At 43.5% G+C, this 142,693-nt stretch overlaps 5 protein-coding genes and 1 long non-coding RNA gene across 14 annotated transcripts; 4 read left to right on the plus strand and 2 right to left on the minus strand.

Annotated features, from left to right (window-relative positions):
• Positions 1–12,686: 12,686 nt before the first annotated feature.
• Positions 12,687–18,288, plus strand: LOC107317782. Its single transcript, XR_004308245.1, has 3 exons — positions 12,687–13,047; positions 14,552–16,815; positions 17,029–18,288. It is a non-coding gene; the product is annotated as an uncharacterized LOC107317782 (long non-coding RNA).
• A 6,091-nt stretch (positions 18,289–24,379) lies between these two features.
• Positions 24,380–29,011, plus strand: FPGT (fucose-1-phosphate guanylyltransferase). Of its 3 annotated transcripts, XM_015870888.2 has the most exons (5): positions 24,380–24,398; positions 24,495–24,785; positions 24,905–25,072; positions 25,963–26,055; positions 26,940–29,011. In XM_015870888.2, exons 1-5 carry the CDS (start codon positions 24,395–24,397, stop codon positions 28,382–28,384), a joined length of 2,001 nt encoding a protein of 666 aa, XP_015726374.1. In that variant the 5' UTR covers positions 24,380–24,394; the 3' UTR covers positions 28,385–29,011. The 3 variants fall into 3 exon arrangements, with proteins under 3 accessions (XP_015726374.1, XP_015726375.1, XP_015726377.1); XM_015870889.2 differs by lacking the exon at positions 24,380–24,398 and having other exon boundaries at positions 24,646–24,777; XM_015870891.2 differs by lacking the exons at positions 24,380–24,398; positions 24,905–25,072 and having other exon boundaries at positions 24,684–24,777.
• A 4,591-nt stretch (positions 29,012–33,602) lies between these two features.
• Positions 33,603–73,347, plus strand: LOC107317798 (serine/threonine-protein kinase TNNI3K). 2 transcript variants are annotated; one of them, XM_015870887.2, is made up of 25 exons: positions 33,607–33,807; positions 34,429–34,537; positions 35,778–35,863; positions 36,928–37,025; positions 37,520–37,630; positions 38,958–39,056; positions 39,744–39,882; positions 42,229–42,373; positions 42,455–42,559; positions 43,427–43,521; positions 44,182–44,331; positions 44,999–45,085; positions 46,281–46,337; positions 47,361–47,453; positions 47,539–47,596; positions 47,720–47,914; positions 48,278–48,382; positions 61,714–61,766; positions 62,500–62,552; positions 62,922–63,054; positions 64,616–64,725; positions 67,383–67,442; positions 68,109–68,278; positions 70,721–70,800; positions 72,779–73,347. In XM_015870887.2, exons 1-25 carry the CDS (start codon positions 33,768–33,770, stop codon positions 72,847–72,849), a joined length of 2,502 nt encoding a protein of 833 aa, XP_015726373.1. In that variant the 5' UTR covers positions 33,607–33,767; the 3' UTR covers positions 72,850–73,347. The 2 variants fall into 2 exon arrangements, with proteins under 2 accessions (XP_032302257.1, XP_015726373.1); XM_032446366.1 differs by lacking the exon at positions 72,779–73,347 and having other exon boundaries at positions 33,603–33,807; positions 70,721–71,099.
• ERICH3 (glutamate rich 3) lies at positions 73,098–92,445 on the minus strand. 5 transcript variants are annotated; one of them, XM_015870886.2, is made up of 17 exons: positions 92,128–92,228; positions 88,615–88,708; positions 87,636–87,761; positions 87,025–87,096; positions 85,155–85,283; positions 84,796–84,879; positions 84,212–84,370; positions 83,503–83,721; positions 82,915–83,095; positions 82,350–82,536; positions 81,366–81,661; positions 79,510–79,728; positions 78,550–79,053; positions 77,639–77,797; positions 75,759–76,490; positions 74,984–75,290; positions 73,098–74,581 (listed from the first exon to the last, which is right to left on the minus strand). In XM_015870886.2, exons 1-17 carry the CDS (start codon positions 92,211–92,213, stop codon positions 74,575–74,577), a joined length of 3,561 nt encoding a protein of 1,186 aa, XP_015726372.1. In that variant the 5' UTR covers positions 92,214–92,228; the 3' UTR covers positions 73,098–74,574. The 5 variants fall into 5 exon arrangements, with proteins under 5 accessions (XP_015726372.1, XP_015726369.1, XP_015726368.1 ...); XM_015870883.2 differs by lacking the exon at positions 92,128–92,228 and adding an exon at positions 92,296–92,445 and having other exon boundaries at positions 74,984–76,490; XM_015870882.2 differs by having other exon boundaries at positions 74,984–76,487.
• Positions 92,446–92,557: 112 nt separating this feature from the next.
• On the minus strand, positions 92,558–97,690 carry CRYZ (crystallin zeta). 2 transcript variants are annotated; one of them, XM_015870897.2, is made up of 10 exons: positions 97,364–97,690; positions 97,090–97,213; positions 96,643–96,795; positions 95,897–96,060; positions 95,188–95,239; positions 94,292–94,441; positions 93,879–93,980; positions 93,689–93,784; positions 93,289–93,451; positions 92,558–92,827 (listed from the first exon to the last, which is right to left on the minus strand). In XM_015870897.2, the coding sequence occupies exons 2-9, from the start codon at positions 97,204–97,206 to the stop codon at positions 93,290–93,292; spliced, it is 996 nt and encodes a 331-aa protein (XP_015726383.1). In that variant the 5' UTR covers positions 97,207–97,213; positions 97,364–97,690; the 3' UTR covers positions 92,558–92,827; position 93,289. The 2 variants fall into 2 exon arrangements, with proteins under 2 accessions (XP_015726383.1, XP_015726382.1); XM_015870896.2 differs by lacking the exon at positions 92,558–92,827 and having other exon boundaries at positions 92,883–93,451; positions 97,364–97,689.
• Positions 97,691–97,732: 42 nt separating this feature from the next.
• On the plus strand, positions 97,733–101,515 carry TYW3 (tRNA-yW synthesizing protein 3 homolog). Its single transcript, XM_015870898.2, has 5 exons — positions 97,733–98,148; positions 98,815–98,913; positions 99,719–99,790; positions 100,113–100,246; positions 101,003–101,515. The coding sequence occupies exons 1-5, from the start codon at positions 97,786–97,788 to the stop codon at positions 101,223–101,225; spliced, it is 891 nt and encodes a 296-aa protein (XP_015726384.1). The 5' UTR covers positions 97,733–97,785; the 3' UTR covers positions 101,226–101,515.
• The last annotated feature ends 41,178 nt before the right edge of the window (positions 101,516–142,693 follow it).

Consider the following 142,693-nt stretch of genomic DNA (forward strand, 5'->3'; position numbering starts at 1 on the left):
CTCAGCATCCAGGTCACAGCTACAGAGCTCAGCGTACCACACATGCACCATGGGCAGCCTCAGCTGTGCTGCACAGCAGTCATCCTTGTGAAAGGAACTGAAGGGAGGCAAGGTTTACAGGGAGAAGTCATAGATTTTAATGACTTGAAGAGCGGTTGACTTGCAGTGTAGATGGAGAGAAGGCCCACATCTTAAAACTGAAAATGAAGTCACAAACATTGCTCATTATGAGCATTTATGAGAGAAATGGAGGCTCTAAGGGAGACTTGCAAGTCAGTCTCAGCCTTCCTCCTGCTGTGTTACTGGTGCCTAAGTGCTTTAACAGCAATCAGCTCAAACATTAGAGTTAATGTCCAGACACGGGGTGTTTTGCTGTCTGAAGTTCCACCACTGATCTAAAGCTCAACCTACTGCAAAGTCTAAGGTGCATTGCAGGTCATGACAGACACAGATCCTGCTGTGTGAGCTTGCTACTGTGGCCACGCTACACCTATTGTTGAGCAGCCATGCCTCCACCATACCAAATTACATGGCCATGTTGCTTAGGCCTGAGGTTATCCACACCGCTTAACTCCATGCTGAGGATGTGTTCATGGCTCTTACCTACTGTGCTCGTCACAGTTATCACCTGGCCAGAGGGTGTGGGTGAGTAGCAGTGGGAAAAACACATCAGGCAATGTGGCCACACTGCTGATCTCCCTGGTCAAGATCTCCAGTCTGTAACTGGTGAAAATGACAACAAAATGCAATGCAATTCTCCTTGCATAAATAAGTCTGTCATCAGCGGGATCTTCCTTTTCAAGTTCAGTTTACACTTCTTTGAAAATGCCCAGAGAGTGAGATTCCTGGCAGCTGCTGTCACTGCCACAGCACAGAGGAAGCCATGCGCATTGCTGAGCACTCGTTAATGATGGGTGTGGGTCACTGCAGCTCTGTCGCACCCACCCTGGGTGCAGGACTCTGTTCCAGGTCCCCCTCTGCCATGCAGCATCTCAGGAAGGGATGTGGAGGGGGGTGACAGGGTGAGGTGATGGGGCCTGTGATGCACGACCCAAAGCAGCAATCTGCAAGCAGGGCGAGCTGTTGTGCTGCAGGCTGCAGAATCAGTTTCTCTTTGGTCCAATTAATAATGCATGTTTTATAGACAAACGGAAGTTTTGTAGCTCTATGAACATGTAATTACAGTCTTGGTGTGAAATAAAAAGCTGAGCCCAGGTTTCCTTCACCCCCAAAGCAGCTCAGCAGAAAGATGACCCTGGTTGTCCTCCTCACTCTGAGCTTCCCAAGGTCTCATTAAGGCAGCTGAAGTCAATCTCACACACCCAGGCAGCATGGAGGGGATTCTCGCTTCCCAGCAGCCTCACAGAAAACTGTGGCTGTGCTCCCAAGCTCTGTTAAGCTTCTGTTTAATTTGCAGCCTGGTGTGTCATGGGCGGTAGAGGGGAGTCATGAGCACAGGTATGTCTTAGTGTTGCAGCGATCCTGCCCAGGGAGCGTCAGGGCAATGGCTCCTAGCCTCACACTGCAGATACAGTGAAAACGTTGTGACAAGTGCTATGGGCTGCAGGGCAGGGTGGGCTCCTGCACCTGAGGATCCCAGCTCCATCTGGAGCAGCTTGTCACCTGCACAAAGCAGATTCCAATCCCATGTTTGATCTTAGCCCTCTGTAAGCATTCAGTGTGCACTTCAGTGTTCCGCTGGGCCCTTTTCAGCCCAGTCTTTCCAGCTCCAGGCTTTTGTCTTGTAACATGCAGGTAAAGCATGTTCTTCTGCCTGGGCTCATGAACAATGGCAGAAAACAATATTCAGCTCTTGAGCTGCACAGTGAAGATAGATGGCAGAAAGTAAATGTGAATCAGTTGTGCTAGATAAGATGCCAAGAGAAAAGTTCAGCACATATGCTGGACCTGCAGTGGAGCAGGGAACACCTTCAGGAGGGCTTGGATCCATGCCTTAGGAATGGCAGATTGTCACTGCAGGGAGGGCTCTGGTGGGAGAACAGCCAGGGATGCCATTAAAGGATTACAGCAAAAAGTGCTAATAGTGAGACCTAGTGGGGAACTACTCCCACTAGAAAGTAAAGAATAAAAAAATAAGAAACCTCTGTGACCACTGAAATGGGCCAAAATTCAGAATGAAGGCAATTTCCACACGTGAGTTGCTGCTGTACCCCTGTGCATAGGAGCACGGGTGGCCACCAGCAGCAGGTGGCCACAGCTACGGGGGCCTTAAACACAGCTTTCACCTGGACACTCAATAACCACCTCATCATACAAAGCACCAGCCTGACAACTGCCTCTGCAGAAAGCCAGGAACCACCCCTTCACCCAAGTGCTGCAGGGATGCCTCCAGCTGATGGAAGTGGGGTATCTTTACATGTGCCTTTGTCACATGGATTCATGGAGGACTCTGGATGCAGCAACAACACATCCTGACTGTACTGCTGCAGAGTCAGCACCCAGCAGCATGCTGGGGCACCTTCTGCATCAGATGGCTTTGGCTACTACAACTGCTTGTATTTCTCTTCCCCATTTCTCTATGTTTCTACCACAATAGACATTAGGCTTACAGCGTTCTAGTGAACCCAAGGAAATATTATGCCCAGTTATCTCAGGCTCGCAGAGTGCCTTTAATTAGGTAGAACAGGAACAGAGCAGCCCAGTGGGCAGCTGAAGTTATACACAAACCATGAATGTCTGACCCCCCCTGGCCTCCTGGCTGCTCTCCTTCCCCAACACTCAATTGTTCTTATGTGGTAGGGAGCACTCCAGTGCAACACCAAAACTCACACAAGAGAAATACACCTGCTTGCTTAGTCACCATCGCATTCCTCAGATAGCAGTATCGGATAATATCTTAGCATAATTCACCAATTTGTGACACAGATTGAATATCATATGTGTACAAATGAGACCAGTAAAATAAAATAAAAGTTAACAAGCCACCTGCTCCACGACACCAAGTTTCATAAATGTCATGAAATTTTATGCTGCCATAAAATAGTGCAATGGAAAAAAACTTCCATTATTTCACTGCAAGGGGCAAAAGCATTCATAGTGCTTGCCGAGACTTGTTCAGTGAAACACAAAAATAAGAACACAGGAACACTGAGAAGGACCAGGTAGTAAAATTCCCCAGGAAGTGGGCTGATAATTGAGACTTCCCAGCATGCCTTTGCATGATGGTGCTCCCATCTCACAGCTTTTGATTGAAAGACTTCTAGGACACAGATTGTTTCATCCTCCTTCCTAGAAATGAGGCACGTTTCCTACCAACAGATTTATCCCAGCCTGAGCAAGAGCCATGAATCACACCTGAACAGGAGACAAAAACAACGAGTTGCTTTCTCAGGTAGAAAAACTGAAGCTGAGTTGTGGATGGATGGAAAACCAGTCAATGGCCCACCTCAACCCAGTAATCATTTCATAGTGTCACTGTATTTAACTACACTTAGTTTAATCAGGGGAACATGATACACTGGCACCACCACAGCCTGAATTCTTTGCCTCCTGTTCTCTCCATCGGCTCACACCTTGCTGTGCATGTATGTGGGTAGCATCACACTCCTCAAAACCCTTCTGTGCACTCTGTGATCTGGGAGCACATGCCTCCAACATCTGGCAACATTCCACACACCCAAACAGGGAAGCAGATGAGTCCCTATTGCACTATATTCAGACAGTGGTGCTGAGTGTCAGATATTACATGTTATTTCAATCCCAGCTCCCAGGCTGGCATCCTGGATCATCAACGATGGCTAAAACTTTCAAAAGTCATTAAAGAATTTACTAGACAGTCTATCTGCTTCCCATTACACAGAGTTAAGTTAAGCAACTTAAAACAGTTACCAGAAAAGATCTACTGAAATGACTCAAAATTAACAAAAAACAAAATGGAGTCCCTATTGTGCTTGATTTTTCTTCCTCCTGTGCCACAAAGATGCCGTCATTACCTGTGAGTCCAAAATGGCTTTGAGGTACATTCCCATCCTCTCACAGCATCTTCTCAATAACCTTCTTACCAAAAGGGGATGCAAACTGAAATACTCTCCACCCAAGTTGTGCAGGTTCGCTCTCCCATTCACGGGGCACAGAGCTGCCCACACTGTGTGTCACAACCAACAGAGCTGCACCTGCATGCCTGCTCCTGCAGTGTGGGAGCATTTGTCAGTGCTGAGCACATCCTCCTGCATCACGGCCGGAGGGACATGGGGGTGTGAAGTATTAAAATGCAACAACAGGAGATGACTTTGGAGAAGTACTGCTGCTGTGCTCCTAGTTCCAGGTGATCCTTCTCACTACAGTGCAAATTACATGTGACACAGTGCAGATGGCCCAGCAGGCACTGAGGCTGCAGGCGTGCTGCTCGCCGCACAGGCAGGACCCAGCACACAGGTGCAGGGTTTTGCACTTGCCAGCAGTGGGCTGAGGCCAGGACATTTTTCTTTAACTAGGAAGTTGTAAAATCCCAATACGAGACACACAGAGAAGCGCTGATAACCATCCACCCCGCCTGCTCAGATGCTAATTGGTACATTGGAGATATGGATGTAGTACACCATCTGGGCAGATCTCCAGAGTTGTTCTCAAGAAAGGTATGTTCAGCACTGTATGTACCAGGCAGGGCTCTTGCTCTGGCACAGTGCTACCAGCACCATTCCATGCAGCACGCAGCATATCCTGTGCATTGGCTGGTGCCTGAGTGAATAACCATGGTCTTTATTTCCCCCAGAGGCAGCTATCTCCAGTAAATTAGAGAGTCTCCTTGACACTGATAGACAAGTTGTCATGGAGCTGCTTTTCCCTGTAACGGAGCTGCAGAGAGTTCTGCCTGTGTCTCCCATTCATGATAAACGGCTCCAGGTATTCATTTCCTCGCTTGCTTATTACATTGTCCACTAATGTCTTTGCTCCAAGTGCTCACATTACTCTTTCTGCACAGCCCTGATTTCCTGAACTCCCGGAAGACAGACATTGTTCTGACGGTAAAGGCCTTCTGCAGCAGCTCCTGGGTCTAGCAGGTAGCTGCACCAATGGTATTTCCCGTTCCAGGAGGAACCTCACACCAGGTTCACAGCAGCTTCCACTTTTTCCTGGAGCTCTCAGACTTCCACCACTGCATCCTGACCATGTGTCCCAGCTCTGAATGTAGTGTGCACAGCCAGACCTGTAGGCAGCTGAGGCTGAAAGGAATCAGTAAGATAAACTGTCCACTTGGGAACTTGCCATCATAATTTGCCATGGTGGTATTTAGAAGCCAGCCTTCTGATGGTCTTTTGGCATAAAGCATGCTCACAACCACTCCAGATTTCCAACTATCTAGAGATGCAGCTTTACAGAATGGCCGAGGTTAGTGGGGTCATGCTGGGTCCCTCTGTTCCAGCCTTTTTCCCAGCAGAACCATCCAGAGCAGGGTGCCCAGCACCACATCAAGTGGCTTTACAGGATCTCCACAGATGAGATCCCAGCACCCCACTGGGTACAGCACGCCATCTGTGGGCAGGGGCAGCTCTTGGGCTGCAGGTTGTACTCAGTGCCTATGGCCTGGCACTGGCACCACTGAGCAGAGCCTGGCTCCGTCCCCTTGCACCTCCCTGCAGGGATTTAGGCACTGGTAAGGTCCCTTAAGCCTCCTCTGTTCCAGGCTATAGTCCTCATAGGGGAGGGAAGAGAGAGCCTTAAAAGGAGGCTTAGATTTAAGTTCATGAAATACTGGTATTAATAAGAATTAAGCATATTTCCAAAATAATTCAGTTTTTAGAAAATCTTAGTAGGCATCTACCTGCATCTTTACAAGCACGAATCTCTTAAATAATGGCTTTCAGTGACCAGAAATCTCTGCCTTCACTTAGCACACCCATACACCAGCTCAGATAAAATCCCACAGGAAATGGTCCAGGGGAGCGTTGCACTCAGAATTCAGTTACTTTAGTGATCACAAGCAATTGAGCTTGGGTGGTAACTGTTGGGTCTTGGCTGCCAGCCCACAGCCCAGCCTGGGAGCAGTGGCTGCGAGTAGCCCCAGCTCTGCACACAGAGTGGCTCACAAATGTCAGCCAGAGCTCCCTGGTGCTGGTGGATGTATTTATTGTGTGCATAGACCCGTACGCTGGGAATCGTAGGGTTGACTGTAGCCAAAGCTGGGTCATCCAAATCCCTATCTATTATAGAATTTTTGCATTTCCATTTTAATAACAGCTTTTACCTCCCTTTCGTGTTTTACATGTGCAGATGGATTTGACACGTGCTACAAAATGCTTTTTGTGTATGCAGGTTTTTGGGTGTTTTTTTCTTCAAAAAAGAAATCTGTTCTATGAAATGTAATGCATGAGTTGTCTGTCCTCCAACTCCACCAGTGCCAAGATTCCAGGCAAGAGCCATCAGGAAGTGTTCAACCAATTCAAGACAGAGCTGTTACACATGGAATGAAGGGGAAAAAAAAGCACCAGTGCCCCAGAATCAAAAGAGAGAGAGGAGTCTGCAGGTACAGCTCTGGTTTCAGGGGTATCTGGCTGCTAAGTACAGTGGTGAGGAAATGCAGGAGCCTGAAGCACAAAACAGCAGCAGTGCAGCAGGACCATGGTGAAGCAGAGGAGGGCAGTTCTGGTGAGAGCAAACCCAGAGCATTAATTCCTTGTGGAAGAGATGTTATTAGGCTGGCTTGGTGCAGCCCCACCCCAGAGGTGCTGCATTTCATATCAGAGGTCTCCACATGGAAGCAACCTACTTCTAGCATCTTGGCTTCAGAACCTATAAATTGCCATCATCAGTTATTGCCTTACCTCAAAAAAAACGTCAATTCAGAGGCTCCTAGGCTAAACCCACTATACGGCTGGTGCTCAAATTACACCAAGCTGAGCTTTTGGTTCCTGAGAGAACATAGAGAAAATTCAATTATTATTTAAAAAAGAAGACAAAACAACACATCAGCACCCTGAAGAGCTTACTGAAGATCCATCATTAATGTCTAAATAATGATGAGTCAAAAGAAGACCAAGTCCTGGATGACTTCTAACTCCAAGCACACAGACTGTCAGACTCAAAATACATACAGCAAGATGTGTTGGAGCCTTTGCATGACCTCACTTAACAAACAGGATCCAAGAAAATGAAAACAAAGAAATTATTTTCTTTCCATCTACTGCTAGCACGCTGCCAGACTGATTCATGCTGCTGGATGCACTCTATCTCACTCCTTTTCCTACTTCTTTCACGTGCAAGGAGATGTACCACCTCACCCCCAGCACATCTCACACAGAGCCTAAAAACATTTGCAAAAATATTTGATTAAGCTATCCAGAAAAATACATGTTTGAAATAAGTTTTCTGCAATTTCATCCAACAGATACTTTTCTGGCCTTCTCAATGAAAATGCTGGAGATGCAAATGGACCAACTCTGCTCCAGAATGACACGGGAGCCCACCCACCCACCAGAGAATGGGAACCAGGGATGTGATCCCCGTGGCCATCCCGGAGGAATGAAATGGGCAGCCATGATGTACCCATGGCTGCTACTTCTGATGATTAAAAAAAGTTAATTAGAACTTCTGAAACAATGAGACATCTGATTTTTCACGTATGATTCATCCTGCGTCTGAACTCGTCTCCTGAGGGTCATTTTCATGGTAAATTAATCTTTCAAATGTCAAGCTTAAATTATCAGCAGTGACACCCACGACCACGGTGTCAGAGCAGCAATGGCCTTGCTGCAGATAGGCGTGGTAGTGACACTGATGATATTGAGTCTGACAATATAAAAAATTAGCTTAAAATTAAAATAGCTCTGATGACATCAAAAGCAGCAGAGGTTCATCCAGACCCCGGACATGCGTGCCTCTAGCTGAGTGCTCTGTTGCTGTGATCTCTCCACCTGGAAACGATGGGGTGATACTGCTGGCCTTCTTTGTACAGTGCTTTGAGAGGTACTGTTGGGAAGGGCCAGACAAATGGACAGAAAACAATAAGTGCTGCTTACAGTCATGGAGCAATAGGAGTTGCAGTGACTATTGCCAGCACCCTTCGGCGAGGGAGAAGACGTATGGGTAAGCAGATAGCCCACATGTCCCTGCTGCACACACACTGGTTTCATTGCCTTCTGATCACTCAGCCATGGAAGACATGAGCACCGATACCAACACTAAATGAGCTTCTGAGCCACGTTCAGCGGTGAAGTTCTAAGAAGTCAAACTGTGCATTGCAAGTCACGTAAACAGAATATAGAAAATAACTATTCAAAAGCCCTCGCCTGAGAGACCACGGTTTGCTTATAAGTGGTATTTATTTTTTAGTCATGCATTGATACATCCCAGAAATTATTGTCTACTGCCTGTTTGCAAGCAAGTCAGATTATGTTTCATATTTCTCTTGGCAAGATAAACCTTTGAAATGGATTCTAGCAAATATATGCTGGAAACTAAACCCTCATTTTGTATGCCATCAAAATTTTACAACATTTGACCAAAATTTTCTTTTTTTTTTTTTTTTGGCAAGTACTCCTGCCAAGAAATTCATTAGCCAGAAATTGCAAAAGGGGAAGGAAAAATCAGAATCAATAAAAGCACAGGCAGAGCAAATCCTTTTGCTAATTCATGCAGGTGTTGCTAGCATTTTTCTTTTACAGTCTCAGTTATCATTGGCCACATACAGGATGTGACAACCATTTAACCATGTAGCCTTTCACATCACTTATAAACTAGACTTAAATCATGGCCAGGTTCCAAATCTGGTTAAGCCTGGAAGGGCACATTGCTGAAGAATCCAATCATAACCCTCTTTAAAAAAAACACGACTGAAAAATAAGACAGGTGACTTTTTCCTGATGCATTCCACATTCTCTTAAAACAGCAGCTCTCAGCCTTCCTGTGACCCATGGAGGTGCAGAACTGGATGGAGCACTGCAGGACCTCTATAGGGCTGCCAACCTGCTGCTCTACTCCGGGCCCTCGTGTGCAAGCAAACCCCAAGGCTCCCTGAAACAGGGACAGAAGAAGTGGTGGAAAAGCCAAATTTGTTCTGCCTACGCAAGCTTATGCATTGAGAAATCTATGCCAGTGTTATTTTGGACTATGTTTTCTCAGAATCCCTCCAGGCAAACCACTGGTAACACAGCACTGGCTGGTTCTTCATAGCAAATGGATGGACCTACAGACAAGTATTTTGTGAACTTCAGAAAAGCTTCGCAATTTACATTTTGTTATTTAAAAGAAAAACTCCCAGACAAGCAATTTAATATTATGTTCATAAATCTCATGTACAATTAAGAGGCACATTTAAGCCCTGTAGATTAGAAGTCAATACACAAAGTGTAACACTGATAATTCATTCTGTCATAGCTGTACTGAGCACTATTTTGGTAGGAAAAAACATACACCATCTCTGCCACTGTAATTGTCACAGTTGTGCTAACAATTTAAATAATAATTTACATGCAGAATCATTAAGGTTGGCAAAGATCTCAGTGACACCCCTCAAGCCAGGGGCCATCAGCAGCTGTCATCCTAGCCAGGCCCTGCCCATGGCCAACCCTCACAGCAGGGTACCCACAGCCCACAGGCAGTGCCTTCAGCCAGGGGTGGTTCACCCAAACCATCCCACTGCTCTGCATTTCCCTGTGAAGTGCTGAACACCAAGTTCCAAGCTGACAGTGTCTACTGCTCCTGAAACAAAGTGAGACAGAGGAGCCAGCCTCGCAACCACCATCACCATCATGGGCAAAACCATGGCCACCAACAGTCTGCAGACCCTGAGGGGTGATGGTGACTGTAATGGCCAGGGAGCTGGAGTGTGACACCAGGGAGCTGTCGGCCAGAAACAGCAAGAATTGGTGCTCCAGGCTCCTCTCATTTAGTAGGGTTTGTTCCTCCAGAAGAGCTTACTTCAGGGAGATCTTTCATTACAAGGCAGGATTACCCTGGCTTCCTGAATTCTGCCAAGTACAAAGCAGAGTGTATGAATTATTGAACTCTTCGTTTTCTATGCACACCCTGGGTAATGGCAAGGCTGCGCATTAAGAGGACAACCTGCAGATTATTCAATTTTTATGTTCTTTATTAACGCGGCGTATCAAGTATACACACATCAGCAGCACACTGAAGAAAGTTTGCTTTAGACTCAAGTATTATGCAAAGCAAATAAATTATTACAAAAAGGGTTCTTCCCCAATTTGTTAGCAGGTTCAATTATTGTGCCACTTAACCTGACTATTTTAATGTTCATCTCCTTCTCACTCCATGTGAAACCTTTATTACCAACAGTATAATCATTCAAAAATACGCTAAAGCCTCAGACTGCTGAAGAATTTTGGTTTTAGAGCTTAATTCAAGGTGCATAGCAAGCATTACTGAATCAGAAGAAAGCTGGCACATACTGTGCCTGCTGTTGGATACATCACTGATATCATTGCCGGGAACAAAGAAAACAATCCCCTGTTTTAATTAAAGGCAAAATTATGGATACAGCTTGTCTGATGCCAGCATGAAACAGAGAGGTTCAGCAGTTACCTGTGTTCCCTACATCACGCAGACAAATTAGTATTACTTTTTTTTTTACTTTTTATTTTCCTCTTATCAACCTTGCATATCTGCAAGGGTAGTAAAAAATATGACTGAACCTAAGTTCTCTCCAGATATCAAAGAGAAATTTTCACACACTCTTTGAGTTACTTACTCAGCAAGAAGCTACACTGTGTTAAAGTCAACTACTCTGCAACAAAGCACAACCCATAGGCAATGCCACATGGCAGGCTTCACTGCATGCACTCCATGAGTGACTTCTGGGTGCCTGTACAGACTGATCAGTCTGTGCTTATGTTTATATCATCAGATATTTTCTGATTATTAAATAATAATAATCAGGCAGATCAACACCACCTCCCAATTTGATATCATCTGCAAGGTCTCCAGCCACCAGACCAGGCTGCCCAGAGCCACATCCAGCCTAGCTTTGAATGCCTTCAGGGATGAGACATATCCAGCCACTCTTCCCCAAGCCTGCACTGTTGCATAAGGTTCTTATGGCCCAGGTGCAAAACTCAGCACTTATGCTTGCTCAGCTTCATGCGGTTTGCCTCAGATCACTGATCCAGCCTAATCAGATCCTTATCTTCAAGCAGACTGACAGTTCACTACCTAAGCTGTTATCATCTACAGAGTTTCTGAGGGTGCAGTTGATCACTTCATCCAGCTCACTGATAGAAACATCCAATAAAACTGGCCCCAGTACTGAGCCCTGGGAGACACCTCTGGTGAGCAGCCAGCAACAGGACTTCACTGCACTCACTGTGACTCGGAGCCCAGGCAGATCTCCACTCAGCAAACTGTGCACCTGCCCAAGTCACAAACAGACAATTTCTCCATGAGAACAGTGTGGGAATTCAGTACAGAGGACACAACTAATTTTCAACTCACAGACACTGTTGACAGATATGGGATTACTCGTGTACACGTCGATCATGCCAGTAGGAATTAATACACTGTGAAACCCAGCTGTACAGATCAGGTATGTGCCAAGAATTCTTCTGAAAAAGACCTGCTTTAGCATTTGCTAAATTCTAACGAGGCACTGCAAGCTTTGTTGAAACAAGGCCTGTGTGAGATGGTTGAAAACTTCTTTTAAAATTTGAAAGGAAAATGTATTTAATCAAATATATAAAGATGACATCAGGAGTTAGTAAAACTATTCATATAAAATGAAATTATTCAGTATGCTTATTCAATCATATTCTGCCATTTATCTGTCTTTACATATGTAGAAGAGAAAGATCTGCTCCAATTTCCTAGATGCTTAGCTGTTTGAAAGAGTAACGTAATAAGTGAATTGATAAGTAATGAAAGCATTAACTGTCATATAAAGATTATGACTGTGGTGCTCGGTGGTGCAATTAAATTTAATGTTTGTTTCTCTGTCTGTGTGAATAACGATAAGATTTCCCCTGTGACTATCTAAGCAGCTGACTTATAACATCAGGACAACTGCTCTGAGTAGCCGGTGCAATTTGTTACTAACCATGTCATTAAAACCAGGTTCTGCAATTACCATAAGCGACTGTAAGCAGTAAGCAAAGTGATGGCATTGCAGTGTGATTACATACACAAAATACCAGCATAAAACTGCCCCCAAATCAGGTCACCCATTAAAAGAAAAAATAAATAAATAAATACTCATTTCAATAGCAGTGAGATGTAAAACACTATTCGTGTTTTGGTTTGTTTTCTGTTATGAGCTCTAACACGAGTATCATTAGATTCAGATATCAATAGTTTTGAGTAAAACAACGAAGAAGACATTAATAGCAAGTGAAGATCAATCAAAATCAGAAATTGTGGAGAAAAATAAAGGGGCAAACTAAGAAACAGAAAACTTGACATTTACAACAAACAGTTATTGAGAGAAATACATCAACTGCCATCTAATTAAATAAAGGAAAGCATTCTGCTGCTAGCCTTGAAGAACCCTGAAAATCACTTGTTCTTCAGGAGCACTTATAATAATAATAACAGCAGTGTCATTTCAATGTGCATGCTTTTACAGAGATCTCAACATCATTCAATAAAATTCACCCAGAGACAAAGAGCATCTCACAGAGGTGCAGTCTTAAGATTGCATAACTGGCCATTTAGTGCAGAACATTCATCTATCCCACACTGGGGCTGGATTTTTTCTGTGGCATGCATTACTGGCCATTTGCTTCTATTGTCTGACCAGCCTCAGTGGGATATCCAGAGCCTCAACAGAGAGATCCACCTTCAGTAACAATAGCAACGGTCACCCTATCCTCTGCTCATATAAACTAAGTTTCAGCATCCTGTGCAATAATGGTGTATAGGAACTGTTAAGTTCTGGCCTGAACCACTGATTGAGCACCTGGGGAAAGCAGTGGGTCAGCCCTGGGAGCACAGGTGAGGGCAACTCAGTTGTGGGACAGGAAGGGGTGGAGTCTGGCTGCATCTCTCTTAGACCTCATTTAAGGGCTGACTGCCCCTGGAGAAGGGTCTCTGGCTGGATGTCCCTTCCTTGGTGGAGCTTTCCCCTGGAATCTTCTGATATGGGTAAGCAAACTTCTTCCCTTATAACATCTCTCTATTCCACTGGTCCTTCCACCATTACACCTCTGGTGAAACAGCTTTACCCATTGTACTGATCTGCCTGTTGCTACAAATGGCATGATTACCTTGGCTTCAGCTGCTGCTAATGAGAAGTTAGTGATGCCCTAAGCAGAAGAGAAAGCTTAAGTTAAGTCACTTGTAATTGCACTGGGCTGATAATGAGGATCCTCCTCCTATCTCAGTTTCCATCCTGTATCCTCACATGCTTTTCTCTGCCACACAACCAAGGCTGCTGCTGCATTTTGCAGTCACTATGTCTGGGTATGCTGGGAAGCTTCTGGAAGTCAGGTGGCCATTCAGATGTACCTGTCTGAATTCAGGCTTTTCCTTTCTGTTCTTTCTCACCTTTATGAACATCCCAGTCACCCAGGCATTATATCCCTTCATTCCATCAAAGTTCAGCCCTGCAACACCTACCAAATTTATTGAAAATTTCCTCAGTCACTGGAGTTCTTGGTGATCTGAACTAATTTTAATGCCCCCAGGAGATTCAGTTAATCAAGGCTGTACAATACATGATATACAGGATGTGACTGATGTTAAATTGACTACAAGATAATTAGATGCTAATGTCACCATTGTGTCAGGATGACATGAATGTCACTAACACAGCTGTGTAATTTCTGAGTGACTGCAGTGTCACCTTGAAGCTTGTTGAAGGCACCCTAATTGTGGTAATGACATGTTTGCAGTGTTGCCCTGTCTATAGGGTGTGCTGCTTGGGTGTAGGCAGGCACTGTGGTTACAGCTGCTCCTGTGCACACAATGCTCCTTCACCTATAGTTGTAGGAAAGCCTGTAACCAGGGAGAAGATAACACAAGGATGATCTGAAATAACTTCCTTCACCCTCAGCTCAACTCCCACCTGAACTCATCCTTCACCTGCATTCACACACAGAAACACTTGTCTCCATTCTCTGCCTCTTAGATGTGCTAATTCTGAGCAAACTACTGCAGTCCTCAGAGCAATGAAATAACAAACTGTGTGAATCCTGATGTTTTTATTTTTAGCAATTTGATGAATCTTTTTTTTTTTTTAATCAAGAAATTGGAGGATTTGATACAGTAAGGGCTGCAAGAAGGAAGGTTCTCAAAGACCACCAGGAAATAAGTGTCAGCTCCCTTGCTGAATGTGTTAATGGATTAACATAAAGAGCTGCACATAGCAGTTATCTCCCCTACCCCAATTTTTTGGTTCAGTAATCAATATCTAATCAGATATTAATCATATTGGACATAGGATAATCCCTTTAAATGTATAGGATTCCTACTTCTTGTATTGAAGCAGTAAAACTTGCACTGATCCAGAGAAGAAAAGTACTTGTGAAGTGCCAAACATCACATGTACCTGGAGCATTCAGAGCTCCCCTGGAAATCTTTCCCAGATCTTCTGTTATTTGCAGCCCCAGACCTCTTCCTGTTCCTCACATCTTCCCTCTTTTTCCAGCCTCTTCTCTCCAGCCTTGCAGGATCAGAGATCTGCAGGAATGTGTCTCAGAAGGCCATGTTGTAATCCATGCATGCGTGAGGATACAAGCTTAGCCCAAGTGTGCCTTCACCTTTCAGCTACACATCAGTCTGGAATACTTCCCCACAAGGCCTACTTTAAAACTAAGGGTGCCTAGAAACAGAGTGTGGAGGTGGGGGAAAATAAAAACACAGAAGGAAAAGGAAAATCTTATGTTGCTTCATGCTGAAATACTGGGAGAGAAAGGAAAGACAGAATCCCTGCTTGGTGCAGTCAGGTCTCCATCTCTAAGGCTGTTTTGTGGTACAGGATTCTGGGCATTTTGCAGGATGTGTTGTTCCAGGCAGGAACTTCTGGCAGAGCCTCTTCTCCAGGTGTCAGGAAAGGATGTTTGTTTACACATACAGATCTCTCAGCACTGACCTGATGTGGGGCCAGAGCACAGCAGGGCAGGAAAGAAGGAAAGTCAGAGAGCAAAGTGTGACAGAGGAGAGGTTGTTTACCAGAAGTTCCACATCATCAGGAAGAAATTCACCTGGATAACTGCATCTCCAGGCTTCTCTACTTCAGGGAAGGGATTGTGACCAAATGCTCTCTGCAACCTGAGGGCTTGCTTCCATTCTAGGCAATGAGAGTTCATGAGACTTCAGCGCCCTCCACACAGACAACTCTTCTGCTTTCCTAAGATTGGATACATAAAACCTCTTCTCTTCTGCACCACAAAACAGAATTGATTTTAATCTCAGTTGGATTTTACATTTATCAGCTTTTTGGCACAAAAGTTGGACAATACTCATGAAATGAATAAGGAAGAGAATATCTATAAAGATATTAAGATATTTAAGTGCACAAACATCGCTCAGGAGTCCCCCCCTTTCTTTTTCTAAAGCTTTTACAGCCAGACATCCTTCTCAGAAACACAATCTAGAGGAGCCCCATAGTCTACAATAAAACTATTCCTACCTATTGTAGCCTCAAATTTAATTAAAATGAAAAGACTAATATTGCCTTAATTACATTCTGAAGGCTTTCTTCATTAGTGGGTACATAGAAGCACAAGCAATCAAGGTCTTAAATACATCTGTGATTTGTGAGATCCAGGCACGTACCTTTGAAGCTTAAATGCTTTGTACTGGGAACTGGATGGAGGACCCAATATTGAAAGTTATGCTTGTGAGGCACGGAACCATGGAATGCTAACCAGCAGGTGTTAAGAAGATGAGCTGTTCTTGCTGTTGTGTCAGCAGTACCCCGTCCTCACAGGCCCTGCAGGTTGGTGGGAAGTAGAGTGAGCTGGGTCAGCCTCATCCTGCATGAGGGAGGGGCAGAGGCAGAACTACACCAGCTTCAGTTTGAACACCAGCAAAACTGCAGGTTGTGTCCTGTACTGTTAAACAGTATTTATGCATGCAAGTGGCCAGCTAGGTGTATAATTGCCCTGTTATGTTCATTCTCAGTTGGAACTCGTGAGTGTTGGGCACATTCAGAGACTTGGCGTCGCAATATGCAGAGCAGTGCATTAAGGCATCAAAAAGGGTAACTTAAAAGTCATTGCCATGGCGACTTGACAACTTATTTTGCAGTATATGTTCTATGAAATATGTATGATTCTATTTTATATATATCATTTGTTTTTAGCATTTCATTTCTGATAATAGCCTTTTAATGATAATCACAGTCTTTTAATGATGGTAATAATTAGACTCATAAATTAAGATATTTTATGTTAACTATGCTGAAATCCTTTAAAAATATTTATTTTTCCCAGCACTTTAAAAGCTGCTTTGCTCTTTTGTGCTGTCTGGAATCTGTTCAGAGCAGAACTCAGAAGCATTCCTGGAGCTCCTTCCATCCCCAGCTGTGCAGGGCTCCCCATACCTGTTTCTTCTTTCCTTAAGGATGCGATAAGGAGGATGAAATCACCTTTTTCTTGCACCCTTTCATAGGAAGGGCCATCAGTAACATTCTCTGTCTTTTTATTAACCACAAACTGTTGCAGGATGAAATGCTGGTGATGAACCTGTAAACAAAGGGCTGAGGACAACACTACCAAACACTGAAGTACCCAGAGCTGGAGGCACTGCCTGCTCTCCCTGGAGCAATCAGTAACCTTTCTCTGTAGTCTTCACTTCTCTCTCCTAAAGCTAATATTCGATACTGAGGTGACTTACAACTTTCCCATTCTTTGAAGAAAACATCTTTACTGACTTTCCAGTTAAAAAGTATTGACAGCTTTCAGTAAGGTAATATATCCAGAGGGGAAATCTCGATTCATTTGATCTTGCAGTGCCCCATATTAAATAGGAAGTTTTAATTATACATCTAACAGTTACTTACCCTTTTTGACATAGTTTCATTAGATTTTTATTGAAGACAGGGCTAGGGAAATAGAGCACCATTAATACTTCTATTTGTAATTCTTTTTAATTTTTTTTCTTTTTTTTTTTTTTTTTAAGGGAAAGGCCTCAATCTCCTAAATACTAGGCACTTAATGGAGCACACTCCTATGCCAAGCAGGCTGCTGAGCTCAGCAGGACTCAGACCACACCCCAGCAAGTCCCGTGTCAGCTGGTTCATTGTCTGCCAAGATGTGTGTGCAGAGCACAGCATCTTCTAGTCGTGTGCTTCAGATGTGACAGAGCACTTTGGGGACCCTAAGGAGACCCATGGAAACCTGCACTAGTGACACCCTCCAACTGTATGATGGCATTGGAGGATAGGCTGTTCTATTGCTCCACAGCAATTTTGGAGATGATGAGTGGTGCTTCAGTTTCCAAGGAGAGGTCTCAACTTTGTCAGTACTCAGAGTAAAAGACTGTGGCCTCAACAAAGCTGCAGTTCCATTGACTTGCCAGCATGCGCTTCTCCTCTCTGCTGCAACTCATCTTCATCCACTTCCTGCTCCCTCTCGTAACTGCATTACAGGCTGGCATGGAGGCAGGAAAGTTGTAAGGATCATTGTATTGGAAACAGGACAATAAACCACATCTTGGAGCCGACAGCACTTTGTAGCACAGTGGAGTGCTCAAATCAGGTCTGAGGTGACCACACCTCACGTACATCAACTCAGCTGCAGCTGAGTAAAGCATCACAACAGAACTGTGGAATACTGGTTCAATGGTAAGCAGCCAGCAGAGCTGAAACCACATTGCACTGCATAGCACAACATCACACCTTTAGCCAGGCAGTGGTTCAACCACAAGCAGATGGTGCTGCTGTTTTCTCAGAGGTTTTAGAGCACAGTGCTTCTGGACAGATGTGGGAGAAGGGATCAGCCAGTGCTGCTGGCCAAGGTCTGGCCTGAGGAATAAGGCTGTCCTTCATAGGGACAGCAAGCACTGCAGCTCTGTGTGCACATGAGGACACAGCACTCTGCATGCTGCCATGGTGTATCAGCACTCTCTCGTGTACCTGTTCCCCCCCCAGCCCTGCACACACGTCCTGCAGTGGACCAAGGTAAAAGGAGCAGTTCTGCCCTGACTGAAAATGAATCCTCTGGGTGAAGTATGAATCCATTATTATTCACCCAGATATTTTAACGCTTTCATTGAAAAAAACCTCAATTGAAGAAATAATTATAGTAGATCCCCTCTCTATGGTAACAATGGAAAGAGAACATTATCACTATCGCTTGTGGCAACAACTTGAACTGAAATGGGCTAAAGAGGAAAAAATAATTAGAATGAGACACACACACCTGACTCTGAAAGAAAGATTGTTTGTGCCTAATACATTAGAGAAATTGCCCAAGAAGAGTTCAGCAAGATCCTGCCTTATCTGCTGCTCACAGGACGCTGAGCACCAGCTCCGCAGGCTGCAGCAGCTGAGCAGGCTGGGACCAGCACCAGCTGCCAGCAGGAGGTCAGCAGCCCTGCAGACAGGTGTGCAGGATACACTGCACAGCTTTATCTACAAGAGACTCTTGGGAAAAACAGAGATTGAGAAAAGCAAGAGCATCATCCTGCACACAGCCTGCCCCAGGAGAATGGCTCCATGCTGTTCACCATTGTAAGGGGTAATGAAAGGCAGCATTGCTTATCAGGAGCCAGGCCACATGTCTCTGCATCCACACTGGCTGTGGGCACACTGCATGATTCCTTTAACGCTATAATGGGCCACTCTTTTTCTCTTCATGCAGCTATATGGGGTCAGAGCGCAGCACTCTGGGCTCCTTCCGGGTGCAGAGCCACCAGGATCCAACCAGGAGGACCTCAGGCTGTAGGGGAAGGCAGCATGTGGTGGGGGAGGATGTGTACACACTCACACGGCTATACCTACCTATGTATCACAGATGAATACTACATGTTTGCCTTGGTGTGTGTACCTATCTGCTTCATTCGCATGAAGCATCTCAAAGCGCCTCCAGCCAGCAGAGATCCCTCTGGCGCAGAGCTGCACTCTGCCCCTTGGCAGCAAAGAATGGACAAGGAGTGAAAGTGTTAAAATCCATTGGTTGGTCTGCGGTAACATCCATTGGCACTCCACACCTATGCTGGAATCTGGAGTGGAAGGAACAGGCTACATGAAGAGCTTACAGCCTTTCTCGTGCTACATGACATTACCTGCCCACAGACACTGCTGCCTCTTGACATCAGTGAGGTAAGTGCTGACAATTGCCTGCACATAGCATACTTTCCTGATTCATACAGGAACATGGTGATCCTACAGAAATAAAACACTGGTGGGTTTTTTGTTTGTTTGTTTTGCATTGTTTTTTGTAACAGAATAGAGAAAAGTACTCATCTAGCTCTCTTGGTATCTGCCAACAGCTATAAAATAAAAGCAAACAATAAGGACACAAGCTGCCTCTAGCTCCCCAGGCCAGGTATGAGCCAACCTCAGTATATCAGCCCTAACCACTGCATCTTGCGGCACAGACAAGGTTCCTGCCTTTTTTCTCTGTCCTCAAAATCTGAACAAGCTCATTATGTCCTGCAAGCACATCCCCAAGGCTGAGATGCAGGAGGTATTTCAAAGCAGTCAGTGAAGAACTGAGGGTGCTTTGCTGGCAGCCTCCCTGTCTGCAGCCCGGCCAGTGTAGGGGTAGAGGTGGTTTTCCCAGCAGAAAATGACACATGACTGTGTGTAAAAGCCCCTTTTCCCACAAGGTGTTCTGCACCCACTGGCTCTGCTGTCCAGACACTGCCTGGAAAGAGAATAATAATATTGAAAATGCAGCCAAGAGTGGTACAAAATAATCATTTGTGTGCCCTCCATTAGCACTGCTTACCCAAGGGGAGCATACCCAAGGGATGTGAGGCACCAACCTTCATTCCCTGAGGGGACACATCCAATACTGCTTTTTCAGTCAGTGTTGCAGTCCTGAAAGCACCCTGCAGTCAGGAGCAGAGCTCCTTCCAGTTCCTCCCTGACATTTCTCCACTGAGATCTCACCGTGTGCCTCTCCACAGGAATTTCTTAAAGTATTTATTAGCATTAAGATCAGTAGTTATCAAATCTTTCCCAATTCTATCAAAAAATGATACTTGTAAACAACACTATAAGAGGGTGTTTGGAACCTCGTAAGCATTTCCTTCATACTTCAAAAAATCTGAACTCTTTAGAAAGCCTGAATTCATGCTGCCATCTGCTGGAAGGAGAACTTTAGCAGCCACAGAAGCAAGAACCCTCTACAAATTCATTTTAAATTCAATATCTGTTCAAGGACGGCACCGGGGAAGAAATAGAATTATATCTGCTAAATACATTCAGGACGGGAACAGTGGAGGATGAGGTACTATGATACAAACGTACAAAGTAAATGAAGTCCTTCGAGAAAGGGTTCATTGCTGGGTAAGCACAGCTAGATGATTACAGAGGGAAATACCCATGTTGTGAAGGCACCTAGGAGTATTAGGAATGGAGGTGGATGGGGTGGCAGAAAGGGCACCCAGTGACCAGCAAACAGCACCCAGCAAACAGCAACACCCTACAGCACCCAGCAAACAGGAGCTGCTGCTGTGCCGTGGTCAGCTCAGCACAGAGATGAGGAACAGAAGGAAGGGAATTTCAGGGCCAGCAAATCCACTTGTGCTGAGGAACAGCAACAGGTAGAACATGGATTAAAGCAAGCAGGATCTTTGCAGTCTGTTGTTCTAACATCCTTTTTGAGGGGAGTTACTTTTTGTAACACTGGACTGCTAGAACAAATTAGGCATGACTTAAAGAATTGTTACGAGGTAACCTGCTTGACCAAGAGGAAAACAAACTGTTGTCTGAGCAATGCATGGAAAAACATGACCAATAAAACTGCCACAATCAAGTAGCTGCCAACTGGCAAAGCACAGGGACCAGTCAGGGTCCTGCCTGGATGGACTTCAGGGAAACACCAGAAACATCAGAGCCAGCCCTTCTTTCAGCCCCAAACTACTTAGCAGAGTGTTTTAGCCACATATTTATATAGGTGTAGTGAGACACTTTCTTCTTTTTTAATTCTTATTGTTATTGAAAATAGGTGATAATGTATGTTTAATTTCAGCATTTTACCTATGGGAGTATTAACATTTCAACAGAGCACATGGCTCAAAATACTCTGTGGATGAAAAAGAAAGAACTGTAGAAACCAACAGTCTGTATGAAGGGTGGGTGGTGTCAGAGCTCAGCCAGACCACACCACGTAGAGATTGCTGCAGGAGATCAGGCATCTCAATATTAAATAAGCAGGCAGAATTTCTGTAAATGCTAAACAAGAGACATGGCGGAATGTGATTTTCCCTGATTTGTTCACACTGTAATTATGGACTCTCTACTCCAGCTAAAAAGATCATTTATCTTAAGCTGAGTATTTCAATTGCTTTTTCTCCAGTAGATTACAGACATTGGCTTCAAATGGTAACTAAAAAAAGGGCAAAGAAGTTTCAAGTACAGCTGATGTGCCTGTAAAATATTTGACATAAAATATTTAACATTTGCCTCACATACAGCTTTAATAAAATACTTTATGTCCATTTCTGCAGAAGCTTTTTCTAACTAAATTAGGTATGGCTAAAAAATTAATTGATTCTACACAGAAAAACTAATCGGGGGTGGGGGGGAGGAGGGAGGCCATTTGCAGTCAAATGTTCTCAACTGTGTTCCCTTTTGTCCAATGGCACAGTGCTATTAATACTAATACACAGTTTGTTATCCTATGATCTGGTCTGGGCCTAGAGGAGGCCCACGAGTGTATTTCCACAGCAGCACAGAGTGCACTCAAAGTAGCAGAATGAACCAGAATAGATAATGACTGAAGTCAAGGCAGAAGGTGTGACCATGAGAGCTGCAGGTGGGAGCTGCCCATGGCACAGCCGGGGCTCCTGCAGGAAGGCAGAATCCCACCCTCTGTGGCTCAGATCTGCACTGCTGATTTTCTCAGTGTTTTATAAATTCCAAGAACAAGAGCTTTTAAGGAATATTACATCTCTGCAATTAAGTCTATATGAGAGCTCAGTTCAAATTATGAAATGACACCGAATTTCAGCATTGCCATAAATACTCACAGCTTGAACATGTTATTTGAGGCAACAGTATGATAACACGTCTTCTGCTGGGAGCATGTAAGAGTGCTGTTCCTAGAAGAAAAACACACTTTGATAGGATTTAGCTTTAATATGACTAAGTGAAACAGCCATGCTCAGAGATGCATGTGCTTGTTCTATCATTACACCCCAGTGCAGGAGATGCTGAAGTAAGGCTTGTTGAGAGAGAAGGCCAGCAGTGGGAGAAAATGACCCAAGGGACTGCTCTGCAGGGCTGTAATTCAGTATGCTCACAATCATACCCGCTGGCATTTAGGACAACAGTAAGTATTTATTGATATACAGCTAGACAGAGACATTGTCATTATCTAGTCTGACCCTCCAGATAAGACAGCTCATCTTCATTCAGTATTCCTATCCGAAGCCCATAATTTCTGGCTGAATAGAGCAGAGACATACAATTTGATTTAGTGACTCCAAGTGATCGACCAGATCTCTAAGTGGGCTGTTCCTATGGCCAATTACACTGCCTGTTAAATAATTGTTCTTTATTTATTCTCCACATGTGTCTATCTCACCAGCCTGCAGTCACAGGGTGAATCCCTCATGGGGGTCACGTAGACACTGACTGCATCACCCCTCCTGTCTCTGGGACTAACAGATACACCCAGGCAGTTCACATGGCTCTGTGTCTCCCATTTATCTTCTGCAACACCACTACTGGATTTTATTTCACTTAGCCTGAAGAATAAAGAGCTGAAGGGGAGTGAGCTGAACTAAGCCTCATTTTGTGTACTACCAATTCACTATTCATCACAAGCATAAATCAAAAGAACACAGCTGATGAGCTTGGGAGTCACTGAGGTGACAAGAGGCAGCTCCACACCCAGCAGAGCCCACAGGCAGCATGGGGTGTGTTCTCCCTCACATCCAAAAAACATGAATCTTCACCAGCAGTTTTCTTCCCATGCCAAAAAATCTGAACAACAACAAAAATCCCTTCCAGATATGATGTGATAATGAATGGCTTCTTATCTTACACATTTGATTTTTAAAATAGCTGCAGCCATTTCTTTCAGTGATGAAATTGCCCTTTTCCTAGAGCTGTCTCGACCTCCCCCAGGCCTGGAGTTACAATTGTTTCTCACTCTGTTACTCTGTGTCAGACCAGCAGCTCGGTGAGATTCTCATGTAGGATTTTCAGCCTGAGAGCCAATGCCTCGATTTGCCAATGGGCAGAGAGGGAGAGAGAAGGAAGGACTCAGGGGAGAAGGAAGGCAGTGGGTGAGGGCTTTCTGTGCAGCCTTCCAGGAGACAAAGATGCATCTACAAAAGCTGAAGGATCTAACAGTGCACAGAGGGCATTAGCTGGGAATATACGAGAACCAACTCTCTTAGGTCTCATTCTCATTAATTGAGGGGTAAATTACACATGTGGAGGACACAGCTTTCCAAACAATTTAGTGACACAATTAGTACAACCATGCCACAGTTCAGGGTGCGAGTAACAGGGCAAAAGGGGAAAGCAGACACAGCAGTGTTCCTTCTGGTTCATCTGCCTCGTTCTCTCTTTTGCACACCTACAGCTCAGAAGTTCAGTTCTTGTTCCGTGAATAAAAGATTAAATAGTAGATTAATCACTGCTTAAATCTGAGAACTGGAAGACGTGTGCTTCAGGAAAGCCTGCAGGATAAGACCAGGGCAGGGCAGCGGGTTGCAGAGAGGCTGATTAAACCTTCAGAGGAGGAAAGGCAAGAAGCCACGGCCAGCTCACAGCATAGGTGCTGTCACAGTGACTTCCCAGTTGTTTATTGACAACTCCTAAAACATGTGCAAAATACTGGGAAGGAGTTTATTTTGAAGTACAGCTCTTAAGTCAAACCCCTTTCATTGCCCTTTGAACACCAGGTAACCTGTTCCCAGCTACAGCAATGCAGAGCCTGCACGATGCTCCCCAGGCACAAGCGCAGGGCTGCCCTGGGAAGCAAGTGGCACCAACAGCAACAGTTCCACAGGGCCGGGGTGCAGCTGGAAATGTCACATCAGGTCAGTGAACAGAATCACAGAATAGCCCGTGTTGGAAGGGACCTCAGGGATCATGAATCTCCAACCCACCTGCCACAGGCAGAGCCACCAACCTCCACGTTTAATGCCCAGAGCTCTCAGAGTAAAAGAGAAGAGCAGAGAGGTGTTTTCAAGAGGCTGCAGGGTGCTCATATAGAGAGAGCAGAGTGTGAGCTGGGCTCAGACTGCGGCCACACTGCGCTGGTGGGGGCTGTGCCTCGGTGACATCCCACACCCAGGACGCGGCAGGGAGGTGTCTGCCATCCTGCCTGTGATCTCCTGTTTACAGATATGACAAACGATGGGTTTGTGGATTTTTTTAAATTAATAATTAATAATTAATAATTCCCGAATTATTTTCGGTAGCTGCATTTCACTTTGTGCTTTTTTCTTTTCCCCAGTTCTTTTCCAGCGACTTTTGCAGGACAAATCCCTGCAGCCTCCACAACAGCCCGACGCTCACGGCCGCACGAAGCAGTTCCGGGCGAAGCGCCGCGACGGACCGAGCCCGGCAGCGCAACCCGGCGCCTCCGCGTCTGCCCCGCCCGGCGCTTCCGGGTCTCGGTGTAGGCGGCGCCCGTCGGTGCTCGGCGGGGCGCGGGGCGATGGCGGCGCTGGGCGGGCGGAGCGCGGCGCGACGGGCGGACACGGGGCGGCGGCTGGAGCGGTTCGCTGCGCTCCGAGGTGGGGCGGTGGGTGCGGGGACGGGCGGCGGGGAGCGGGGCGGGCGCGGGCGGCAGCCGCGGCTCCGTGTCCCCGCGGGGGGCGCGGCCCCGGCCCGGTGCTGAGCGCGTTCCGCCCCGCCGGACAGGCAGAGCCGTGCGGCCCGGAGAGTTCTGGGACCTGGTCGCCATCACCGCCGCCGACGCGGAGCAGGAGCGGGCGTTCCGGCTGCAGCTGGCCGCCAAGCTGCGGGGCGGGGAGCTGCCGCTGGGTGTGCGGTACCACGTCTTCGTGGATCCCCCGGGACCCAAAGTCGGTGCGTGCCCCGCTCGGCCGGTTCTGTGCGGGACGGAGGGCGGTGCGAGCCGTCAGGCTGCGGGGCGTAGGGCTGCTGTGCAGCCGGGGTGATATTAACCTCACCTGGTGCCTCGTCTGTTCCGTCAGGGTATCTGTGCTCACGTAATGCACCCATATAATTGTACTCAGTGAGTCACACCGATGTCGACTTTGTGCGTGACCACTATGACTCCTCTCTTCCAATGGAAAGGCTTCAAAATCCTGTTCAAAAGGTGTCCTTTGCAGTACAAATGTAGGCTCTAATGCTATTACTATTGCAATTATTATTATATTGCAATAATAATAATAATAATATTGCAATTTCTGGCATGTAGAAGGTAAGCAGCCTCAGTAGGCCATCTGCAATATAAGGCATTAGGCACAGATTAACTTACAGAAATCTTGCTGGTTTAGAAGCACATGAGAATATCAGAAGTGTTACATTTTTCCTTCTGGAAGTTTGAAGTCAGAAATGAACTTGTGAGATACTTCCTACAGGAGCTGTCGCTCAGGGCTGAGCTGGGCCAGCTGGGATGTGTTGGATGGTGAGGCTGCTCTGAGGAGGACCAGACCTGCCCAGCCGAGGTGTCCTTTGCTTTGACTGACTGTGCATCCTCCCTGCATGGTTCTGTCAGCTGCAGTGCACTCAAAGGGCTGTTCTGGAGGAGCTGGTTGAGGAAATTTCACATAGACATCAGTGCATGTTTCAAACAACAAGAACAAAACTTTACCTTTAAAAAATAAGTGACAGCTCAATTTCTACAGCAGAAAATAACAACATTTAATAAACACCACCAGATCTCAGCATGCTTCCCATTTCAGTGCGTGTATTATTGGAGCTCTTTATAAAAAATATTCTTTTTACTATAGGAAATGGTGGATCAACACTTCATGTTCTTCAGTGCCTGCAAAATCTCTACGGTGATAAATGGACTTCTTTTATCGTGCTACTCATTCATTCTGGTAAGTTCTGTTTTACATTTCACACTTTAAAATGTTACCTTTAAAAATCAAGCAAACAAAAAAAAACCGCTGTTGATATGTAAGGAATTAGAATTCTGAAATACAGTTCTCTTAGAAAAGTAATCTCAGATGGAGCTGAAGTGGTCATTCGAATTTCCACGGGAACTTCTGGAGATGTAACTGTCACTTAAGCATTTCAGCTCTTCAGTTCTTTGATCAGTGAGAATATCAGAATTAAACTTCTGCCTTGAAATGCCCATTTAAGCCGTCTCGTCCTCCCTGTAGGCTGCACAGGGGACCGAGGGAACTTATAAATAGGGAACAAATGTTTGCTGCCTTACCAAGATTGGCAAAACCCTTCCGAAAGCTGTAGCTGGGAAACTATCCACTTTGCAGAGAAGAAAGAAACCAGGTCATAGAATCCTGGAGTGTCTTGGGTTGGAAGGGACCTTAGAGATCATCTAGTTCCACCTCCCCCCTGCTGTGGGCAGGGCTGCCATTCACTAAATATGAGGTCACATTACCAAACTGCTGCTTGTTTGACTCATCTCTCACTGAGAATCGCTTTGCAATGTTTTCTCATTCTCCCTTAGCTTTCAAAAAAGAGTCAATTGTTGTCTATATTTATAGACAAGTTGTTTGTATTCCAGCCCTGAATCAAGCTAAAGATACTGAAATCAACCACAGGTTTAATAAAAGCTATCTGAGGTGTTCTGAAAAGCCGACATTAGGTCAGATCTGTCTCAAGAAATATTTGAAGGCATATGATAACATTTTTTTAAATCTGACTGTTTTGAGGAATGGAAGGCATAGGACCAACTGCGCAGCCTTGTGGGCTCTAAGGAAGTGTACTCTGTATAATTTAAGATGTCTTTTTCTTCAAGGTGGTTACAGTCAGCGTTTACCAAATGCAAGTGCACTGGGCAAGATTTTCACAGCCTTGCCTTTCGGCGATCCTGTTTACCAGATGCTGGAGCTGAAGCTTGCCATGTACATTGATTTCCCCAGTCACATGAAACCAGGAATTCTCATTACTTGTTCAGATGACATAGAGCTTTACAGCACTACAGAAACAATCATGTTTGATAAGCCTGGTTTTACTGCGTTAGCTCACCCCTCAGATTTGACAGTCGGGACCACACATGGAGTGTTTGTTTTAGATCCATCCAGTTTCTCAGGAAAAGGAGGACTTGAATACACGTCTTGCCGTCGTTTCTTGCACAAACCAGATGTCGAGACCATGCGCCGGTGTGGTGCAGTCTGTGTAAGAAGGAGTTCTTCCCAGCTGGATTCCTTTGCAGACTACAGTGACTTGGAAGAGGACTCAGAGTGTGTGTATACAGACAGTATATTTTACATTGACTGTAGCACTGCAAAACAGTTACTGACATTCTATAAGCAAATTGATACCCTATGCTGTGAAATAGATGCATATGGTGACTTCCTGCAGGCCCTGGGATGTGGAGCCACTCAAGATTACAGAAAAAATACAAGTGATGTCACAAAAGAGGAATCACAGTTAGCAGAAGTACGGCAGAAGCTCTGCTCTCTTCTGAAAGGAACTTCACTTAATGTCATAGTCTTAAACAACTCTAAGTTCTATCACATTGGAACTACTCAAGAGTATTTGTTTCATTTTACATCTGATAGCAAACTGAAATTTGAGCTTAACTTACTGCCTGAGACTTTTAGCGTCTCTTCTGACAAAGATGAGACCATGGGTGGATCAGCAAGTGTCATTCAAAGCATACTTGAGCCCGGGTGCTTTGTAGGACCTGGATCCGTTATTGAATACTCTAGAATTGGACCTGGAGTCTTGGTAGGTGAGAACTGCATTATTAGTGGATCCTGCATAAATTTGGATGCAGACATACCTTCAAACTGTTTTCTGAGTTCATTAAGTGTAAAAATTGATGATCAGGTAAAGTATGTAAGTATGGTGTTTAGTGTAGAAGATGACCTGAAAAAGAATGTAGAATTGCTGTCAGATACAAATTCACTGCGGTTTTTTGGAGTCAGCCTACGAGAATGCTTGGACCTCTGGGGTGTGCAGCTTTCAAACCAGCTCTTCTCTGGTGATAGCTCACGGTTTGGGTTGTGGACTGCAAGGATTTTTCCTGTTTGTTCCAGCTTAAGTGAGTCGGTTAGAATGTCACTGAGCATGTTAAATTCTGTGCAGCGTGTGTCAGCTTTTACACTGAATGGCTTTAAGCTCCTGTCTGTTGAGGAAATGCTTGCCTACAAAGATGTAGAAGACATGCTGAAATTTAGAAATCAAATTCATGATGAAATCTGTCTACAAAGACAAAAAGAGAAATGTGATTTGTAGGACTGGTGCTTGAACAAATGTCCTGTCTTTAATTTGTCTGCAATTTGTGGGTGATTTATCACTTGCCAGTTTGTAGTAATTGTAAGCAAAATGTACAACGGATCTTTTCAGTTCCTTCTAAGCAAAAGCATAAAGAAGTAGTACACTCCTGGTCATAGTTTTAGACTGCCATGTTTGGCACATGGGTCAGCAGGCCAGTGCTCCATCGAGATCACAAGAAAGTAAAAGATATTAGTGTATTTCTCCTCGGAATTCCTTCTGTGGAGTTCTGCTGTCCTGCTTGAGTGTGCTGGACCAGCTGCAGGCTGGACAGGTAGGAGGTGGCTGCTTTCACTCACAGTCCTGCACCAGGATCTGGTACAGATCTGAGATGTGCTCGCAGTTATTTTCATAGTGGAGCAGGTATAGATTTGATTCACTAAATAAGGAACATTAAACTGCTTTCAGTTTTTATGCTACTCTGTGTTTCCCTTTTACAATAAATATTGTCTAGAATTCTAGAGGTCAGATTTTGGTTGGTGTTGGCCATCAGCAATGACAGCAGTCTGAATGAATTTATTCCACAGATATCAAAATATCTGGGTTCATGTTGTTTTTCATTTTTTAAATAAAATCAAGTTTCTTGCATAATATGTGTGTATGGGAAATCACAGCTTGAATCACTGATTAATCAGCTGAGGCAAGTGTTGGGTCAGCTGTGGGAGCACAGGTGAGAGTAATTTAGCTGTGCTCCTGGAAGGGGTGCACTTTGACTCCACCTCCTCTGAGTCCTTATTTAAGGGCTGACCACCACTGAGGCAGCATCTCTTGGAGATTGCTTCCCAGTGGAGGCTGCGGCAGCTGTCTGGTCAAGGCATCAACATTGGTGAGTTTTCTTTACTAGAAACCTTTGACTGTTTATCACCATTTTGGTCAATGTCTTTATATTAGCTACCTTTACACCATCTTTACAATGTGAAAACCTTAAAATCAAATTTTGATACAGAGTCCCGTTAATAATTTTTCTGTATGTTTTTGTATGTGTCCATGTTCTGTAATTTCATTACTTGTAAGCACTTCTGTGTATGAGCTTCCACTTGTTTCCAGTGAGCCACAGGAACTGCTTATGTTCTCATTTAACATCTGATGTACCCATAACCTTTTCTTACTATCAATAAAATAGTGGTAATTTGCAGAAAGTAGTGGAAATGTTTTACCAAATAGAGAAAGTGGACTGTGCGTTGAGAGTGGTGGTGCATGGCAGTGCTCTCGTTAAGTACCCTGACAGGGGGAGGTAAAGCTGTGCGTTCACCAACCAGACCTTTGCTGTGTTACTGCAGCATGCACAGCTTGGTGACTTTGGGCACTGGGTGAGCAGTTCAGCAGGCAGAGAAAGCACAGGAGCTGCAGAATGCAGAAGGATATAGGATATTCACATCCTATAAAGGATGCAATGTCATTTTTGAGTTAATCACTGTTTGTGTTGAGAGAGAGAGAGGAAATAACAGACAAGCCAGTGTTTCTGTCAATTCTTCATGACACATTTGAAACATTATCTGCTGCATTTCTTTAGGCAAGAAATAATTGTTTGCTTTATGTATTACAGATACTTAACTAGTGTGTGTGTTTTAGCTATAACAAATTTGTGTCCTTAAAGCAAGGACTCCTATAATGTGATGACACCTTATTAAAGGACTTCAAACCAGGCAGTTCCCGTCTGTAATAATCGAAGTTTGATGACAGAGCATTTTACTTATATTGAACTTTATAAAGTTTCACTTCTTTCTCACAGTTCAACTGCTAAAGCAAGTGACAAGTTCTCATTCAACCAGCTGGAATCATCCCATGGCAGTCGAAAGACTTGTCCAAGGCCACACAGTAACATTTAACAGACAGGTAATTGCTGTTCTGGTCTTTCTGGTTTCTAATATCAGATTCTGAGAACAAGATTGCTGTGGCATCTTGCTTGTGATCTTCCTGTGCTCTGAACAATAAAGGTTGCAATGCTGAAAGTGACGGATAGGACTTCCTAAGAACAGGAGGCACCTGTTGAAACTTGGAGCTTGATTTTGATAAGGGCTCACTGAGTTTCCTAGGTGGGTGCAGAATTTGTGTGGGCCTCCAGATCCTGCTTGTCTCCATCCATCCTGAAGTGCAACTCTGACCGATATGGTCTCAAAGAAGACGAGTGTTGAATGATTTTATTCATGTCAGCTTTCGTTATTTAATTAGTTTTGCTCTGTTGTGTAATAATAGGGCTCATAATGAACATGATCTTAATAATGTCACTGACTGCTTTGAGAGCATGTAATAGTGGACAGAGATTTAGCGGTACTGTATGTATTACATTATGGAAATTGGGTGCGGAGATTTAGTTGAGTAACCTTTTAGGCTGGGAATTGAAATGTGAGCAATTGGGCACTACAAAAAATAAATAAATAAATGCAGGGAAGGGCAGCTGAAATTAGTTTAAGGAGGGGAAGGGGTAAGAGGAGCTAAGAGATATCCGTGCCAGAAGGATTTGGGGAACCAAGGTAAGAAAGTTCCATCTTTTGGATCTCCCTGGCTTGGATAAGGAGTTTGTGCTGCTCAGCATTTCCAGCTTCATGTTCCTAAATCTGATGCAACAAATTCCTTTTTTCCTTTCTGCGCATGTGGAAGATTAATCCCAGTGCAAATGCCACTGTAGTACTGCGATAACCAAAATAGCAGTGCTGTGCTTCTGTACACTTCCTCTAATCCACTGCCACACAAGAGATGTTGTGAGCACCTGCTTTGTTATGTGGGCTATAGGCTTCCTACTGCTTTACTTTTATAATGATATATTTTAATGCCCTGCTCACATGACATACCCAAGTGTTACTAAAAATTGTATAGCTTAATATTCTGTAATTACATCTGAATACTCACTGAGAAAACACTGCTCTCAACATTTCAGTGCTGCTTGGATAGACGTTAATTAGAAATGGTCTAATCCAGGAGTCAGTGTAGTTCTCTCTGGTGTCTGTTTGTAAACAAGCTGGGCTGCTATTAATTTTTCCCCTGAATTCAGGTATTCTGAAATTGCTTCACAGAGCCAGCAGTGGGATTCACACCCCTCTGTTCCCAGCATTGTGGTGTGGGTGAAGTTGCGGATGTGTTGGCTTGGTTCCTCGCTGCCTCCCTGGGTGCAGATATGGATGGGTTGGGAGGGCAGCAGGGCTGCAACAGCTCCGTCCTTACTCTGCCATCCTGCAGCCTGCACAGGGAGGGGTGGTGAGGGCACAATGTAGAACTGTGAATGCTTGCGTGTTGAATATGAGGAAAAAGGCGGCCTTTGAGCCCTGAGGAGGTGAGGGAACCGTGTAGCAGCTGCAGCAGGAGCTGTGGGACCTGGCAGAGCAGGGTTCATGCAGCCCCTGGACAACCTCCAAGCACTTCTTCATCACCTGTGCTCTCAGAGTAGTTCTAGAACAGGCAGATATATTTTGGTTTTTTGAACAGTCAAAGGGAAAAACCCTAAAGGTCAGATCACAAAATGCTCGGAATGCTCCATGTGTCACCAAGTTCCCATCCCAGGAGGTGGAGGGAGGCTCATGGCCAAGTGTCCTGCAGGCCCATGGGCTGGGAGGTGGCTGAAAGTTTGCTCCTGGACTGCAGCTGCTCTCAGGAGAATGAAGAAAAGCAGCACTAAGTTGACAAAAGCAGAGGCAGAGCAGCTACCCATAGGGTGCCGTTTTTACAGCTCTCCTCGTTGCTTGGCAACTGGATGTGGAGGATCAGTTCAGAGGCTGGTGCATTTTGCAAATATTTGGTCACATATCATAGGGCATCTTGTCAGCAGTTCAAAGTCTTCCAGAATATGTCCTTGGTTTTATGTGTAAATCAGTGCAAACAAATGGATGAGCTCAAGATGTGCCAGGAGCTATCATGGGAGTTCAGGTTTGTTTGTGGTGGGATGCAGCTTGCTGAGGATTTGATGTCTCTGTATTCTATTTACATATCTTGTTGCCTGAAATCCTCAACTGAGAAGATTAAACAGAACAACTGTCAAGGTCAACCAGCAAACTTTAAATATATATGTGTACATGTACATATCAACATATACATAAAATTAGTTTAAAAAGTAATAAAAGAAAAAAGACACACAGAAAAGAGCATAAATCCCAAAATGGGATGGGAAAATGAGTTTGAAGTCTTCCTGTTTGAAGGGAAGAGGATACAAAAGGGGCAGACAGCAGATCTGTGCTAACCAGATTAAAGGAGGTTCTGATTATTTGAGTGGAAGGCAGAGTTATTTTGCTATTGACCAATTTTCTTGCATGTCTCTTAAGCAGAGACTCTTAGAGGAATCATCCATGCTCATAACATCAGTTTATTAAGAAATTGTTTCTTTGCTCAGATGTGTAATCACAAAGCCCAGTAGCCCACTTTGGTCTCTTCAGCCTTCAATCTACCTGAACCAAGGGGCTTTTTACACTTTATTGTGGTTCTGGGTCCTGACTAAAACGCTAACAGGGAGTTCAGCTCGCTCAGGTCAATTCAGATCTTGGCCCTCCACTGATTTCTGCACAGTCTGCTTTGAATGTGAGCAAAGCAGCTCAAATACCTTGTTTTGGGGGAAACTCCAGCTGTTGCAGGGCCAGAGCATAATGAAGAGCCTCCCTCATTAGCAGCGAGTCTGCATGGGTGATGGGCCTGCTTTGTCCAGGTCATTCTTAGCAGCCTGGTGAACGTGTTGGCTTGCTGAGCTGCAGCTCTGTGGCTGTGAAGGGGCAGAAGCTTTGTGGTAATTTTCTGCATGAGGACAGAAAAATACAAAGCATAATGAATTCCCATCAGCAAACTCAGTTCCAGTTTAAGGTGGCGAGATGTCCTCAATGTAGCAACATATGCAAATGCTACCAAAGGAGAAGTCAGTACTGTCCAGTATGATACAATGTGTACGTTATCGTTAATATTCTCAGATGCTCCAAAACCATCCTGTGTGCTACAACTGGTGTTACCTTTATCAGCTGAGTTTTCGCTGGCATCTTCAGACCAAGGACCCTCAGCTCTCCTTGCAGATCCTGGAAGGCTGTTTGGGTTTCAGCCTCATTAATGCCTTTCTCTATTCAAAATTGGTAACCAGCTGCCAAATTGCCTCCCCTCCACCAGTTTTACATCTGCAACAGATGAGAGCAAACATTTCTATTGAAACAGACGGTAGATTTTTAAAGAAGCTGACTAGGTACCTGTATTATTTTTTCATACTCGGCAGCACATGCTGTTGTGCTCCGTGTCATTGTTGCATGACATTCCATTTGGCACAGGGTTTATTTTTAGCCAGAGGCTATCAGTGCTTTTCAGTGGGGCCGTCACTGCTCTTGAACGAGGAATCATTACTGCAAGAACTTTGCTGAAACAAAGAAGATCTATTGAACAAATGGGAAATTACAAATCTAGACCAACCCAAACTTGCACTGGTAATTAACATTGTTGTGATTTTTTTTTTTAAGCTAAGCGAGCCATATCTCCATCTGCAAGAAGCAAATGATGTTTTGGATAATAACTCATAGCAAATTTACCCTTGAATTCAAGGGTAAGGTATTGTATTGTTCTTAGCTTACAATAATAACAGCTTAGTCCATGTCTGTCTGTAAAAGACAAAACAATAATAAATTAAGTTTATTGCACTGTCGTGTAAGGTCATATGAGCTTCTATTATTGTGTTAACTCATACTTCATTAGAAAAACCTTAAAACTTGTGAACTTTCTATGCTGTGTATATATGCTAAGATACAGGAAATAAGAACTAACAAATGAAACCTATGGTTGAAGTTCTCTCTTGTTTAGATTGAAAATACTCCTGACAAGAATTCATACGTATTAGCCATCTACAAAATCAGTATACATGTGTCTGTGTTGGCTGCAGCAAGAATGGATTAATGGCTGTAACATTTTAATTAAGCTTTCATGTTTCAGTAGAAAAATGCAGGAATAGCATATAATTCTGTTTAGAAATTTAGCGCTTTGTTAGCGGGACAGTGTTGTTTGAGTCCCTGTTTTCCATATGTTTTGAAATGTTTCTGTTTTGTTGCTGACAGATGAATGGAAGAAGAAAGTCAGTGAATCATATGCTATAATCATTGAGCGATTAGAAGATGACCTGCAAATCAAAGACAAGGAGCTGGCAGAACTGAAGCACGTTTTTAGGTAAATTGCTCAGGAAATCTGCTTACAAAACCTATTAGGCAGTATGTTCAGCTTCAAATGTTTTCCTACAGAAGGAATTTCTCACGTGTGGGATGCCTGTTCTTTAATGTCTATTTTTGGGAATATGTGGATAAGAGTCCCACAGCACAGTACTATAATTAGTGGCTATTAATTACTAATGCCAATATTTTAGAGCAAACATTTATATTCTTTTGCAAACAAATTAGCTTTAATGGCACATCTAAGTTGTAGGTTCCAAAATAATAAATTTTAAAGGAACACACAGACAGATCATCTTTAAAATTGAATTTCAAATCCCTACCTGCAGACACTTTCTCAGGACGGCACATGCCAACAGCTGTGTTCCCCAGCCAGGTTGCACTCTTACATATTCACCATCCAAAAAGCTCATGGAATCGTAGACCTTAAAGGTCATGAAGTCCAACCACAACCCAACCATACTAACCTAACTCTTAAGTGAATTTAAGGAAATGAGTAGTTAAATAATGTCAGACATCAAAGCTACTTGAAAAGAAAGATGGAAACTTCTTAAAATAAATCACAAATTTCAAAAAGGCAACGTGAAATGTCAATACATTCAATGCTAAAGACGGCATATCATTTTTAAGAAAGTTAGAACTATGTATATAAGGTTTTAAAAGGCAATGACCAGGACTGTATGTGCTCTCACATACGTGTATTGACGTAGTTATTTTATTGTGTTTCTTCAACATGTTTTCAGAAAAAGACATACTTTCTGAAGACCCTCTGGGTATTCCTTTGACTTACCTTAATTGCCACCAGTTCTGTGCTTATGTCATGTTCATCAGTGTAGAATGAATACTTGTTTGTATTTTTTAATTCTTATTTTTATGTCAATGAGCACACTGCCTTCTTTTATTATAAAAAGTCTTACCTATAAGAAGTGTCTTTCTGCTCTTTCTTTCCCTCTGATTTATCAGAATTTAGAAGGGATGCACTGTTTAGCAGGATGGTACTGGTACCAGTGTGTTCAGAGAGTAATGCAAGGTAGGTTCAGATTTAATTTACTGAAAGATAAGTCTGGATTCTCACTTGCTGTCAATGAAGCATTTCTAGGTTTACAGAGTGCAGATTGAGTCTAAATTTAGCCCCATGTTTGCAAAAGCTTCAACTGAGGTTTCTCTTTTAAATGTTTTCCAAATGAAATAAACTCTACTAAAGGATGAAAACAGTAACCCTCTGTAAAATCTTTCTTCAGCTCTGATGAAGCCTTCTGCAAAGTCAATCTAAATTACCGCACAGATAATGGGCTCTCTCTTCTTCATTTATGCTGCATATGTGAGGGTAGGTATTTTAAGTATCTTATTTACACGGTTAGTATTTGTCTCTAATGACTGTCAGGGGGATTATGTTTTCAGTTTCTTAGTTGTGTCCTCACTGGCACTTGGATAATTATCTGTATTACCCTCAATTCTGTTTGCCAAGGAGACTGAAGTAACTTATGCTGAACCTTATTATGACTGATTCATTGGTCCGAGAGAAGCTGTGGATGATAATTTGTCATGTTTTATTACAAATGTTCAATTAATTCATCTTACTTGCAATACGCATTAGTTCATTACTCTTTACTTGTTATGTAGTACTTTTATACAATTATGTTTTTTGTACATGCTACAGATTTCAGGACACGGAGCCAGTTTGAATATGCTTGCCATCCATAAAGCATCCATTTTTCTAGTACAGTGAAAACACCTGTGTTGTATATCACAGTAGTTAAAAGAGTGTAAAGTAAGAAAGTAGGAGATAATACAAGAATGGTGGTATAATAAATAGCCAAAGGTTATCTATAGGAGAAACTCATCAATTCTGAGGCCTTCAGTCTAGATGGAAAATGCTGCGGCTTGCCATGATTATTCAGAAGGAGGTATATTTTTGAGGTCATCACCGTATCAGAAAGATAGAAATGAAGTTACTTGCCCATGCCAATGGTCATCAGCATCCCTTAAAACTGCTGTCCCTGTAATAATGTTGTAGACAGAGGGAGAGCAATGCTTCATTTCTGAATGGACAGAGTAGTTCTGTGGCTGAGAAACCAGAGCTCCAGGAAGCATCTGTTAATCTATGCAGTTCTTTGCAGCATAGTCTGGATGTTAAAAGAGGGTTCAGCTTATTTAGAAGTGTGGCTCTCCTTAACCAATCCTTGTTGGATTATGAATAGTATGGCTGTACATGGCCAGGTCTGCTTCTGTCAGTGGGTAAAGCAGTGGTACCTAATTTGATTCTGAGGGTGCAATATTTCATGAACATATTTCTTTCTATTTTCAAACTCACACTTTTATTCCTGTGCGTGGCTTTTTTTGTTGTGGTGTGTGTGTAAATGATTCTTATTTCCAACTTTCATTTTAAAGGTAATAAATCGCATATAAGAACTCTTATGCTAAAAGGACTGCGCCCATCCAGATTAACAAGAAATGGATTTACTGCTCTGCACTTGGCAGCTTATAGGGTAAATTATTTTGCATGAAAGTGATGACAGGGAATCAGAAGGGATTAGCTTTAGTTGTCTGCACTCTTCAGCTGAACTCTCTAGTTGCTGCTTTTAGTGAAAATATCAATTTTACATTTACAGTGTGCAGGAAAACTACCTACAAAGAGTACATGCATGGGAAATCAACATATGCTTTTTCATTGTCATCCATGAGGATATGGTGTTGCTTTACAAGTATTGATTGAATTATGCAGTGCATCCTGGGATAGAGGAGCTCTCTCTTTATTGCTGTTGCTGTAATTTGTGCAAAGAAGACACTGAATTCCCAGTGTAGCAATGTTCTAGCTATTGCCAAGAGCATTAGGAGTGGAAAGAAAGATGTGAGCAGCAGCATTTGGAATTTTGTCTGAGTCTAGGAGGAAAGACAGCCTCCTATTTATTTTCAGTATTTGGGATGGGCCAGCTTTGTTTGTTACTGCAGAAATAAGACACTTGATATGCACACCCCATAGGACAACACAGAACTCATAACAGCACTGCTGCATGGCGGAGCCGACATTCAGCAGGTTGGATACGGAGCTCTGACAGCACTTCACATTGCCACCATAGCTGGGCATCATCAGGTGAGTTTCTCCTTTTCCCTATGGGAAATGAAAAGGGAACACAGCATCTGTGGCTACCCTTTAGCAAAAGCAAACCTGAGTAGATCGTTATGTTTCAGGAGGTCATTACCTGAATCTCTTCTTATGTATTTCATCAGTGGCCTGCTTCATCTGAATGGACCAGCTAAGGAAGATATAAAAGCTTATTGTAGTCTCTCATCTGCCCTCATGTCTTACATGATAGTGCAAATGTATTGGCAGTCACATGGAGGAAAAAAAAAAGCATTTCAATTTAAACTATGTAAAGAAATAATCTCTGAACACTAATGTTGCTTAGTAACAGGCTCTAGTCATCTGAGTTCTGGTGAATGACATGGATTTAACTGACTGGTTGAACTGCTGCATGTATGGAATGAGTCAATAGTCTTAACTTAGACAGCAGTTGAGAGAATTGTGCATTATCATAGATGGGATTAATTGGCATCATCAGAGGAAATCTCAGTGGCAGGTACAGGAGTGAAGAGCACAGCACCAAGAGGCTGTTTCCCCTTCTTTGTGACTTCTGCAGATTGCCAGGGAAGTGTTTCCCTGCAGATGCCTCACAGTCATCTGCACCTTTCATCATCATTAGAAAATTTCAAGTTTGATCAGAATGACATGTAGAACTGCCCACATAACCCAGCTGCCAGCACTTAGTGTGCATAGGCTCCTTTGTGCCTCAAAGAAACAAAAAAAAAACCAACACATTGGCAGTTCTGTAGGCTTCAGTAAATAATCCAAAGCAGCTTCATTCAGGTTGTGTTCTGCAAGTTATTCAGATAGTCCATTTTGGTAATTACTGGCTGCTCGTGACAGCATTGGCCTCCTGAAAGTCTGTACCAAGTGCTAATTTGAAAGAAAACACAGTTATTAAATTTTAGAACACAAATAAATCTGTACACAATCAGTAAATTATGCTGAGGATTTACCTACACAGATTTACTTTTAAAAGGATTTGTATTATGTTTTACTTACTTAGGAGAACTCTGATGCTTTTACTGCTCTTTGTTCAGGACGATTAAAAGAAAATTAAAGGACGGACTCATTTCTATGGCTTCTATGCTGCAAATCAGGCTTTTTACTGGCAAACACGTTTTCAGCCTGATTTATAAAGCATCAGTGACATTCAGTGTTCAGTTTATTTAAGTTTGTCACTTTTACATGTTGTACTTAGTTCTTTGCTGTTTAGGTTGCTTAGGGCATTTTGTTTCTTTTAAACTGGTGATGTAATGTTTTGAAATCTTGTTTTACTGGATGACTCCACATGTATAGTGCTTCTAAATGGAGTTTTCTCTTTGCATTCTTCCAGGCTGTTGATATTCTTTTGCAGCATGGGGCTTATGTGAATGTTCAGGATGCAGTTTTCTTCACCCCGTTGCACATTGCTGCATATTATGGCCATGAACAGGTAACACGGTGGGAAGATTTCAGAAAGACAGAAGGTGGAACATTCCAGGCAACTGTAGGTCTGTTGTTACATATCCGAATTACAGTTCTGGGGGAACTACTGTGAAAAGCTTTCATATACTGAAGTCAGTCTCTGGTTGCCCTGTTGTCTGAATTTTAACAGGAAATATCTGTATTCAATCCTCTATGCTGGACCTTCTTCTTTCATATGTAAGCACCTCACCACCCAGGCACATTAAGAAACACCTTGTGTGTTGGTCTGAGAGGTTGCTTTCCTTATTTGCCATGAACCACTCAGCACCAATCATTGCAGTCCTGTGAGATGATGTGAAGAGCACATCCAGTGCTTTTGTGGTCACAAAGGAAGCTTCTGAACAGTTCTGTCCAGTACATCCAGGACACTTTATTATGCTGACTGGTCATTTAAACAAATGCAGGCCTTGTGTCCAGCTGTTTACCACACATCCCATCTGAGATAAGGAATATCTCTGTGAGCATTTTAGTATTTTCATAGATGTATAACTTAAACGTAAGTTTTCTATTGGATCTCCTCTCCCCATTTCAACTTTAAGGAGGTGTGCACATAAAGTATTACCCAGTGCAATGTTCTATCTGATTTTGTAAAAAAAAAAAAAAAAAGAACAAGATTTTCATGTGATATTTTAATCAATGTTGATGAACCACTTAGGTTACTCATCTCCTGCTGAAGTTTGGAGCTGATGTGAATGCAAGTGGAGAAGTTGGAGACAGGCCTCTCCACTTGGCTTCTGCCAAAGGCTTTCTCAATATTACAAAGCTGCTGATGGAAGAAGGAAGCAAAGTTGATGGTAAGAAAAAGTATTTTAAAAAATCAACTTTCACTGTATTCTAATAGACAGAGTCAGGTCTTCAGTATTGAGTTTCACCTCCTAACAGTATGTGTGTGTTTGTTCTTCTGTTGCCTTTGGACAACTGAAACAAAAGAAAAAAAGAAACAATTGAGGAATTTTTTTCTTCATTTGTTACGTGTGCTTGGTTTGAGCTGCCATCTCACGTGTATTCTGCTTCCAGGAATTGAGGTGAAAAACAATAGCAGAAAACAAAATAAAGATTTACATACAAGATAATATTATTGAGACAGTACTTCAGAGAAGACTTCGCTGTGTAATGTATATCTCCAGTTAAATATCTGAGATGCACAGTGAACTTCCAGTGAATGAAATAAAGATGAAGGATTTTAAGTCAAAATTACAAAGCGGTCAACTTAAAATAACTCAGACAAGACATTGAAATGGTACACAAACAACATAGGAAAAGAAATTGAATCTTTTCAGTGCACCTTTCACTATGCTGCACAAGCTTCATATCCATCATTGTGGAATTCTTATTTATAATAAGAGAAAATGTATGAGAGATGCATAGTGGGTTGAACTGTGACGAAAGTCTTCTTGTTTATTTATGTGTTCTATGAACGTTAGGTATCAATTAAAACAAAATCCATCATCCTATGTTGTAGGTTTATATGTTGTAGTTATATATTCTCCAAGAAGTAAAGGGCTTTCAAGAACCTGACACCATTTCTAACTGCAAAATGAAGGAGAAGGTGCACAATTCCTTCCTCTGCCCCCTTACACCTTATTCTATGGTGTAATTGTGGGAATATTCTATAGAAGCTCATGGCCTTGACACCCCTCATGTCCTTCAGGCCATTCTCTGTGTACACTTTGTAAAGCACTGACATTTATTATTACAAAACTTTGACATTTATTTCCTTCTTATTTATTGCACTTCAGAATGAATCTGTCTGGCACCATATCACAATAAAAAAGTAAGGCTAACATGTCACATCAATCTATAAAGTGAAAAATAATATTGGAATAGCAAAATAAAACAATTTCCTTTTTTCACTCCCTTGTACATAAGGCTGCTGGAAAGGTTGGCAAAGGCAGTTAATGAAATTTGCAGACCACAAGCTTGGTAGGTTTTTTTGTTTATTCGGCCAATTTTTTTTTAGTCTGAAATGTAATTCATCTTTGGAGTTCTCTGTCAGAAGACATCAGTGAAGTTTTAAGTTCCTTTCAGCTGAAAGGACTGCCCTCTCTTGTGATCATCCAGCATTACTTCAGAAAAGTTCTAAAAAGTTCTAAAACGTGGTTATATTCTAATATTCATTGTTCTTTTTACTCACAGAAAATTGTGTCAAGAAGGAACCTCAGAATGCATGTGGTGTGTCCTTTGTCCCAGGGAGGGTCAGCTATAGGAAATGTTTGTACCTAGCAGTTGTAAAAAGCCCACATATTGCAAGTCTGGACACTTCTAATGGGCGTATTACTCCTCAGTAGTCTATTAATGTCAAAGGTTTTGTGAATTGAGAACAAAATGTTGGACAAAGTGAACTGGATTTGTCAGGTCTTGCAATTATGACATCAATCAGTTGTGCTGTACTCTACCTAAATATAGAAAAAAAAATACTAATGATCACAGAAAGTATGTTCAACAGACAGAGATAAGTACAACTCTGTCTAACTGTAATATTTTATGCCTCTAATTTTGCCCATTCTAATATATAATTCCATGTTTTTTAAAAGAACACTCCCATCCTCTGTAATATCCAGTGAGGAATGTTAAGCACACATATAATCATCCTCAGAGGGGAAAATAAATATTTAACAAAATGGAAACTCTGGAAATCCAGAAATTTGAATAAATTCTCCCTTTCCTTTTTTACCTGATATATTTTATGTATTTATATTTTAAGAGTGTCCATGAAAAATATATCCTACTGTGTTTCCTTCATTCTGTTTAAATGCATTTTCTCACTGTGTAGCTGATTTTATTCAGCTGTTGATATTATATGAAGATAATATAGTGTTTAAAAACAATTACATTTATACTTGGATCATAAATTTGTTCAGCATTGTACCATACTGACAGCTTTCTAAAGGCTGTGTGAAAACATTCCGTACTGGAACAAAGCAGTTATATACTCTAAGCCCAGAAAGTGGACTTGATGATGCAATACAGATGACCCCAAATAGGGTTGTTCTGATTCATAACAGGTCACAGAAATTTCAGCTTTAAAGAAAAAGAACCATCAACGTTTTCTAAGAGGTTTCACAATTCATCTGTAATGTACATAAAGCTTTATTAAATATAAAATACTCCCTTTGCTCTCCTTCTGGGTGCAATGGCAGTGAATGCTCAGGACAATGAAGACCATGTTCCTCTGCACTTCTGCTGTCGATTTGGGCACCATGAAATTGTCAAGTTCTTATTGCAGAGCAGCTTTGAAGTCCAGCCCCATGTGGTTAACATCTATGGAGATACACCGTTACACCTGTGAGTCATGTGAGGAAATCTGGTTTTCACTTTTAGGGCCTAACTGAAAAATCGGCACTGTTAACAACCCTTTATCTTTAGTGCTTGTTACAGCGGGAAGTTTGATGTGGTCAAAGAAATGATTCAACTCTCGGGAACAGAAAGTCTCACCAAGGAGAACATCTTCAGTGAAACGGCTTTCCACAGGTGAGGTGCTTGAAACACCATGATGGACACATGAAGGTGCGTGCAACACAACACCCAAAAAGAATCATAAAATCGCAGAATGGCCTGAGCTGAAAAGGGCAACAATGATCATCTGGTTTCATCTCCCCTGCCATATGCAGGGTTGCCAACCAGCAGACCAGGCTCACAGAGCCACATCCAGCCTGGCCTTGAATGCCTGCAGGGATGGGGCATCCACAACCTCCTTGAGCAACCTGTTCCAGCGCATCACCACCCTCTGAGTGAAATACTTCCTCCTAATACCGAACCTAAACCTCCACTGTCAGAGTTTAAAACTATTCCCCCTTGTCCTATCACTATCCAGCCTTGTAAACAGCCCAGATAGTAAATTCATACCTTCATATATGGGAGAGGACACGTGAGGGAGGGGAGAGAGCAAGGGAGAAAAATAAATGTAGGAAGGATGTCAGATTCATCAGCATCTCTTTGGGTAACAGTTTCTCCTGCTGTCTGCTTTTGAAATTGGTATTGGAGTTCTGTCCAGAAACTTCCTGGATTCCAGACATTCTGACCTGGAAATGAGGTGGCAGAACAAAGATCGGTCACGGTGCTGTGAGGCTGCTAATGCTGGTTAAGAGGCATGCTGGAAAACAGTGTGTTAATTTTGTATACTGTGCAATACTAATTTGTACAAGAATGTACAAGAAAGCTTATGAGGCAACAGAAATGAACATCTATTTTTTTCATGGATTAATCATGCATTTACACATTTCTCATAGTCCTCTACTCCATTCTTATCTCTCTGTAGCTCTTTTGAAGTCTTTGGGTACCCAAAGTATCTACCTTCCCACGTGCTGCAACATTCACTTTTCCTTTCACTTTTTGCAGTGCTTGCACCTATGGAAAGAACATAGAACTTGTGAAATTCCTTCTCGACCAGAATGTCGTAAGCATCAATCACCAGGGAAGAGATGGACATACAGGTAACATCATCACCCTCATTGTGTGTGAATCATATACCAGCACCACACAAAAAAAATGGAAGCTATACACAATCAGAATTTTCAAGGTAATTAACACGGTGAGTCAATGATCAGAGTCCAGTCACCTCTCAGAGAGATCTCAATTTGATTGATTTATTTAATTTTTAAATGCATTTGGCTAAAAGGCATAGAAAAATACTAAGAGCTCAGCGAGGATGAGTCAAGCTTGTTAGCCTGTATATTAATAGTAAAACCTGACCTTAAAATGATCCCCCTGTGTCTGGGCTTCTAAGCAGTCAAGAATTGGGCCTCATTGTTATTCTGCTAGGGCAAGTGGGATACTATGTTTGAAGGGCTGCCCTCCTCGGGTCTGGACAGTAGATAAAGAAAAAAAGAGTGGCTTCTTTGTTTCTTTGTGCTTCTCCTTGCATACAAAGTTGTTAAATGTGATTTGTAGGTGGAAGAGTGAATGCTGTCACATTGTATAGCAGGCAATGGATGGGTTCTAGCAGCTCAAATTTGTTTCCAGCTGTTGCCTTGGGTGTTTGTTTGACAATATATTCCTTCATCAGGTAAATAGATCTGTGCTTTGTAGGTATTGGTGCAAGTCCTAAGATGTGTTCTGACAGCTGTGCTTCCCACACGTCTCTGATGTTCTAGGACTGCACTGTGCTTGCTACCATGGCCATATTCGTCTGGTGCAGTTTTTGCTGGATAATGGAGCTGATATGAATCTGGTCGCTTGTGATCCCAGCAGGTCCAGTGGAGAAAAGGATGAGCAGACCTGCTTAATGTGGGCTTATGAGAAAGGTATTTCTGTTTTCTACAGAAATCTATACAGGAACAGTATGGGCAGGAGATAGGTGATTCTATGACCTGCCTATGTCAGGGCAGAGTCAGCTCCTGCTGCTCCAAAGGGGACCCACTGCTGTGGAGATGAGCTGTCAGCAATGCTGGGTGTGCTGCTGGGGGAGCAGGATGAGAGAAGAGCAAAAACCTCTGCACAACAGCAGTGGGAAAAAACATAAGTTCGGTTTCGATCCTCCAAGGCACTGCAGTAATGTCATGAGAATGACTGTAGATAGCAAAACAGACTTCAGGGCCCTTTTAATAACAACATGTTGGCAAAATATTCTGCTCAAAATATACTGAGGGAAAAATCAGCTTTGAAATGTTTAGAAGAGACTTTTGAGCTTTACCAAGCAGAACTTTGCACATCAGACATCCAAGAGATGGAGCGTGTTGTGCACACACTGCTCTGCTCTTCCCCAAAGAAGAACAATGAGCACAGCAACTGTCTGCAGAAATACAGAGTGCACATCTTGTGCGCTTTAGGACATAAAGCAGCGCTCATCTAAAGTATTTCAGTGTTATTCTCATTTACATGTTTTAGATACACATAATTCTGTTTTTATACATAAAAAAATTTTTACTGACAATTGAACTTACATGCAAGCCCTCGTACCTCCATTCCCAGGTCATGATGCCATTGTGACCCTACTGAAGCACTACAAAAGGCCTCAGGATGAATCACCCTGTAATGAATACTCACAGCCTGGAGGAGGTATGGTCTGAGAGGTCACTTTAATCCTGACTGAGTGCTCTGATCCAAAGAGCACTGAATCCCTGGGAGAACTTCACTGATGCTTTGGATCAGTTCTGTCTGTCACAAAGATCAGTGTCATGAAAATCACTACTTCCCATCTTACACATTGTCTATTTCTGTTCAAATTCTCCCTTTGCCTTTAAATAAAATTCTCGCTCCATATTGCTCTCTAGAAAGAAAAGCCAAAAGCTGAAAGGTGGTAATTGCCCAACAATTACTCACACCTTTCTACATCCTTAATACTTCGTTTAGCCGTTCTCTTTTTGCTGTCTGCCTCTGATAGATTTTTCATTACCAATACTCCATGGATCTCCATACTCAGTCCCCTTTATATTTTTATGTATTTGAATACCTTTGTCTCCCTTGGGAAGAATTAATTACCCTGTTTGCTACAAAGTTACCAATTTTTATTGGCTTCTGAATGGCAATAGCACAAGCAGATAAACAAAGCATTTTACAATGAATTGAGAATGCTGTCTGCAGGGATGGTAAATACAATATACACTGTGTGTTGTCCTGGTCATTGGTTCTTCCTGCCATGGAAGTGGGAAAAGCCCTGTGGCCAACAGCAGGATCTGTCTCCTTCCTACATTTCCAGCTCTGCATAGCTGTATCACAGGCTAAGGCTTAGGTTTAGGGTATCTGGAATGTACGTAGATCTACAGAAGACTGAGTTTATGCATGCATTGGATATTAGTTTGGGTATTAACACAGCTGAATTTTTAATTCTGATTGTTAGAAATGATTTAGCTTTCATTTAAGTCAAAGAACAAGAAGTGATGGTTTTGGTACACGGACAAAGCTGAGGTCTTTTGTAAAATAAAAGCAGCCCAGCTGTCAGAATTCTTGATCAGGTCTGAGTGCCTTTACAAAGCCTGGCTGATACAAAAGACCACAGTTTTCGTCTTAGGTCTTTTTTACATTAGCAAAAGTTGGTTTTGTTCTATGTTTAGTACATCTATAAACAAATTCCTTTCAAGAACACGGCAGCATAACAAGTCACAGTCCTGTCGTGTGTTTATATACACATCCTGGTGTTTTTGTTGTAGCTGGTCTTTAAGCAGCCTCCTCCTTGTTAATTTATCAGTATATTTACTAGTATGTTTACAGTGCCTATGAATTCCATAGAGCTAATTTTATTCTTGTCTTTCAGATGGTTCCTATGTGTCAGTTCCATCCCCGCTGGGAAAGATTAAAAGCATGACTAAAGGTATTTTCAACAACCAGGCAAAACTCAGAGCTTTATACTCTTTTACCCAAGGTGCTGTTTAGCCTAAACATGTGATGCAAGACTCACGATTCTTGGATTTCTTTTTCTACACAAGCACGATGTTCTGCACGGCAGCAGATGGACTTACCTGGGATAGATTTAGGAAACGGTTCAGATTTTTTCTTCTCATTGTCTGCAGAGGTTCTCCACAGCACAATTCCTCTATTTACCCTATTTTAGCTTACATTAATAAATATATATGCCTTTGGTTGGTTGGTTGTTTTGTTGTGGAGAAAAGGATGCTGCTGAAATCCCCTGTAAAATGCCTGAGTGATCTCTACAAGAAAAATTATTCCCAAAATATATTGTGTTATTCTGAAATAACTCCAGTTAAAACATTCAGATGAATATTCATGCTTCAAAATATGTCACTTTCTATGGTCCTTTCAATTTTTCCTTACCAGTATTTACTCTGGATGTAATCAAAACCTTATATCCTTTACATAGCAGCATTTAAATGCTCCACTGAGAAATATTCTGATGGATTATATAGCAATAAACCAAATGCATTCTCAAGATAGAGATGTCTGTTAACCAAATTATGTTGTAAAATTCAGATTGCAAACATCACTGGAAAGTAGGTGGGGAATAACACACACTGCATTAGTGATAAGCATCAAGTATAGAGGGAAAGGAAATTACTCTCCATGTAAAGGTTTTTATGCAATCCTTATCCAACATGGGTGGAATATGCTCATGGGACAGTGCTCATTAGTGATAAGTTTTAAACACAAGGAACAAGGCAGCTTCAACATTGAAGTTATTTCTTTGTTACTGGGGTTTATTGTGGTTACTGGAAAGGGTAAATCTAGTTTAAAAAAAAAGGAGGACAGGATTACCTGCCAACCAGTATGCAGGAAGAGAGACAGCATTTACTGTAGAATGGTTTTGTGAAGTTAGACACTGATATTCTGCACCTGTAACCCTGCATTTTACCAATCGGTTGAGTGCTTTCTTTTGCAGAAAAGGCAGATGTGCTCCTCCTTCGTGCTGGTTTGCCATCACACTTCCATCTTCAGCTCTCTGAAATAGAGTTCCATGAGATCATTGGCTCAGGTACCAGGAGTAAGAAAGCCTCAATTCTAAATGCTTGATGTTCATGAAGGGTATCTTTATGCTTATTTGTCTTAAAACATTTTAGGGTCTTTTGGAAAAGTATATAAGGGACGCTGCAGAAATAAAATCGTAGCAATTAAACGGTAAGCTTACCAGACTTCCTTTCTGTTTGGCTAATTATAGAGTTTGAAGTATAAAAATTTTTTTAAAAAAATAAGATTTTATGATATTTTTGTCTTACTGACTTCTCTCATGTCAATTCTAAGCTATCGAGCCAACACCTACTGCTCCAAGTCTGATGTTGACATGTTTTGCCGTGAAGTTTCCATTCTCTGTCGACTGAATCATCCATGTGTTATCCAGTTTGTTGGGGCGTGTTTGGATGACCCAAGTCAGTTTGCTATTGTCACTCAATACATTTCCGGAGGATCGCTCTTCTCCCTGCTTCATGAACAAAAGAGGTATTCCAACATGTTCTTTGCAAGGACCTGTAGAGAATTTGGACTACAAATACATGAGTTCTGATGTGAATCCTTTTCATTTGGGATTAAAATAATAGTAAAAGGAGCACGGTTGGAAAAAAATATATATATTTTTAAAATGGCTTTGATTCAGACTATTGGGTATACAAGGGAAATAAAGAAGTCATCAAAAATTTTGATTTAGTCATTTTGTTCTATTACATATATTTACAATACATTATATAACATAATTTTGTATTTAAAACATTGGTAAACTTTCATAGTCCTAAGATAAGAATGACTTATATAGCTTTTCTCTGTTTATTAACTTTGAGTAATACTATATTTTTTCCTAACATATAGAACTCTTGATCTGCAATCTAAGTTAATAATTGCTGTAGATGTTGCCAAAGGAATGGAGTATCTCCACAACCTCACACAGCCCATCATACACCGTGATTTGAACAGGTAAATGTTTTTCTTCATTCCAAAAATTCAGGGAATGTGAAACCTTAGCATGACAGCAGTGGTCTACAGTCTCACCTGTGTGGTATCTCACTGAGACTGGAGGAGCTCGAAGGAAGGAAATTCTGCCTGCATCAGGTAGTGGACTAACCTATAGTTATATATAAAGGAAAGCAGCTAGACAAGCAGAGCTAGCGCTGAACAGCTGTGGCACATTTTAGCCACACTGGATTGCCTAGAAACAGCTCCTTTGTGTATTTATGTGATCACTGTGACAAGAAAGCTTCTACAGAAAGAATTTTTAAGAGATGAGATGAGTTACAAAGTGGGTTTTCTTCAGCATCAGACAAATGTTTTCATTCCCCTTTAGTTTTACAACTTGTTTTAAACAACATTTCAGAAGTGTTCATTTTGTTTATATCTCAAGTGACCAGTCCTATAGAGCAGTGATGATAAGGTAAAGAACACTTTCCCACATCTTGCTCCAAGTTTCCATTTCCTAGTGATACTGAGAGCTGCGTTGAAAGATTCCCTGTAAAACACTCATCCTCTTGGGAAAGGATTTTTTTGGGGGAAATTTTTTTTCCCATTGCTGAGTGAAGAAGTAAACCAGACTGTGCCTGGTTCAGGGTTCTGGTATCAACTTGTGTAGGAAAAAAAAAAAAAGAAAAACCCATTTTCTGGATATTGACATCTTAAAGAGGACAACATGGCATAGTTCCCTTTTCTTACTTCAAGTGTACTTACAATGACAACACTTCAAATGCAACATTTGTCCTCTACAAATGGAAGTTTTTTTGAGATTTGAAGTTTATCATATCATGAGTAGAGATGGGTAGATATGCGCATAAGAACTGTCAGAGAAGCGCAAGCCAAAGCCCATCTAACACAGTGTTCTGACTCTGCCTCTTGGTAATGTCAACTGTTTTTTCTTCAGTTCCTGTCTCCCCATCTCACTGCTTCTCCTCAGTGCAGAAGAGAATATTGTCATTTGCAGCTTGTCATTTTGGAGACTTATTCTTAACAGTGGAGGTGATAAAGTCATGCATGTAATTCATTGGTTTCTTTTCTTGTTCATTAGATTTCCCACACAGATTAATACATTTTATTGTACTGTTCTGGAAAGATGGACACAAATACTTTTTAAAATCAGTTTGGTTATTTTGGCGTTTAATTTTTACTTTTTATTTGAGAGATTCTCGGTTTATTTACAGCTTAGCACTATCATTTCAAAATAACCTTTTGTCCTTTAATAACTTAATTTCCCTTCCTTTAACAGTTTTGTGTTTTTGCATTTCTAAGAGCTAAGATCCAGACAGTGGCTGGTGTATACAGGAAAAATTTGTCCCATACTGTAGTGAAAATAGTCTCATGCTGTGTATATTCCAGGGAGGATTAGTGAAATACCCGACAGTATCAAATTGTGAGGGTTTTATATAAAAATACATCCTCTTGGTAAAAACAAAATATACTTCTTAGTTCTGCAGGTTTTCTAATAAGAAATTCTCGGTGGGAATTTTAGGGATTTGCTGTTACACAGATCAGCTGTAGGTTGTTTGAACATACAGCTTTCTGTCTTTGATTATTACTATTTTGCTTTTACAAGGAGTCCCATATAAGTTGTGAGGAAGACAACTGTTCAGTGAGGAAGAAATTGGCACTGGACAGAGATTTTTCTACCTTAACTTTTCTTTCTCAAATAAATAAACACACATGTATTATATACATAGATGTATAGTTGTTAACAGCAACATGGCTTCACCAGTCCTAGAGACATGAAAACATTGATGAAAATAGCTGCCTTAAGCCCTAAGGAGCATCCAATTTTTAAAGCAAAAGATGGACTCACTAGAATTTGCTGTGCACAGAACAACCTGTCCATCAATCTGCAAAAATGACCAGCAAGAATGGCTACTTACTACCCCATTTTAACTTTCTTATACACCTATACAATACAATAAACTGGGATTGTGCACTGCACATCATTAAGATCTACTACCTGTTGTCTTCCTCCTGACACTGAAGATTCCCCTCTCCTCCCCCCGCTGTCTCCCACTTCATGCATCTTGAACTTTCCCACTGTGTCTGCTCCATAGACCCATACCTTTCCACCATTTACTTTCAGGCCCAAATGCTTTTATTTAGGAGCTGGAGTTCTTGTCTCTATCACGGCCCAGGCCAAAAGCCCCACACCCAAATACTGCAGTCTGAGTAGCTGTTTAAGGACAGTGAAGATCCAAAACAAATGGCTCATCTTTGTACCTTGTCACTGCTGTTACCTAAATAGTTCTCCAATGAAAGACTTTAATAATATTCTCCACACCCAAAAGGGAGTCTCACTAAAGAGCCAAAAAATGTATCATTGCCTCCTAGAACTTACGTCAGATCACATTAGCGAGGGTCAAAAGATAAATTTGCTGCAAGGACATCAGTGTGGTTGATGTGTAGTGCTGACAGTAGCTTAACTTTTTAGTCTGAGACCAAAAGTCTTGTTTTCAGCATGAATCCCAGTCGGCCCACAGACACAATTACTAAATGAAAATCTTCATCATAATGGCACAGAAAGACTGAGAACGAAATTCTGACCCTCCTGTGTTAAGTTCTGCCAGTAGCTTCACAGGAGTTGTATTTTTTTTTAACCTTAGATTTTCACATAGCGTGTAACCTCCTTTGTGAGTTCTGAAATCTAATGCAATGCACATAATGCATTAAATGGAACTGCAACATGTCTTGGTAGAACAGAGAAGAAAATGAATCTTTTATGTCTCTACCCTGGGAAAGGGGTTATCCTGCCATTCTGAGAATAATTGGGAGTTCTATTTTGCTTTCCAGTTCTGAAAACAGATGTTCTGACAGCTACCAGCAATGGTGACATGTATCAGCTTATTACTCCTTATATCGAGTCTTACAGTGGTGAGGGATTGTAGTCATAATGATTATAGCACTTTAACAACAAAAGAGACTATTTTAGTATCAATTTAATTTAAGCCATCAGAGCTGAACACGGTTGGGCCCAGTCTTTGAGCAACTAACCCTCATTTGATGGCTGTAACTCTGTGAAACTTTCTGAGAGATGGCTTAGCAAGAAAGATGAAAGGGCGGACGGAGGCCTGGTGGTAATGGGGATGGTGTCTGCAACTGCTCTTTGTTATAAAACCCCCTTAAAATCTTAAAATAGCAGTTGCCTTTCATTAAACCAACAGTGTATTAAAGGTAGAAGGGTCTTTTCATGGCTGTGTTCTCCGGGAAAGGAGCATGCACTGAATACACTTTCTCTGTCTCTTGCCCTGAAAGCAGAGACTCGTGTCTGCCAGGCTGCAGCACTACTTGTTTTTGCAGTGTTGGGGTAATTACACACTTTGATTCTTTCATCTTTTTTTTCCGTCCACTGCTTCATGAAGAGATTGATGCTTGGTCTCACCATTTCAAACTGTGTGTGGCCTTATCAGAGCACAATTAATTTCTGATTCTGCTGAGCTTATTGTTAACCTTTTGTCAGCTCAGACCAGATTTATCTTCCCCTGTTTCTCACAACAGAGTCTCAGTCTCTTTCTCACCATCTGTGGTTTTCAAATTTCCAAGTGCCATTGAGGCAATAATGAGGCAATTTTGAGTTAAATCTTATACATACTGTGGGTTATATATATATATATTTTTTACATTAGTAAAATTAGTGAGTGTAGTGTTCATTGAAGGTACCAAATTGACAAAACTGAGCCTGAGGCTGCCTCCTGCTTCCAGGTATGTTCATGCACTCAGCACTGAGATGGGCAGTTCAGCACCTTTTTGTTGGAAGCATTTACATATGCCGTATTTAGGAAGGGTGGGAGGTCTGTTTATTTCTTACAAAAACTGATGCCTGGGTTCTGTCTAAGCTTATGAGGGCTGCATGCATTCAAGGCCTATGCAAGCCTTAAGCAGATCAGAGTTGGGGCTAGGGCTCAGTATGTCTTCTTCCCATTGAGAAAAGGTGATAGTTTTTGTTGCTACTGACAGAAGCCAAATTTGAACTGTGGCCATAGAAAAGACAGCAGTTCTGTATGATCCAAGCATCTGCATGTGACTGATGCCATCTTGAAGGAGGATCTTAAAACAGTTCCATTTGCCATACCCAAATCACTTAAATATTTTGATAGAAAATATATGTATGAGTGCTAAAATCAGGTTCAAGATAAACAAAGAGAGTCGGGGCTACATTATATGAACCCATTACATTTTTATGATTACTTTTATTGTCCTGCAGTTTGGGTTCTGGTGAAGCTTGAAATCGCAGACAATGATTTGTGGAAACCCTGGTTGGGAGAGCTTCAATTTTATCTGTTCTAAAAACTATAAGCTGCTGAAATTTGTATTCTTCACTTGGCTGTTCTTGCTCATATCTACATCTCTAACATGAGGGAGTTATGCTTTTTTGTTGAGACCATCAATATTACTTTCATTTTCCCTTCAGCATGTATGCTCTTGCCAACCTTTTCATTTCTTTTTTTCATATAATTTTCACTCTCTTGAATTTACTTGGATCAGCCAACGTTTTGATAAATACCATGTCAACACTGTTGTGTCTACATTCATTTGCTTTTATGTTGTAATTTGCTCAGCCTTCCAAAAGCACTATGCAGAGACTGCCGTATGAAGATCTTGATCCTCAGAGTTACTGGAAGCTTTTGACCTCGCTAAAGCACTCTGTGAATCTTTCCCCACATTCTCAGTTCTTTGAAGATCTGTGTTTGCAGTGCTAGTTCTTAAAGCCTCTATCTTTATTGACAGCATGCGATTGGTGTTCTGCTTCTTTATGTGTTCTTCGCTGAAAATTAAATCAATTGGAACAGCTTCCCTCACTCACTAAATCAATCTTCAATAGATTCTATATACATTTTTTTCTCACTGAGTAACATGCTGCCAAAGGCAAAGGATGTTTTGCCTTCATAGTCATGTTCCACGTTATCGTGCTACATCTAAGATACAGTGTGAGAATGTATATGCCTTTTGTTAGCAAATACATAAATAGCAAACATTTATTTGGCAAGGATTGTTTTGTCCCTTTTCCTCATTTCATCCCAATTCTCTTGAGAACAAACAGATTTGTGAATGTGGCCATCGTTCACTTTCCCCAATGATCTCAAAAGCTTCCTTTCTCATCAAATATCTACAAAGCACAGACTCCTTATTTAGTAAAAAAACAGAGAGAGAAATACATATATTTGTGAAAATATGCTGCTTCAATATGCATTTGTGTTCTCTGACACATTAAAGTGGCCTGAAAAAGAAGTGAGTGTTTACATAAAACCTTAGAATATTGTTTTTGTTTTTCTGCTAAAAAATTGATATTTACCAAATTTTAGCCAATTTCTGAGCTACCTGTAAAGTCACAGCTGCTCCCCATTAGGATGTGACTGGTTCAGTTCTGCAGGGTGTGAGCTCAGGGCTGTGCACAGGGATTGGTTTGCAGCTGTGACTCTCTCCTAAACCCCCACGTGTAATGACATTTCAATTCCCCTTGGGTGTACAAATCTTTCCCTGTCGATGAGAATGTCACAAACACCTTTTAAATAGCCATAATTCATGCCACATATGAAACAGCTACCTCAGTGTTATTGATTTTGTAACATCGTGACAAAATCACGATGAGTTGATCTTTCCAAACTGAACTGAACATATTATTTTGTTTGGGACGTGCAGTGAGTTCCTTCTTCACTGGGCTGCTGGCAGTGCTTTGCCTTGATCAGGTGTAGAAACAAAGCAGCAATCAGAGCTTCATTTTCAATGATTCCTCTACTTGTTCTTCACAAGTTTCCCTACACAAAGCCTCACAGAAGGCTGGGATCCATACAGCCTCTTTTCAAAGCTTTGGAGATGGAAATCTCACATCTCCAGGCATTGTTCTGCCCTTGTCACACCAATCTTACAGGGCTTTTCCAAAAGTGGCAGAGGCAGCAGGGTATCACGACAAGGATTTAAATGATGATGAACCATATCACACTGTTAAGTCCGTATTTCTACACCTGGGCATCCACCACGCCTCTGAGAGGCATTGAAACCTTAATTTGCAGGAAAATTTTGGAGCTCCTGCTATTGACTCCTATGTTTTACTTGGCCATCTTTCTCTTCTGCATACAGCCTGGCAGCATGCAATTCAGAAACATTGTTCAGGGAATAGGAAGGCAGCAGAGAAATATTTTTAATTGTTTTGAAAGCCTGACTCACTACCATGAAGGCAGTTCTGCTCATGTGTATATGCTTTTGCACTGAAAAAGTCAATATTACAAGAAAAGTAATTTGGTCACTGATGGAATCAATATGTATATGGCTCACATCAGAAGACTGTGCAGAGCAATATCCTCTGAAATGAATGCCCATGGCAGGATATGCCCATTTATAACTTCACACTGATATTACAGTGATCCGCTTTGAAGATAGGAGTAAAGGATATCAGAAGCTGTAAATACAGAGAAGTGAGTCAGATCACCTTTTAGCCTACCTAGATACCACCTTTACTTGAAAACAGTTATCCCTTATTTTTCACAATGTATTGACCTCAGAATGTGGCTTTCACAGAATCTTTCCAAACTATCGTATCTTGCAGTCCAATTTATTTTCTAAATGACCCTCAGTTGAGAGTGTCATGTTGAACAAGACATGAATCTGAAATAATCCTGAAGCCCGGGGAAAAAAAACAACAAACCTTTGATTCAAAGCAGCCTGTTTCTGCAAACTCAGGAGTGAAAGGACATTGTTTTTCCCAGCTGGGAGGTATTGTCAAACACCATATGCAGCAGAAATGCTCAGTCATGGCTTGAAGCAGAGATAGAGCACCTGGTGGGTAGGTAGGGGAGCTCAGGTGCATGTAATGTACCTGAGTGACCAGAAGGGCTGGAGCCAGGATCCACCCTTTCCCAGACCTAATTCAAGGGCTGGCAGTGGAGGTGAGTGTATCTTGCTAGAGATCCTTGTATATTTGGGGCTTTCTGAAGGTTGACAGCTTCTTGTCCTTGGTTCTGTGCCTGCAGCTGTAGTGTTTGAGACAATCCTCTTTTGTTGCAACCTGGGATCTTACTGCTCTGCTGTCACTGCTGCATTTTGCATTACACCATACCTTGTCCTTTTTCATCTGCTCTGCAGGTAAGACTGAAGAAATCATTTTGGTTACCAGTCAGTTTAGGACAGAGACATCATGAGAGGCAACAAGCCTCATTAACTGCCATTAGAACCAACTATTTTGGAGAATGTATGATGTAGGCTGTAAGTTTGGTTGACCAATGCTTTCATTTCACCTGGAATATCACTGTGTATTCAAGACTTTAAGGAACAGGTAGTCTTTTCATAGCTTACCTTTGCTTAAATTTTTAGGTGCCCTGTATCTATTGGCTTTGATTAACTGACCTGTTCCTCTGTTTAATCATGGGGCTTTTATGCTTTGTGTTAAAATAAGGTGCCTTTTTGGTCTTCTATGCCTTCTCAGATGAGCTTTACCTTTTTCTTCCAATTGTCTCCTAGCTCACCATGAGTTTTTAGCCACTATAAACTCTGATTCCTGTCTGAAGTTATGTGGTGTGGTGACTATAACTGAAGTTTCAAACTCCCTAGTGACCTCAAATTCTATATACATACACATCTTGTTTCTGTTTCACTTTCCAAATCATAAGCAACTCCATCAGACCCAGTGGGAATTAGTCAAACCAGTTTTCCCAATGGGAAGTCTTGTAGTCCAGGTTGATGGCAATGTGAAATTACTGAGGTCCTAAACATGCAGCTGTCTCTTATTATTTCATAACTGTGGTTTTCTAACGTGGAATATCTGAAACAGCATTCCACTTTCAGTGCTTATTACTGCTGACAAGAAAAACGTAGTTTGAATTCTCTCTCTAGAATGAGCCAGTACATCTAAGCTAAAATAGGTGTTAATGGAGGCTGTAATTAGTCCCTTCACGGAGATTCACGAAGAAGGGAAATTCGAAGGCGCTGAGACATGCCTGCAAATGGTGCCCTGCATCCCCCCCTAGTGACCGCTCTGCGCACAAACCTCGATCCGGTCCTAACTCCTCCTGAGCTTCTTTCTTTGACAAAAGTTGTAGAGATCTTCTTTATTTTCAGTAATGCGTGAAGTTTATTGAGGTTACACCTGGGGATGACTATTTTTTTTTTTCCTATTGATAGCTGAAGAATGCAGGTTTCTAGGAGTTACTGTCATTTATTACATGGGTCAATGATGAACAAATTTGGAACATTTCCATCAGATTATTTATATGGGGACAGGAAATTGTGCTTTGCAGGCACACACATAATGCAGACATTTCCAGACATTTCTTTCCATTCCAACTTAGGAAAAAAAGCAAATGCTGAAATCTTGAAACGTTTCCATATTCTCTGGCTTTGTTTCCCCACCCACCCAAGTAAATGAGTTTCTTTTCAAGACCTCAAGGCTTAGTTTTCCCTGGGACATTAACCTGGGCTCTGCATGCTGTCAGTTTCCTGTAGGAATTGTGTTTTGTGAGTCAATGTGGTTCCATGTCTGTTGCACTTACTACGCATTACAGATGCAATGCGTGTGCAAGGCACGTGTAACAGTGCAGGCTAAAAGCAAGGTCTATGTTTTAGTAATGTAGTCTGTGCTATAATAGCATTGAAGGTGATGCTGTAGTTGCTGCTTTTTGACTGTCAGAGTGACAGTCTTACCAACAAGGAATGCATCCAAAGCAGATGTTCAGTCACGGTATTTAGGCTTATCAGTTCAGAGGAGCTGAATGTTCAGTGTTATGTGGAAGTTTGTAGTGCTGCCTAAAGGCTTTAATTTGTTAATCCAGGTATTAGTAGCTATTGCAGAACTGTTCTGTTTCCCTAAATCCTCATTCAGCTCTGTTTTAAATGTTACCTTGTAAACTGGCTTCTGTTGTTTCTCTGGAGGAGTTTGTTCTGCAAAAATGCTTGTGTCTGAGTAAAATAATTAATATGCCAGTTGCATGTGATTAACTGAAAAGATCCATATTTCTGTTTCTCTGAAGTTATATAGTAACACTGTGTCATTGATGTGATCAGCAGGCAGGGAGATAAATTAGAAGTGGCAGAATATTATTATTTTTTTCTGTTCCTGTTCTTTGTGGATGGTCATCAGCAAATCACAGCTCAGCCCAGATCTGAATTTGTTACTGAGCTACAACTGACTAAAATAGAATTAACAATGAGGCAAATTTTTCATGCATTCTTTCAGTAAAAAGTGTTATCTGAGGCTTTTAAATGAAGTTAAGCATTAGCTGTTCCATGCTATGTCAAGCTGTTTTGCCAGAGAACCAGACTGTAGCAGAAATGACCCTCTAGGTTCATCTGGGAAAGCAGTAAATGGACTGCAATTTCCCTGCTAGGTCTGAGCTCAGAAATAAGCAGAATTACTGGTAGGAGTTGCCCTGCCCGGTTCTGACCCTCAGAGGTGATAATGCTCCATAAGCCGACAGACACACAGCTGGGGCACAGCACCACTGCGCTCAGAGACAAGGCCTCACTTCCAGACCTCATTAGCGTCTGAGAATGTGGAACTGAGTCCCCTCTTTTTTCCATACGTGTGATTTTCAAGAGGTGCAGCAAGGAGCGATGCGCCATCTGTTCTGTTACACGGGGAATCATTATATTGAATTCTCATTTCTACTTTTGGTGGGTTTTTTAGGGAAGGGAGGTTGTTGCTGTTGTAAAGAAAATAGCAAAATGATAGTTAAGAGCTGAGGCAGAGCTGGATGGCAAGTTTAACCTGTTCTAAATCAGTGTATGCTTTATTCAATGGCTATTTGTTAACTCAGACTGTGGGGTGTGGTAGAAATGGGAGGTTACAGCTATTAAAGTTCCTTTCAATACATTTTTTGTAGTTATTAAGGAATGAAACATCTCACAGCAGGATTTTTACCTTATGCTTTTTGGATGGAAGCAAGCTCAAGCTGCCCTGTAGTTCTAAACCTTTCTCTTTACAATATTCACTGGAGATACACAACTGAGAGCCTGGAAATACAGATACTGACGGAAATGAGTGTTGATAGCTGCAGGGAGAATACAGTCCTTCTTTTAAGGCTACACATCATCATGATCTAATGAAGAGGGGATGGAATTCTGAGAGAACAGAGAGCTGGACAGGCAGAAAATAAAACACAGTGTCCCGGGTGTATGTGACAGACCATATGTATGGGCATCTTTACAATGCTGCAACACAAACACAGACCGCAGAGTTTCTTAATGTGGATAGAATTCAGTCTTTGATTTTTCCTCCTGTGATGGAGCTGCAGCTAGCACTGCACATTGGCATGCTTACCCCTGCTCTGTCCTTCTTCCAGACTTTTCCTTCTGCCTCCTTCCCTTTGGCAGAGGATTTGAAACCAGAGCACCCTTTGTTGAATCACAGAGTAGTTTGGTTTGGAAGAGACCTTAAAGATCGTCCAGTTCCAACCCCTTTGTTGTGAGCAGGGGTGCGAACCACTAAACTGAGCATTAGAACTGCTTTGGTGGAGGATTTGCCACCAGCAAAAGCGAAAGCCAGAGGATGCTGGAGAGGTGGTGCTCTTAAACCAGGAGTTTCAGTCAAGGTGTAGTAATTACTGCAGCTTTAGAGGAGCCACTGTTTGAAGCACTGTGTTGCTCTGAGGATGAAATTTTCCTCTCTTCATAATGAAGACAAGTACTTGTACTAGGCTGGTTACTTGTTTTAATGCCAGCCACCTGGGAGCACAGCTCGTATATCCAATGTCCCGATGCATGGCTTAGAACCACGGCTCTGTCTGCTGATGTCCTCCAATTGTCAAGGTATGCACAGACAGAAAACAGACTGGCTCCAGTTCCCCAGTGTAGTGATTCAATTAAAGTTGCAGTGGAAGTGCCAGATATGTACAGGTGGATTGTATGTGATGAATGCCTTTAGGTAGCACAAAAAAGTGAATTAGCGGATTCCCTATGAAATAGCTGACATGGACAGGATCACTCAGTCGTTTGTTTTTTTTTTTTATTATTTTTTATTTTCTTTTAAAAAGGAATTTCTGCCTTTCCTATATTTGTATTTTCATCTTTTTTCCTATTCAGTGCAAGTTGTTAGATAAAGTGCCCCAAAAAGGGAATTCATTTCCAATTGTAACATTTCTTCTACTTCCTCTTATTATAAGCTAACAAGGTAAAAAGATATAATAAATTTCTATTCAGTTCTATGTAATTGGAGTATCTCCCTTTTCACAGCTCCAGTGTTAGAGTTACTTTCTTTCTTGGATCAGGTTTGCAGCTGTCCTGCCTCGCTGCTCACGAGACCACACTTGTGTAAAACTGTTAAATATTTATAGTCCTTTGTAGAAATCTTTTTGCAGCTGTTTTTCCTGTTGTAAGCTTCTGTTAAAGCTGTTGTAAGCTTCTTTCTGGAAATCCTCTAATTGATAGGCTATATACGTACATGTGTTCCTTCTAGATATTATCTACATCTATCACTATATTTGAACAAATAATATGCAAATAAAGCTGAATTTTCTTCACGTTAACCTCAACAAATGCTTTTAAGCCACCATATTTCTCATAATTTATATCTGCAGTCCTGGTAGTTTTAGGATAAATCCAGTGGATTTAACGTTAAGCCTCTAAATATCTCTCTGCCAACAGCCCTAGGTAGAGTGCTGGTTACCCAGTTCTTTACACTCAGCCTTGTAGCTCCCATGGTTTCAAAGACTTCACTGAAATTAGAGCACCTCCCTGTGTGAGTACAAGTAATTATCTTGGGTAAATAATGTCTTTGATCTCAGGCGTCCTGACAGAGGTTGTGCCATACAACTGTGGACTGAATAAGCGCTCCTGCATTTATTATCCCCTTTCCACATCAAGAACCTATGTAGAGATAAAAACTTAGCATAGACATCTAACACATAAATATAATATTTTCCTGGAATTTCTGTTTGCTTGCAATATGCCTTACAGAGGTCTGTCAGCATCACCCAAGCTACTGAAATCCTTTTCATCCACAGTGCACAGGCAGCTCTGGTTGTAGCACATGGAGGTAGAGCAAAGAGGTGCAGGGACAGGCTGAGGCTAATTGTGCATTCCATACACAGTAACTTGAATTTTCAGGATGTGTTGGGCATGGTGCACAAGTGTTGTATGGTATTTCTGTCTAAGAAATTCTGCTTGGCTAAACCACAGCTCTGGTCAGTGAGCAGCATGTGTTCCATCCTCAACAGGACATCAGATGTTACCTCAATTCCTCCCTTGTTGCCATTCCTAGCTGCACCCTCCATCAAACCTAACTTTTGTATGGAACAGCTCTCCAGAGAGCTTTGGAAGGGCATGCCAACAAAGGTTCCACCTCCCCAATCAAAATGCAATGTCAGTTATGAAAATGTGAATTTTACTGATAAATACAACATATAACTCATGTGTGTGACCCTGGCTTGCCTGTGGGCTTCTTACTTCTCTGTATCAGAGTGCCAGGTGTTACCATTAAGCTGCTGAAGAACAGCTTCTGGCTCTCAATTATTAACGTGGTTCCATATCAAGTAGATGTTTGCAAGCTGATGTCTCTGATGATGAGTTGAGACTAAAAATTCCACCAGTTACCTCAGTTTATTTACCCCCTGGAATGTTCCCAGCACACTTAGGGCTGTGCTTCCATAGTCATTCAGGTTAATGATTTCATTGTGCACTGTGAAATGTTCTCGTGCTTTGTAAGCCTGAATTGTGTTTCTGAGGCTGGTGGACCAATGGTAAATCTCATTTGAGCATAGTACTGCTGGGAATGATTGGAGTACATAAAGAATACAAGGATAACATGCTGATAACACAGCAGGATGATGTCAGAGCAGACATCTTACAAAGAGAATGGTTTTCCTTTGAACCTGAAGTCCTTGATTGCTATGTCGTGGGTTTCCCCAGGAAGCAGCTTAAAATGCTTTGTGTGTGTGTGTGTGTGTAAGTGCTCTTTGCTAATCTGGAATTTTGAATTAATGTCACTGATCAGCTGCCCTCACCTGTTTTGCTGTCAGATCTGCTGTCATGATGGCTGAACACAGAACCACACACAATGAGCAGGAAGCATCCACTTTTTGCTGGACATTGGCTTAAACTTACATCACCAGCTGCACTCTGCAGCTAAATCAAGATGTAAAAGGACATCATGTAATTGGAATATGAGTGGAGGACAGGGCTGAAATCTTACAAATCACCATTAATGTGAGAAGGAACAAATTTACAGGTTTTAGGCTGAGGAATGCTATAGGATGAGTGATGTGTCTTCTCTTCATCAGCACCTGGAGACATCTTAAGATGTTCATTTTCTTAAGCAGGGGGTTTTTTGAAGTTGTCTGTAAGACACTAACGATTATTTGTTTTTCTAGTCACAATATTCTGCTGTATGAGGATGGACATGCGGTTGTTGCTGATTTTGGAGGTAATGAATTTATGAAAGATCTATAAACTAATCTCAAATTGTCTAAAACTAAACGTGTCCTTACTGAGGTAAAAGCTAAGGACGTTCTTCATTTTATTGTGAGAGGAGTGGAAAAAGACTCTTACAAATGACATTACCCCTATTTCTGTCTCATCTAAGTTATCTCATGCTGTGGGTACTCTGCTATATGCATGAGAAGAAAGCCCAGGTAACAGTGAGGTGGATCCTTCTTAGTTTAAGTAAGTTTAAGTGGCAGGAAGAGAGTTGAGTGAGAATGAAGGCATGTTCCATGCTGCAGACTCCCTTCAGACAAGTGCTTGGAATGTAAGCATGTTGTGATGTGCAGGTCTGCAGCCAAACCATAGAGTGATAAGACAGGCTTATTTCCTTTTAGGTTAAAGACCAGAATGTTATTTATTTCAGTTACAGACTTTTCTTATTCCCTGTGTTCAGAAGTAAGCCAGGTTATGTTTTATGGACGTGTAGCTTGTGCATTGCTGTGGTGTCTGTCAGTCAAGCTCCATGGGAACGTGTTTGTGTTGGAGGGTGGAGGTCAGTGAGTTGGGTTTGGCTCCTCCTGAGCTCCTTCACATGGGCACTACTATTGTGCAATATCAGGGGGGATTTTCCAAACCCTGGTATTATTAAGAAATACCTTTTACAAAGAATCTTTTACAAGGCAGGTGCCTGTGGTGACTAAACAGTAAAACCAGCTTTGTTCTGTGTGTTTCAGAATCAAGATTTTTGCAATCCTTGGATGAAGACAACATGACAAAACAGCCTGGGGTTTGTTTCTTTAGTTCCACGTAGTTACTGTAAAGCTTAAGGGCAAATTCATGTTAGGAGAAAATGACCTTAAAATAGGTTTGTTTGGACTGATGAACTGAAGTAGTGTTGGAGCTGTTTTAATGTTCGTTTTTTCCTCTAAGTCTCTTTTATAGCAGAGATCACAGAATACAAAACAATTATTAATCTGCAGTGGGAATAACTTTTATACAGCTCTTTCTTGAGTAGACTTATCAGTTATCTTATGGAGCAATAGAGGCAAGGAAACAAAAGGAAGCTACCATATAACTAGAGGAAAAAACACTGGAGGAAATAAACTCTGTTAATATATTGTATAATATGTATCTATTTATGTTTCCTCGCATACAGAACCTGCGCTGGATGGCCCCTGAGGTGTTCACTCAGTGCACAAGGTACACCATAAAAGCTGATGTGTTCAGCTATGCTCTGTGTCTCTGGGAGCTGCTAACAGGCGAAATTCCTTTTGCTCACCTAAAGCCAGGTAAGATAATCAGTGAATTAATGTTTCAAGGGCTCTGAACTAGTTGTGTGGAAAAGGGTTAATTGATATTTTACTAACCATCATTATTAGGTGCTAAGACTCAGTGAAAGGCACAGATCTACCCCACTGTAAGGCCATGTACTATTTATTTTTGTTACAGTAGAGGTTTTCAACCTGCCATGCCACTGGCAGCAGCCTTTGCTCTTTGACCTCCCATGGCTTGGGGTGGGTCTGTGTATGTGCCTTTGTGCAGCGCTCTGCACACAGGAGGCAGCCTGATGGAACTGCACTGATGCATTTCACTCCAGTAACTGAAAAATTCATGAAAAATTGTGGATTTCTTGTTTTAAGTGGGTTTGAGGTACAGAATGCAGCTGCCGGGGGAAGAGATGTGCAAGAGTTGTCAGGTGGCTTTCTGATAAATTGTTTTCTTTTATTCTTGGAGACGGCGTTTTGATCTTTAAAAAGGTGGTTTTCTTTTAGTTCATACAAATGTTTGGGCACAAACAGAATATAAATGGTGCTAATATTGCATAAATCCATCTGTACTCACTCATCTATTTTCCCGGGTGCATCTGTACATCTAATTCTGTCTCTTAGCTACCTAACTCTGTACAATTCCCTGGTTTGGTCAATTGCTTTATAAGTTACTCAAATAATACATGAAATCTAACACATTCTTTAGTGCAGTCTCTCTAAAGTATTTTTAACCAGTATGATTATTAGCTGAAGAAAGAGTCCTGCAGATAGAGAAAGGAGGCTAAAACGATAGTGACAGATAAACTTTGTCAAGCACAATACTTGCATACACAGATGAAAACACACTGTTTTCCCCTCCTTTTGTTCTAATCCTGACCCTGTGAAACTGATGGCAGAAATTCTGTTTATTTGGCACAAGATCTTCCAGCAGGTAGAATATTTCATTACCTTTGGTGAAAAGAGGGAGTATTCTTTACTGAAATTTTAATTCATTTTGCATTCGCCTTCTCTTTTTTTTGTAGTGTCTTCTAGGCAAGGCATGATTCCAAAACTATACTCACCAGAGTGCAGCCAACGTTAGGCAAACTGGGTTTGCTTCTTCTGTCCATGTTTAGACCCAGTGTCAGGATTTACATGATATTAACATTCTGAAGCAATGGTATGCAGCCAAAAGCTGCAATCAGAATGGACTATAGCTGAAATTATTCTTATGATTAAGGCTGTGACCGTAATGGGATGCAGTTAAAAAATTACAGTATTCTTGCTATCTCATGATTGCAATCTTACAGCTCTCTGCATATTCCACATACTCTGACCACAGGTCATTTTTTTAGGGCTTAGACAGAATTAGGTTGTCTACATCCTTGCTTGGTCATAACCATAATGTCACCCCATTCAGTGCCATGGATTGTGTTAGCTGCCTGTAGAAATAGTTTGGATTTGGAGCTGCTACGAGATTTACCCATGGACAGGGTGGTCATGCGCTTTGTGCCCTGGCTGTGTGTCAGCAGATAGGCTGTGCTTTCCGAGGGGCTCCGCACCTCCTGGATGCTCACCTCTTTGTGCCGGGCTGTTCCCACAGCGGCAGCGGCGGCAGACATGGCGTACCACCACATCCGCCCGCCCATCGGGTACTCCATCCCCAAACCCATCTGCGCGCTGCTGATGCAGGGCTGGAATGCCTGCCCAGAGGTGAGTGCTTCTCCATGCAGCCCCAGCACTGGGGTCAGCCAGGGGTTCAGCTCCACACTCCCCAAGAGCTCACTGAGATGAACTCTGCAGCAGAATGCTCTGGGACAGACAGTGGTGTGGGCTGAAAGCACAGAGTTGATGAGCTGATGGGGCAAGCAGATGATCAGGGAGCCATTAACTGAAAACTTGAGGGAATGTGTTGCAAAAGTTCAGTTTTGATTTGCAATGAACAGAAAAATACTGTTTGCTCTCAGACTTCTGCAGGTGTTTTCAGTGAATTATTGATATGTTTCCATGTGAAAAATGAAATCTCTATCATCAAAAGAGTTGCTCTAAAAATAATGCTAAAAAAGTATAAACTTCTGTTTTTCTACCATGCCCTAAAGCCATTCCCTGATGCACTGAAAAGATATCTGCACGATTGCAGAAGACAAGAGGGCCTGGAGGCAGCAGCAGAGCCCTTCTCAGCACCATTCCAGCTCTGGGAGCAGTTATGGTCAGGCTGCAAATACTCCTCTTTCCAGGGCTGCTTTCTTCATGGCAGTTACTCTCAGCACAATGTTCAGAACTTCTGATTCCTTTGTGTTCTTCTTCTCCAATTGCTATAACAAGTGACTTTGGATTCTACTTTCCTTTTCTCAGTCAAAGGTTAGATAAGACTAATGTCCAGTCCAAAGCACTGGTTCCAGTAAGGTGATGGCTTAGTGATACATTTACAGTCCCTGTCCTGATTCTGCTCCCCAGCCCCTTCCTGGCAGGGCTGTATGAGATGCTGTACCTCCTTGGCTCTGTGAAGCACTGTTCAGCAACAATTAAAACACTGATGTGTTATGAACAATGCTCATCTCCTGAAGCCAAAACAGTGCATCATATCAGACACTGTGAAGAAAAGCAACTCTGCCTCAGCTGAAAATAAGACAGTCCCACATGTTTTGAAGGAGCATTTTGGATCTGTTCAGGACTAATGCATAAAACCTTGGGTTCCAACACCAGCACTTGCTAACTGGAGAGCATGTGGTCAGTGTAAGATTCAGCAAAGAGAGACCCGTAATCGTGTGCCTGACCCTGTCCTTGCTCTGGATACCTGAAAGCTTTCTTAACTGAGTGAACTAAAGCGCATGTAGGTGCTGTAGCAGGATGGTGCAGAGGGAGGTCAGTGTGACTCTGGGCTGCCAACTGACTTTGGAGAGCTTTGTCCCTTTACTATATTCTATGCTGTAACCTTATGTTTCAGCTTAAAAAATGCGGATAGAATGTGTTTGCTATGCAGGGTATGGTTAGCTATTTTATTTTGGTGCTATTAGTGTTTTCTGGATACTTGAATACACGCGTCTTCCATTTTATGAAGTAATGTTATATTATGGATGAGGGGGCTGTTTGTTTGCTTTATTCCATGTAACTATAAAGCTAATAACCATCAGCAAGTAGCTCCCATTCTGATTAAAGTTATTAATAGGATGTTATATTAAATTGTTGACTTAAGCGAGCAGTATGTAATGGATAGAGTCACTGTATCTTGTTAGCAGCTCACTGAGCACCAATAAAAATAAAACACCATTTTGGAATTTTAATGCACTTTGCTGCTCATCAGTTTCAATCCAGTATCACTTCATCTTCCTAATGCTTGAGAACTGCGTGGCAGAATTAGAAGGCAACTGATAGCTCAATCAGCCAGTGGGCAAGTCGAATTTTGCACAAAGTGTGGGGAAAAAACTTACTGAAATTGGATTTTTTAAAGGCCTTTTTCTATATGAAATGACTTTATGCCCAGTTACAAAGACTCTGAATTATGTCTGAAGGCCTCAGGAAAGTTCCAGTAGGTCCAGGGGATGAAGAAGAAGGAGAGCCTTTAGTCAGCATGTGAGCTGTGTGCTGTGCAGGGAGCACCTGTCCTAAAACTGTCAGGACAAATCCCAAATGCTCCTGTGAATTCACTGCACAGATTAAAAAGCATTTATTTTAAAGTGATTCATTTACACCATATATGTATCTAACATGCATAATAATCCCTGACTCAGCGATTTCATTCCTCACAAGAGGAGAGAACAAGTGTTGCTACTTAATCACCATAGCAAGCAGAACAAATGAAATAATTAAGCAGTGAAAAACATCACCATCCCATTCTTTGTCCATAGTACTTTGTCCAGCATTACACTGAAGGTGCAAGGATATGCTTCCACTTTTATTAGAGAGAGGAGTCATCTGTTAAGGGAAAATGGTGAAGTAAATGGTGAACTTCAGGGCTCAGTGGGTGTTTACAAGTCAGAATCCTCCATCAGGAATGATGCAAGCACACAGAAATGGGAAGGTGAGGGTTTCTGTAAGGGCAAGTATTGCTCAGGAACGAATCCTCTGATCTTCACAGCTGTTGTTATATTAAAAATCTCATTTATAGGCAAAGAGGAAGCATAGCTTATATACAAGCATAGTCAATCATCTACTGTTACTTTTACAGAAATGTTATGGCCCAATTGTTCTGAGTTCAAATCTGATTGTTTCAGGAAAAGAGTACTAATGTAGATAACATTAAACACACATCTCAAATTCAAAGGAGGGGCATGGAGGGGATTTGTTGCTCATCTGTCTGTGAGTCTGTTTAACTACTGAAGTTGCTCCTTCTATTTTACACAGCTCTGTTTTTCCTCTTGTGTTCACAGGGCAGACCAGAATTCTCAGAAGTGGTCACAAAGTTAGAAGAATGTCTGTGCAACATTGAGGTAAGGCCTTTATTTCTCCTGTGGAACATCTGTGCCTGTGATGTATGCACAGAAGTACGAGGGGAGAGGGGCAGGTAATGAGGAAAGCATTGGATTTGGAGTCTGCAAGCTGCTCCATCCTGTTAAATGCTGCATCCAGTGAAGGATGAGAACTCTCCCCCTAATTCTTAATATTTTTCTTCTCCTTGCTCAGCAAATAATTTCTGCTCCTTTTAAATCTCTCTGGACCCAGGTGCAGTGAGGATATCTTGCTCCAGCAAGGCTGGGTCCCTGCTGCTGTGTACATTTCTATGTAATGCTCTTATGTTCACATGCTAGTCCTGTGTTAGCATTGTCCCACCAGGCTGAGCTCCCACCCTGAGGCACCCAGATCAGACTGCTCCCACCACACAGCACTGCCACCATTCTGTACACATGGTGGAATCCCAGGTGGTGGTTTCCATAGGGGAGGCTGGAATGACTCCTGGCTACACAGGGAATGCTCACAAGCCACATCACTCATGCTGCCTCACAGTCAAGAGTCACTGTTCTTTTTAGCCAAACTATAAAGGCAATATGGAGCACAAAGTTTGCAAGAGCTGAGGAAAAAATAATGCACTGTATGTGTAAACAGTGCCTGTTATGGTGCTTTTTTTGTTGTTGTTTTGTTTGTTTGTTTTAATGCAGCTGATGTCTCCAGCCTCCAGCAACAGCAGTGGTTCTCTGTCTCCCTCCTCATCCTCTGACTGTCTTGTTGCACGTGGAGGACCTGGCCGCAGTCATGTCGCAGCACTACGCAGTCGTTTTGAGTTGGAATATGCTTTGAATGCACGAGCTTACGCTGTCTGGTCACAGAGGTACGTACCTGTCCTTGCAGGCAAGGAGGGCTCTTGCTCCTAAGCAGCCATAGCTCTTCCCAGGGCTGCATGGCTCACCTGCCTTAAATGGGAGTTCTCTGGAGCAGAGGTTGCCCCTCACTACCAGGTAAGGCTGTTTAAGAAGTAGGAACACCCTGGGTTATGCATCACACAGAAGATCCCCTGCTGGGGTTGACTGGAAGAGTGCTTTTGCAGTCCTGTCTTCTCCTGTAGTTGCTATAGCACTGTGCTTTGGGTTATCTGAATGCTGATGAAGCTGTCCCATTGTCAAAACAACAGCTAAGCATTTGCATTTCTCACTATGAATAGCATCAAATTAGTGGAAAATCAGAACCTGTCCTGTGTAGGCTCTACACACCGAAACGGAGGGATCTCAGCCTCACTAAGCATTGCCTTTGATGTTCCTGCTGGGATTTTGGTCAATATATATGCACAAAAGAATAAGAGTTCGGGCTATGTTCCATGACAAGGAGGCAAAGGGACCCATGGACCCCTACCTGGGACAGTGGGGTATAGGAAAAATGTAGGGAGGTGGGCCTGGATGAATGGTAATGGCAGCAGCGAACTAAGGGGGTACAAAAAACAACTTAGTTTACTAAATATTATAGCGTAATGTGAGATAATACAACAATACTGTAAGATTGGAAATAAAGCTTATAAATCAAATAAGATAAGGGAGGAGCTGGGGTTCAGAAGCTTTCTTACTGTACTGTTGTAGGCAAAATAGCCAGGGAGGCAGTGAGGGCACAGAAGACAGTCTGGAGACCCCCAGCCCACTTTGTCCATCCCTCCAAATGAAAAACAGAAGCAGAAAAATGAAGTCTTCTGGGAGCTGTAGTGAACTCTTTAACTCCCAGCACACCATGTGGTGTTATGATGTGGAATACCAATGAAAAAACATCATCATGGTTTTGCCATGGCAGCTCCCAGTATTTTTATGGCAAAGCAACACGTGGGGTCTGTGCATTACTGTAACACCAAAGTTAATATCTGAGGCAGAGTAACCTACCACCTGGTTCTGAGGCAAAGGTAGCAGTCTCCTTCCTCTGACCCATGGGGACTGAGTGAAAATGGAATGGTGCTCTTAATCTCTGTCAGAAGAGCTGTGCTCTTAGTCTAAACTTTACCCTGTAGCACCACTTAGCAGTCAGAAATTGTAATAGCAGAACGCTCATTGCTGTTAACTGGAACATGGGAACTGAGAGATACAGTCAGCTGAACTGAGGAGCTGCATCAGAGGAATGAGGCTGATCGAACCTTTGCCCATTTGGGGCAGTCACTGAAATCTTCCACTTAAAAATACAGATGACACCCAAAATGTTCATCGGAAATGTAAGAGGTGCCTGGAATTACTTTGCCATGCCGACAGGACATGGAAGTGGGGGCTGAGTCAGCATAGAGGAAATGTGAGCCAGCCTTTAATTTTCTGTCAAGGGGCAGATTGCCATTACTCCTGAGTGTAATGGATGTGCAGGAAAAGGATAAGAAAGTGATGTGTTTAGGTTCTAGTGTAGCTACAAGGGCAGGAAACAGGGAGTTCTTGTCCTGTAATTCAGTGTTCTCCATAACATGCTGAGGCTTGTTAGCACACCAAAAGGAGATTTCCTGTAGCCCTAGCAGTTACATAGAGCTGGGAGCTTTTATTGCATGTTCTGCATTACAAACTAACAACAGACAGCGCTACCAATAGCACGCAGGAAGGGTTACCCAGAGGCACAGCATTCAGCACAAAGGGAAAGGTTTATTTAATTTTTCAATTATACATGACACTGATGTGATTAACAACCTCACTTGCTGATGGCATTTGTTCCTTAGGGCTGTTTATTTTCTTTCTTTGTTTGTTTTGGAAGTATGATCATTTTCAGCAGGGCTGGGCCGTGTTTTGGAGTTTTTCCCCTAGTCAGGCTGTTTTTCCTGGGCTGTCGCCTGCTGTGACACCTTTGTGGCCCATGAAGTCCTGTGCAGCACGCAGCTCTATTTCACCACAGAAACAGTTCTGATGAAATCTCTGTGTACCATGGGGTACAGCCATGGCACTGAACTTGTTTGTTTCTTGCTTTGTAACTTTAGCTGTGTTGAGCAAACACAAACTTCCCTCCTGCATGGCAACTGTTGCTATGTGCAAAGTAATGAGAGGTGAGCTGCTGCAACCTCATAATGAGCTGAATGTAATAGCAATGCATTTTAATTGTCTGACAGGGCAGCTTAATGTCAGCTCATCACACTGTAGGTGCTCAATGTTGATGTTTCACTTCTCTCCACCTTTAATATTCCCCCCCCCCCCCCCCAGAGCCTGACGACAATGTCTGACAACAATTAATGGTCTCTTTTAAGTAGCTGGTGTATTTCACATGGCTGCCTCTTCCTTCCACAGCTGTACCTTAATCTTTTGTGAACTGACAGCTTCTATCTGATTTGCAGCACTGGGCAACACCCTTCTCAGGGTCTGTCTTTGGATGACATGAGGAGAAACTTCCAGTACCCTCCTATTGACAAAAATGGTGAGTTATTGCAGAATACTCCTCCTAGCACTTCAGTGTGTTTAACCAGTGCAGAGCTGACATTTTAACAGCCTGATAAGAAAACTGATGCTCGGTGCACACTGGAAGTTACAGCCAGCAGGAGCTTATGAGGTCTCACCCCATTCTACTGCAGCTGCTGGCCCCATTCCCTCTGTGCCCTCCCTGGCTTTTGGGAATGCTCAGTCTGTGCATGTGGATCTGTGAATAAGGAGAGGATGTGGCATTATATCCTCCATGCTGCTCTTGTTAATAAAAAATAATAATAATAATTTTTTGGAAAAAAAAAAAAAAAAAAAAAAGCTAGACAGACCTATTTCCAAAGTACCACAGCAGCAGGAAAGCATCCCATCACACCTGAGCATATTTTTATGCATTGCCCCCAAAGCAGCCTTCTGGCACTTCCCAGCCCCTGTAAACCTCTTGCTGGATAGTTCTTGTTCAGCTCTTATCTTGCTGGCATCAATTTGGAAGTCTACTTCTTGCTTTCCCACCCCCTTTTCCAATGGCTTGTGAAGTCAGCAGCTGCCTCTTTGAAGTAAAAACGCATACAACTTTTAAATAGCATATGAAAGCATGTATAGCACTAGGGTGCTATCAACCAGACTGGACTGAGGTAAATCTTTCTTTCTTGATGTAGAATCTAAAGGTAGGACATTAATCTCATCTTCATGAGATCTTCATGCATATGATGCTCAGCTGAGCATCCAAGAAATGCCTCCCCTGATTGAAAGCAGCTTTAGTACATGGTTTATGCTCAGCTGTGAAGCAGCAGTAAATCCCTGTTCAGTAACTTTCTGTGCAGCAATATAGAAGCGAGCATACACATCCAGTATGTGATTTTGGAAAGGCTCCAGCTGCCATCTCACAGTGCTGCTCATTCCACCATCATGAGCTGATCTGTTTGCCCAAACATCCTAAGATGCTTCAGGGCCATGTTGACAGGATGGCACTTCCATGTTTACGTGCTGACACAGACCGAGCTCATCCCCTGTGACTGCAGCATTCAGTGAGCAAACCTGAGCACAGCACACAGTTACCTTCACCTTGTGACAACACCACAGATGGTGCTTCCTATGTCTGCTCAGAGCCGTGCAGACAGTCTGGCTCTTCCCAGCTCCCAGCTAGACATGACAATCCAGGAAACCCTGCATGCACAACAAAGCAGGAAGGTATTTTCTGTCATGATCTCTCATGGATGTCAGTGTGTTGCCGGTATGCTCAGCAGTGCAAGATGTGAAACAAAGATCTGACATACTCTCCCAAAAGGGCCACAGATCAGGCAGATGCTGAGGCTTTGGCACTGCCCATCTCTGTGTGGTGGGCAAACGAGATAAACAAAAATGGTGGGAGCCATGGGCTGATGGTGGAGAATAGCGGTGACATCAGTGCTGAGGAGCAGAGGCTGGATTCTGAAGGACAGCACGGACTTGTGAGGAATATTGATATGCTTCATTGCCCAGCTCTCAAAGCACAACATGCCCTAATTAAAAGATAAACCAAGGTTCCCTATGCCTCACAACTTTGCAGTGTAGTGGTCAGCTGGAAAAACTCATTGGAAATTCAGCTCTGTTAAGAGCAGCTGCTGTCCATGCTGTGCATCAGAACCAAATATTTTTAAAAGCATTTGCCCGAATGCTGGTTCTGAGCTCTCTCAAGCCCTAATTGAAAGGAAAGAATGAGGTATTTTTAATGTCAGATTCCCACTATGCCATTAAAACAATAAGATTCATGGTTTTTTACTACTCTTCAAAGCTTCTTTGTGCCTATCATGACCTCTTCCCATGACTGATCGGTCTGCTTACTTTTGCAGACAGCAGAAAGGTATTAGCATAGTCTGTGCCTACGTGCCAAAACTGCATGCACATCATTGTGTTGTCACTGTCACTACAGAGGAAGGCAGAAGTAGCACTTCCACCCTCATGTGAGGATGCACTGAGCTTTGCTCTGCACCTTGCAGGGTACGTGTCGGATCCCATGAGCACCATGAGGTTTCACTCTTGCAGCAGCAGCTTCGAAGAAAGCAGCTGACAGCACAACACCTTCCTGCAGAGAGCTGCCAGGAGCCAGGCAGTGAAAGTCAGACTGGGCAGCCCTGAACAAAACCACTTCATCTGCTGGTGGCGAGCATCCCTCTGTGCTGTGCACCAGCAGCTGCTGCTGACGTGGAGGAGGCAGCTTCTTTTGGTGGTGTGTATTTGTTCTTTAACAAAGCTTTTACCGGCATCATGTGCTTCAGTTGTTTGGTAACAAAAAGGCAACACAGGCACTCCAAAACAAACCTTTAACCAGAAGGAAAACCTTCAATGAAGCAGGCTTAGGGAACAGACTACAGATCAGGGCAACAGACTGCACTTACACCACATCAATATGTGCCCACCCATGGCTTCTTTATACCATCTCCTGGTGACATTTCAATAGCAGACACTTGAAAACAACAGGAAAAACTTTTGCAGTCTGAGAAGCTCTCTACAGGGCCAAGTGCTTGTAAACAACTTTACTGGTAATTAAAATGGCTGGCACCTTGAAGAAAGTGATGTCTTTGTTAGTGTCTACTATAGAAGCACCAGGCTTCAGGGGAAAGCGTGCTGCAAAGCAGCGATCAGTTCCCAATACAAATGAAAGCTCTGCAAAATACAAATTACTGAACAGAATCACACAGAATCACAGATTGTCAGGGACTGGAAGGACCCTGAAAGGATCATCCAGTCCAATCCCCCTGCCAGAGCAGGAACACTCAAACCAGGTCACACCGCAATACATCCAGGCAGGTTTTAAGCAAGTTCCCTGGGCAGTCAGTTCCAGTGCTCTGTTACTCTCACTGTGTACAAGTTTTTTTCCCACATTTCTGTGGGCCCTCCCATGTTCCAGTCTGCACCTGTTGCCCCTTGTCCTATCATAACATACGCTAAAAGTCAACTGCAGGAATGGAATTCATTTGTGCCATTCCCAGAGAAGTTAAAGGAACAGGCTGAAATAATCACACAGAACAAGTTACTGAGTTTTGATATCCTGCTTCTAAGAACAGCAGCGCCTGCAACCACGGTGATATTTCAAATTGTTATATTGAGGACAAACACACCAGGAATAGATGATCTACATCAAAACAAACCAGCATCCAAGCGAGTGAGCCATACCTCCCACCGGCACACAGCCTGGTACCCACACCTGGCATGTCCTGCAGGAGCCCCTGCACAGCAAGAGGATGTGGGGGGGTGGGCGTGTGCCCCAGGGTGGGCTGCAAGCACCAGAGCAGCCATCATGCTCCCATGAAAATCTCAGACAGTGAAACCCAGCTCATTGCATGAGTGCTGCAAACATTTCCACATATGCATACACCAGTGAGGTCACAGCCCCACCTCACAGTGAGATTTGTAGTTTAAAAAGTAAAATAACTGAGAAAAATACATGGAGAGGAGATAGAGCCAAGCACATATACTCTCAAACACACATCCACAGGCCCGCAGTAGCACAGGGTACAAGCAGGAGGGGACTCTCAGTGCAATACTGTGCTGTGTTTTGGAGAAACCAAGCATGGCAGCCGCAGGACAGTGCTGGTGCTTATGGGCTTACACACTGCAGAGCCACTGTGGTATGTGACAAGTGGCCAAGGTACTGTGGAGTAATACAGAACATCCAAAGGGCACAAATCAGTGGTTGGTGTGAATGCTGTGGGAAGGAGCACTGAGGGAGCTGAAGAAAAGGCTCAGAGGATAGTTTCTTCCTTGTCCTGGAGTGTGACAGCTGCATCCAGGTTCACATCCTAGCAACAAGATGTTTGGCTTTACTGAAAATGCACTACACTGATGCACAAATACACTGCTGTCTGACATTTCCTCCCATTAGCTGCCAGAGTGACATGGGAAGCAGTTTGCATGACCCACAGCATAGGGCTCATAGGGATGGCTCTGCTCTGCAGCAGCACAGGGGCAGACTGGAGCTGCCAGAGGGTGAAGGGACAGGCAGGCATGAGCCCCAGCAGCACTGAGTGGAGTGTGCCCTGGGCACCAGTATGCAAAGATACAGGAGCACTCTCACCCCACACCCCAGCTACCTGTGGCAGGTACTTAAGGGGAGTACAACAAACAGGACAGCAACACAGCGTGACATTCTGCTCCCACCAGCCCCAAGAGGAAAATACAAGCAGGGCCCAGGCAGCACTCACCTCATTGTAGCTGTGCTCCCTTGCTCAGGACTCTCAGCCCTCTGTTCCTGTGCACAAGAGTTGCCCACAGCTCCTTTCGACACAGTCTCCACCTCTTTCCTCTGGGTACTTTCTCCAAGGCTCAGCTCTGGCAGCTTCCCTTCAGTCTGCACTCCTCCTGGCACTGTGCCTTCTGCTGCTGCCCCTGGTGCAGGCACTGCAGGCTGCTGCCCCCACAACCCCAGGCAGCTTCTGCCCTGGGCTCCCTGTGCTGTCTCCAGGGTCTCACACCCCAACACACCCTGGCCTGGAGGCTTCCCCTCTCCCAGCACTGCCTGCTCCCCACTATATTCTGGCAGTCCCTGCCCCGTAGCTGTGTGCTCTCGTGGCCCTGCTGCTCTCCCCCCCACCTCTTCATCTTCTGACTCAGTTCTGGCTCTCTCTCCATACACCCCTATTACCACCCCATCAGGTTTTTCTTCCATCGCTCCATCTGTCTTTGCAGCACTGCCCAAAGACAGGCTTCCACTCAAAAGCACTATTGCTGAGCCCTCCTTATCCCCAGCTGTTGCTGTCTGCTCCAATGGAGTTGACCCTCCACTTGCAGGGTCCCTTCCAGCACCCACCCCAGCTTCTCTCCCAGGTGCTTTGTGTAATGTGGTGCCTCTGCCAGAGTCCTTGGGCTCCTCCCCATCCTCTGCCCTTGGTTGAGAGCTGCCTTCCTCCTCCAGTGGTCTGTTAGGCTCAGTTGTCACTGCCCCAAGGGTATCCATCTCCACCTGCTCTTTCCCTGTGACTTTCAGCTGAGAAAATTCATTTGGCTTTAGAATCTCTTCATTTCCCGTGCAGAATTCTGTATCCCCTAATGTTTCTAGGAGAGCCCCAGGTTCCTCCACAGTCTTCTGCCCTTCAAAAGCAGCTTTTTCCGCAGCCCACACTGCTGCAGTGTCACCCACCTCAGGAATTCCTTCTGCCAGGTCTGCATCCCCTGCAGCCCCTTGTCCCTCAAGCACCACCACCCTCAACACAGGTGCTGCTCCCCCCACCCGCTGGTCCCCAGAGGCCCCATTCACAGCCCTCTCCCCTCCAATGACTCCCCTGCACCCTCCCATACCCAGGGGGGTCCCCATGCCCACCTGCTCCTCTTCCTCACCCGCTGGGTCCCTCCATGGCCCCATGTTCTCCCCTACATCTGTGGGAGTGTCCTGATCCTCTGCCTCTGCACCAGGCTCCATCCCCTTCCCTGGTTCCTTCTCCTCAGCATCACCTTCTGCCATTGCCCCCCTGGCAGGTGCTGACCCATCCACAAGCAGATGCCCCTCAGGGGCTACAGCTGCTGCCTCCTCCTCAGGCTGCAGCACTCCTGCCTGTGCCACTCCGTGCCTAGCACAGTCTGTGCCATCATGCCCTCGTTCAGCAATATGGCTTTCATCCTCCTCACAGTCTTGGCCCACATGTACCACTTGCACTGCTGCTGACTGCGTGCTGGGTGCTCCTGTTCCATCTGCGTCATCTCCATCAGCTGCTGCTGAGAGAAAAAACATTCATTTCACTGTGAGCTGTTTTACAGCGTTACTCTCAAAGTCATGATTTCTAACAAGCCATGAGGGGGCATCAGCGCAGTGCAGAGGAGGCTGAGATGATGCTTCTCTGCATGTGCCTGCTCTGTGACCAGGCTGTTGGTGCTGCCATGCAGGCATTGGGCACAATTAATGTAAGCAGAAATGATGCATGACGTGTCCTGCTCTGCCTGATCTGCCCTTCCTGCCCTCTCTCCCCCCTTTTTGCCTGCCAGGGATATACATGACATACCTACAAGCAAGACAGTAACATTCAGAAATTCACAAACAGGCAGTAAATTGTTTATGAAAAATACGCATAAATGGAAGGAATGTACTCAGGTTCTTGTATACAATGGGTAACTGCTTCCCACAGACTCCATAACTACACTAGAGATAACCAAGAGCCTTCACGTACCCCTGGGCAGCTAACACAGTGCTCCCTCATTTCAGGGCTCCAGGACCCAGCCCTGGGTGGACACACCTTGCTGTGCCACAGCCACACTTTACACAAACACAGCATGCTCTGGTTCTTTAGAAAACTGACTGTTCTGTGCTACTGAGGGGAACGAGGAGCACTGCTGCTCCTGTGCCACCCTTCCTCAAACCAGAAAAAGGTTGTCTTGTCCCACATCGTCTCTCCCTGTTGGCCTCACTTCACTTTCCTGTATTATTGCTGCACTCCACAGCTGCTGCTTTCTGCACGGGCCACCGCCCACGCCACTAAACTCCATTCTTGGTCTCCTGAGGTCAGGTCTGGAGTCCTGTCTCATTCCTGTTCTGCTGTTCACATCCCATGTAAGCAGCCCCGTGCCACAGTTTTCCAGAAGGACCCATACCTCTCAAAGGCAAGGGAAGCTCACTAAGTGATTTCTGTCCCCCCCCCAGCCCCCTCACCCAGCTGTTTTCAAGCAGTGTGATCATGCCCTGGATTCCTCACCCAGGGTCACCATAACTACATCAGTTACATGTGGCTGCTGGAGATGGCTGGTCATGCAAGCTGAGGGGAAAAAAAAAAGTGCACAAAAAAGGACTTAAAAGCCCAGAAAGCAAAGTAAGAAGGCCAACACTCTATAGAAAGACTTCAGGTTAATAAGATTCAGTCCACATCCCTGACCTGCAGTGTCACCTTTGCCAGGATCACACTCTGCACTCGTTGCTTTCTCTACTTCCTCATCCACACAAGAATTACTACATTCAGGTTCAAAATTCACTTGATGGTCTTCTCCCATTGCCTCTGTTATCTCTTCCTGTGCTGATATATCATCTTCAGAAACTATCACAAAATCACAAAAGAAGCAAGGAAGAGAGATTAGAAAGCAGGAAGGACAAAGTCCCCCAGCTCTTGCAGCTTGACTGAAGGTCTGTGGCATCGCTGCAGAGTGATTGGCACCAGCAAGGATTTCCTTTTCTGAAGTACATTAATATCAAATGGAAACAACCATCAGAGAAAAAGGAAGGGGTTGAGAGCAGGGGGAGAATTTCATGCACAAGCACCTATTGAGACATTCACCATCCATCTTCCACAGCACAGTCACAGAACTGTGAGATACTTCTGTGAGGATGGAGGGATTCAAAACAAGCAACAGTGATGACTAATGGGCATAAAATTGAAAGTGTTCTATAACAACTACTCTTAAAGAAAAAACACATTTCTCTATTTTAAGCTCCCAACTACATTTTTGATGATTCCTCACTTCCTCAAACTAAGACATGACTGAAGTCCTCTACTTCTCTACAGGTAGGTTGGGATGTTATGAAGCTGCCTTTGACTCTGTACTTGCAGTGACAGTGATGCTTTGCAGTTAGTCCTTAGCTGCAAGGGTGACATAGAGGCCCTGGAGGATGCCCAAAGGATGGCAAGGAAGCTGTGTAGGGTTATGTGGGTACATTCTGGTTATTTATCTCACAGAAATACAGAGTATTTTAGCAGCTGGAAAATAGTCCAGCAATTGCATTCTCTATGCTGAGATTGTGCACAACCATGACATACAGGCAGATACAGTTCTGCATGGGGACTGTACTCACCACCTCCATCACCTTGAGGAGACTCCTCATTTCTATCCTCCACTTCCATCATGTTGTTTTCCAAAGGCACGGAAACATTTTTCTCCCTATCATCCCTTCCATTGCTTGCATTCTTCTCCTCTTCTTCCCTTACATTACTTACTACTGACCCAGCCTGTTTCATTTCCCCATTAACATCAAGACTTTGATGCTGTATCGCTATTATGTTTTCATGAAAAGTTTCAGTATTTTCCCTTGCTGTCAGAGCTTCTGTTTTTGTCTTTTCTGCTTCATCCATTCCTTCCTCTTCCAAAGCAAAACTTTCCCGACTGTCCTGTGTTCTGAACAGTTTACTTTCCCCATTCTCATTTCCATATTGTGCACATGTTGTGTTTTCATCAGATGCATCTTTGACATCACACTCCTCTTTGCCCTTAACATCCTCTTTCATCTTTTCAGCATCAGAATCATCTTCACTGCTATATTGAGTGCTGGTAGATGACAGAGAGTGTGCAGAGCTCCTGTCTAGAAATAGCAAACACAAATTCATTTTAGTATGTGACTAAAAACCACTTGCATTCATTGCCCACAGACAGATGGATGTCTCATGTGAATCTCTGAATTAAGCCATCTGAGGGTACAGAGACAGAATTCTAGTAACAGAAATAAAAGAGCTTCATGGATGCCTGTGATCATTAAGTGTTTGTCTGCCCACAACATTTAGAGCTAATCTGTTGACTGGCACCACCTCCAAGTCTGCAAACAAATACTTCAGCACACACTTACAGTGCCCCACAGATCTGGCTGCAGTTGAGTGGCAGACAGTAGAATGGTAAGAACAGATAAGACAGATAGTTATCTTTTACCAATTCAGTTACATAATCTTTCCCACACAGATTCAACATATATAACTGAACATATACAAAATGTGGAACAAGCACTAGGTCAACATCTGTGAGCCTCATTACATGAAAAGCTGACCTTGTTTGCCATCCCCTGAGGTACTGTCAGAATATCCATCACTTTCATCTTTCTCGCTGTCAGAGACCTGCGGTGCCTTCTGTGATGCATTTTTACTCTCCTTTTCACAGTCTAAATCATGTTTTTCATCATCTGGGGATGACTTTGACATTTCATTCCTTTGATCACCAGCCTGTTCTTCTTCATTAACTTCATCTGCTTCAAAATCTTCATTATACTCTAAAATAAAAGAAATATATTATAGGACAGCAGATGGAATTCACAACTCCTGAAGTTCTTTTCCAGAAGATGGAGGCCAGCTACATCAGTTTTCCTTTCCCCTGAAGCTTATTTACTCTTTTTAGAAGTCATGAGAGAATCTAAGACAACAGACAGGGATTGCAAGAGCACAGTAACATAGAAAAGCATCAAATTCTTCATAGGTAGAGTAGTAAAAATTCAATAAAGCTACAGAATGATGCAACAAGTACAATTAATACATTAAAAATAAATTAAAATAACATTAACCACTGAGAAGACTTCTAGAAGAGTTAGGCAAGCTCAGCAATAAAATGCAAGACAGTCTCTTACTACAGGAGAAAAGCTTGTTGCAGTGGGGAAAAAAAAAAAAGTAGCAGAGAAAAGCAGAGAAAGGTGATACACAGTAATGGGGAGATAAGATAAATGTGGATTGATATGGCTAATCAACAAAGTGACTTACAAAGTGAATTAATTAAGCCCAGCCAAAGGGTGATGAAGAAGAACATTCTATTCTCACACTGCTCTACTATGCTCATTCAGTCCCCAGATGAAAACCCTGGTGAAAAATGAAGCTTACAGCAGAATTGCCATTTTCATATCAACAGGGTCTGGCTTTCATCCCAGGCTGCTGGCCCAACAAGTTGTAACATACGACAGATTACTTTGCTCAGATCAAGGGGCAAAAATTGTCATTATGCACGTGCATTAAAGCACACATTCCAGAGAAAGCTGCACTACTTACAATCCCAGGCACTGGAATGCACAGCGATGCCATGATTTCCACTGACCATTCAGCAGTACCTCTGCTATCACTAGCTCACTGCACAGCAGAGAGACAACACATCTACACTGTGAAGAAGAGCAGCCACTGCTGACACCCCAGCTGCCCTTCCAGGTGATCACTTCTCACCTTACACCATAACCTATACCTGGGAGTGCTGCCCAAATGATCCCTGAGCTCTGTCATCTAGGGTCCATGCCCACTGCCCTGGGAAACTGGTGGAGAAGGGACTGGAAAGAGCTTTAGGTGAACAAAGCATCTCACTGCCACTGGCAACAAGTAGAAGAACAGACCGAAGTATTTCACCGGGCTCTCAATTTTGCAGACATTTTCACTACTGCATGTCCCTCCCACCTCCCTCCCCACCACGTAGGATCAGGAGCCGGGCAGTCCTCCACCTCCCAACACAACAGTCACCATCTCTCCATTCATCTCATAATGATGTCTTGTCTCAGATTCACTGGATCCCCACCCACATGCAGCCTCATTTCTTCTTCCTGCTCTTCTCCATCTGCTGCCATTCTCTTTCTCCACTGCTGTCCCTTCACTGTACCTCGCCCTCCTGCTCTTTTCCCATCCACCTCAGGCTCTTGTTTCAGCCTCGCTGACTCGCTTACTTGGATGAAAGGATCCCCACGACTCGCTTACTTGGATGAAAGGATCTCCACTTAGTTTATTGCTCAGATACAGTTATTGTCTGCTGGCCTATCTTCAGCACATTCCTCACATGTGAGGTATGCTCTTCAGGTGAAGCTGGGGGCCCACAGTCCTATACTTCCTCCAGAATTAGCCTCTTCTAGTTTTCATCTCATGCTTGTGTTTTGGAATACTGTACCATTTTTAACAGTATCTTCCTGACTATCTTTGGTCTCACAATTGGATAGTTTTGTCTCTTCTCTTTCATACTCCTGTCTGGTCTCCATTTTGTCCTCAACAGTTTCCACATCCGCTTCGTGACTTGGTAAGATGACTAGCACTGATTCTTTGCTTGATTTCTGATCAGCACTGCTACCACTTGGCTCACTGTGAACTCCATCTTTCCAGGTACCCACTTGCTTTTCCTCACAGTCCTCCTTCACCTCTCTCTTGGGAGGGGATGGCTTTTTGTCCAGACTCATTGCAATAATGCACCTAAAAAAAACCAAAACACAACAACACACCTTGGAGTACTGGAAAGTGTCACATTATTCTATCAGTGCACAGTGGAAAAGCAGCAGACAGTGACCTATTTAGCTCATTACTAGATGTGAAATCAGGCACATATCTGCCTTCGCTTCACCTCTCAGATAAGGATATATACATCTCTGAGAAACACTCTCAAATCCTTACATGCTCCACAAACAGCCTCATGTGATCTCCCTTTAAGGACAGTAAGGCTATCCCCACAGTTGAATTATAATTTATGAATTATGAATTTATGAATTATTTCACTGCAGAGTGAAATAACTGTGGGAGAAGGAGGCAGAATCTAGACTATTTAAAAGACCTGTTCTGTTTTTCCTATCTAAGAGAAACCCAAACAGCTGGAAAACAAAGCACTTTGAGTGACATGTTGAAACTGCTCTACTTGCATAAGGAGGAATGCCACACTCTTTATTTTATGGTTAGGAGGCTCATGTACATCATCAAAACCCATATTCCGTACTGTTATATTCAGCAGCCAGTAGTATTTCAGCAGAATCCCATTTTAGAGGCAGTTTTAGTTAAAAAAAAAAAAAAAAAAGAAATATCAGAACCAAGAACGATTAATAACAAGGAAACAACACTCTAGAAACTGAGCTTGTAACACTTTGTTCATAAAGTGCATTTGTTTCCGCACCTATAGCAAGGAGATGCTCCCTCCACACTGAGAAATCCAAAGTATCCATGCTTGCCTCCAAGTCTGGAACGCTTCTGATGTCTGAACTCACAACAAGAGCTCAACCTGTCCACTTGTATCCCATTGAGAAAAAAGGTGAGACTGAATGGGAAACCATGATGCCTCTTGGAGATGAACTGAAAGGTCTCTGAAACCATGGAAAGGAGAGAGGTCAGAGAATAAGTTTGTGCTTTACTGTCAGCCCACTGCATTTGTTGGACTTCATCTGCACCACTGTTAGTGCACCTAGCTGTTCCAGGTCAGGTTCTTTCATTCTCAGCTGTATAAAGTAATTGGTAAAACCCCACCCTCCTCCAAAGACAACAATTTTATCTCTTTCCAGCACAGGACTATGAAAATGGACGCATCAATGACAAGCTAATTCTAGTCCAGCCACCTATTCTCCCTGTATACACACATATCAAGACTGAGCTCGGCTGAAATCAATTTAATATCACATCAGTGTTTTAGCCAAAAAGAAGACATTGCCAGTATCAGTATGAACTCTTCCACTCTTTATCCTTACCTCCTTCCAACAGTTTGCCTTTGTAGACACAAAGGTTTTCTCCTCCACAATGCTGCTGATAGACTTTGATTTCATCTCTATAATCAGAATCATCACGAGATAAACGCACGCTTTTTCCCAGAAAGGTCATGGTAACGAGCACATTGCTACGTAATGAGGGCTTAGGGAATTCTCCAGAATTCTACAGTAGAAAATACACAAAAATGTACTCAATTTTCAACCACAGCAAAAGGTGAACAAAAAGATCACAAACATGCCACCTGCACTTGAGACTTTCAGTGCTTTAAGACAGGCCTTGAGCTGCTTAAGATGAAAAGTGTTTTCCAGCTTTATTGCAGAAAGGCAATAAAAGATTTAGGACAGAAAATCCTTTGTATTTAATTGTCTGAGGTTGAAGGAACAAAATTTAATGATCCACTGAGTTCATTCCAATCCTGTACTCTTACAGTTTTACTTCCAGAAGCCACAGCTGGCTGAAGATTCAATGTAACTTTCATACACTCCTAAATTTCCCTTAGGTTCTGAGTATGTCAGCTAGGAAGGCAACATACCGGCACGTAACCAGAAAACTAGACTGAAATAACCTACCTTGGTTACAGGTTGCTCTAAGCCATTTGGGGCAGTGGTGGGACGAAATCGTCTCCTTCTGGACATCCCATTTCTCACTGCCTTTACACTCCTGTCTTTTTTTTGCAGGGTAGGAGGTGGCACCGGTATCAGATAGTTGTTAATGACAGGGAGTCGGTATGGGGTTTTCCCAGTCACATATTCCATTGAGTTCATAAGTCTTAACTCACTTCTCTCCCTCTGCAACAACAGAAGAAGTAACTATTAAATAGGCCATGCAAAAATAGCTACTGAGCATATTGAACAAGCCATGGTTTGACTGCTCTTTACATTTATTAACATACATACTTTTAGAATTGCAAGCATCAAGCTAAGAAGTTCTGTGAGAACACTTCTGTGCTAAACGCTTCATTTTCAGCTTGAAAAGCAACAGGCACAAATGGAGAAAACAAGGTCAGCTGCTTGAAAACATCACACACAGATAAATGTGACACTGTGAACTGCGTACAACTGGTAATTGTGCAGAGTCCTGAGCGCAAGCCGAGGGAACTCTGCACAACCCAACCTGACTATTAAGGGAAGGTTAAAAAGGAGAATTTGAGTAAAGGCTGCTAACCAATTTGCAGGCACATTATCTGCAGTAAGTATCCAGTTCTGGGAACTACAGTACTAGCAGCATTATAAAGCTGTGCCTACAATATATTATTTTCCAAATGAAATGTGGTCTCACCCCACAAGGAAATTGCCGATAATTTTCAAGTGCGCGGCGCTTCTGTTTAGAGCCTGAACTCCTTGGAGCAGTCCCTGCTGCAGCACAGCTGCAGAGAGGCTGAAGTCGAAATGGGTACTGTACATTTCCTGGGGCTGTTTTTGGTCTATGGGAAGAAGTCTAGAAGAGGAAAAAGAAAACAGTAAGAAAATATCAGGGTATAGTTTCCATATAGAATAGCACCATACAGGAGAAAAATTAGTGCTGAAAATCAGTATTGAAGAGTGGCGCTCAAGTACCTTCAGGAAATTTAATTTTCTAATACATTCCAGTCTTTAAGAGCCAGATCCCTTTAGGAATCTCTAATTGAGTGTCCAAAAACTGTTACTGTTCATTCACAGTACAGCCTTGAAGCAAACATAATGAGCTCACAGGAACTGTAGCAAAATGCTTGGGTGACTTGAACACATGAATGCTGAGAAAATGCACAATAAAAGCATGTTTGTCTTTGTTCAAGTCTCAACGTTTCTCTGATATTTTTTCTTTAATCCAGAATATCAAGTAAAATGTTAATGTCTAAGAAAATTTATCAAAAATTCACTTACTGCCTTTAAAAAGGTTGACTCCTTGGATCCATGTTGATGAGAAGGCTGTCCACCACTATACTCAACTACAGGCGCAGGAGCCCTCTGTATGGGATGTGGAGGAGAGGGTCATTCAGGACTAAATATCACCAGATAGCATTATTGAAATGGAGAACCAGTAAGAACTGGACTGTATATTTGGCCGTTGCCCTTAGATTTTGGGATCATTGTATTTCCTGCGTATACAAACATTTTTTTCTCTGCGTGATGAGGATCTTGTCCATCAGGACAGTGGCATAGATTTAGCACAGAAGTTACAGGTATATGTGCACAGTTTAGTTTACGTGTGTGTACATTACAGCATATTTGGTGAAACTCACCAGGTGTGAATGAGCAGATGGTTCTCTAGCCATTAAAGGATGGTGTCCATAATGATATCTGGGCCCAAGAGGTGGGTGTGGGGAGAGCACAGGGTTAGCACCTTCCACTGTTCTTCTGGATCGGTATGTCTGAAAGAACAATAATGTATATCCCTGAGATACTAAATAACAGCCATGCTTACAGCAAAGAGCTTGCCTAGGCCCCGTGGAAGATCTGCTAATGAAAGAAAGAAAAAGAGAAGAAGGGGAGAGTGAGAGAGGAATAGGGAAAAGATTTGTTCCCATCTCTGTTTCATTTCTCTGCAGTCTTCTACAACCAAGTTCAATTCATCAGCCTTTGTTTCTCTTCCAGCCTTGTCTTGGTTGGAGGTCTCTTTCAAATCTGTGTGCTCCCACTATTTGTGGCAGTAGAGTGCTGCCCCTCTCTACCTTTTCTTCTCCAAAGCTCCGCACTGGGCTGACCATCCTTCTGGAAGTAGAGAGCGATGCCTCTCAGTCTCCATTGTTTGCCATTCCTTTCCCTTCCTTTCAGATTGGTTGCTCAGGCAATTCCACTGAATGGTTGAGGTAAGACTTGAATTACTGCTAATTCCTGCCAGGTCCTTGTGTACCAGTGGAGCACCACAGCAGAGAGCACTTACCCACAAACACCTCCCTCACACTGCTCATTGTAAGTAGTTTTATTAATGTTCCACATTTATCCCAGTCCAGAATCCCTTAACAGGATGTTTTCATCACACTCTTTTCCAGTAGAATTATGCTGCTTCCATTTTTCTAGCAGCAGCTCAGCCTGTAAATTATGTTCTTGCAGTTACCAGAGTGATGAGTATCTTTCGAGTATATTTGCTTCTTTATATATATATATATATATATATTAATTACTCGTATACATATTAATTTAATTCTAAAAGATTTGACATCATTTTTCCACCGCTCAAAGAAACAACTGTCTTTCCAATATATTCTTCTCGATGCATTCAGGATCCGAATACAGAAATAAGAAGTTGAGGATATTTCAGCCAAAATGAGAAAAAACAAACAAACAAACAAAAAACAAACAAACAAAAAAACCCACAACATTCCCATATGCACCAGATGATTTCATGGAAAGAAAAACCATTGACTTCTGTGGGATTTGCATGGCAGTAACAACCACAGAATCAGGATTTACCTACAGGGCACCAAAGGGAACACCTCACACCTTCCTTCATTACTTACACGCTGGTTCTGGTAAATATCACATGGAGAGGCAAACAACTGATAACATGAGCTCAGTGCTCAGCAGCAATCAAATGCAGACTCTGTCTATGATTACTAAGAGGGAAGAACTGCATCACTTAAATTATTCATCCAGTTCTGGTTTGCTCTTTCAGAACAGAAATAGTAGAACTATAAAAGGTTAAAAAAAATGTTAACATTAATGAGTGTGAAAGACTCAATAGACTGAGGCTCTTCAGCTTGGAATGCTGAGAAGGAATATTAGAAAGGCTTTCAAAGCCATACATGTCTTGGAAAAGAGGAGCAGATATTAACTTTGTCATACTGAAAACAGTGGAGCATTGAATAGAATAATCAGACAATAGATAAATGAGTTATTGCACACTATTTCACACAGTTCTCCATTCAATTGTGCAACCAAGAATTTTGCAGAAGTATCCTCGGAAGAAATCAGATGCATGCATGGAAGTTTCTGAACTGCTGAATAGAAGACGTAACCTGGATCATCCTCTGCTTGCCTGTTTACTTGTTCCATAAACAACAGAGACAGGACATTTGTTTCAACGAATCTCTGGCCTGACTCATTATGGCTGTTATTTAATGCAGCAAAACTGTCATGCCTCACCAGCATTCAGTAGCACTCAATTCTTACCTTGGTTTTCTGCACCCTCTCCTTCCTCACAGAATTTTCAAGTCTCCTTCTTTCTTCCAGCTGATGATAACACTATCAATGTAAGAGAAAGAGTAATCTCATTAACAGATATAATGAGGTGTCAATGCAAGAACACTTGTTTCTGCTCTGCTTATCACTTGCCCTCTCCCTCATCATTACCCTTGCTGAACCCTATTATTAAACTGCTAGTGAGTGCTTCAGTTCATTTGCATTGCACCTCTGTATCTTAACATTGGTAAGGGAACAAATGAGCATTTTAATGCTGTGTCCTTGATACAGAGCAGGAATGTGACCAAATTTTGTGCTCAGATAAGATTAACAGCTATATTTAAATTATTACAGCTTGAAAAAATATCAGACAAAGTAGCCCTCTGGATTTTAACCTATAATCTAGTAATTTTAACTAGTTTTGTCATCATGTACAGGAAGAAATAGGAGGATTCAGCTGTATCACTAAATCTATCATTCCTGCACTTCTGCAGTTTCACTGTGAGGGCACAGCTACAGAAAACAACCCAGTACGAGTTAACAGTCACCAGTGCCAGTAGAAAGCAGCTGAGAAGGCTCATCCACCAGCAGTGAACACGTACCCCAGTGTCAAGGACCTTCAGAAATACGGCTCGAGCCAGGCACTCCTGTACATATCGCTGGTGATCCTTCCTCATAGCATTTAGCCGATATTCTTTCTCTGGAATTATTCTTCCACTCCTTGAGATCTGCCATTAAAAAAATAAAACATAACTAAAAAAGAGAACAAAATGAAATCTTTCTAATCAGACTGCAGCTTCTCAGGAGCAATATTTCCTCATCCACTGGCTACAACTTCTGCTCCTGCCATGGTGCTGGGGCTCACCTTCCCAGCACAGAACTGCAGTTTCACCACAGACCCAAACACACAAATGAAGAGAGCAGGAGAGAAACAGTCACACTTCCTAACAGTTGAGGCTCAGCCTTATTCTTCATGGGCTGCACCCCTTAACTCAGCACAGGGGCATTAAATATTTGCCTTCCTACTGTGTAAGGGTTGCATCTGCCTCTGCTCAAAACTCCACTCAATACTCAACTCTGCCCGAGTTGTACCCAGGACTGCTCAAGTATTTTCAGAAATATTCAGCACATTTACCTTTTTCAAGTCTTACAGTTTTTCACTGAGCACTTGAAGAACAGCTCTGAGACTACTTAAGGAGAGCCAAAGCATTTCCTCAGCTGTACCAGCACCTTTCAACTTCTCTGTATATGGAGCTCAGCTGTACCCAGCTCCCCAACATTCTGTTTCCAGCCCTATGTGCCATGGCCCCATCCATGACCCCATGGATCCTGCAGACCAACACTGGATAACAGTGCAGTGAGAAGTGCCTGGGTTAAACAATCCTGCCTGAGACAAAGCACAGTCATAGTGCTTCAATCTGGCACAGCATCACTGCAACTGTTTGGCACAGGTCAAATTCTTACCAGGAACAACACATCCCTCTAACAAGTAAGCAAAAGAACATCAGTATTTTGACTGATATTAAAATTAACAACATAATTGTGTTTTTTTTCTCAGAACAGGAAACTTTTCATTCTCACCAGTCCTGATTTCTGAAGATGTCTCCTTATCCGAGCATTGCTGAAATATCCAGCCAGGTGTTTGTCCGTAAGGCTGTTGTAGTTTGCAAGGAGCCTGAAATGAAATCAGCACAGATGCCATGAAATCTCCTTGATGGCCTAATTGTCAGGGCTTTTGGCTGGGTACAAAGAACAACCCAACAGTTTGCTGCACAAAATGCTGAATGTCCTGATTATTTGTGTCAAGTGTTCTGTCAGAGAGCCCATCAAGGTATGTGAAAGTAACACCTCACTGCCCCATGAAGAACACACCAGGAAAAACAGGCTTCTGTCAGACACAGCAGCTCAGTGCTCAGCACAATAAGTTTCCATTGCTAGGTTGCATTACTATGCACAGAAACACACACAAGAAAGGAAAGAACAACAAAATAAAAGGCTGAGAGAGATGATGGATTTACAGGGAATTCACCTGAGGTTTCACAACAGCCTCACAGGCAGCCTAACAACAATATGCTGAACTTCATACAAACAATGCAGTGCCCTTTTATGCATGTTGATTAAACACCAGTGCTACAGCAGGTGTTCTGCATCACTCTCTTCATTCACTGTTTGCATTTGCATTCAGAACTGCAGATCACACCAGCGTCACTGAGTGTTTGCCTGCAGTATCACCTGGAGACTGCATGTGGAGGCAGAGGAGAAACCCAATCCTGCTCCTTTCCATTCCACTTGGTTCCTTCCATCTCATGTTCCACAGGCCGCGTGACAGTGAAAGCGCAGTTCTCCTCTGACCACAGAAACTTCTAAACCAGAAACTCAATAGACCAAAAACTTCCTGCTTCCTCAAGGAGAGGGAAAGAGTTGGCAGGGACCTCCAAAAGTCATTGGACTGACCCAGAGCAAAGCCTGGCGTTCAGTGAGCACAGCCCTGCCCAGGGACTCTCCCCTTGCAGAGACCAGCCCCAATCCCCTTCCTGGGCTGACAGTCCACCAGAAATGACACACAATCCATATGTGCCCAGTGGCCATAGAGGAGCCCTGGTGGGAGGAAGCATCATGCACTGCACAGACCCAGCACCCCCAGTCCAGCTGTGCCAAGGCAGCAGGGACTGGCAGCAACTCAACTGTGCCCCTCATGGGTCCTTGTCACTTGCACTGCCTGGCAGCATCTCCACAACACATTCAGAGAAATAAACTGTCATCACTGGAGTCAACTCTTCTTTTTTCCCCATTAACAGAAGCAACACATTAATAAGGCAAGTACAAATATTCAGGTTGACTGGCAGAACAGAGCCACAGACAGCAGAAGAACCGAGGTTTATTTTGCCACTTAAAAAATGTATTGAGCTGCCAAAGTCCAACACACAACAGTTGAAACTGCCCAGAGGATTTGCTCTGCAGCACAGGAAGCACAGCTGTGCAGACACAGAGAGCACAAAACAGAGCAGAACACACAGCAGATCATTGCAGCTCCACTCAATCAGGGCACTGTCTGCCCAGAATCCCATACCCTCCAGGAGTTTCATTGCTTTGTCATTGCCACTACTGTCTGATTAACAGCACCTGTTTTTTGTCAGCTTACATCACACCACGCACTGTGCTCAGAGACACTGCTGTGTCACAATGACTTTGATGGCCACTCAGGAACAGCAGGACAAAGTCTCAGTAGGTCTCCTATACTGGAACTAGGCAGCAAATGTTCAATGTTAATAATTTACAGTGCAAGTAAGTCAGTGACTGTTTACCAAAGGATTAATCTTAGGTGGCATCAAAGCTTTAGTTATTGATTGGTAGGCTCATAGGTAGCTCCTGTGCTGTATGTTACAGCTGCAGCTCATTACCACTCCAGTCCAATCAGTAGTTCTCACTCTGATGGAGATACATTCCAAACCTTAATAAACTACTGCACTGCACATGCTTTCTGCTGTGGATTTAGACAAAAAACTTTCAGACAGAACTAAGCAAAATGAAGGGAGTGCCAAAGGTGACTGGGATGTGTTTGGATTCCTTTCTTTCACAAAGATGGTGAAAAGCCAAGAGAATAATCCTTAGCTTCCACACAAGGAGGTTTGTGCCTCACAAGGATGCAGGTTGTACCATCTGCAATCATCATAGAATGTCCTGGGTTGCAAAGGCCCACAGTGCTCATCCAGCTCCAACCCCCTGCTGTGTGCAGGGCCACCAGCCAGCAGCCCAGGCTGCCCAGAGCCACATCCAGCCTGGCCTTGAATGCCTGCAGGTAGGGGTATCCACAACTTCCTTGGACAACTTGTTACAGTGCACCACCACCCTGTGAGTGAGAAACTTCCTCCTAAAATATAACCTAAATCTCCCTATCTTAGTTTAAAACCATTGTCCCTTGTCCTATCACTATTAACCCATGTAAACAGTTGTTAATTTGCTTTGGAGCCTTCCTTCAAAGGAGGAAAGCCACCCACCAAGTAGTCACCAACTGATCCTATGGACACAAAGCCTTCAAACTGCAGCACCAGGCACAACTTGGGCTGCTGCATTCATTACTGTCAGCTACGACTCAACCAATTACGATAAACCATTCAAGATCACAACTGCTGAACCAGAACTTACTAAGGTCAGCAGATAACTTGATGTTCTGATGGTGCTTTGGATTCTAACAATAATTAACTGCTTAATTTCAAGGCCACAAAACTGCAAGTGTGCAGTGTTATTCAGGTGATAGATCAGTGTAGCAAGAGGGAGGGCCCGTGGCACAATGTGAGGCCATCGCTTCCCATCTTATCATTGTTCCCTGGGAGCAGATGCTGACCCCCACCTCGTCCTGACCTCCTGCCAGGAGCTGTGGGGAGTGATGAGGGGTCCCCTGAGCCTCCTCTGGTTGAGCCTGAACAATCCCAGTTCCCTCAGCTGCTCCCCAAAGCTCCAGACCCTTCACAGCTTCACTGTCCTCTGGGCACAGTGCAGCACCTCAGTGTCTTTCTCATTGTTTGGGAACCTCAGCGGCCAGCCCCAGGAGATGGTAGAGAGGAGCCAGGCTCTGTGCAGTCATGCACAGCAGGAGGAAGAGAGACAACAGACACCGGCTGAAATAAGAGCCATCAGACAGGGTGACAGCACAATGACGGTTCAGTTGGTGCAGGGCAGTGCTGCAGAGCCAAGGGCTTCTCTGCTTCTCATGCTGCCCTGGCAGCACAGGGCTGGGAGCACCAGGAGCTGCTCCTTGGCCTAGGACTTCTCACCTCTTGTTCTCTTCCCACCCCACAGCGGGCAGCTGCGATGCAGAGCTGCTGGAGGGGTCCAGCCCAGCAAGGAGAGATGCTTCACGTGCAGCGGGGAGGGCCCGTAGCTGTCAGCCCCAGTGCTGCAGTGAGTGCAGACAGCGACCCCGGGAGAGCTGTGAGCACTGCGAGGTTATTTCCCAACAACCCAACCAGTGCACGAGCGCCAGCAACCAGCACAGAAACAGCTCCCGGGATCAGACGTTCGGTATTTCATCCGGGGCTACGCCTGGAGCGCAGCCAGACCTGCAAGCGGCAGCTGAAGGCGCTGCTTCCTTACCGCATCCTCACCCCGAAGGTTCCCCGCTGTGCAGAACGCCCCGGGCCCCGCGGGCAGAGCTCCGCAGCCGCGAGCGGAGCCGGCATCGGTCCCCGCCCTGCCGCACGTTACCGGAGCGGGCAGCCGGGACCCCTCCCGCCGCGCCCAGCCCCGCGCTGCCCCACTCACCCCGGCCGAGGGCCGCTCATGGCCGTGCCGGCCCCGGGGGCAGCGCTCAGTGTCTCCCGGTTCTGTTCGGTGCCGCCCGGCGCTGCCGCCCGCGTCCCGCGTCGTTACCAGGACACGGGATGCGGGGCGGAGCGGCGCCGCTCCCACACAGCGCCCCCGTGCGGCACAACGCCGGCAAGGAGCAATGCCGGCACAACGCTGACCGCACCCGTTTATCGCAGCGGGCTCAGATGACAAATAGAGAGGAGAAATCCAGACACTCTTAAAGATTTTGCCAACTATTGCCTCAGTTTAAAAAAACGTCATTAAAAATGAGCTCCTTCTCAGAGAAACCACAGCTCAGAAGATGGTGGGGACTGAAGCCGCCACCCTGCACAGAACTGCACTGCTGGGTGACACCAAACGAGACCAAACCAAAGGGCACAAAGCAGGAAACCGCCATGGGCAAACAAGGCTCCATTGCCACCTTCTGAGCTGGAAAGTGAATTATTCTGATTCCAAGAAAATTCTGATTCCTGATTCCAAGAAAATTCTGTGACAAAAGATGAATGAAACAAGTTTAGCAGCTAATGAATGTACAGCTCTGGTTATGTGTGTATCACTGGCTTTATACCTTTGTCCATCTGCTCACAAAGGCTTCACTCTGCACTGCTTACAGCTCCCCGGTGCCCTCACTATACCTTCATGTAGTGCTTTATATCAGGTTCCAGCTGAGATGCCATATTCCCCAGCACCAGTTTTCCATCACAGTGTCAAGCCAGTGAAGTTGTTATTTCCACATCAGCCAAAAAAAGTTATAAAAATTACCATAAATTTGGCCCAACGTTGCTTGTACAAAAAGAAAACATTGCTAATTAATCAATGTAATTAATTAATGTCAGCTAGCACTTGCTGTTCTGAAACCTGATTAAAATGCATTTTACAAAAATATATTCAGTGAATCATGTAAGCAAAGGTGCAGTTAGAACAGCTATAAAGTAAAAGGAGAAATACTTCATGGCAGAAGCACCATCTTTCCTCGAGCACCACTGCTGTGAATTATGTCTTCATGAGCCCTCGCTACTTCCTGCAGTGGGTACTCGGGGCCCACGACTGGTTTCAGCCATCCAGCCTCGATGCCTTCAAGGACCACCTGCGCACATTGACGCCTCTCCTCCTACAGAAAACAAGAGACAGCATTTACCACCACAAAGCCTTCACATTTTAGAAAAGTATCAATTATTTCTGCCAGTGTTAAATCGATGTTTGCAACCCAAAAACATTTTATGGTGTTCTTAAATCAAAATGTAGAAGAACTCATATACAAAGTATCAGTAGTCAAATTATGCTTTCACTCCTGTTTTTAGCATAGACAAACAAGGAAATCTTCAAAAGAAAAATGTTATTTTCATACCTCAGTTTCAAGAAACCGACCAACTCCTATTATGCTGGACTCTTTGTTCATGGTTTCTCTGGGATTTATCTCAATGGAACCTCTGCAGCCCACAACCTGTTGGAGACACGTTAAAAAGAGAGTTTAAGCTCTCACAATCAAATTGCACAGCTAAACATGCAAACCCGCAACACAGACAGAAAATACGTACCATCACCCTTCCTGCATGGGACAGCAGATGTAAGTCAGCAGCCAGATTAACGTTGGAGAGCATTTCTATTATTATATTAACTCCTTGCATCTTGGTGTATTCCTATGCAGAATATAATACATTATAAAGTCATTTCGCTTTGTGCTTTGATGTTGCTGTACATTTCATATACTACTGAAAGCACAGCATTGGCAGTTGATTGCTTTTTATATACAGACTTTGTACTAAGGCTGATGGCCAATAGCAAATGCAGAGATGCTAAATTAGGAAAACCACCAGACTGGGATCTTCTGAAATGCCACTGCATCAATTTGTTTTAAAAAATGTCCACAAACAAGTTCTCACAACTTCATTATTATTATTATTAAGTGAATAGGGAGATGCTGCATGAGCTAGACCCAGTACATGCTTACCTTAATTTTGTCAAGATAATTAGCTTCTCTGTGATTAAAAGCTTGGTGAGCACCATTTCTCAGAACAATGTTCATACCCTCCTCAGTTCCTGCTGTGCCCAAAACCTTTAAGCCATAAGCTCTGGCAATCTGACACGCTGCTATTCCCACCTGAGGGGGAAAGAGGAGGAAATCGAAACAACAAAAACAACTCTTTGCATTTTAAATTTGATACATTTACCAGTTGGAACTCAACTGTTTTAAAAGTTTGCCTGGTCATGTATTTCTTCAGCAATAGCAACTCATTCGTATCTTAAAGATCTCCCAGTAGTATTAAAAAAAAAAAAGGAAAGGATGTTTCCACAGGCACAGTGAAGTTCTGTGTCTTGTTGTCTTGTTTGTCTGCTTGTTTAACAGCAACCAACATTTGCTATGAATCCACATATAAAGTTGCTCATCTGTTAAATCCAGTCCAAATAATACTTGATACACAGACAAGAAAACCCTTCACAGAATCACCTGCTACTAATACTGGCACTGTATGCTGCAAAGAAAACCTGCAGGCACAATCTTGGTAGCACTATTTCTACACTTCTCACAGGTCTAATGGTATCTTCAGACACTGCATTCTCAGGATCTGGCTTTGGAGCCTTTGAGACACAACAAAGATACATCACAAGCAGACCGATTTTCAGATAAACATTCCAAAGAATATATGTTTTTAAGAATAGTTATGGAAAGCAGAATGACTCAGAAGAAAAGATACAGCAAAGATCTTTCCACTACAGCAAGTGCTTCATCCCCATACATCTATCTCATTGCTTCTGTAAATATTCCCACAACAAAGTTACAGCTCCATAGAGAAACAGATTTGCACTACCTTCGTTTTTAATAAGTTGCCTTTTCAGAATACTCACACCTCCACTTGCACCATGGATTAGCACACTTTCCCCTGCTTTGGCACGGCCTCTGAACAAAAAAAGACATACAATATTGGCACAATGAATACCATACATAACCACTACATATCACTGTGTCAGATCATATCTTACACACAGTGTTATTCCTAATTCATGTTATGGCTAAAGAAATACAATCATTCTCTTTGGAAAAACAGGAAAATGAAATAAAACACATAATTCATGAATGTAAGTAACATGAGGTTACACCAACATGCAGCAAGCAGAAAGTCAACAACAATACCAACATCCTGGTATTCACCTCAATTCAAGATCCTCCCCTGTTACAGATCTTCAAGTAAACCACACTAGTTTTAATCATCTCCTCTACCAAGCTGGACCAGACTTCCAGATCTAAGTTCTCCTGTAGCTGATGCACAACTCTGGCTCTTGCTCCTTGTACAGTGCTGCAGCATTTATTACATGTTATGTACTAAAGAAGCCTTTTGAGGTCTGTTCTCTTAAGATTTACCTTCCCAGTTAAATGCTGTCAGCATCTTACAGGTAATCAGCATTTTACTGTTCTAACAGCATAACACATGTAACTGAAGTCTTTCTACACACTGATGCCTCCACATCCCCTCATTTTACAGGACAATGAAAATACTGGCTTCAGTATTTTAAGAGTTCAATAGCAAAATGCACAGGCTTTAATTTGGCAGCTTACTTTAGGAAAAGAGCACGGTAAGCTGTGAAGTAGGGTATTGCAACCGCTGCTCCTTGACTGAAATTCAGCTTATCCGACAAAGGAAAGACTGTATCAGCTTCAGCAACTGCATAATCTGCGTATCCTCCAGAGAGCGTAGCAGAGGTAAAAACCCTGTCACCTTTCTAGAAAACAGGGAAACAAAACAGAGAAAATAATCATTTCCCTTCCTTCCTTCCTTAGTATACATTGAGAACAAGTTTGGTCTCTTTCTCAAAGCTTTCCTATTAAAAATAAACAATTATCTTTGCCACAGAAAAGATTTTTGTAAATGCTCATGTGCACAATCAATGCAACCAACACAAACCATACAATTTCACATACTTAAGATTCAAGTTATATGAACATACATCCTCCACTCTACATTGTGACACACAAACCCACCATACCCACCTCAAAGAACCTGAACATCAGAGAATGCAACCCAGATTCCAAACACAACAACAAAGTCATTTTTGTTTAGCATGGAAAAAAGCCACACTCCTACTATACCCTGAGGTTACCAAGCACTGTATCTGTTCTTCAACAGAGACCACTCAGTCAGCAGTCACAGGTTTACAGGACACAGTCCTGTAATGGCAGTGCTGGGCAGGCCTGGGAGCACACAGCCAGCCCTGCATACACCTGCCCACAGAACAGCAGCACCTATTACAACACATGGTTACTCAGCTCTACAAACTATAACAAATCGAAGCCCTGTAAAGTACCTTGAATGCAGTCACACGTTCCCCAACGCTCTCAATCACACCGGCCACATCGGAGCCGGGGGTGTAAGGCAAAGCTGGTTTCCTAGCGTAATTCCCAGAACGGATGTAGGTCTCAACAGGGTTTACGCCACAGGCGTGGACCTTAATTAATACCTGAAAAGAACGACATTAGTTAAATAGCATTTTAGAAGGTTTAAAATTTAGAATTCACAGCATTTCGACCGAGCAACAAAGCAGCGCTGAGCTAAAGCGCTGAGGGGAACCAAGCGGCGCTCAGCTCCAGCCCTGCCGGGGAATTTACGTGCAACTGTAGCCAATGTAACAGCACAAACACCGACACATCAGTTAAACGCGACGTCCCGGGCGTTCAAATGGGCTGACAACAGCCACTGAGCCGGGAGGGGAAGGGCAGCTCCGCGCGTGTCCGTGCTCGCAGGACTCACCCACCTGCGTGTCCTTCGGGGCGGGGATGGGGACATCAGCCCGCAGCCGCAGCACCTCGGGGCCCCCGAACTCCGACACCCGCACCGCCCTCATCACAGCCCGTGCGGCTGCTGCGGCCATCGGACACCTGGACATAGACGAAAACATAAGAACAGCGCATTGACTTCATACTTTATTTTACACCTTCGAAAGAAAGAACCGGAACCGCCTCTTCCCAAGGAGCTGGTTGAACCCAGACCCACCCCTGTATACAAATAATGATAATAATAAGACGCACCCAAACTGGCACAAAGTCCCGCTGACCTCGCGGTGGTCACACAGTGGTTACGCGGTGGTTGTTACACGGTGGTTACACGGCGCTGACGCAGCGGACCCCACGGACACGGTGCAGAGGCGGCGCTGCGGGGCAGCAATCGCTGCCAAGCGGGCTGTGAGCGCGGTCACGCCCCGCTGAGCGGCATCGCAGCCCCGTGACGCTCCGCTTCCGCTCGTTGTTAAAGCGACACTCCGACAAGCAGCAGAACTTTGTACCGGGCAGACAGCCCCGCACCTCCCACACCCGCGGAGCTGAGCGGGACCGGAGCGGAGCGGGATGCGGGGACTCGGAGCCCTTCGCTCGAGGTTTGTCCCTCCCGGCCGCCCGTCGTGGCGGCGCTGCGGCCGCCGTAGTGATGTAGCGCCGTAACGGGGCGGGACCCGATGGCGGCGTTCGGTCGCTACAAGGCGCAGCGCCTGGAGCGGGCGGACCGCAGCCGGAGCGGAGCGTTGGACGAGCGGGCGGCGGGAGTGGTGCGGCTGCTGAACCGGAACGAGCCGTTCTGCACCACCAGCTCCTGCGCCGGACGCATCGTGCTGGCACAGGGACGCGCAGTGCGCAGCCATGGGCTGCCGGGCGCCGTGCCGAGCGATGGGATGCTGTATGATGGGATGCCGAGCGGTGGGATGCCGAGCGAAGGGATGCCGAGCGATGGGATGCTGTATGATGGGGTGCCGTGCGCCGTGCCGAAGCGGCAGTGCCGGTGGCTGCTGGTTTCGCACGAGCCGTGCGGACAACGCGACGTGGTGAGCGGGGGGCGCGGGGCAGCGCGGTCCGGTATGGAGTTATGGGCATCTGTGGGCTGCTGTGTGATGTGCTGTGAAACACTGGAAGCAGCTGCAAGAGCAGGTTCACTTAGATCGCATTTCTACATTCCTAATGTAGAAATTCCTAATTCCATGTCACAGAATCACAGAATTGTAGGGGTTGGAAGGGACCTCTAGAGATCATCGAGTCCAACCCCCTTGCCAAAGCAGGCTCCCTACACCATGTCACACAGGAAGGCGTCCAGGCGGGTCTTAAATATCTCCAGAGAAGGAGACTCCACCACCTCCCTGGGCAGCCTGTTCCAGTGCTCCGTCACCCTCACTGGAAAGAAGTTCTTCCGCACATTTGTGCGGAACTTCCTATGCTGATGTTTCATCCCATTACCCCTAGTCCTGTCCCCACGCACTACTGAAAAGAGACCAGACTCACCACTATGGCTCCCACACCTCAGGTATTTATAAACCTGGATCAAGTCCCCTCTCAGCCTTCTTTTCTCAAGGCTAAACAGACCCAGTTCCCTAAGTCTTTCCTCATATGGGAGATGCTCCAGGCCCACTGTCTTTTCACGTGGTGTGATCTCCATCACTCCGGTACTAACAATGTGCATTTCCAGTATCATTCAGAGCACTGTGTATGTTTTTCAGATGGCAGCGCTGGAAAAAGCCACCGGTGACGTCGTGTTCAAGTTTGAGCCGTTTGTGCTTCACGTGATGTGTCGGGAGCTGCAGGACGCGCAGCTGCTGGTAAAATCACTGCGAGCACAACCTGGTGCTGCTCTGGGACCTGCCGTGATGCGCCACTAAAAGATCTGCACCTGAAAGCAGCCCCAGATGTGTTATGTTACGTGTTTAATGGCTGGGGCAGTAAGAGCTGATGAAGAAAACACAGTGTTCAGTTTACTTAATGAACTTTTAAAATATACTTCTTAGAGAACAACCCCCAGTGTAGCCTTCTGTTGGAAGCAGGTTTGTAGCTGGTGAGTCTGGGTTTGCTCCCAGTGGCTCAGTGATGGGTTTTCAGACATTGCTGCTGCTCTGGTTCCGGCATTTCAACTCCTGGAGCAGTATCTCTGCTTTCTGCTGTTCCAGAATAACTCTGGAGAGCAATGCACGATGCTTTGCTTCCTGCATTCACAGAGAAAAGAGTTGGTTGGGTGTTTTTACAGCACTGAAGTTTTACCTATGAAAGTGTTGTGTGAGTGTCTGTGTGACTACAAGCCCATCACAGTCAAACAGTGCAGTGCCAGGAGAGACAGGAGTGTCCTGTCTGCACTGATGGGTTGAGATCAGACAGGACATTGACTGTGGTTCTTTGAAAACCAACCAAAATCTGTGATACTATTTGGGTTTGTTACCAAAACCATTTAAATGGTTGAACTGTTACTGCCTTCATTAGGGGAAGTGGTTCTGAATGAGGGTTTGGGTTTTTTTCTTTTTGGTTGGTTGGTTTTTCAAAGCAGAGTTTGTGAACCGCACTGCAGTGCTTCCACAGTTACTTCTTGCTGTGAAAGTGTATGTAACTTGTTAAAGACATTTATTTGTTCTGCAGCATTCGGTGGCTATGGAGTCTGGGTTCAAGAACTCTGGCATCACCATTGGCAAAGGAGGAAAAATTATGATGGTAAGTACTTGTCACTTACCTGTAAGGAATGTAAAAGAATGCTTCATTCGCATTAGTCTCAGATATTTACAAGCACTGCTCTGAATTGTAACGTGAAACACAGCTGCCATGAGGAGTGCAGTGCAAAGGAGTAACATTCTGCTTCAGCTGTCTGCAAACCAAGCAATTGTGTAGGTGTCACTTTGATTATTTTGTTTATTTTCTCCCTGCAGTGAATTGCCCTTATTACCTAAATAGCCTTTATAAGATCAAAATAGTAATAATTAAATACAAACAAACAAACGACCTTATTCTAGGGAAATCCTCACTTGTGTTATTTTAGGCTGTCCGGAGCGCTCATTGCTTGGAAGTTCCATTGAGCCACATGGGGAAACTGATGGTCTCTGAAGAATATATTGAATTTCTGGTGCATGTGGCTAATCAGAAAATGGAAGAAAATGCACGGAGGATTGACAGGTTTGTTAGCTGACACCAACCCTGTCCATGACATTTGAATGTGAAAGTGAAAAACACATAGGAGTTGTTAGGTGAAAAGAAAAATAAATTAAAAGAACATACCCCAGAAGTCTACGTTACAATTTCAGTTAATTTTTTTCAGTTCAGAAGACTATAAACTATTGAATTAAAAACCTGTAAAACCTAATGAGTTTCTAGGCTGTGTTTGCTGCTGAGTAGAATTTATCTGATGATAACAGCAGTTTTCTGATTTAATTCAGGAACTATTTCATTATTCAGATTACAGTGCATGCTTCAATCCATACATGTTTTGTGTAGTTTCCCATAGTGAAATATTAGTGTGGACAAGTACTGTAGTGTGGAAGGTTACACACTCCAGGAGTCTTTATGGTTCCTTTCAGCCAAGGAACAAAATAGGCAGAAAAGCCAAAGAGCGCAGAGGACACCAAGGCCAAATTGCATCTCATCTCCAGTGCCATTGTGCACCTGTGGGATTAACTGAGTCTTAATGGGACATGAGTGTATTTATCCACTGATTGACTTCTAACCCAAAAGCATTACCAAGAGAAGTGGCATGCTGTACACAAGGACACATTTATACAGATTTCTAATTTTCTTCCAGAATTGACTACACTGTTGCAGTGTTAGTAATAGTTTTCTTAATATGTTTTGATTGCATCACAGAAGCATTCATTTCTCAAAGTAGTTTTTCAGATCCTGAGCAACAACAAAAATAACTGCATGGCTCTTCTCTAGGTTCTACAAGCACTTGGAGGCAGCCCTGGAAGCAGCAGGTGGTGCAAGCAGCTCGCCCTCCACAGACACAGGGCAGGCTCGTGCTGTCTATGTCCGCAGAAGGAAAAGGAGGACTGCCCGAGTGCAGGACGTGCTCCCTTCACCAGAGCGTCCTAACAAGGAGTTGGAGCCTGGGGATGACCCAGAGGGCAGCCTTGATATTTTTGCTGGCATCACGCTATAGACTCTGCCACTCAGAGGCAAATGGCAAACTGGACAATACGTGTGGTGCTCTTTATAAGAGATATAAATATTGCTCTGTTCTGAGTAGTAAAACTGCTGGGCATAACCAGAAGAGAAAAAAAAAAAACAAAAAACAAAACAACCCACGAGATCATTAAACAGAATTGTGAACAGAAGCACAGAGAACAAAACCTCAATGTTTTAGGCTGTTTTCTTTGTTTTTCACAGCACTGTTGCATTTACACTCTTACTGTGTAAGTCGGTTATCATAAAGCTCACTGTTTTGCTGCAGCCTTTGGCCACGTTTCCTTTGCAGCATTCCCCTTTTGTGTGCTGGGGTGAGACCTTCAGCTATAAAACTGCGGTTGTTATCCTCAAAGCTTTTCATCCCTGTAGGAGTGTTGTAGAACTACGTGCAGCAATGCAGAGGGCCTTTTCAGAACAACATGGAGCCGCTGTGTCAGCATGGAGCTGGGGATGAGAACAGAAAACCACAGAAGTACCACTGCAGGCTGCAGCCCAGCAGCTCTGGGCCCCTTCGTGACCCTGGCACTGGGCAGCAGGTTGTGCTGCTTTCTTGGCCTTACTGCTCAGGCTGCAGCCCCACTGTCGTGCATTTCCCACGGCAGCAGATGCTGAATGGTATTTTACTTTGCAGTTTGCAGCCAGCCCCGTGCTGGTGGTTCATACCTCACGGGTGTGTTTCTGGGGGGCTGGGCACTGCTCCAGTCCCAGCTGCGGGCAGGAGGTCACCCAGATGACACTAGCAGGCTTCAGACAGTGCTATAGTTTGTCTATTGCTGTATTGTAGCACTGGAAAAGGGACTGCATACGGTAGTATATTTTGCAGGGAAAAAAAAAAAAAAAAGAAAGAAGAAGAGGAATTTGTAAATGAGCAGCACTGTTAGGAGCTGTATCACCCTTGTAGCACTGGGACTGGGGGAAGCAGCATGTTTGGTGCAGTGATTCCTAGTTTACAAAGTGAGTGAGGTACTTGTCGTTTCTATTACTTGAACCTATGAGTTGACGTTTTAATTCCACTGTAAAAATCTGGCAAAACATGTAGGAGACGAAGAGAAAAATAATTGAGGGCTTCAAACAGATTCTGAAAGCTCAGCGTCCGGCAGCAGATGCCAAAAGCGATGGACGTGTGCCGCGTGGTGCCGCCCCAGAGCAAATTCGATGGTGAGCGCTGGTTGACGACCGCGTGCTGCAGTGCCACCTTCTCGCAGCAGGCACTGAAAAAACCTGGGCAAGCCCTGAGCGCTCTGCGGGGCGCAGAACTGCACGGATGGTGCACAGAGCTGTACGAATGGTGCACAGAACTGCAATGATGGAGCACAGAACTGCAATGATGGAGCACAGAACTGCAATGATGGAGCACAGAACTGCACTGATGGAGCTCTGCCGCTGCTCATCGTGCGGCACCGCTGTGGGCGCACAGCCGGGGCTCCGAGCCCGCGCTGCCGCCCGCATCCCCGCCCCGCGCAGCGCGATGTCCCCGTTTCCCGCAGTCCGCTCCGTTGCGGGTAACGCGGAGCTCAGCGGCACCGCGCGGCCATCCCGGGACACGCGCCCAAAGGGCGGAACCGCCCACGCGTAGAGGGAAGGAATCGCCGATAAGCGAAGAGGTTCAAACCATCGGTAAATCCTTGCCTAAGTGCGAGGCTCCCCGTTAACGAAAGGGTGTCTTCAGCACAAGTTCCTCATTTACTTTTCTTTCTTAAAACACCAGAGCATTCCTAAGGCCGATGTCATTCGCTTCTCCTTACGGTTTCCGGGCAAGCAGACGCGTTCCTCCGCTCCATTCCTCCCGCTCAGCCCTGAGCCGCGCAGCGCAGCGCAGCCTCACGCGGTCCCCGCTTGGCCGCAGGGCCGCACACCCCGCGGGCGGCTCCCAGCACCGAGACGGCGGAACGGATCGTGTCGGGGCCACCTGCAGCCCCGCGGGACGCGATGTGCGGTGTGACCCCGCGCTGCCGCCCCGCACCGCTCAGCTCCCAGCCGCCGTGGGCTCTGCTTGGAGCTGCCCCGCGCTGTGCGTGTAACAGCGCGCAGCTACAAACACTGCAGAACCTTTACAAATGTATAATGACTTGTTGTATTAAATATACCATGAGCTGGGACATAACAGAACCTCTGCACTTTCGTTTTCTGGAAATACACAACGGCTTTACAATATCCTACCAATTGGATTTGATAAAATGTGGTACTAAGGAGGAGGCTTAACCCTGCTCGACCGACGGCTGAACGCAATGCACACAGCAGCGCTGCAGGGCGCGCTGCCTTAACAACTACAACAAAAACCTTTCAAAGGGAATTTCTTTGTCTTCAGAAAGCAGATAATGATGCAATAATCACACGCACGATTCTTCTCAGCTGCCCGCTTAATTTGTTCTCACCAAACGCAAGCAAAGTCCTCCAGGAGCGCTGCCCCACTGCGGGTGGGCAGGGACAGCCCGGGGACATCGAAACCGAATCGCCCTGGGCTCCGCTTTAAAACAGTCATTCCCGAATTCCATATAAAAATTAGACATAAGCGTTTGTTCTGTCCTCTGGATGCAGTGTGTTTAGAGTAACCAAGTACAGGACTTCATTCAATCTTATACAGGAAAAAATAATAATATTAAGAAAAATCTAACTTTGTTTTCATTTTCTGCATGGCCCCATGACAAACAAAAGCACGTCTCTCTCAACTGCTGTGGAACTTTCATCAGACAGCGAAAGCTCATTTAAGCACAGTGTGAGCACACTCCGCAGTTACATAACGAGGCACTTCCGAGATGGGTCCCTAACCCTAACCCTAACCCTAACCCTAACCCTAATCCTAACCCTAACCCCAAACCCGCACCGCGACCGTTCCGTTGTGACCCCGCTGTGCCCCGCACGGAACCTCCCCAGCGCTCCCATTACGGACGGCGCCGCTCCCGGCTCGGGATGCTCCTCGTCACCCGAGAGGTACCGGGAGGCCCCGATTCAGGGCTGCGCTCCATTCATAGACGGAGCCGTCTGCTCCATGTATGACAGGATGGGATTTTCCTGCTCTCTGTTTCGGCACCTTTCACGTGTAATTTCGCATCATTTTAACGCGGTGCCATACAGCAGAGCTGACAGGTGTCCGTTTTGCTGCTTTGTCCGGGAGCTTTTCCGAGCCCCGCCGGGCTGCGCTGGGTGCGGGGCTGCCCCGAGGGCTGCGGGTCCGAAACCGCACAGCGACCTGACGCTGCTCAGCGCACTGCAGCGGAGCGGCCGCGAGCGTCGGAGAAGGATAAACACGATCCCACGTGCCGACGTTCCTCGGCTGCCCAGCGGCGGATCGGGCTGCGGGCAGCGAGGAGCCGCACTCGGGAGCCGCCCGGCGGTTCCCGGCCCTGAGCAGCGGCCCCGCCCTGCGCCATCGGGCGCTTCGCTCTCGGAGGCCGAGCCCCCACCCCCGGGATGCTCACAGTGAGTTCGGGGCTTCCGTTTGTTTTCGCAGTAAGGCTGAACACGCGTTTCTCCATCCTACGTTAAGGGCACAGACAGCTCCAGGACAGATAAACACATCGCGCTTATTGTGCTTGTAATTTTTATGCTAGAAATGTGTACGGTCTGATTCTCCATTAGTACCGTAAGTGATGCTGGAGCTTTAAGCTGAGGTTGTCCGCAGCTGTAGCTCGCTACCACCTCAATGAACAGACGGTGTTTCTACTCGGCGTGTTTCTCCATCGTCGCGTTATTCCCAGCGCTCTCTATGCCGGACGGATCTTCACTCCGGCCGCATCCCGGACAGCCCCGACCGCAGCAACGGGCACGGCGCTATTGGCCGGGGGAAGCAGCGCCTTTCACAATACAGGGGCTGTAAAGTCTCAAAGCAAATAAATGTTACTACGTTTTCACGTAGGGTTTCCCATGAAAAACAAAGGATGCGGTATTTCAATGTCGTTTCAGTCACGGGGCTGTTTTTTCTCCCCACATCGTATTTCGGAGTCCTTTTTACCCCACCCCTGGCTCAGAAAAGCCGTTTCCTGAGCTTTGTGCCGCTCATGCCGGCACTGCGAGTCCCCGCAACGCGCTGCTGCCACGCGGGGCTCAGCGGAGGGGCAAAAGGCGCAGCCCTGCGCCAACGTCTGCTGTCCCTGCTCAGTTCTGTATCGGTGTGCGCTGCCAGCAGCGCTTCTCCATCATCTGCATCATTTGCTGAGTTAAATACATTTGCATAACACTGCTGTCGAAAATCAAAGAATATTTACAAGCGAAATGCTCGTCGAATTTATGTATATAACCCATAACCTATTTTTTTTCCCCTCTTCTTTAACACCTCAGTTCCACCGAGGCTGAGTGGGGCTGTGTTTTCTCGCTGCAGGTAAACTTGCTTCAAACACTGCAGACGTAGAGCAGTGAAGGGAAAACGGGGGCAGCAGAATGGGCAGAATGTTGTGCGGGATCTGTGGGTTCCCCGCATCCTCCTCACCACAGGATGACAAAGGACCCAAGGACACACCACGCTGGGGAAACGGCTGTGGGAATGCGGTGGCTGGTTCCGCAGGGGATCAGAGTGTGCTCCGGATGGCTCAATATCACAGATGGCTGTTTTCCTCTCTTTCTTATTGCCTAAGATATGAATGTTCGAATTCAAGAATGCTCTTTCAAATCCACAGCACTCCAGGGTAATATTAAATGAACTCTGTTTAATAAAACACATTCCAAGTTGTTATTTTGATTGGAGCTGTGTATTTTTGTCCTGCAATAAGTAGCTCAGATTTCACCAGGTCATTGGAAATTTTAGAATCAGTTTCTCTTCCAATCATGTGAAATACAGACAGATAACAACGGCGTCAGATGCCTCCACTGCACAGCCAGGGACCGGAGGTACAGAGCCGCTGTCAGACCGTGGCTGTGTTTATCTCCTGAGTCAGTGAATGAAATTTTGCCATTCCCCAAGATACAGCAATTGTCCTTGTCACAAAACATCTCACATCAATTCACAGAGCTCGTTCATCCAGAGAGATGATGACATTCCATTTTGTCCTCAATTCACTAAAATAAGAGGTGTTTTGTTCACAGATGCATGTTATTACCAAAACGCTACCATGATTTCGTTATCACAGACCGATGCAGGTGACACCACACACGAGTCCCCATCTTTCTGTTCTGTGACACAGTGCATCTGTTTTTCAGTGCTTTGACACAGAACAGAGGCATCGGACGGGATCCCTTGCTCTGGCCTGGGGCAGTCAGGGCACTCCTCAGGTTCAGGGCTGGGAGATGCATGATCTCAACCCTCTGACTCTGGATTTTTCCTAGAAAACACGTATAAGAGCCCTGACCCCATGCGGGGAAACGCTGTAGGACCACGGGAGGGAGCCTTCTCCTTCCCTTAGTGCGCCCCGCATGCCGCTCGCACATCGCAGCCCTGGGATCTGGCACTGCTCACAGCTTCTCTGTCTCTTATGTATTTCCACTGCAGATTACTCTCCTTCTGGTGTGACATCAGTGCGAATCGCTGTGGTGGAAATGGTAGAGCGGCAGTGGGGGAAAAAATCTGACAAAACAGCTACAGCCTCCGAACACCCCTTCAAAATAATAACGATTTACCAAATGGTTGGGAAGTTGTTATAATTCCTTTTCCAAATTATTGCTCACCCTTTAGATTAGAAATGAGGCCCGGGTTAGCAATCAGCCATAAATGGCAGGATTTCTGAAGTAGAAGCACTTCTCTGATTGTGAAGTGGAGGCCATTATTGCCTTGATTGGGGCTTTTTTTTTTTTTTTTTTTTTTTTTTTTTTAAAGCTTGCTTGATTTGAGGCTGAGCGCACATTCACTACTGTACTCGCAGCAATCAGAGCTTTCCCTGCTCCTTTTTGCACAGCTATTTAGGGTCCACTACTTTGGCACAGCTGCCACCTTTTAGCCTCCATCAAGTAGTGATATTTTTAAGCAAGTAGCAGTTTATGTTTGCCTTTTCCCCTTCTATGTCTTTCCTTTCTCTTCCAACTCCCATATTCTTTCTTAAAGATATATATATATATATAGTGTGTGAATTTTAATTCAGAGTATGAAGTTGAACAACGACAGCTGAAGCTAAATGGGGCATCAGCTGGACTCCATGGCACATAACAAAGCAGCAGTTACATGAAAAATGGAGAAGTGACAGGTTCCTCTGACAGATGTCAACTAAACGCATGGGTGGAACAGCTGTCCAGGTGCTGCTGTAGAGTTTTGTTCACTTGAAAACCACTGTCTGACCAAGAAGTGCATTTATACCTTCCTTTTCTTTCCAGAAGGCATCCTTTGAGTGGCTCATTGTGCTTCCTGACTGCTCTCAGCTTTGCTCCAGAAACGTACAGCTGAGGTGGGTGCTGGGAGGGGACAAGGGAAGCAGAGCATATTTTTTTGTCTTGCTTATAGAAGCAAGTGACACTGGCACTGGTTGGTTCTCTGGTTAAACTGCAGGGCTTGTTGTGGGGACTGAAGTGATCACAGGACTGTTTGAGAGGGTTGTGACACCTGCAGGGCTCAATGGAAGGGTTAGATTTAACCACAGGGTCTGTCCAAGAGGAGCAGCTGAGAGCAACTGCAAGACCATCACAGGGCTTGGAGCAGCCACAGGGTTCATCATGAGGGCTGGAAAAACAAATACCGATGTGTTATCAACATCGCTTTTCTCCTAGAACCAAAAATGTAGCCTCATACCAGACGCTGTGAAGAAATCAAATCCATCCCAGCTAATGTTAAGACACCAGCTCTACTGCGTGCCTACATCTGAGGGCCCGTGCCCCAGGAGGCAGAGTGCTGAGCTGCATGCAAGTCCCAGGAGGGAGAACCACATCCCACACAGACAGTGGGGTGACAAGAGGCTGCAGGGCATCCAGGAAGGCTGGAGCCCATTCTTCACTATGGCAAAGGCTTGGGAAACTGACAGTGAGGTCTATCCATTCTTAGCAGTCTTAGCTGTGCTAATGCATCCATCACAATCAGGGCCATAGAAATAGAGAAGAAAAAAATGATATAAAAGAAAGCAGAACACAACCAGAAAAACTGCCCTTTGTCCATCTCTACCGTCTAAGCTAACTAAAGATGCAAGTTTAGCATCACAAAAAGAAAGCAATTGTGATCCAGGAGCAGAGGCCTGGCAGGGAAGAAGCCCTCAGCTCACAGCACAAGTGGCTGTGGTGTGAGCACTGGGGGCCCTGGCTGCCCACTTACCTCCCAACTGGCTTGGCTTGCTGTTCCCTTTGGCTGCAGAGCAAATCTGTTTCATTTATTAACTCTTAAAGTCATTCATGAGTTATTTTGGCCATGCCAAGGAAGTACACTGACAAGTAACTGCACCCTGCCAAGGCCATGTGTTGCAGAAACCTTACTGCAGGTAACTTAGACCTTTGAAAGAAGTGCTGAAGTGAGGTTTCTCAAACTATTTCCAGAGGCAAGTTCAAGTCCAAAAAGCCAGATAGAAAAAGAAAACAAATAATAAAATTAGACACAATCATGTGTCTTAAGGGTTTTCCTCTTCCTCAAAACGTAACTTTCACTTACCTTCTTTTTTCCAGTGGTGAAAAGGCCACCGAGGGGGGATGAGATAATGGCTGGGAAGAGGCACGTGTTCCACAGCATATACTGGGGATTGGCACAAGGCTGAGCTTCCCCCTCACGGACCTCATGTGAGTGCAGTTTGAGAGAGATGTGAGTTCTGGGTGGAAGGGAAAATCACCCTGACAGGTCTGTGCTGCTGTTCTAAAAAGTCAGGTTGGAGCAGCCCAGAGGACAGCAGTGCTGCAGCAAACTGTGCAGGGAAGGCAGAGGGCAGAGCGGGGCACAGTTACACTGCTCACTTAACATCAAGCTCCCAAAACATGGCACATTACATGGAAAAGTGGAGAAGAGGAAAATGTTAAATTTTGAACAATCATTTGGCTGACATGTCAGCTCAAGTGAGATGTTGGAAGAAGCTGCAGTTACTTATCTGGTACCATTACCCACAATTTTTCCAGATACTTTTAAAAGGAGGTGCATCACGGGAGAGCTTTAGCTAAAAGCAGCACTGAGTGTGGCAGCTCAGCTGCTCAGAATCCTGTCCAGGAGAGCTCAGAGAGCTCTGGGAGAAATCTGCCTGGCCAGCAACATCAGGATCCACACATTTCTCTTGTTGACAGACAGTCCTACCTACTGCGGGATGTTGCCATGCAGGGGTTGTAGAAGGGAAAAGAAACGATCCATTTCATACACCTGAGGCCATTTTCCATGAATAGAACCCCCCTGGCTTCCAGCAGGGCCCTTTGGCTCTGGTTACCACCACAGGCAGAGCCTGGGCAAGGCTCCCTTGGTCAGCCATGAGCTCCCTTGTGTTACAGTGGAATGCACATCTTATTTCCTCCCTGAAGCCCCAGGCTAAGTGCATGCGACAGGGAGAGCTTGGAGCTGTCACTGAGTGTTATCAGCTACATCTGCACTGCACCCAAAGCCCGCAGCCAGCCCCAGCAGCAGGGCAGCGCTGCAGGGTGGCAGCGCATCACGGCCCCATGGCAGAGCGGATAACATCTCTGTGCAAACTGAGCTCCACACATCGATTACATCAGTGGGCAGGGGTGGTCCCTTCAAGTCTGCTCCTTTTGTTTCAGTTTTACAGTACAATTACCAGCAGCAGTTTACAATTAAGGGAAATAATAATAACTGCATATTCTTTCACCTGCACATTCGGTTCCAACAGACAGAACGCTTTAATGGGATTGTGAAAAATCTGCGTTTGACCCATGCAAAAAAGTAAACATTCTTGTTCTGGATACTATATCATTATCACAACAAAGGGAAACTCCTGAAATCTGATGATTTAAACATCTGGAGAATGTTAATCACTTCAAAATGACGGATGTTTTTTATTTTAGCTTTTGACAGACGCGCTCCTTTCATAGATAGATGATTATTTACATAAATTACATCATCAATGGAAAAAAAATCCAAAACAACTTCAAAGGGTAAAGAGCTTAATTAAAGGGAGACTTTTATTTTTCTTCTCCTGTGGAGCACAGAACAAACAGAAGAATTCGCAAAGGGAAAAGGTAATTCCAGCATCTCAAACATGGACTGGCTGAGCTTTGGAGGTGCGAGGTTAAAATAGAGCCACAGCTCCCTAACTAAGAAGCAACACAGAGATAAACAGGCCAGGTCCTGCCCCAGTGGGCTCAGTGTGCTACGATAAAGACACAGAACCAAGTTCCAGCTTAGTTTCTTTAAGCATCGCTCCAAAATGCACAGGTTTGGTGCCATTGCAGTCAGCGCCTGCAGATCTTCTGCTCTCTTACCATGAATTTCATACTAATAAAAGTCACCAGCTTCAGCAAATGTACTCTCGATCAATCATATTTACTTGTTATGTACCAGGCTTGCTCTGAAAGTAAGGCTTCCTATGTTATTACAGTGGCATGCAAGCTCTTGTTTGTCACTGGTGAAAATGCACATTTCATGGTGGAGACTGTGCTGAAAAGCAGAGTTTTGTAGCTGAGAATGTGCTCTATCCAGTAGTGTTATTGTGCATTTTGTATCTGCTGTGGCTTCTGTGGAAATAAATAGAAGGCATTACTCTCAGTGCGAGAAACCTGTGTACACATTTGTGAAGCAGTATCAGGTTCACCAAAGGCAGAGTTGCAGGACAAGCAGCAGACCTTGAATCTTCTCCCCCAGCCCTGGGTTTCAGCACCCAGCACTTCGTATACACTTCCAAGAGGGCTGCAGGAGGCAAAGAGAGGGGAGATGCAGGGAAAATTTAACTGTGCAACGTCTGCAGAGGTATCTGACAGCTTTGGACACAGCCAGGTGATTGCTGGGTTAATACAAGGAGACTGGGGAGCACTGAATGTTTCAGCATTGTGCAGGAAGGACAGCTCTGCTGATCTAATCTGCTGTCACCAAGCCAGTTAGGTTTGTCAGAATTGAGAATGGCCTGAACTGGACAACGTATAGAGAGGGGGAAAAAAGGGCAAAAAGGCAGCTGAGAGCAGTGCATGGCAGGGCAGGGTCAGCGCTCCCACGGTGCGTGCCGCAGAGCAGCGGCGTGCAGCCTGCACTGCCGGGCACAGCCCTGCACTTAGCTGATCAGCTGCAATTTCCTCCTACACACTGAGCTGATCCGCAGGCTGACCTCAGACAATTTGTCTTCTTTCTTGGAGAAATGTCAACCAAAAGGAAGCTATTAAGTCAAGAAGGTAATTCTGCAGGAACAACCCACTGCATAAACAGAACTTGACCTGCAGTAATTTATTTCTAGTTCTTCACAAAGGAACTTCAGAGAGATGATCGATACACTTCAAGACCTACATTTGTCCATAAAAATGTGAATGGAAGAATTTTAGACAGAATTTGTGAGAGGACGCCTTCAATAGTAGAAGCTGATAAACTGAAGAGAACCCTAAAACAAAGGGCTCAAAATCTGAGATTTTCTTTCTCTTTCGCAGGATAAACATCTGTGGAATAGCAGAGCTCAGCCTGGAGCTGTGCTGAACAATATCTGACATCTAATTCCCCCCCATAAATACATCAAACTGCTCTAATGCCCCTGACATTTAACACCATGACAAAGGTTGCCTATTCACAGCCTCAACTCTTTACCAGCTTTTAAAGGCAATTAGAAGTTGGAAATAATTAAATTTAACGAAAAGAAAAAAGAAAAAAAAAAAAAAAGAAAGAAAAAAAGAAGGAAAAAAAAAGCTGAGAAATAAAATACTGTAAGAAATATGAATTTCTACTTCACATGTTGAAATCAATGAACCTGGACTGCAGGAGGAAGCCTGTCTGCCTGCCTTCATTATTATTGCTACACTGACATTTTGTTTAGCCCAAACCAAAGGCATTTCTTTATTCAAGACTGGTTCTCAACACTTAACAACTGGATGAAACTGTTCATTTATCACTGTATATGATTTCCCAGGCTACAAAGAGCAGCACCCTTTCTTGCCTGGTATTTACGCTTACATTAAATAGCATACTTGCTAGAAGCACCAGTATCTGTAGTTCAAGAAACATATTAATATTAAACATTCCCTTAATGGCTGTACATGGATATACAGGAGCTCCCAGTATCCACCCATAACTGAGTTCAAAAGAAGTGGCTGCTCTATTGCTTTTGATAACCACACACGAATGTGCATCTGACAAATTCAGAACCTGCTTTTTGTTCTTGCTCTTATCCTCCAGGAAGGATTTTACAACATACTGTGGGATCCTCAAAATCTACTTGAAAGCAACTGACCAGAGTAAAAAACAGCACATTTTCCAGCTTGTGACCGCTCTGTTGCTTCTGGGTTCCCCGCCATCAACTAGAAAGGCTTCATTCTGTTTTATGCCAGAGGAGTGAGTTCGTTTCTTGGCTCTTTTTGTACATTCTTCCCTCATCCCACATTTTCCACTTGAAATTGCATTTTTTTTTTCTCCACAAGGGGTTCACTTTGCCTACCTGAAGCCAAAAAAACTTTGTTTTCTGTCCAAACTTTATTTCTGATGTAGATCCCAAACTACCAAAGGCTCATTGCACTATTTCTAGCAGAATGACTCACACATTCAATTCTGTCATTTGGAACAGAGTGCAAGCTTTCTTTAATAAACAATACATTGCTAATATGATTTCCTGGACCTAGCTGAAGATAACTTCAAGCAAGATACTGCAAGCTTTACATTCTGGGCACTGCCCCAAGGAAAACATAGACACATCTTTGCATCACAAGCTGGTCCATAAGGTAACTCTTACATGCTGTGCTGGGCAGCTTACAGGAGCAGCATGGGGCATGGGGACAGACGAGAGCGCTGCCCCTGCACTGCCAAATGCTCCCTCAATGGACTAAGAACCAGTTCTCTTTTCCCCCTGAAGTTCTTCCCAGTGCATAGCAACTCCAGTACCTCTTGCAGTACAACACACCCTCACAATAAAGAAGGCCAAAAGAACCCTTAGTGCTAACAGGAAGGACTTTGCCAACAGGAAATTATCCCTCTTCTCTGCTCAGCACTGGTGGCATATACCTGCAGAGCTATGTCCAGTTCTGGGCTCCCCATGCAGGAAAGCTGTGAACATATCAGAGCAAGACTACGAGGTGAGCACCTTCCATATGAGGAGTGGTCTAGTGAACCAGGGATGTTTAGTAGCAAAGAGGGAAGGCACCAAGGGGAACCTTATGCATGTGTTTGAATACCTGGTGGAGAAGTCAAAGAAAAGGAAGGCAGGCTATACTCAGTGCTGCCCAGGGACAGGACAAGATACAATGGACAAAAACTAGTGCACTGAATATTCTCTTTAAACTAAATAATTAACTTTTTTTTTTTTTTTTCCCCCCAGTCTGAGTGTTATCAAGCACTGGCATAGATGCTGAAGAGCTTGTTGACCCCCATGCTCCAAGATACCCAAAAGCCAGCTCAGCAAGGCCCTGCGTGCTCTGCTGTAACTCTGCTGTAGGTGGCTCAGAGCAGGAGCGAAGCCAACAAGCTGCAGTTGCACTTTCCAATCTCACCATCTCCACAGTTCTGTGAGCACATCACATCTCCCTCACAGGAGCTCAGCTGACAAGGTCAGTCCTTGCTGGCTAAAGCTAAGGTCAGCAGCTTGCCACTGCTGGGAGACACTGTGCAGAGAGCCAGGTGCAAGGGCCAGACCTGTTCCTGGTGTGCAATGCAAATCTGCATCAGCCAGTCCTCCCAGCAGGATGCCAGGCTGCCCAACCTCTGCAGGTGTGCTGTGGACAGGGGGAAAAAGCCTGCACAGCTCTTCTCCAGCCCTGATCTCAACCCAGGCTTGAATCTTTGCTCCCCAGCTCCTGTTTGACAAGGGTATAGGCATCACTCTGTGCCACCTCACCACTGCCTGCTGCTCTGGCATCTCTATCCACAGACACTGCCCGTGGAGCAACATAGTGGTTTTAATTGCTGACTTCATGAGCTCTGTGCCATAGAAAGCCATGCAATTTGCTCGTTTTCTTTGAGCTGTTAACCTCTCATCACAAACATTTCTAGGATCACATTTTCCTTTGCACTAAATTGACATAGCTGTGATAAAATCACAGTGATTATACTAGCATACCACAGGAAATCTGGCCCAATTCTTTAATCCCACAGCACTCACAGCAGATAGTAATGAAATCTCATTCAATAATTTCAAATTTACTTTTCCAGCTCCTTCATCTTGAATGTGATTTACTGTTGCATTGACCCTATTTTTCCACTTTAGATAATTTTGAAGGGTCTGCAACATATCATTGTTGAGTTCTTCAGCTCTTTTCAGAGTTGACTAAAATCCTTTCTCATGCAGAGTTGTTTAGGCATAGGATGTAAAGCTACTTCATATCAAGAGCATTCAGACATGTATACAAATGGCTTGCACAATTCTAGAGCTAGAACCAATAAAAAAATTCAGGGTAAAAATTTCAGGCAGTCTAAAGTGACAGACATTCTTATCTATCTTTAGAAATCTCTCAGTTCAGGTCATCATCCATTGAATTTAAAGATTACAGCTTCTCCAAGTGCGTAGATGAATAGCAGAGTTCATTTCAGCCTTGTTCCCTGAACACTTCTCTCCTCCTTTGCTCAGTTTTAAGATAATTGAGGTCAGTGCAGGCATTGAGAGGTTCTGGGATATCCATATCATCTCATTGCCATTGAGTTTAACTATGTCAGAAAAGGAGATAGAGCTTTTAAACCCCAAACTCTGGAGGTATCTTCTATAACTGACTGATGGGAAACCTTCTATCTTGATCTTCAGGGCACACAGTAAAACCTATTTCATTTTCCATTTTAAAAATATATATATATTTGTACTGAGTGTGAGCTGTCAAAGAAACTCTCTAGTGTGTGTGTTTGCCATGATCAGTAAGCAGGAAGGAAAAAAACACTAAAATAAAGAAAATCAGAAGACAAATAATAAAGATTAATTAAAGGAGCACACAGAGGGATAAAATGTGTGTCCAAAGCTGAGTAAAAAAAAATAACGGCATGCCACCAAAACATGACATTCTGTTCTGGCACAACAAAGCAAAGGGACCTCAGCTCCAAGCCACAAACGCTTAGTTTCAACATAAACAAACTGTTGAAAAGAAAGAAAAATAGATTGGTGATTATTGCTATTTGTCCTGCAGCCTATGTCATTTGATTTTAATTAAAGGGCAAAGCAGTCAAGAACACCTGAGGTCCTGGCAGCAGCATAAGACTGTGACTCCAGAAGGCAGAACTCTTCCACACTGAACAGCAGTAGTGGTGGGAGAGCCCTTCCATTGGGGGCCTCTGCCTTTGTGCTCTCTGTGCCACACTGCAGGAACCACAGGAACCAGTGCAAACTATGACCTTCAGTGGTGCTAATCAAAACACTACCAAAAGCTCTACTTTTTAGTGTTGCTTAAATAGATTGGAACTTTCATCATGGCCTGAAGATCCACGTACTCCCACGTCAGCATCCTGAATGAAGGAAGCTCCAGCTAAGGATCACATTGGTGAAATAGTCTAGTATAGTATCAAAAACAGTTTCTTGCTCAAAAAGCTGAATCTAAAGCCAACTTTTTTAAAAAATATATTCTATAGAGAGACAATTTTTAGTGAAATTTGACTATCAGATTTGCCCCATTCTTCCTACAACCGACAGGAAGCACAGGCGGGTCTTATAATAATGTCAAATAGCAATTATAATAGTGCCAGTGAAGATAATAGGAGATAGCAGAAATCAAATGAGAAATGCACAATAATCAGAAGTGAGATGAAGACGACTGGCACGAGCAGTGCTTCCGCTCAGAAAGTGATGCTGAACTTCTCAGCTACTGTGGCACTTCAGAAGCGTTTGTTCAGTAGCTGCCACTTTAAAGCAAGTTAAAATATTAAAATGAGAGGTGGGCGAAAAACATTCAACTACATTCTTTCAGGTCAATCAGAATCATAAACCAATCCTAACAGTGGTTTTGTGTGCATTTTCTCTTTCCTTCAGTTTTCAAGTCCAGTTAGGAAAGACATCTCAACCCGAACTGTTATCTTCTGGTTTGATAACGAGGCAAACTGCTCCAACCAGCACCAACACAGTCGCTCCGTGCTGGGCTGCTGGCACCGCCTCCATCACATCACGGCTCCCTCCCTGCAGGCAGGATGGTTGTGCTGCTGTCAGTGAGCTCCCACAGCACAGGGGATGCCTGGATGACAGACGGCTCTAGTTCAGCTCCAGAAGCAGTTGCTTACATACAAGAATAAATCACTCTCTCAGCCCAAGTTCTCCATCACCTGAGTGCAGAATCCATCTGAAGGAAAAAGCAATTTCCTTCATAACTGGAAAAAGCATTAAAAGGCAAAACCATGAGCAGAACATCTCACCAACAATCCTGTTATTCTTCAAGTCCTACCGACCTTTGGCTGGGCTCTGAACACTCCTGTTAGTGCAGCAACTCAGACCCACATGCTACAACCAGGCAGCACACAGCCCCAAAGCAGCCCATCAAGTTACCACAGAACACAGTGTGAAACCAACAGCAGCACAGCATGACCAGATCGAGGGCTGCTCACAGGGATGAGCCTGTACTGAGGATGTACTGACCTGAGGACTTATAAGCTTCTCTTTGCACCACGGTCTTGGGAAAGGTGTATCTCAACAATGAGCAGAACCAGCTTTAAGGCTGTGATTCAAGGCCAGTCTGAAGACTTCTGTCATGTCAACACATGAAAACAAACTCCTCATCTCTCAACAGAGTTGAAGTGTTTTTTTGCAAGAGGAATATCAAAACTAGGAATGAACAGAAGCAGATTTATTTCTTCATTGAAATGATGCTACTTTGAGAAGAAATGTAAGATGCTTGCAGGGAAATGAAGTACTACGAAAGGACAGCTTATAAAGGGTAGCTGTAGTTTTGGTCCTATCCCACTAGCAAATGAGAAGTAATCATTCCCCACAGTGACTGCCATCAAGACTGTATAGGTCACAGAAGTCTCAAAAATGTGACACTGAGAGACTGAGTTTACACTTTACTGAATCCATCACAGAGAACATATAATTTAGACTCTTGTTACAGAAAAGAGAAGTTATTGAAGATGGACAGAGAGGAAAGGTCAGGAGGTGGTAAAGCATGGAAATACATGATTTCACCTCTGGCTCTGGGGAGGTTTCCTTTTTGGAAGCTGATGTGAGACGGCCAGGGTCAGACAGGGATGTAGCCTGCCCCAAAGGAGATACACAAGTGAACTCAAAGGAGAGGATAGAATAAAGGGTGGCTGGTCTCAGAGGGCATTGCAGAAGAGATACTGCCATGAAGTAAGCTCCGTGTCTGTCTGCACTGAGTGGTCATATGGTCCCTCTTGCTGTCACCCTACAGGGCAGCTTGATCCAGGTCCACATCAGCTTTCCTGGTATAGTTTTTCATGGGAGGTCACCAGCAAACTCAGAAATAACAGGCAACATTGCTATGGTCCTGCCCTGGAAAGCTGGATGTCTAAAGAGGACCCTGATGGGGAATGGATGGGGAGAAATTGTCTCTTCAGCCCCAGGAAGCACAGGGGAGAGAAGATGAAAAGCTGTGTGCCAGCCTGAGCCATGGGGCACTGTGTTAGTGGCTGGAGTGGGCACCAAATGGGGGTGCCTGCGGCCACCCAGGAGAAGATGGGGTGGTTTCATCCCCTTGTAAGTGTTTGGTCTCTACTTTGCACCAGCAGCACCAAACACTTGCTGAAACTAATATGCAGCAGGGAATGGCCTGAGGTTTCTGCTACCTGTCCCAGAAAATACCAGCAGGAGTTACAGACATTTCTGAAAAAGCATAATGGTAGTGATCTGTACATTCACAGATAAACCTGACCCAAAATACCCAGCAGTCAGACAGTGGTAAATGACATTTGAGCTGCAAAGGGTGACTGATACTCAAAGGTAACAAATCTAACAGCACAATTCATTATTACCAGCTGTTCTATGTAAAAGCAAATACTGTGAGCTTACACTTTTCACATTATATTTTCACTCAATACCTGCCAAAGGTCTGAGCCAAAATACTGTCAAGACTCTGGCCTTTTCAGATTTGTTTCTTTGAGAGAATTGGAGGAAAAAACATGAGTAGGGCTTCTTTGAACAAACTAAAACAATATGCACTCTTCCAAGTACATGGAAGAGAAATAAACAGAGAGAGGAACTTTCATCAAGATCTCAGAGTCCCCACAGTGACAGTGATGTGAACAATCCTCCAGTAACCTTATAGCTGCATCAGAAGGAAGCAAGTTGCTGGCAGCATCACTGGGATGATTACTCAGCTCTTCTTGGAAGCTGACATCCATTTCTTATCTCACATGCTCCATGTTCTGCAACAGTTTAAAAGAAAATTCAACCATATCTTCCCTTTGTAATTATAAAACAGTTCTTTCAACTCATTCCTGGATGACTTAATCAGATAAGGAGACAGAGTAAAGATAACAGATAAACATGAACATGAGAAATACATACCTGAAACTTTCCTCCACACTCTGTGACTGAGTTCCCGTCATTATTAGCCAAAGCAAAGTGCCCAGCACCTGGTGGTGAAGGTGCAGTTGTGATCCCAAGGCTTGGACAGTATTTCGGGTTGCCGTAGAGGCTGTGCACTCACTATATTTGCTACATCTTTCCTTCTAAAGCCCTGAAGAGATCATATTGTGTGCCATTTGGCAGCACATTAATCGAGGCATAGTGAAAGTTTGAATGATTTGCCTGGGGCACACAGGAAGCTATGACGCAGTGGGAAATTTAACATTGATGCCCAGAGTCCTCAGCTTGTTCTCCAAACACATTTTTCATATCTCATCTGTGTTCACAGGCATGTACAGTCCAGCAAGAAACAGCAGAAAGAAGAGGCACAGAAGTGATTAAAACTATCCCTTAGCTGTGACCATTGGTGCATTAGCTCAGATTACTCTGACACGCAGCTTGGTGCTATCCTAGCTAAAAACAGAGCTTCTTATAAGGAAAGACTGAAAGGAAAGTGAAGAGGAATTTTGCCCATAGTCAGAATAGTCCAGAAGACTGATTATCACACACACCACAGTACTCACTATGAAACCAAGATCTCGTAGCAGGTTGACAGTGGAGCATCCCAGGCCCCTCTCTGTCCTATAACAAAAGACTGCTTTCTGTTTCATCACTCAGACCAAAGCCCCTGGGTTCAGAGGTATTTAATCTCTTTGCAGTGTGCCTGAACTTTCTCTCGACCAATGATGACTGTTCAATAAAATGTTATAACTGCAACTTCATATCCACAAAATAAATCAGTTCTAAACCACACAGCCTAAGTATGTGAGTATTCTGACAACCAATTTAAAACAGATAGGTTCCTACTCCTCCTAGCTCCATAGCACTGGAAGTCCTGACAAACTGAGGAAGATATGTTCAGAAAGTAAAATCTCACACCAGTGCTCATATGGAAATGATTTTTTTGGAAACTGTAGTATTGCAAAGCCATCCCAATAAACAGCAAGGTCGCAATAGAAATGTTAGTCATGGCATTCTCTGTAAAATTCAATTTACATAAAATTCTTGGCTGCCAGGTCTCTACTTGCCTTTCACAGTTAAAAGTTAACATGAACAAAAGAAGTCATCTGCAATCACCACAAATCATTTCTACTGGAACTAAAACCCGGGAATTAGGCTATACACTCCTGAGCACCGCAACCCTATCTATCAAATAGTTGCCTACATACCAACACAGAACATTGCATACTTGCTACTTTAAACATCAGAATAGAGGTATTTTATTAGTTACTACATCTATAGCAGATTTTATATGCATATCTGTTTCTCAGTGCAAACATAAAAGCTTAGTTTTGCTATAGGACTCTATGAAGAACAGCAGAATTAGCAGTTGGAAAGAAACTGACTTTGTGTGGTTACTTATTTAGTATTCACACACTACAAAATCTGTCTTTAAAAGGAGCTATTCACACCTGAGCCCTGTGAGATGAGTTACAAGACTCAACACATCTTGTCAGACTTTTCTGCTTGAGACCACGGAGATTCTGGAAATCTGGCATGTGATACTTAGAAGGCGACTGTTCAACCCATGTAAGAAACATTCTACTGATTTATACACAAGTACGTGGTGCTTTTTTTTGACTGTACTCCTGAAAAAGCAAAATACCCTTGAGCAAGAGTAACACAGTGTCTTCATGGGAATTTCCTCCCTTTCTTGGCTCTGTTCAGACTCACTCACGGGAGGGCAATTTCTTTTCTAAGACTATCCGGAGACTGCATCATATCATCTGGAAAGGAACACAGCCAAGACAATAATGCTAACTTAGAGGCTCAGAACTTAAAGAAAACTTGGCTCCTCATCCACTCTCTTTAAAATTTCTCCTTAAGTGAAACTGATGAATGATTCATTTTGAGCATGTAAAGTACATTAAAGAGGTTTCTTTATCTAGCTCCGGTTCTTAAGATTCAAATAAAGCTGTGTTTAGATGATGGCTTGCTGAAGTGATCTTCTGGTTTTTCTGGTTTATAGCCTTCCATCAAAACCAACACCTTCAAGTAACACAATTTTGTTGAAATTGCCCATCAAAACTGTTTTTAAATTGTATACTTTTTTATTTACAAGGACATGCAGTGATCTTTTTGAGAACCTGCTGGAGTTGCATGGGATATTTCTGCTCCTAGAGACAATGTTGTGATCAAACATGTAAGAATAACTTCAAATACAGGAACAATACCACAAAATAAATAAAAACTAAAAACCTGAGTGAAAGCCCAACTCAGTACACATGGACATGACAAACATAATATTATGATGAGCAAAAGTGTCCAAAAAAAAAGAGGCACTTCAGTAAACTTACTTGTGGAACTTCTTAACCATCCAGCCAGCACAAAGCAAGTTGGCTGCGTGTGCCTGAGGCATGCTCCAGAGATCACCCCCCTCTCCCCCCACCAAACACCAAAGGTAAGGGATCCTCCAGTCCTTCCCCATACACTGTGGCAAACACATTCCCCACAAAGGCCTTGTTCATTGATAAACACTGGATTGCCTCAATACAGCTGTTCAGGGGTTTAATTTCCTGGGGAAAAAAAATGCATAAAAAAAAGAAAAGAAAAAAGATAATTAAGTGCTCTTCTCTTTTGGGTGAGTCACTGAGCTGCATCATGCACAGCTTCCACACTTTGTAAGATCAGTATCACAGTAATGGAGAAATACAGTTATATTGATTACCACAAAAAGAATGAGGAATGCAAGTTTTCATGTTATTCATTCCAAAATATATCTATTATTACTCCCACATTAACAAAGCAGAGTTCCAAATACATTCACTTATTATGCAGCGGTCCTTGGGAATACTGAAATAAGCATGGCTACATCCCACTTCCAGCTTCAGAGCTTACCAGCTTCTCAACACCTTGAGAAAAGAAACAAATCCCCACCACCACCACATTAACATGATCTTCTCTGCACTTCTTTGCATCTGCTCACCTTCTCAGCTCTCCAGCAGCAGACTGAGGTTACATGACTACCTTGGCACTGCTTAATGTTGTGTCAGTCACACACAGCTGCAGTGAAAGAAGCATTTACTAATGGCATAATTCCACAAACTCCAAGCAGGAAATTATTTTTGAAGCGTTGTGATATCTCATGAAAGACATTCAGCGTTGCCAGCACTGGATACTCCATTGTGTTCTCCAAACTTTTATAAGAGTTCCAATAGTTTCAGTGAGAATTTCCTGGAGTACATGTCTGAAGGGCTAGAAACATAATTTTTATGTTGTTAACTGATAACATATCATCTGTAAGAGAACTTGAGATTAAGTGATAGGGCACTCCATGCTAAATGAAAGCAAACTTCTGCCAATAACCATAAAACCATGATTGTGTTAGAGTACAATACAGATCCCAGCGCCTGTAGGAAAAAAAACAGACTGTGATCCCATTGCAAAGACAGGGTGGAGGCAACCCTACAGACCAGCGAGCAGAGTTGCTGCCTGAACGATGCACTGTCCACCTGAGACCACTTCCCATCACTGCAAACACAGCCACCACTATTCTGAGCACCTCCACATTACACCCTGGTGCTGCAGACAGAAAATGCTGTAAATATGCAAGCAGAAGTGCCTGGAACAGGCAACCAAAAGCTAAGGCCAGTCTCTAACAGATGAAAGACTAGCATCCTCACAACACATGCATCATGTCCTTAACCCTGCTCAGTGCAAGCCCCCCCATCACCCTCAGCAAGATGACCTGGGCACAGTCCCATCCACAGCTCCCATGGCACCAGCACCAATGTGGCCCTTTGCTACCAGGTTCAGGGTGACCTGGGCCCCACATCTTGTGGTTCATTGGGCACCTTTCTCTGTCTCACATGGCACCTCTGCAGTTCACTTCCTACACAGGCCAGGTGATGTCACAGCAGCAGTTACCAGAGCCACAGCAAATCAAAGCAAGCACTGGGCAAGTTTTACAGACTGCCCAACACCTGAACTTGCAAATGCAAAGCTCTTAATCCAGAATTCTAGTTTGAGCTTTTCCTGTTGGCTTGGCAAAACCACAGTAGTGTTCAACACACAAAGGCAGCCAAAATAAATATCTACAGAAGTGATTTGCAAAACTATTTTCAACCATGACAAAATGGAAGAAAATCCCAAGTCCCACCATACACATATAGAATGACCAGTTCCAGGAACAAATGACCATCTCTGCTTGCTTGCTCTGCTGTGTTTACTTACACTGCCTGCCAAGACACTTTGAGAAATGTTTAGTTAATAAATATGCTGATTCATCAACACTGGTTTTTCTGTGTGGAGGGAAAAGGTCAGTTATGACAAACTGTGAGACCATCTAGTTTCAATATTCTAAATGAAAAATTCCAACTTGTGGTTCAAAACAGATTTTTGTTGTTGGGTGTTTTTGTTGTTTTACTATGTGAATATGAAAGAAAAAGAAAGCAAAACAAATTCAGAACAAAATATTTTAAGAAATCCTCAGCAAATGCTCACAACTGACCACCTCACTCTGCTCCATCTCTCTGCCTTCTTGCTTTTAGCACGTTTCTTTCAGCTATTCTGACCAGCACGAGCAAAGTGCCTCCTCCCCCCCCGGTGGGACTTATTGCATTTGCTCCTTCCAACATTCTTCTAGGTACCATCAGCAGCCATCGAAGCTTCCTGCTGTGCACAGTTCAGAGTCAGATGGGGAACCCTCCATCACCCTCACCCGTCAGTGGTGCCCAGCCCCATCACAGCAGCCCGGCCCACTGCCCGCAGGGCACGGCTCCTCTCCGCACACCGCCGTGCAGGGCAGGGCAGGGCAGAGCAGCCCTCCCGTCCAGCACACATAGAACTGCGGCACCTCTGGCTCCTTGCTGGCAGTGAAACAGGATCCTTCAGGATGTTTCGAGCACTGGGGTGACAGTACAAAGTGTTTTATATCTTTGTAAAGTTACACTGTGTTATTAAACACCGTGAAGTGTGTGTTGTCCCAGCAGTGGCAGCCCAAGGACAGAAGCCCAGACAGACTGCAATTTGCTTCTATATTTTAATCAAGAGGCGAGATGTAATCAGCTGCTCTTGTAACTCCCCCTTGCAAAGAGGCTCCAAGAGCATTCTCCAAACTTTCTTTCTACTACCTTGCTTTTATAAATCAAACTACCAAAAAAAAAAAAAAAAAAAAAAAAGAAATGAGGTAATGGGATAAGTGGATATGTTTGCACACCCATGTTTTCACGGTAATTAAACTCCTTTGTCATTAAAATCCCCACGTTTCTTTACTCAGCTGAGCTGGGAGGACCCCTTTGCTCAGAAGAACAACAGCAAGAAGGATTTTGGTGTTTGGGCCATCCATGAGGCACCCAACTGACACAGCACCCCGACCTGCCCACAGTGCACGCAGCTGGGGGGGGCTCTTCTACACCACACACACTGACTGAAATACGTACTTTGCTATTCACAACCATCAGAACCAAACACGAGGAACTGAATTAGGAAAAGGCAGAAAGGGGTTCTAGTCCATGAGATAGACTTTCACACTCTAACAAACATTTTACTTTTTAAATATGGCAATCTGGAAATCGCAGAACATCATATAAGGGACAGAGTCAGCGGAAGGATCGTGAAGTTAAAAAAGTCTCTGCTAATCAATGACAAATTTAGTACTTGTTGCTACAATTACAAAGATAATAGTTCCTTTATGTCAGTGCCTTTGGTTTTGCAGCTGTAAAATAGCTTTGAAATTCAGCATTTCAAGTAACAGAAATTAATAGGAGGTCATTTCTACCAGAGAAATTTTAGGGGCCCATCCTCTCTAATCATCATTAAAACTAAATCCACAGGAGAAGAGGCACTTTACTGATTGTCAAGTGGAAGCTATTATTCATTTGATGAAGCTCTTGGCACAGTGCCATTTATTCTGCTGTAGAGCCTGCTGGTTGCTCTACTTCATCTCATGCAATCAAGGTTGTTTCTGCCTGCCAAGAGTTATTTATAGAGTGTGTGTGTGGGGGGGGGGGGGAAGGGAGGTAGGGAAAGAAAAAAGAAAAAAAAAAAAACTCTCTCTTGCTTCGAAAACAACTTTCAAACTTTCCAACCCAACAACTGTTTCCCTGCTCCTCAGCCACATTCTTTTATTTTGAGACCCAAAGGTATGAAAACAAAAGCACGTTCCTGGATTTCACCTCACATTAAGCATGGAAACAATTCCCGTGCCATATACATTTTCACTGAGAAATCGTCTGATTTTCCTGAAGATTTTGATGCAGACACACACACCTCTGGCAGCATGTAGCCGGTTTCCCAGGAGCCTTGTCTTCTTGGCTCCCATAAAAAGCTCAAATAAGATACGGGAAATTAATGCTTCCTTTGAGGACCACTGTCACTGGTGCAATTCGCCCATACATGAAGGGCACAGAAATATCGTTAGTGCTGAGGGCACCACACCTGTCCTTACTGAGCTGCCAGGATGAGGACACAGAGGAGGTGTTCAGTATGAAGAAGGATGAATTCCTGTTCCAAACCTTGGTTCTGCATTGCCCAGAGCAGGAGATACCTTCATCCCCACCCCCACCCCCCAAGAGTCTCCACCTCATCGTGGGAAAGCTTTACATCCTCCCTGTTGCACAAAGGGCCAGAAAATCCTAAGCAACACTGTAAGGACTGTTTTAAAACAGGAGCCCTGACATTCTTGAACTGAGATACACAAAATCAAAAAGTCTTTCCAGTGAACATAGTAGAACATTATTGATGTAAAGATTGTGCATGAACCCAGAACCAGCCCTTCAGTGTTTCTGTAATTTCTATTAGCAATCCCATCCCTCATAATGCTCTAATAAGAGGGAGTTAATTACACACGGTGTAAAAGTATAAGCATCACAAACACTGAAGAAGTAGAAGTATCAGAATACAACTGAAGAACTTACTAATTTAATTCTAGTTTATTTCATTCAAAGAAACAGAAAGTAAACCATGCCCATCTCACCCTAAAAAAATTATAAAGCCTCTATTTTCACAGCAATTACCCAATTTCTATAAACAGATGGGTTCTGAGTTTGCTCACTGCAGTTCTGATGCCTTCACTCATGCCAAATAGCACCTTATTGCATGGGTGTTTTCCCCAGTTACTGATAATCCTTCCCTCAGGGCCTCATATATCACAAAAAAGCACAGCTCCTGCACAAATCCCCTTCACACACAAAGCAGAACTCTGACTGTTCCCTGATCTTCTGCACATAAAATCTCTCTACAGCATTTGACTTATTTGTTTGAATGGATAATAGAGCAAAGACAGGGATAGACTCAGACACATGCAAGCAGTGATGAGACCAGTGCAGGAGCTCCTCAGGTAATCCCTCTGTAAATCCATACTTCTTCAGTTTTCCAAACACTACGTGGTAAGTAACAAAGGTGATTAAATTGGTCCTGTTTCTAAACTTCTATTACTATTAAAGAACCTCAGGGACAAGAAGCAGAGCACTTCAGAACATCATTTGCTATGCAGAACACCAACCAAATGCAAAAACACTGTAGTTTAATGGATTCTATTCCTTTCATTTCAACAAATACAAAATTTGACAGAATTTAGCATATCCATGATTAAGTAGAACTCAAAAAAGAGAGCTACAAATGAGAATTTGCCATTGGCAACACTACCAAGAGATCCCTTCAGTAAACACTGAGAAATTATTAGCCAATTTCTTAAGGATTTTATACATAATAAGCAAAGTATATTAGGAGCTTTAAAATTAGCAAAGCACCCTGAATTATGCATTTGTGTAATAACAAGTACTGCAGGCAACACTTACACAAATATGCAAATTTTATGTAGCATCCACTTTGTGTATGGTGAAACACCCATCCCCCATATAAGAGATGGGATAATTCCAGGGAACCATGTTCTGCCCAGCAGTGCATGCAGTTGGATTGTAAAAACACATTTCTAAAACAACCAGCAAACTATGCTTCCAGCTGATAAGGGAAAAAGGATGCATAAGTCAATGGAAAACCGTATGTGGTTTGAGGACTACGTGCCCAAGCTGGTTTTTCTGCTGAATGGCATGCCAAGTTCTGGACACCAAAGTTGACTATGCTGAAGACCAAATACCCATCATTAACTTCCCTGTGGTTTAATAATTACACCTCTTCCTGAGTATGTGATTAAACCACACACAGCATTAGAAAAGAGAGAATTAAGTCAATATGCCTCAGAGCTGAACAGCAAATGAATGCATAGAGTGAAAAAAAAGCTGTATCAGATCACTGGATATGTATTTTCAAGGTCCATACAGCAGCACAACACACGAATGCAATAATAACAACATCATTACCAGATGTAATGGCATTCTCCCCCTCCAGAAGGGAAATGCAGCATTGCATTACAGATAGGGAAAGCAGCACCACAACCTGACCCCCCGCTGTGAGCCCTTGGGTGGAAGGAGAACTCCCTGCCAAAGCACTGCAGGCCACTCTTTCTGTCAGCACCAGTGCCATGTTTTTGTGTTCCTCCCTGGGACACTTCTGATAAACACAGTGTTTAGACTGCAACATGTAATTATTTATGTGGCACTATGAGGTGATATAAGTTCCAACAAACGCCATTTTGAAGAACAGCATATGCAGAATCTCTCTCTATTTCTCTGATTTTAAAATCAGAGTAAAATCCAGAAAATGCCCTGGAGTTACTTCTGGGTGATACAGTGAAAGGGGAAGAAAAATCAACTTCTCCATTTCTCTCCCTTCCTGTAAAGGAAATTTAAACAGCACTCTCTAAGTGGGATACTGATGCTAACCAAAATGTCTTCAATAGAAATAATACATTGAAAGTGTCATACCAGCAAAGAAAGCCTTCCACCCCCATTCTTACACTTTTCTAATCCTACCATGATTTTCCCAGCTTATTTGTTTTCCCACCCATGCATCTGCCTTTGAGACTGAAGATGAGTTTAGCAGCACAGAAGTTACAAACAGGAGGCCAGCACACCTTCCTGCAGCACTTTGCTCAGGATGGGCAGCTGCACTCCATTTCCTCAAAGAACAGCTGGCCATTATCCATCTGGACTGGATCTGAACTGGTGACCCAGAAAAAATGGATCTTGTCAGGTTATCACTTGTTGAGCCATCTACTGCTGCTTAACCTGAGCAGTTTTGCTGCCAAATGCTTATAGACTTCAGTGAGTGCAACCTTTAATGTTCACGTAATAAAACATTAAATGTTTTAGCAGCTAGTTTTCCTTAGAAAAGAAAAGAAAAGAAAAGAAAAGAAAAGAAAAGAAAAGAAAAGAAAAGAAAAGAAAAGAAAAGAAAAGAAAAGAAAAGAAAGGGGGGGGGAAGAAAAGAAAAGAAAAGAAAAGAAAAGAAAAGAAAAGAAAAGAAAAGAAAAGAAAAGGAGAGAAAGGAAAAAAGAAAGAAAAGTAATGTGCAGCTTTCTCAGAGCATTGGTTTAGTCTTCTTGCTATAGTTACTGTCCCTTCTCTGGAGAAGAGAGCATTCACAACAGCTGACACACACTGACGCAATTAGAGCAGCAAATTCAAATAGGCAAAATTTAGACATTTGTCTCTAAAGAGACAGAAAGTTGTTCCTAGCCATTCTCCAGAGGGAACTACCTCGAACAAATATTTTCAAACAGTTTAACAGCTTTCCTGTTCCACTTTCGTAAAAGTACTCAGGTACGAGCTTGAGATATGAGCACAATGATGCCCAGCATGTCTTGGAATCTAGAAGGAGTCATGGATGCCACACACCACAAGCACAGTTAAGATGAACTAACACTGCAGGCTGGTGTTCACTCAGTTGCTCAGTGCTGTCAGCTCCGTCACCCAAATCTCTGGGACCCCACACACTTGTGTTTCTCACTACACCTCACAAGTGCATTATTGTCAGTCACATGTTTCACCATTTTCACCGCTTCCAATTACCTAATTCCCCACTTACTGCAGAACAACTAATTAACAGCCCAAAAATACAGGAACCTGTGCAATAAGAAGTTCAAAAATTCACATCATTCCAGTCCAGAAAAGCTGCTTTTTTTCCTGCATGACATCTCTACCCTTCTCTGTTTAGTACCATCTCTAGATTCTCCAGCACACTTCTGGTTTTTGCAAGCACCAATAATAATTAAAGTTGACTGATCACATCGATAAAGATCTTTCCAAGGCAGCTACTGCTCAGAGCCTGCCTGCTCACAGGTCTGCAGCTGAGAGGTGGTGAATGATTGCCTTGGCATCACTTGGTTGATTAGTTGGTTCTGTTTTCCTTCACTTACTGTCTTTATATCTAATTATTCATTCTTCCCATCTTAGCTCTCCTGATCACCTTCTCCACCCCACTGGGGGTGGGAAGCAGCAAGCAAGAGGCTGCTCAGTTGTTGGCCCGGGTTAATCCAAAGCAGACTGTCTCAAATTCTGGTCCTCTTCTCTATTCCCTCTACTCACTAGCCATCTAATCTAGTATCTGCTCACACAGCTGAAGTCACATTAATGAGAAACCTGGACAAAGCATTAGCTTATTTTCAAAATATGCTGCATTTTAGAATATATTTTTTTCCAGCCTCCATGCATACTTAGTTTGAAATATTAGAAACTCTGACATAGAAACATTGTTCACATTGCGTTTGGTATGACAAGATGAAGATTACTTCCCTTTAAGGCACAACTTTTTAATTGATTTTTTTCTTTTCATTGTATGTTCTTTATTTGCTCACAGAATCATTTCAAAGCATTTATTGGTCTGGAATCATTCCTTACAACATTTATTTTTGTCTGACCACAGAAATCCAATAATTTCAATACTAGAGCTGCCTCACTGGTCCAGTTGGTGCTTCTCAGCAGCTCACACTGAAGCACCAATTCTGGCAATAGCATGACTTGGTATAAAACTCAAGGCCAACATTTATGTGACACATAAGTGGGACTGAGATCTTGTCAATATTATGAAGCTGTTTCCCAGCTGGGCTGTTTCTATTTATGAAATTCTCCTGGTAAGGAAAGACTTTATTGTATTGTAATGCATGCAGACACTCAGTAGTCATGAAAGAGTCATAACATGCAAATGGAAGAAAATACTGACAATGACAGCACCACAGCCGAGCATTGCTCCATTGACTGCAAACAAAAATATTTTGGACCAGATGTAATTGTTACAACTTTCATTTAAGTAGGGGTTCCACCAGTAGTGAAATGGATCACATTCCTAGCGCCACTGACACATATTTTACTTGTAATTATATGTAATTAATATTCTTTGCTTTCACTTTAACATGAACAGCAGATGTATGACAGAAAACTTAGTCCAAAAGGAAGTATAAGTTTTCAGAGATTGAAAATGTTGTTTATATGCCTAGGGAAAGGCAGAAAACAGGGCTAATGTCCAAGAAAATTCCGTATGCAAATCACAAGCAGAAAGCTGTCTTCAGCAGCTGAGCTCGTGGTCCTAGATGACAATGGTGCTGACCATCAGTACACTGTCCATTCAAAGGTAGGCAGGAATACTGTAGGCAGGTCTTCACAGATACTGAAGACCTCCAGGGCTACTGCAGACAGGACATCTTAGTCAGTATCTCCTTTGCTTAAAGGAAACACACAGAATTTTATAAACACAGAGCTTTATGCCTTCTTTAAATGCTGAAGCTGTGACATTTTGCGTGGAAGACTAGGAAGAGCTCTCAATAAACCCTCACAACCCCACTGCTTACTAAAGCTAGCAAAGCTCATCTGGATGGAGAGACTTTCTTTGCTTCAAACCAAATCCCCTCCTTATAACTAGCCTACAGGCAGACACTGATGTCAGCCATTGGACACAATTCCAATCATTGCCTTCCCTTCCAGCCCCAGAAGAGAGTCATTTCTCATAAAAAGCCTTAAGGAAAATAAATAAATAAATAAATAAAGTCATCTACATCTCATCTGCTTTCTCTGTTTCTTCTGCTCCTCTACTGAGTCATCTCAGAACTGCCTGCCAAGGCCTCCAGCAACCACAACATATAGAAATAAAGATCACTTCCAACAGAAAGGGAAGCCAAAGAGAGCTTGAAGCAATAGCATGTTGCACTAGCAACTGACATTCACTTCATTATTAGAGACTCAGTATCATTCCTCAGCCCTACAAGAAACATAAAATACTAACAAGTGCAGAGGGCATTTGCAGGGCACTGCATCATAAAGCCAAAAGTAGGTCAGAAATAGAAAACTGAGCTTTTTTAGGAAGAGAGGAAAAGATAGTTTCAAGAACTCCCATTCTCTTGCTATGCACAGTGAGGCTTTGGAACAAGGAGTTCTTTTACATATACATTTATTTATTGGGTGTATGCGTATATATACACCCATTAAATTACACTGTGCAATAAACCTTAGAAATTGTTTGAATGATACCAACCGTACATATCAGAAATAGTCATATGGCTGAGTGGCTTTGAGAACGTTACAGAGTCAAAAGAGCCAGTCTCTGCTATAGCACATTTAGAAACACAGGAATAATTCTGCCCTGACAGTCCAAGAATCTCCTGTATTCAGCTGCAAATGAAGGGACTGATATTGCTTTGCTCTCTAGCTCCTTAGCAACAAGCCGCGTATTTGAAGCCAGTGCCATGAGAAGTCAGGCTTCTCTCTCTGGAGTTCCATAGCAGAGCAGCACAGCACAAGCTGATGAGAATAGAAGAGAGTTCCCCAGGCAGAGGACTTTTTAACTTAAAAATGAGACATTCAGAATCAGTCTAGTAGATTTACTTAGCAGCATATAAGAGAGCAAGGTCTCACAAATGGGCAGCTTTAAACAAGTGAGTCATCCAGGTTAGCAGAATTCTTACCACGCTTCAACCAATTTTAAACAAGAATAACTACCACTCTGCTTGGACTAACTGGCTGTTAATTGAACAGAGCAACAGCAAACACAACTTGAGAAAATACCTCTCCAGAAGTCCAATATGGTCCAAAGCAGAAACAAACGCAAAAGGAATTGTCTGTTACAGTTACAAAGGGCTTTGAATATACACTGTATAGAATCAGTTAAGCTGCCCTTCAATTTTTATATCCCACTTTCTACATTACAGCACACAGAAAACCAAGAACTGAAACTTTTCCTGTCAAATCCCAGCTTTGTGCTCCCTGACAATTGCTCTGTTCCAGCGTTTTATGCTTTTAGTTTACACTGTTGTTATTTTCATTGTCCAGTGATTACTTCTAGGCTTTATCAGCTCCCAATAAACATGAAATTTAAGTACTTACCAGGGAATTACAAGCCAGATTTCATTCAAAAGCTCTATTTATGAGTAATTGATAAAATATCATAAATAAAAAAACCAAACAAACACATTTGTATGAACTGCCTGTGAGCCAGCTGTATTCCTGCCCCCAAAGCTGGCTGCCCCGCTCCAGGAGCTGCCAGCACCCTGCTGTGCTCCAGTGACAGTGCCAAGGAGCCCAGGGCTCCAGCGCCGGGGAAGGCTGGGCTGGTGTTAACACTTAGGTGTACAGACCATGAAAGGCACTTACACAGCACATACTTAATTCTTGTGAAAAGTTTCTAATTGCTCTTCTGCAGCATCATAAAGTAACTCCCATTTTGCACCCCATGTCAAATGGAAACACTGACTCTGCTTCTTTCTGTCTTGGAGTAAAAAAGAAAAAAATCAGTTTGTTTTTTTTTTTTATAAAACAGTTTTTTGAGCTACTTCCTCAGTTATAGTTCACCACATTTATTGCACATATTTATTTTCTCCTGAGATTTAAGGCACTCTGCTGCTTGTCTGCATGGATTCCCTCATTTCAAGCAAAGCCATGCTGTTCATATAGATGTGCAACTGCAAAGCTTAAGTGATGAGCTGCACCAAGTTCTGCAATGAATCCTACTAAAACAAAACAGGATTTACTATGCATTCTCTACAAAATGGGATTTTTCTAGCAAGTTCTGGGACTAGCCTAAGGGAAGTGTGATACAATAGATTTTAATATTTTAATAAACATGCAACTCCTTGGGGAAATTAAAAAGGAAAAAAAAACAAAACAACAACAACAAAAAAAAAAACAACACAGCAGATCAGTTGTTGCAGTCTGCATGCCAGATTGTTGGCTTTCTTTCTCAGCACTCCTGTGTCTCACTGCTCTTGCAATGTTAACCAAGATGAACATGCATCTCCTCTTGCAGCTCTCTGCATTTGTAGTGCTGTGGCTCCAGCTGATCTTAACAAACCCCTTTGAGGCAGCAGCCACTGGGGCAACCCAGGCAAACACACTAGGGTCTGCTCGGGGGCAGCCATGTCCTGCTGGGCTTTCTGACAACTCCCCACATCGTGCTCAGGAGATGTGAGTGCACAGCCCTGCCCTGCACCTGTGCTGAGCAAGCTGGTTGCAGTATCAGCAGCATGGTTAGCCATGGTCAGACCTGACCACCCTGCTCATCAAATAGGACTCAGAGAGAGCACTTATCAACGTACGAGCAAGGTAATAAACACTTCAGTGAATATCCCAAATGAAAAGCAGTTCTTCCTGTGCTGCTGAGGGGGCTGCACACAGACTGAAGTTTACGTAAACATTAAAATAGAAACAAGGAGTCTCCAAATAGCCCTACAAAAGCAGCATAGCCATTTCTAGTTAGTGGAAGTCTGTCTGCTGCTAACTGCTCACACAGCACACCTAAGTCAGAGAGACTGAGCCACACAGAGCTCTAAGCCATCAGCCTGCCCCGTAACAGGCTATAGCTGCAATGGGAGCAAGCACGCTCAGAATGGCTTTAATCTTCAATACCTGCTGTTACACCATTGCAGGATTGCACCTTTCATCATCAAGAACGCCGAGTTCCAAGAGACAGACTGAGGTGCCCAGTTCTCAATCCAAAAGAGCAGCATGTCTTTCTGAGTTGGTTTTGTACAACATACCATAGGAAAATAAAGGGAAGTATACTGTATTTATGCGAGGTAGCTTGATTCATACATCATCTAGGCAAAACAGAAGCCTATGTTATTTCTGTCATTAGTTATAATTAGAGAACTCTAATCAACCCCCTGCCTGCCCCAGTACTCAAAAGTGTTTGAATCTGCAATTTTACCTGTATTTTTCATTAAAGGGGTAAAAAGGAAGAGAAAGTCGTTCATGAAATCCCCACCCACATCAAGGACTTTTATTTTTAAAGGATTTTTATTTTTGAGGCTCTTACACTCAACACGCACATCTTTAGACTTTCTAAGTAGGAATACAGTACTCCTCCAGTATCACCTCCAACAATATTTCACACTATACATACATTTATGTAATGCCTAATAAAGATAAGATACTTCTCAGTCATCTTCAACTCTTATTACAAGATTTTTGTGCAGACAGCAAAGAAATACAGATCTTTATCTTCTCTCAGGAAGACAACTGCAGGGGGTATTCACTGCATATTCTTGATGGTGCAGAACTGCGGAATTAGTAAAAAAGCTTCAGCATTTTTACATCTCAACTATTTCCAACAGATGGTGCTGATGACAGAATTACTAATGACTAAATTTCAACTTGTTAGTGAAGGGTCTTTAAAGACACAGGTGAGCAGAGTCAAGACCAGACTGAGCTCTTCAACAGGGCCACCCTGACAGCAATTTCACTTCCATCCATTCCATGGTTCGCTTTCTGCATTTACAGTAAGTTTCCTACAGATACTGGAAAACACCCTGTTCCCATTCTCACTGCTGAAGCCTGAAGTGAATTCAATGGCCCCTGCAAGGAAATGCAAGATGCTAGGCTTAACAAGGTCATAGAGACAGAGGGACAATTACCCATACTTTTCTGTTGACATACAGCCACTCAAAAGCTTATCGCCCACAGGTGCTATAATATGAAGAAAGACTAACTTTAAGCCAAATGTTTCACTCATACAATTAAACATGTCTGCCATTAACAGAGAACCAAGAAGATCATGCTGCCCCTGCCCAGCACTTCCACGCACACGGAAGAAGTCGATTTAAGAGCCTTACACAGATGATCTCAGAAGCCTATCTGTGTACCAGGAGATGGAAGGGTGGAGGGTGGGGAGGGGGTGGGGGGAAGAGAGAGGAGGAAGGGGGAGGAAAGGGGTCCTTCTTCAAGAAGGACAGCACAGATCTGCTCATCACTAAGGTCACAAGTCCGCAACAGAATCTCCTGGTGAAATATCTGACAGGAATAGCCTTGATTTTGTTTTCCACAGAGACTCAGCACTATTTGCTCAGATTTTTATTTCCCCAACCCCCCACCCCAGCCCAGCTAATTATCTATCTTATCTACCTAAAGTATATTATTAGTTAATTCATACTATGCCACCATTTCCTAGAAAAATTAATAATAATTAAGAATCAAAACAATAACCATTCATCATGACAGAATTTCATGAACATGTAATCTGCCTAAAATTAAAACAAAGACCATTGTTACAAGAACCTCTGTTGCACAAGCACACTTCTCATTGCAGCCAAGCAACAGTCAAATACATCCATGCTAGCTGTGGCAATGCTCTTTTGGGCACTTTTATTTAGCACTGAGACTACGACTAATTCAGACAAAGCAGCACACTCCACCAGTTTCTCAAGCACTTCATTGAGTAAGGAGTGCTTCACACAGTTCTCACAGCAGCTACACTAAAGGCAACAGTGTTCCTCTAGTTTTCATTGTGTACCTTAGTGTTTCTTCCATTAACACCATACATCAGCAACAAGGTCACACTCAGACTCCGCTGCGCTCACACCGACCCCAGGTCTGCTATTTCACTCACACAGAATTGCCTGTTATTTGCTCAGCTTTAGCCTGAGCTCTGGTTCTTTCTCCCCATTATAAAAAACCTGTTCTGTTTCATGGGGAAATGTCTCAGGTACTAATCACAAATGGCCATGTGTAGAAATCACTTCCCAGTGGAACCACTGAGCACACAGAAACACATGACATGTTTTTCTAACAGCTTCTGGCAGAAGCTGAAATGCCAGGCAGAGAAAATCACTTTTCAGCACTGCCCATCTCTCCCCAGCATCTCCCACTGCAGGAAACAGAAAACATTCCCTCTGCAAAGCTACACAGAAGAACAAACAAACAGCTTACAAAAAAAATCCCTGCCAACCAGCCTTAGCATTTAGCAGAGCTGTACATATTCATGCCTTCAAAGACTCTCAGTCAGTTCACACTTCACCATCTTGTAACCCCTCAGCAATTTTGGTTGGCTTTGGTAGAGGAATAGAAAGTTAACTCCTAAACAGCATCCTACCAATGGAGGAAACTTTAAACAAACAAATAAATAAATAGACAGGCAGATAAATAAATAAATACATGCAGTTTTGAAGGTTCATCCAACTGAGGCACAAGACAGCGCCAAGCTCAGGAAAGGTTTTATTCCCATGGATCTATTAAGCTCTTGCTGTAACTGTTCTAGTTACATTAAAAATCTGCTCAAACACACACTACAGTGCACTACGAGCAGATCTGAAACTAGGATTTGGAGAAAACATTTGGACTTTTCCCTAGTACAGCTCCTGGTCCTGCTGTAGTTCTGACCACCACCCGATCCCCATCCAATCAGGCTAAATTGCTTCAGCTGTGGGCTCTGCTGTTCATTGAGGCAGCTTCTAGGAGCATGACTTGGTCCTGCTCCTTACCAAAAAGATACATTTTGAAACTGCTGTGTTTTCACTGGGTGTATCTGATGTGTAGGACTAATCTCATAACCAGCAGCAGGTATCTGTTACAAACCATCTTTTTTTTGTAAGCCAGAGCACGACATCTCAGCCCTGTGAGCTCTGCACTGCAGCTGCCCTCCTACTGCACCTGGATAAGCACACAGGCCCATGGCAGCCTGCAGCCCAGCACCAGGACCAACCGCCTCATGCTCATTGGTCTTCTTGTCTGCTCCTTCTCTCATCCCCTCCACCTGTGCCATGCTCTCCCTTCAGCACCTACACAGTCCTGCCTATACATAACCTGCAACTGTTTGCAGATGATATACATTGCCTTTGGCTTCGTTATTTTCCACAGGCTGCATCATTATTGGCACTGCTGCTTGAGATGGCAGCTTTGAACTCCACCTTTCTTAGCCTCTCCTCCATACATCCTCAATAAAGTACATAGTTCATAATGCCCAGCCCCACCAAGCCCAGGTCTCTCACAGTTATTTGTTCTCTTTGTATTTTGTCCCCAGATCTGGCCACAGCAGCCTTCACTGCCCCTGCATCAGGAAAAACTGTGCTGGGACAGAGCTACAGGGAGCAGCAGGCACACACCAGGGATGAGCTGAGGGCAACCCTGCACATGAAGAGAGCAGGCAGAGCCAGGGGCTGGTAACTACATCTATTGACTGCCCCAGATAAGGCATGGAGATTAATCAAGTCCAACATTCATCCAGGTAATCCAATAAGGATCAAAAGGAGGTGGTGCCAGAGACAGGACTGGAAAAAAGTGCACTGTGTGGACTCAAGCCTGCCCAGAAGACAGAACCAAAGAGGAATGGAGATAAGCTTCAATGTACATTTGAGATCTGATCAGGTAACCAGCATGGCCTGAAGGACTACCCAGCAGAAAAGCACCACTCCAATATTACTCAGGCAAAGACTGAGTTTAAGAGAGGTTCCTGGTCCTATGGGCAGGAGGATGGTTGCAAGCCATAGATAAGGCAGGTCGGGGCTATTAGTGCTCACAGGTGGCTGAGTATTGGCCTCTCTCCTGTGCTGACAGTAATGCTGCTTCCCCTTGTTTTCCACTTGAATGATCCATGTACTGCCAAAGGCCACCTTTGCCCAATCACATGCAGACAACAAGCAACCTAGAAGGGTATCTGGCTCTACAGCAGCATCTAGCAATGCTCCTATCCCAATCTGCTGAGTCAGGATTGTGTTTCCCTAGCCTGCTCCACATCTGCAAAACACTCTCACAGTGCTCTGCCTCCTTAGAGTGGATGCCTGGCTCATGTCTATAATGGGGCAGTTAAATCTTGTTTTCATTGTGAAATTAAGCCTGAAGAAGAAACCAACTCATTACACAGAAGTCAATCCCAGAGCCCTTAGGCTGTCCCAAGGTTTTTATCTGCATGCCTCAGATAAAAGCCATATATGTAGTTTTGTGTTCTGGCAGGCTAGAGATCTCAAACATGATGTCTGCTTTTGCACTAAAAACTAAGGAAAGACCAGGACGAGCAACAAAGGAACCTTGTGAAAAATGCCCCTGGGTATCTTTGTTCTTGCAAAGGAAAGCACCAAGATTTTACAGTGCAAAAGTTTGGGGGAACAGGGCTTGGAATCAGGGTAACAGCTCAGCCTCTCCCAGCAAGACTAAGGCTTTCTGAGTCAGACCTAGGAGAGCTCATCAGTGGTCATCATACAAGTAGGCAATTACTTGAGGAGAACGTGAGTTCCTTGGGGTAAAGTCTATGGCTTGAACTCTTGAGACTTTGGCAGAAGGCTTCATAGCAAAGAGTGAAACCAGCAACAGAAGGAAATTATTCTGGAAACAGATGAAAATTAGAGAGAAACTGAGGAGTATCAACAGAACAACTGTAGTTTTCCTAGAAACACTGCAAATAGGATTACTCTGACAATAAGCTAATTTTACTATGCACACATCATGTGATAATATTTTATGGTGCACCATGTCTGAGGTATATCAATCAGTAAAAAGGAGAAGCAACAGAAACAGTGATCACAGCTGAATCAGAGGTTCTTACTTACATTGTAACTGTACTTATTTCAGTCTTATTTAACCAGATTTCAAATTATATCCCTACCTGGATCATAGCCAGATTTGTGAAAGGGGCTGTAAGGGTAACGTTGCACCCACAAATCATGATCCCCTTCCAGTGAAGGAGCCATTATGCACTTCCTGACAAGAGTGGAGGAATCATCTTACACGGTTCAACAATAATTGCGAGGAGGCTTAGAGGGAGTTCTTACTGAGCCTCCCCAGTTACCTATCATGAGCTGTCAGAAGTAGGACAGTGCAAAACAGAAAGAATCATAGAACTGACTCTGGTGTATCCTCTAAATATTCACAATGTTTGTGAACATTTAAAAAAACACACAAAGTGACAAATCCACTGCCAGAGCTACAGGAGCATTCCATGTTTGGTAGTGTCATTTACAGCAAAGTGAACACTATGAATTTCCATTTGATAACTCTTGTTGGGGAAATCACTTTGTGTATTGCCGTCAGCATGCTGGCTCCTTTTTGCACTGAAAAGTGAATTAAAGAATTGATTGAGAGGATTCCCTCTCACCCTGCCCTTGTGACAATTGATGCTTCAATATTTATTGAAGGGGGGAAATGATCTATTATCTATTCAGTAGTAAGATGACCATAAACTGAATGCTTTGAAGTTTGGCAGTGCACCATCATTTGCTGTTGGTAATATTATCCTTACATTCATGGGATACTGTTCTTGCTTATGGATTAAAGAAAAATGGAAACGATGTTGCTTCCAGCTAAACGTCCTGGTCTCAGGCTGCAAAGTACAGCAGAGAAAGCTACAAGTAAATGAGAATTTACCCTTAAAAGCTGTGTAAAATAAGTTTTGGGGTTTTTTTGGTTTTTTTTGTTTTTGTTTTTGTTTTTTTTCACTGACAGGAAAATCTGATAGTTTTAAGATTGAATATTTCCCTTTACTAACCGTACAGAAAAAGAGATGCTGAAGAATACCACCTTGGTCAGGAATACAGACAGAATAAGATCACAGTTATCCAGGGATTACAGCTCTAAACAGAAAGCTTACAGAAAGTCTATCACAGATATTACATTTTAAACTTCCACAAAGTGCAGAAAAAAAATATTCTGTGCTACAGTTTCCAAATTAAAAGTTCATAGTTAAATTTGTCGTGATGGAATAAGGGAATGGTAGCTTAGGAAAAAAAAAAGGTTAATGAGGAACTGGCTGGTTATAAATACAGCTAATGCAGACAGTATGCTGGAGAAGAGCAGAAGAAAACAGGTATTTCAGTAGCGATACACTTTGACAGTAAAATGGCTGATTTCAGCAAACAAACTTAACCTGACAAAGTCACTTACCCTTGGGGGGGGGGGGGGCTGAAGCTGGCTTTTCAGGAAATCCTAAGCATTACTGAATGACTGCAAGTTGACAAAAGACCAATTGTGAATTGTTTGTATGAAGATTTTTAGTGCGAGATTCAGCAGAGCTCGTGCCCCAAGAGGCTGCCTTCAAGCACTCCTCAGTTTCTTTAAACCTGTAGAATTTATCATGTTCTTAAATGCACACTAATGAAAAGAACATTTTCCTATGTAAATAGACTTTGAAAGACCTCAGAAAACTGCTAACCATAGATTTTGCTAGAACTGGACTTAAGGTTGAAGTCAAACAGTGCATTTAGGAAAAAAGATTTAATTCAATGCGTGCACAGTGTATGAAAATATAAACCAATAGTCTGAACAACAACAATATTGATAGTAATGAAATGGAGTTGTATGTTTGAAGGCAGTGGAAATACACATCAGAGGGAAGAAATACGTCACGTTAGAGAACTGTTCTCTCCCTGAGGCATTCCTTCTATTGGAGTTTTCCTTTGTTACTCCTGGGGTCTCTTTTATCCAAGAAAGGTACATGAGCTAAACAAGTGCCAGAGCCAGCAGTGCTGACCAGCCCTCCTGAGCTCATGGCATGACCTGGGCAAGTCTGCACAGTTTCTCTTAGGAGCCAAGGAAATACTACTGACAATTACTTATTTTAGGGAAAATAATTTGGGTTTTTTTTTGTTTCTTTGTTTGTTTTCATTTTTAACAGAGAAACTCTAAAAATAAGTGGGATTAAAAGAAAAACTAAGCAATCATGGATTATGTCTGACACAGAGTCACCTGATTTGTCAGCTGTCTCCTGCTTCCAGCTGTTCCTCACCATGACATCTCTGGCTCTCAGCTGGTGGAGCCATGCCATCCCCAGCGCTGCCCCAGTGCCAGGACATGCTCCAAGCACAGCATGGTGACTTCTCTGCTGGGCTTGGCACACCATCCTGGCCATCGCACAGCTTCTATGGGCAGCTGGCGCTACCTGGAGCTTACAGAAGGTTGTACACATCTCCCCATGTGTGGGCAGAGCTTGCTGTGAAGGAGGGCCAGGGCCGCACAGAGTGTTGTCAGGCAGCACCAGTGTGGGGTGCGGACCTTGGGAAGGAATACAGGCTGCAGAGGGTTGACTTCTGGATTAGGGGAGACCTTAGCCCCATGTTCCCAGTTGCTCCTGCATTAGTGTTTGGGCTGCCTGGCTAATTGTGGCATGCGAGCGGCAGGCTGCACAGATGTCAGATGTCACGTTCTATCTGATGAAGAGGTCTCTGCCTCAGGCTGTTTATATATGACCTACCAGAATTTCCTGCTGCATGATGAAATAATTAGGGGGCCCTCATGCAGGGAATAATGTTGCAAGTAGGTTGCAAAGGCATTACACATACAAAAAGAAAATCCTAAGCATTTTCCTTATCTGTGATACAATCTTCCAAGTCTCCATATGTACATTGAACTTGTTTGTATTATTTCTTTTAAAGTTCTACATGCAGATGCTAAATTAAAGCTTCAGAAAGTTTAGCAGCATGCTTTCCCTTATGCTCAGATTACATAGTGGGAATAGTGGCATAAGCAAACAGGAAAAAGGGGAGATTTATTTGTTTGTTTTAAATCAAGATTGCCTTTTGCCTCTTTAAGGCAGCAAACTCTCAGCTGTGGATAGTTTAATGGAAGCCTATCCTGTCATCAAAAAGAATCTCATTTTTGTGGCTCTTCCTTTTTTTAATCAGTTTTAATTTTCAACTGTTTTTATACATGAGACTGCCCATGTGTCCATGGATGCTCCATACGCTGACTGATCTCACTCCTCCACTTTCACTGCTCACTGCACAGGAAAACCAACTAAAGCATGCCCTTGCTTTCTGTCTGGAACAGTTGACCTTTGCCTAGATTCTGACCTGACATGTCCCAAATATGCTCAAAGCAGCTGAACCAGGCTGAGCTGAGCTTCTCCTGACTGGCAGCAGTAGAAAAGCTGGTTCAGGCAGGAGCACTGAAGAGGGCACTGTCCAGAAACAGCCTCCAACAGGGGACCCACTGAGCTGCTTGATTGTGCCAGGGCTGTGCCCAGAGCCTCTACCCCCTGCGTCCCAAGGATGGCATGCCAGGAAGGCTGCAGGCAGCAAGTGCGTCTGTTGAGGACACTGAGCTCTCTGAGAAATTCCTCTGTGTTTCACAAACTGAATTTCATTAAGGTGACAAATCTGAGATGAGATGAAAATCTTGCAGGAACAAGCTTGTTGCACCTTTTTGCACTGGGAAGCTGCTTTCCTGGGCTGGACAATATGCAGAGTTTGGGATATGGGACTCTATAGGCTCAGGGAGAAAGTGTTTAGGACAAGGTTACTGTATGCATGAGTACAGGACAAGGGACAACAGACACAAACTGAAACACAGAAGGCTCCTTCTGAACATAAGAAAAGGTTTTCGCTGTGAAGGTGGTTGAACACAGACAGAGGTTACCCAGAGAGTCTGTGGAGTCTCCATCTGTGGAGATGCTCACAGCTCATCTGGACACAGTTCTGTCTTCCTCTGTCTGAGCAGGAGGGTTATGCTGGGCAATACCTGGCAGAGATCAGAGTCAGTCACAGGTATTTTGCCATTCTAGCTATGATTCAGTGAAAACAGTGGTAAGATTATTTGTAACCTTGGGGAAAAAAAAAAAAAGACAGAGAGAAAAAAAAAGAAAAAGAAAAAGAAAGAAAGAAAGAAAGAAAGAAAGAAAGAAAGAAAGAAAGAAAGACAAGAAAGAGAAGAAAGAAAGAAAGAAAGAAAGAAAGAAAGAAAGAAGAAAGAAAGAAAGAAAGAAAGAAAGAAAGAAAAAATGAAAGAAAGAAAGAAAGAAAGAAAGAAGAAAGAAAGAAAGAAAGAAAGAAAGAAAGAAAGAAAGAAAAAAAAGAAAGAAAAAGAAAGAAAGAAAGAAAAAAAAGAAAAAAGGAAAGAGAGAAAGAAAGAAAGAAAGAAAGAAAGAAAGAAGAAAAGAAAAGAAAGAAAGAAAGAAAAGAGAAAGAAAGAAAAGAAAGAAACAAGAAAGAAAGAAAGAAAGAAAGAAAAAGAAAGAAAGAAAGAAAGAAAGAAGA

Source organism: Coturnix japonica, chromosome 8, assembly GCF_001577835.2.
Source record: "Coturnix japonica isolate 7356 chromosome 8, Coturnix japonica 2.1, whole genome shotgun sequence".
NCBI lineage: Eukaryota > Metazoa > Chordata > Aves > Galliformes > Phasianidae > Coturnix > Coturnix japonica.

Bases quoted from the DNA above. Each gene is read 5' to 3' on its own strand.
- FPGT (XM_015870888.2), top strand. The intron at 24,786-24,904 runs GTGGGTGCGGGG...CCCGCCGGACAG, and splicing joins CTGCGCTCCGAGGTGGGGCG to GCAGAGCCGTGCGGCCCGGA. The intron at 26,056-26,939 runs GTAAGTTCTGTT...TTTTTCTTCAAG, and splicing joins CGTGCTACTCATTCATTCTG to GTGGTTACAGTCAGCGTTTA.
- LOC107317798 (XM_032446366.1), top strand. From the start codon at position 33,606: ATGCTGTTGTGCTCCGTGTCATTGTTGCATGACATTCCATTTGGCACA. The intron at 45,086-46,280 runs GTATGGTCTGAG...CTTGTCTTTCAG, and splicing joins ATACTCACAGCCTGGAGGAG to ATGGTTCCTATGTGTCAGTT. The intron at 47,915-48,277 runs GTATTCCAACAT...CCTAACATATAG, and splicing joins CTGCTTCATGAACAAAAGAG to AACTCTTGATCTGCAATCTA.
- ERICH3 (XM_015870881.2), bottom strand. From the start codon at position 92,213: ATGCCGGCTCCGCTCGCGGCTGCGGAGCTCTGCCCGCGGGGCCCGGGG. The intron at 87,762-88,614 runs GTGAGAATGAAA...TTTTAATGGCAG, and splicing joins ATCTTCAGAAATCAGGACTG to ATCTCAAGGAGTGGAAGAAT. The intron at 79,729-81,365 runs GTACAGTATTCC...CTTTTATTTTAG, and splicing joins GGAAGATACTGTTAAAAATG to AGTATAATGAAGATTTTGAA.
- CRYZ (XM_015870897.2), bottom strand. From the start codon at position 97,206: ATGGCCGCAGCAGCCGCACGGGCTGTGATGAGGGCGGTGCGGGTGTCG. The intron at 95,240-95,896 runs GTAAGCTGCCAA...TTTTTTGTTCAG, and splicing joins TACCGTGCTCTTTTCCTAAA to AGGCCGTGCCAAAGCAGGGG. The intron at 93,981-94,291 runs GTAAGCATGTAC...TATTCTGCATAG, and splicing joins ATTATCTTGACAAAATTAAG to GAATACACCAAGATGCAAGG.
- TYW3 (XM_015870898.2), top strand. From the start codon at position 97,786: ATGGCGGCGTTCGGTCGCTACAAGGCGCAGCGCCTGGAGCGGGCGGAC. The intron at 98,149-98,814 runs GTGAGCGGGGGG...TATGTTTTTCAG, and splicing joins CGTGCGGACAACGCGACGTG to ATGGCAGCGCTGGAAAAAGC. The intron at 100,247-101,002 runs GTTTGTTAGCTG...GCTCTTCTCTAG, and splicing joins AATGCACGGAGGATTGACAG to GTTCTACAAGCACTTGGAGG.